At 41.8% G+C, this 144,179-nt stretch overlaps 1 long non-coding RNA gene across 1 annotated transcript; it reads left to right on the forward strand.

Annotated features, from left to right (window-relative positions):
- The first annotated feature begins 37,287 nt into the window (after positions 1–37,287).
- LOC115657742 lies at positions 37,288–104,723 on the forward strand. The gene is made up of 3 exons (XR_004002040.1): positions 37,288–37,412; positions 103,838–103,952; positions 104,599–104,723. It is a non-coding gene; the product is annotated as an uncharacterized LOC115657742 (long non-coding RNA).
- Positions 104,724–144,179: the final 39,456 nt, after the last annotated feature.

Below are 144,179 nucleotides of genomic sequence, written 5' to 3' on the forward strand. Positions count from 1 at the left end.
CATACCTTCCATCCCCCTGATTGGGTTTTGGAACCCATGTCCCCTGCCTAGTGGGTACCCTTCATTTGAGGGTGAGTCCCTCCATCGGGGTATGCCAGGTACAGTTCTGCTACCCTCGACTCACACAGCAACAATAACAATCCTTTAATACTCCTGCCCCAATAACAAGGAAACTGTGGATCTTACACCGGTCACAAGGGATCATTTGGGCAAGCAATCCCATCATGCTGAGCACGGTGGGTGTGTCCATGCAAACGAGATCAGCTGAAGTCCTTTTCCACAGCTCACCACTAGATGTCAGGGGAGAGCTCATTCAGAATCTGTTTACAAATACAAAATCAAACTGCATGAATGTAAGGTTTCTATTTATGGCTTAAGCTAGCTGATTTCTGAGGCAAATGTAATGTAACTGGACAGGTTATGTGTGAGAACTGACCCCCCTAGACTTCTAGAGCTAAAAGCACAAGACGCTATTTCTAGAGCTAGAGACTCAGGCTCACCAGTGTGGAGGTTATAGCAGACTCATAAATCTCTATATGTGTGGTCTAGCCACCAGAGGTGGATGAAGGGTCACAGTCCATTAGCATGGGTTACACAGACTCTAAGCTTCAGAGATGTATTGCAATTCAAATTGTCATATGGGCCACCCCTAATTGGGTCATCTGTGGTGATCTTTGGATCTAAAAAGCATGAGGCTCTACTGCTTGGTTCGTTAGCTTAGGCAACAGGAGTGCATGGTTTTAGACCCAGTGGTCCCTGAGTTACATCTCTACACTGAGTTGGTCCTTATACTCCTAAAAAACTGCACGCTCTCACAGATAACTGATTTCTCAAAACCCTAGTCACAGTCAGAGGTTACCACTAAAAAGCTAGGAATCAGCAACAGTTATGGGGGCTGAGATGTCAGTTTCCCCTATACGTAGAGGGATGAATGTGGGGTAGTAGCTAGCTAATGTTCACTCTTTAATGGCTTGTTTTATGTTTGGAAAACAAAATGTTAACGCTACAGAGTGAGTGTAGTGTCTGTGAGCATGGCTAGCCAGAACCATGCCTAGGAAACTTTCATTTCAAAATAAAAAGCTAGTAGCATGATCCATTTTTTGGTTCTGCAATCACACAAGTCTGAGTGAGTGAAATTCAGTATTGATCCATGCAGGGCTCTCTCTGAATGCTGTAGAGAGTGCACTATTGATTCCCTTTACCTTCCACAGTAAAGTACCCACAATACATACGATAGCATTTCTCTTTCCTTTCTTCATTAGGCACATTATGGTGTGTGATAAAATCATGATGGCCTAAGCTAATGTGGCACTGCATCAACCAGTGACATTTCTGAAATGGTTGCATGTGAGAAAAATGTCTGGTTCCTTATAGAGTTATTAGATATATTACTATATTAGCTGCTAGTAGCCAGCTCCCTTAGCATGTACAATAAAAGGTTCTTCTCTGTTTTGCTTTTAAAGCAGAATGAGGATAATGGTCACTTTATATTCATAGCCTGCCACATTAAAAATATAAGCTACACGCAAGGCAGAAGTGATTCCCTGGTACTCCACTGCTATAGTCCTAAAATATCTGACTGCCATGCACCATCTACTCAAGAATACTTATCTTTAAGTGTGAGGCAATGAAGCTTCTAATGTACCGTAGTTTGCCTCCAGCTGTATTTTTGTTTGCTTCCTTCACTAATTGTTTTGGAATATGAGGACTGATGACCCTTTGCAAATGGCCTTTTTAGCAGATGATGAGAAGCAGTCCTTCAGGCTCGTAAAAAGGGTTGCAGGAAAAGAGCTGTTTGAAGGTACATGGAAGGCAGTTCCATCAGCTTCCTTGTAGGTCAGAGTGAAGAAGGTGCTCACCCCTTTGACCAAGTGGCTCTCTGGATATAGAGTGCAGTACAACACAGCCAAAACTATCAGGACAGTAGTTTTTATTGGAGATCCACCCCAGTTTTAGATTTCAGATCTAGAAATGCAGTTTCCGCCAGTTTGGGGTGTTTGGATCAGCGATTTAGCTGGGCCCACTGCAAGGACAAGGTCTGCTGGAAACACTGGATTTGGATTTAGATCTGAACTTCAAAGTTTAGGGCTGTTTGTGTCAGGTTTATTACTAGATTTGTTTGTCTGAGAATGAATGAGTGAAGATGTAGCTTTATTCTTGTCTGGCCAATTTTCTTTCAGTATTCTTTCTAGTGTGCCTGAGTCATACAAGCATACTCTATAAGCACGTGACCTGTGCTAGCAAGTATTTGATAACCCTCTTTAAGATTTTATGGGCTTTGCAAGTATTCTTGTGAACAGGTTGTGTTACTAACCTTTGCCCTAAGAGGCTTTCAGCCACAGGAGTGGATTCTAAACACTATGGCCTAGATTCCAAACACTATTCTGAGTTACATGGCTGTAAGCCTAGAGAAACTGCATCCAGCTCACAACTTCTCATTCTCCCTCATGCTCCATCATCCCTGCACAACTCCAGCTCTCTTCTCCTCTCCCTCATGCTCCATCTTCTCCCCTGAACACTCCCAGGAAACCCCTTTGTATCCTTCTTCCATGCTCATCCTTATGCTTTCACTGCCTCCCTCTTCTCACTGACTCAGGAATTCCCTTCTTCCATGCTATCCTGAAAACACTTTTTTTTCCTTGTGGACTTTCTGGAATGATGTCTCCTAGACAGCCCCACCAATTTGACCATCCACCATCAGTCAATTTGATCTGTATTATCTGCATTTGAATTAGACAGTGAGATAGCTTTGTGTCTATGTACAGCACAAATCAACTGTCATGGCTCAACATATAACCCGTCCTGTTTCTGTAGAAGTTTATGACACAGATTTGCCAAGGCAGAAATTGCAGCTGAGGGTAAAAACACACTAAATTACTTTCCTCATGCAATACCCTCTGTATCCCTCCAATCAGCAGTCACACCTTTATCTTAGAAGAACAGAAGACTCTCTACGGGCTGCACCTCACATTGCTTTGTGGGTGACTGTTATTACTTTCAGACATATTTCCATAGTGCTGATTACCCCAGAAACAAAAGGCTGAGTCTAAGCATTAAAGCCCTGATCCTGCAATTAACTCCAAGCACAAGGGTTAGTCCATATTCAACATGTCACAAGATCAAGGCCTAAATCTAAATCTCCCCTTGTGGCTTCACAGAGTACTCCCTATAAGCCTATAGGCTTACCAGACTGATGAATGTAAAACAATAGAGGCTCATTCCACCTTGTGATAAATTCTGTGCAAGCTTTCTCTGACTCATTCTATGGGGCTTGCAATTCTATAAACACTAAATAAATATTTTATTTACTTTAGCGAAAAAAGAAGCTGATCAAGTATAGCTTGAAATAAAAAGAAATGAGGCATGACATTCATTTTATATGTGCTATTCTCTCTATAAAGAAAAATAAACGGTAAGAAGATTTCTCTTTCCAGATTACCAGTGATCTGCTCTAACATGAGCAATTGCATACACCTACTCAAGGAGACGGGGGAAAATTCACTCTCCCCTCACACACCGGTTTAATGGAATAAGATGGAAATGTTATGCTTTGGTGCGAATTTCACTGAAAATACTGTAGGTGGATTTAACAAATTCTGTTCTAGCTAAAATAGGACAAACATTCTAACACTGCATACACTGAAGAGAAAGGGGGAAAACGCCACACAATGTAGGAACGTAGGCCATGTCTATACTAGAGCCCTTACAGCAGCACAGCTGTTCTGATCCATCTGCACCACTGTAAGATCACCATGTAGCCATCTCTGTGCTGACAGGAGAGAGCTCTCGTGTCAATATAATTAAGCCACCCACGACGAGTAGCAGTAGCTATATTGGTGGGAGAGTGCCTCCCTCCAGCATAGTGCTGTCCCCACTGGTGCTTCTGTTGGTGTAACTTATGTCGCTCAGAGAGGTGTTTTTTTCACACTTGTGAGCCACATAAGTTATACCGACAAAAGTGCTAGTGCAGACATAGCCTTAGGTTCCTCTGCAGAGAGTGGTCTCTTTTGGTTAGAACATATGATTGGGAGTCAGGCTGGACTTGTGGCTTTTGTTCTTAACTCTGCACCTGCTGTGCAATTTTGGACTGATCACTCACCCTCAATTGACTCATTTTTAAATGGTTGTAGAATGGCAGTACTTCAAAGGGGCACTATGTGGCTTAAATAATTTATTAGTAAAAAAATCTATAAATTCCTCGATGAAATGCCCCATAAAAAGTGCAAAGCATTAATACTAAGGAACAAAACAGGGCCGCCGGGGGGGGGGGCACATGGGGCAATTTGCCCGTCTCCCATGAGAGTTTTTCAGGGCCCCTGGAGCGGGGTCCTTCACTCACTCCGGGGGCCCCAGAAAACTCTCGCAGGGCCCAGGCCCCCGGAGCTTCTTCGGCTCTGGGTCTTCGGCGGCAATTCGGCGGTGGAAGGTCTTCCGCTCCGAGACCTGCTGCCGAAGTGCTGGGTCTTCGGCCCCCGCCGCCAAAGACCCCAGGACCCCATAATCCTCTGGGCGGCCCTGGAACGAAACCTAATTCTTTCACTAGAGCTGCTGAGACATCTCACTCTTTGTTTGTTTCTCCTATGTCCTTTCCAGTTCTTTGATGTGAATTCTGTGGCGGGGTTAAATTGTGAATGATATTCAAGCTATGGTCTGACTAGCCCTTTGGGGTGATTTTTGTACCTTCCATACCTAAGATTTTCCAGATGCTATTACAGGAGTCTTAACATGGTAATTTATGAAAGGAAGGCATGTTAAAATTTGGGCAAGTAGTTGAGCTTATGCAAGGTAAGAAATGGAACTTGCATTTTGTGCACAAAGAGAGTTTTCCACAGCCTGGATATATTTGATTGCAATGCAAAATTTCCTTTGCTGCTAACCCTTCACTTAAGAGATAATTCAGCTGCTAACAAATCAGATATGGGCCTCTCTTGGGCAGTGACTACTAACTACGTCAGATTCTGTGGGATAGTTTTAGGATGTGGCGTCCTAGGCAGCAGGGACTGAAAGGAGACCACCTACCTTGTTTTGCATATGATTTTATTTTAAAATTAAACGCTGGTCTCAGAAGTGAAAGCTTAGCACTTAAGCCATTCAGCCCTATGATTTTTTTCCCCTTTGTTTCTGCTTTATGTACCTGGACTCTCTGCAGCAACAGTCCTGTGGAAAACTTATGAAATTGCCTCCACAGACACAGTAATTTTATTAGGACAGGTTTCTTCATGATATCTTTTTGTGGACTGATGGTTTGTTGTTGCTATGGTGATTTTATAGCCCAGACTACAACTGGCAGTTTTCTCTTTGGACTTGATCCTGGGAGGGACTGAACACTTTCGACTTCCACTGAAATCAATGACCAAAATCAGTATTAGCATCAGCTGGAATTTAATGCATTCATACTTACAGATGTTCAGTGTATGAAAAGCTCAGGAGGAAACAGAAATGAAATATTTGTAGAGAGCAGTTTTGGAGTGTTTTGTTGTTGTTCTTCACAATCTGCTTAGATTTTCAGAGAGGAGGAGAGTCTGGTGCCAGATGAATGCAGCCTGAATTATGACTGTTAGAAGAAGCATTTCCAACTTCTAAATTACTTCTAGACTGTGGTGATAAAGATAGACAGACATATTGTCAGTCTATCTATCTATCTCAATGTGATGTGTAACTATAAATGAATGAATTATGGGGTTGCCTGTTGCTCAATCTTAGAAATAGTAGTTCCACTGAAACAGAGTGCTCAAGAAATAAAGATAATGCTCTTTCAAAACTATTTTTTTATAATATAATCCTCTTGTAAACAAGAGAAAATACATCCTTTTGGGACTCATTAGCCAGCATTTTCAAAGCTGAAATGAAAGAAGCTATTGGATTCCAAACTATTTGACAATTCCATGCTGTTTGGATGAAATGTGTTTACTGTATGTAAATGAACAAGACATTCTGTTCTTTTAGGGACTCTTCAAATATTCACTTATGTTAGCCAATTTGGCTTATACAGGAAGGTCACCTCCTTCAGTAGAATTAGGGTGGATGATAGTGTGCAGATAAAAGATTTCCAGATTAACAAAAATGTAGAATAAGTGCAACATTCTCTTTTTGTCAAAAGTAATTTAAGAGTTTTTCATTGCTATTTACTTATTTGCTAGATACAGATTATAAAACAGACTTGTCTATAAAAGACGTGAAAGAAGACACTACTACAATAAATCTTTTCTCTATAACACTTCTCTATGTCAAGTAATACCTCCTCAAGATGCTAACAGACTAGATAGCTCAAAAATGTCAACTCCTCAGCATGTGAATTTATTTTAACAGCTTAAGTGGCTGCACCCTGGTAATCCATGTGCTAAATTCTGTATTGCAAACTTCAAAGAAATCTTTTTTCCTATTAGCAGGGACAATTCAGGATTCAATATAGATCCAGTGAGTACTTTCCTTATCATGTTTGCACAAAGCTGTTCACCTTTACTCCTTTCTATTCAGATTTAGCATAACAAACGGGACTAGTGTAAGTAAAAAATGATAGCAGCCATGTTGGCCAACATATCAGGAATTGAATTGGGGACCAATTCATGAGCTAAAGTGCTAAGGTGGAGCTGTATAGAGTCATATTCTCTGTGGATTGGGCACAGAAGGGATCTGTAACACACACTCACCAGTGGGTTACAAAAGCACTACTCAAAGTGAGTGAGGATTACAGAATTGGGCCTTTAATACAATATGTCAGTACAAGGCTTGAGTGCCTGGTTCTTGGAATATTATAAGACTATTAGGTTTAGATTTTGCATATGAAATTTTGCTGAATTACTCAAAAGTTCCTTGCTTAGTACTGATCTGATGGATGGTTTTTCTGAATGATTTTGCTGTTGAAGTATTATGCCATGTAGCTAGTAATAGAGAAGGAGTAATTAAGATAGATTGTGGACATTGAGCTTCTGGTGAAACCTGAGTGGTGAGGTAAATCTGAGTCTCAGAGTAGAGTTTACTGGATATAAATAATCTAACATAAAAAACACTCCTCCCACTTACCTCTCAAGCTATAGGTCTTCTTGCCAGCAATTAAAAATACAATGCTAAAATAATTACAAAGTGAAATGGCTACACGCTCCCCTACACTGTTCAGCTAAGATATATTATTAATCAAATCAAAATCTGGCCACCCTGAATTTTCCTCAAAGAGACCTCAGCTCTGATTGCCTCAGCCCTCCTCAAATACCTGGTCTGAAAGATGGGCTTTGCAGCATGCCCAGAAGGTCAACAAACTGGGCTACTTTGGACCAAAGGGGGGGAAGATAATTCCACAGTTTATGGGCCCTCATGAAGAATGCCTTCCAATCAGCTCTCTCTCACATACAACCAGCTCTCTCTCACATACAAATGGACTGCCAGCTCAAGCATAGCTGCTTGACCTCAGCTAGGTCAGAGGCAGGTTCTCAGGTAAGATGCTGGAAAACCGGTGATGGATTTTGCTATCCTGATACACGCTAAAATGTCATGTAATTTGATTGTTGGTGTGGCACGTAATATATATATTTTATGAACTTGATAACACATATAGAAAGGCATCCATCCACCTCACTACAGAAATAGACATATAGGGCTTAATTGCAAAACTGCACCTGCACTTTTAAACACAGGCTGGTATGCCATACTGAATGCATTCATGCACCTGAATATTTTAGAGGAACAAGAATCTCCTGATGTTGCCATCAAATAATCTGCTGTTGAAATAAAGAGGCAGCACCACTATAGTAGGCAGAGGTGGAGCAGCAGTGCCAGAGGTCACTAGTAAATGTCCTAGCGGTGGCCCAGGAATGTGCCGAGTGCCAGATATGGAACAAGCAGATAAAAATGTTGATCCTAGAGGGCCCTGAAGTGCATATAGTGACATCTGTAAAGCCTCAGTCCCCATTACATGATGGACTGTAGCCATCATCAGTCTAGAGAGAGGTTTTTTTTAATTTTCTTTCTCCATGTCTAAAAGCTTTCCCATCATTGAACATTTTGGCTCAAACCCTCTGGTTTGACCAAGCTGGGTTCAACATAAGACTATAAGGGATTGGGAGGGACAGTGGCTTCAAGTCAGCTTTATGGTCCCCTAATTTTGGGGTTGGTCTGGTTTCCACTGTAAGTTAGAGTAGTTTCATAACCACAGTCCCTGTCCCCCCGGGGACATGGAAACTGAAGACTCTTGGACAGAGGGTATCTTAACAGGCCCTGATATGCTGCCCCCTTATGTGTGTTTAAAGTGCCAGAACATCCTGAGCAGGGCTGAGGGTTTGGTACTTCCTTTTTCCAAAATATAGTAGAGGCTAATTGCTATTTTGATTAGAAGAATGGATTATTAAAATACCATTTTATCTGGTCTTTGTGATATGATTCTCACCCCTTGAACTGAGTTTGCAGTCGTGCAATTAGGCTTTTCCTGAGATCTTGCTTCATGCAGTGCAAAGACCATTTATTTTTTCGAGTAGTATACGTCAGTTTTACTCATCCATCTGCATTCGGATACTGTCCCACATTCCTGGTATTCAAGTGCCTGACTAGAAATAGATATGCATCCGACGAAGTGGGTATTCACCCACGAAAGCTCATGCTCCAATACATCTGTTAGTCTGTAAGGTGCCACAGGACTCTGTGCTGCTTTTACAGATCCAGACTAACATGGCTACCTCTCTGATACTTGACTAGAAATAGTGTTTTCTCTTACTGTCTCAGAACTGCTTTTAGAGATGTTATATGGCCCCAAACAATTATATTTTAGACTAGCTACACTGGCATATTTTCCCTATTTGAATACTGTACACAGAACGTCTTTCTGAGACTTAGCCCTAAGATGCAATTACTGTGCGTTCAAGATATAGAGTACATCAGAGAAAAGCAAAGACAACAAACAATACCAGTGCTCCATACAAAAGGAAGAAATATTCTTGCCAAGATTTTACACAATCTGCAACCCCAGCAACAATTTTTCTGGAAACATTTCTCATTTCAAATGCCCTACTCGGCAGAAATATTAAAAACATGTACTGATCCTGCAACACAGATATGTTGTTAATGCCTGTGAATATATTAAGGATATTATTAAACTGCCTCATTTTATCTATATGCAGAAAAAGCCTCATCCTGTGAGGTGCTGAACACCTGTTTCCCACTGAAATCAACATGGGTGCTCACACCTTTGAAAAGAAATCACATACATGTGTTTGTGAAACTCTCATGCCCTTGTGAAATATTTCCAGCGGAGTCACTCTTGTAGAGAGTCCTTGTTCCACTTTACCTAGCTGAAAATGTTATGAAACAATAATTTATTCTGGTCCTTTTTGTGAATGAGGAACTATTTATTTGTTTGGTCGATTATCTAAAAGTCTGACATCAAAATGCAACTCTATTCTGTACAGTAAAAAAGTAATAAAATACATAACGAACACCATTTTAAAAACATGTCAGCAGCTCACTAATAATTCAGCTGTTTTACATTTATATTATAAGAGTGGAAGACACACAGCAGAGTACCAGTTATTTTAAAACATCTGAATGTTTATTTAGTTTAGAGTCAACCATGAGATCAGATAGCTCAATGATGGGCAGCAGTCTAAAATCCATACAAGTCTGGAAATCCATTCTGCTGCTGATGTGCAGGGACTTGTCACTAAACTCCCCTTAGCATGTCTGGGAAGCTCTAATGATTGAAATATTAGATACTCTGAAACATGTATTTATCTGTAGTTTAAAACGAAATTTCAGACAAAGAGCGTGTCTCTTTTAAAACAAATTAGTCTTGCTCTTTATATGATTTTATCTCTCTGCACTTTAAACAACCCTCTCTCTTGTGATCGGTCTGTTTCTCCCCCTGTGTGTTTTATTATTAGTACTATAATTCAGAATTTACAGCATCTGGCTGAATGTTTCCTGTATTCTGCCTTCCCTGCCATGTGATTCTGTTTCTCTGCATACTCTAGATGTTTGACAATCTTCTAACCATGAGCTGTGTGAGCTGGAGCTGGGGGATTTTCCTTCTGCAGTTAACTGTTGTGTATACAGTTTATGGAATTACAACACTAAGTTCCTTAGCTTCTGCTCAGTCTGGAGTTTCACTTCTGGAATACTTGCATATCACTTTATTCTTTACCCAAATAGTTGAATTAAATAAGATGAAATTGCTTTTGATTAAATGTTTAGCATTAATGATAATACAGTGAGTTAGTTATTATGTTGGTTAGTGTATATTAAGCCACAGAGACTCTTAAATTACCTTTGCATTGGATATACTATTCAATCATTCTAAGTGGATCAAATCTCTCAGGGGACCAAAGACCCCTGATGTACCCCGGGCCCAAATCTTTATGGGATATTCAGGTCTTTTATTGCATCTTGCTGACCTGTCGGCTATGGAACAACAAAATGATGCCCAAGAGGCTCCTGAGCATCGACTGGAGTCTGGTATAGCTATTGAGGCAGACCTGTCTCCTAGCACAGGGTTAAGCAATTGTGTTTTGCTGTTTCATGTATTCACAGGCCCCTTTCAGATGCCTGTCTTTGGGGAGTGTCCTTTCATTGTCCTTATCCTAGCCTGCAAATGTCTGGGAGTGCCCCATCTCCTAACAAACCTTAGCACCTTCAGAGAAAATTGCAAAGTCCACTTTTTTGGTTTAGCTTTCCCACAGTAACACTGTCAAAATAATACCCCTTCCCACCAAAATCCAGTCCCTGAACAGACAGGCAGAACTATGGGCCAGATCCTGGCTCTGATACAGCCCCTTTGGGCTGCTCTAGCAGTACAAACGTACAACAAAGCCAATATAAGGAGTCTAAATATTGAGGGTTTCTTCAGTGGGGGGGCATCCCCAGGTGACATGCACCACAAGTCCTTTCACAGTCTCTGGTGCATGGCATGTCTAGGGGATGACCGCTTGCACTTCAGCAATCCGTGACAGCGTAATGGCTCCTAGGTTGTGCTGCAACCAGTGTCATTTAGAGAAGCCTGAGGAGGCTGATCTGGCCCTGTGCAGGCTCCAGGAATAGGGCATGAGGGTGTAAAATGTCTCAGTGCCACCTTGGTCCCCTCCCAATCGGAGTTAAGCAGGGCTTGGCTGCAGCTAAGGAACGAGCCCTATACATTTATATGCACACTTCGTTTAACTGTGAGAGGTAGTTAGATACCAGAGTGCTACGCAAGAGCCCTGGATATAGAATACCTAAGAATGTACTGCGGCATCAACAGTAGTGGATGTGAAAGAGGAACTTGGACAGTCACCACATATGTAAAATCTGCACACTAAGCTCATACTGAGGCAGTGTTCCCAGAAAAACCTCAGCAAGTTCCTCTGACAAATTTCTCCCCTCTTAGTCCATAAAAGGCCTAGTTCTACATATCTTGTGATCTAAAACGCTTATGGACTTAGATGGAGGGTTTAGTACGCGCTAGGACAGCAGGATGGGATTTCAAGTGTATCTCCTTTTAAAAAAGAGGGCTGCATTGTAAAGCTTTGGCCAGTGGTTCCTTCCACCCTTGTTCAGAGGAGCATGTGATTTGTGCATCAGTCACAGTCAGAAAACTAACTGATACAAGAAATAAAGTGAAAATTGAATCATTTTCACAAATCTTACATTAAAGTTCAGCTCAGTGGCTCTGTAGAACATGTTGATGCCAAAATAAATCTATAGCTGAGTTCCACTCTTCAACTATAGCTGAGTTCCACTCTTTGCCAGGTAACTGGCAAACCACACCCAACTGCCACATACTTCGACTAAATTGATTTCTCCATTAAATCTCCATGTTGTTTGGCAAACAGAGCAAATCAGTATTTTTTTAAATGGATATTTTTTTAAAATAGTGTTCCCAGTTCAGCTGTTGCCCTTGAAATGGGTCTATAAATGATTTTTTTACATGTTGAAGTTTGTTCCAAGCCCACTATAGTTGCGTCTCTATTATAAAGCAGACTAGTAAAGTAGAGAACTCATGTAAAATGAAAGGGTAATGAAATATCAGAGACTGTGGCCATAACAGACAAAAGTACTACACTGCTAGGTCAATCTTCACTTCATGATAGTTGTTGGGCCATGCTTCAAAAATGCAGTGAAATGAATAACAGACTGTTACAATGATCCTGCAAAATAAATAGCAATGCCCTGAAGACACACTAAAAACATATAAGGAAATGGAACTTTTTTCTCTGTCTTAAACAACATTTTGCTCAGTGGAAAAAAAGCCAAGGAACACATTTTTCTAGATGATTTAAGTTGCAGTATGCTGATATATTTCTTCCAATAGCAACAATTAAAATATCCTTCTTGTGTTACCAGAGTGTAGGCGTTATATTTGCTATTAACCTGCACTTATTTGAACAATAGTAGCAGCCCACTGTTCTACCTTGCTTTATTCAGAAAAGGGCTGTGTTTTGGGGTTGATTTTGTTCCAAAATCTAGTATGTGTATAGAAATTAGAGAAGTTCACATCAGAACTTGATCCATATTTCTCCAAAGTTGGGGGGACTTTAGATCTGGGATCTTAGGATAGCTCATTTTAAAAATAAGGGCTGGCCAAAGATTCAGCTCCAAACTTTCCCAAAGTTTTGAAGGATGTTCTGGTTTGGTATTTTGGTTTGGGCCTGTCTCTAGTGGTAATGTTGTTTTAAGATGATTGCTGAAAGGAAGACTTAAACACTATAGATTAGGCCAAAAAATATGGACTAGTTTAAACTGAAGAATTCTTTGCACACTTTAAATATCTCTCTAACCTTTTCAAATGAATACCATTTTTGCCCAATTCAAAAATGGAAAATTATTAGAAAATGCTATTTTAATTTCTAAATAGCCTAGATTGTATTAGGAAGAACTGAAAGGGAACATCTTACAAATAACTGCAGAAAACTGTATCCTTAAAAACAAGGGAGTGACCTGCGTGTGTGCAGATCAGAGTTGCTATACTGAGCAATCCTGAAAACAGTTACATTAGAGCACACATGGGAACAGAAAAATGGCCATACTAGATCAGACCAATGTTCCATCTAGCCAAGTATTCTGTCTTCTGTTCCAAGTCCAGAAGTCTATATAGCAATTTTACAGCCCTACAGACTGAGCCCTGTGAGCCTGGAGTTGGCTGGCACAGGCCAGCTGCAGGGTTTTCTTTACTGTATAGTCATACTCTAGGGGACTATGGACAATCAGAGCATATGTTAGAGCTGCCCCATGACTGCTCTAAGTTACACCAGTGAGTGGTTCAGCCCCAGAATTTGGGAGATGCAAAGGTACCTAAAGCTATTTTTGTTCCCCTGTGCCCAGCAGAGATACTGAGAGCCTAGGAACTGACCCAATACTTGTAGAAATATAAACTTTGCACTACATTTTTAGCTTTCCCATTAGTATTTTGGGTCTGATTCTGAGAGTGCTGATAGCCACAGCTCCCATTGAAATTAACTGCCGTGACGGGTGCTCAGCACCTCTCAGAGTCAAACCCTTTATTCCCATCTGTGATGTTAGTTTGCATGTTAATTTAATGGTTTGTAAAGAAACATTTCAAATTGGATCAAATACATCTTATCTGTGAAGTTTTTACCAGTTCCTAAGTCAGGAAAGATGCAACTATCTCTATAGCTCCCATCCAAAGCTATAAATTCATAGATTCATAGATTCATAGACTCTAGGACTGGAAGGGACCTCGAGAGGTCATCGAGTCCAGTCCCCTGCCCTCATGGCAGGACCAAATATTGTCTAGACCATCCCTAATAGACATTTATCTAACCTACTCTTAAATATCTCCAGAGATGGAGATTCCACAACTTCCCTAGGCAATCTATTCCAGGGTTTAACTACCCTGACAGTTAGAAACTTTTCCCTAATGTCCAACCTAAATCTCCCTTGCTGCAGTTTAAGCCCATTGCTTCTTGTTCTATCATTGGAGGCTAAGATGAACAAGTTTTCTCCCTCCTCCTGATGACACCCTTTTAGATACCTGAAAACTGCTATCATGTCCCCTCTCAGTCTTCTCTTTTCCAAACTAAGGCCATGTCTACATCTAAACTTTTGCAGCGCTGGTTGTTACAGCTGTATTAGTACAGCTGTATAGGGCCAGCGCTGCAGAGTGGCCACACTTACAGCAACCAGCGCTGCAAGTGGTGTTAGATGTGGCCACACTGCAGCGCTGTTGGGCGGCTTCAAGGGGGGTTCCGGGACGAGAGAGCAAACCGGGAAAGGAAACCAGCTTCGCCGCGGTTTGCTCTCTCGGTCCCGGAGCCAGCCAGCAAACCGCAGGGAAGGAGACCTGCTTGCTCGGGGTTCCGGGACCGAGAGAGCAAACCGGGAACGCCGCGGTTTGCTCTCTCGGTCCCGGAGCCAGCCAGCAAACCGCAGGGAAGGAGACCTGCTTGCTCGGGGTTCCGGGACCGAGAGAGCAAACCGGGAACGCCGCGGTTTGCTCTCTCGGTCCCGGAGCCAGCCAGCAAACCGCAGGGAAGGAGACCTGCTTGCTCGGGGTTCCGGGACCGAGAGAGCAAACCGCGGCGAAGCTGGTTTCCTTTCCCGGTTTGCTCTCTCGGTCCCGGAACCCCGAGCAAGCAGGTCTCCTTCCCTGCGGTTTGCTGGGTGGCTCCGGGACCGAGAGAGCAAACCGCGGCGTTCCCGGTTTGCTCTCTCGGTCCCGGAACCCCGAGCAAGCAGGTCTCCTTCCCTGCGGTTTGCTGGGTGGCTCCGGGACCGAGAGAGCAAACCGCGGCGTTCCCGGTTTGCTCTCTCGGTCCCGGAACCCCGAGCAAGCAGATCTCCTTCCCTGCGGTTTGCTGGCTGGCTCTGGGACCGAGAGAGCAAACCGCGGCGTTCCCGGTTTGCTCTCTCGGTCCCGGAACCCCGAGCAAGCAGGTCTCCTTCCCTGCGGTTTGCTGGCTGGCTCCGGGACCGAGAGAGCAAACCGGGAAAGGAAACCAGCTTGATTACCAGAGGCTTCCTCCTTCCACGGAGGTCAAGAAAAGCGCTGGTAACTGTCTACATTGGATTACCAGCGCTGGATCACCAGCGCTGGATCCTCTACACCCGAGACAAAACGGGAGTACGGCCAGCGCTGCAAACAGGGAGTTGCAGCGCTGGTGGTGCCCTGCAGATGTGTACACCTTCAAAGTTGCAGCGCTGTAACTCCCTCACCAGCGCTGCAACTTTCTGATGTAGACAAGCCCTAAACAAACCCAATTCCTTCAGTCTTCCTTCATAGGTCATGTTCTCAAGACCTTTAATCATTCTTGTTGCTCTTCTCTGGACCCTCTCCAATTTCTCCACATCTTTCTTGAAATGCGGTGCCCAGAACTGGACACAATACTCCAGCTGAGGCCTGACCAGCACAGAGTAAAGCAGAAGAATGACTTCTCGTGTCTTGTTTACAACACACCTGTTAATGCATCCCAGAATCACGTTTGCTTTTTTTGCAACAGTATCACACTGTTGACTCATATTAAGCTTGTGGTCTACTATGACCCCTAGATCTCTTTCTGCCATACTCCTTCCTAGACAGTCTCTTCCCATTCTGTATGTGAGGCTTTCCATCTTGCCAGAAGTGTTAGTAGGGTGAGCAGAGGCCATGCACAGTGTAAATGTGGTTCTGCTAAAGTACAAACTCCTGGGGGAATAAACACAGACAGTATTAAATTGTTTTATCATTAGACGTTCCCAGAGTGCCATAATGATTGAGACAGCAGACGGGCTGGCAACAGTACAGAAGTAGGGAATGTATTAAAGCTGAAAAATGCAATAAACATTTTACTCTGGTTCACATATCTATGCTCAGATGTGGTAATGTGTAACATGGGCTGCTGTTCTGTGAAGCAACATGACTCGAAACTACTTCACCGGCTACTGCAGGAGAAAGCTGCTGGCCTAAGGACCCCTGTTGATATATTGAGAGCATTTTCAAATGAATGTTCAGGAAAACATTTTTGTAGGAACATGGAGAATTAATTAATTCTCAGGAAAAACAAAACAAAAATGCTTGCAAATAGTGGTGTCTCATTCTGATCACTGTAAATCTAGGGAGATTTTAAAGAGAAAATAGGGAGCTTGATTATATGAAAAAAGAAATGTTTTTTTTTTCTTAGAAGTTAGAAAATCATTCACTTGGTGAAAAGATAGTATTGTATAAGTCACTGTGATCTTAGTGTTAATTTCTCCTCACCTGTAACTACTGTGTCTTAGTGTCCTGTGGCATCTTATAGACTAACAGATGTATTGGAGCATGAGCTTTCGTGGGTGAATACCCACTTCGTCATATTCACCCACGAAAGCTCATGCTCCAAAACGTCTGTTAGTCTATAAGGTGCCACAGGACTCTTTGCTGCTTTTACAGATCCAGACTAACATGGCTACCCTTCTGATACTGTGTCTTAGTCATGTAGGCATCTGTGATGGAGTTCACTCACCAGAGCGGTGCCTCCTGCTGGCCATCCCATGGATTAGCTATCTTATCCAGCATGCCCTCTCCTGGTAGTGCCTCTTCCACTGCCTTCTCCGCGTGCAGACCCATCTCAGCACCGGAACCACAGCATCCTTTTTATGACTTGGCCCTCCAGCTGTGTCACCATCTATGTTTTCCCCTGCTGTTGGGAAGTATCTTCCAGTTCGATAGTCTAGCCACTTCCTCAGTGGCACGTGAGGGGACCTGGGCCCACACACTACTCCAGGTCCCAACCCTGTAGATGGCAGCCTCCTGCTGCCTCTCCTTAACTTCTCTGCCAATACTGCTTCAATTCCCTGGACCACTTCCCCAGGGCCCCAGGCACCTTATTCACTCTCTTCTCAGGGCCTCTACTCAGCAAGTCCCAGTAGCCAGCCAGGAACTCCCTCTTGTTTCCCTGGTCCCTGCCAGCAACTGCTCTGTCCAAGGGTTATCTTCCTACAGCTGACTAGAAACACAGTCTCTATTTCTTGCACTTCCTGCAGCAACTGACTATCTGTAGCACTGCAGCTGCTTTTATGTGAGACCACTGGGCTCTGACTGGCTGATTCATACAGCCTTCCTCCAATTGGCTGCTTCCTGCATAGCCTCCCTAGACTGCTTGGAGGACTAACCTCCACTGCTCCTTTCTGGGACAGAGTGTGGCAGGTCCATGAGGCCTCCATTAACCCCTTCCACTCCAGTGTGGGGCGAACACCCCATCACAGCCTCATATGAAAGTACTTATCTGAATCTGAGCCTTAACCTGATTAAATTTAGCATTGATTTACCAGGACCCGCAATTGTGAGAAGGTAAGAACAGTGCACTCGCTTGTTAGGTGACCTATGTCAAATCACTTTACCCCTTCTGCCTTAGTTCCTCTGTCTGAAAAATATGTATAATAATGAGTGGAAATACTGCTGTCACATTATTTATCTAAGGCAAAACTGGAAGGTATTTTAGGGTGGTCACATAGAGCAATAGAGTTTATACAGAGCCTAAGACTTTTCCTGATCTTCAGAAATAATCTAGAAGTCAAAGCATCATTGGACAAAGTTATTTTACTTTTCACTGATATTCCACAGCTCACTGTAATAGCTTCTCCAACTTCTGTATATAGGCTGAAACCTTCTTGTCCGGGTCACTGATTTTCAAGGTGCTGACCATGTCCTAAGCTGGGCCTCTGAGATGCTCTAGTAGACACCTTCACTTTTCTGCATTTGGTACTTGCCACTCTTGCATCAATTCAGTGTTGACTCCTAACCGACAGTCCACCCCTTCTTCACCAGGTGTTTTGACTCCCTGCACCTGAAAGTAACCTTGGACTTACAACAGAGGGCTGGCTCAGGATGGGGCTGCACCATCTTTTCCACTGCTTGCCCCAGAGCCTTTGCTCATACATCAGGAGATACTGTGGTACCCAGGACTGGGGCTGCTGGTCCAACAGCCCCAGCATGTCACCCACCATCTTAGCCTCCTTTTCTAAGAAAGCTGTCATTTTCTTTAACAACTCTACATCTGAAGCAAGGTGGGGTTGGGGAGCTGGGTTGCAGATGCTACCAGTTTCCACACATTATCTGCCACTTGGAACTTGTGAAGGTTCCACTGCTACCAGCTGCTCGCATAATGCTGCACAGGCAGCCTTCTTCCTCCTAAACATGCACCAATCTTCTAACATGTATACAGCCATGATGCAAATTATATTTCCCCCAAATAACTTGCTTTCCCAAATTATTTTTTTTCAAGATGTGCTTGCAAAGGCTATTAACCCAGGAACAATGCCAGACAAGCTCCCTGCCCTCCCCACCAATGTAACCCTTCTGCTAGATGGTGTCAGCAGTAAAAACGGATGGGTTCAAATATCCTCTTAAAATTAACAAACACCACTGGCTCAAACTGCTACCCCAATACCTGGGAAAGAACAAAATACCTGTCCTAAGTGCCTTGGACAGGCAATACTTCCCTTCTCACAAACATTCAGTCTGTGTTTAAAACAAAGACAACTTTATTAAGGGGCAGAGGAACAGAACATTAATTTGGAAAAACACCAATAAATCAAAAGTATGCTTATATGAATAGTAAGTAAAATATCCACCCATGACATCTTTGGCAGTATTCCCTTACCTCAGTTTCCCCACCTACCAGAATGAGCATCTGATGGACAACTGTCCCTTTGACACCTCACTTCCCCACTTTTCCACACTGAGACTGGGTAGTCACATGCCAGACCCAGGAGTGCACTCAGGCAGGGCCTGTCTGAAACCACCAGGGAGAAGGGCTGCCGGGCTCCTATGAAGTGAGGTGGCGCTGCTGGCTCTGTGCCATCTCTCACCGTCTCGCACGTGCTGTAGCCTTAGCTGCTATGTTGAGCCCAGGTTCTCAGGCTCCACTACCCAGCCCAGCTATAGAGATTATAGCTCTGCTGGTGTAGAGTAAGGGTGCCTTGCTGTGGCCACTATGTTGCCTCACGCCAAGATAATAGATCTAGATCAGGCACCTACCCAGCTCTCATGATCACAGCTCTAGTAGCTCTGGGTAGGTGCCAAACCCAGGTCTCTATCAGAGTGTGCTCAACTCTATCGTTATGTTGTAGAGTAGGTTCAATGGCATATGAGAACCGTCAAACAGAGTCTTTGATACCAGGGATTCACCCACCTCTTTCAGCTAGGGTTCCTTTCCTTCTCCTTCTGTGATTGGCTTATTTCCCTGTGGTGTCACACAGAGGTGATGTGGTAAGGAGAACTCCTCACTCAGAGCATATTAAGTACAGCTCTGCTGCCATTTGTTTATACTATAAGGATACTAACATTTCATTAGCCCTCCACCTAACATTTAATTGAGTTTTAATCAAAACACTGGGAAGGCAGGTAAATATGCAGATAAGGTCTGCTCATTCAACCTTTTCCTCTGGTTCACCTGTTCATGTCAGTAGAGAACTCCTCCCTGTAACTGTCAGAAGCACTCATATTCATAAATCACAAAGACTTGACTGTACCTACAACTAAAATCATTTATCCATTATGAAATGTCCACTCACTTTGTCCTTACAAACTAGTGTACCTGGTTTTCTTTTAATGTGATCTAAACCTTCCCTTATAACTTACTGGCTCATATGGTTACTAAATATTAAACCATATGGACTGACCAATACATTGACTTTGTTGTGACAGATAAATATATTCATAGGCCAAATTGAAGGGAGCCCAAAAGCACCATATGAAAAAACCAAACCAAACCAAACCCTGATTCTTCACTTTTTACTAACACTGTATAGTTTGGAATATTTCTTGCATGCTGTACAATAAAATATAATCATTAAGGATCTTGCATTTCTGTTCCAGCTCGCGCACTAAAGGATTGAAAACTCTTGACAAATTGATACACACTAGACACCAGGATCATGCCATCCAGCCCTGAAATGAAATGCAACAACTCTTTACAGTGCACAGAATCCACAGCACCTGAAAACAGGATGTGAGGAATATCATACTACATTAAATTACTGGGGAAATCATGGATAAGGCATTATGATCCAGACTGTAAGTATCCAGAAAATAACAGTACTATGAGATTTTAATGATCATGCGTGGCAAGGACTAAAGTTTTAATCACCACCAGTTACACTGAGTCTAGACAATGTCATTGCATTCTCTGAAGAGGCACAAACGGAAGAGTGCGACCTACTGATTAGGGCCCTACCAAATTCATGGCCATGAAAAACACATCACGGACTGTGAAATCTGGTCTCCCCTTATGAGATCTGGTCTTTTGTATGCTTTTACTCTATACTATACAGATTTAACAGGGGAGACCAGTGTTTCTCAAATTTGGGAGAGTCGCGGGGTGGGGGGGTCGCAAGGTTATTTTAGGAGGATCGTGGTATTGCCACCCTTACTCCTATGCTGCTTTCAGAGCTGGGTGGCCAGAGAGTGGCAGCTGTTGTCCAGGTGCCCAACTCTGAAGGCAGCCCTTGCCAGCAGTAGTGCAGAAGTCAGGGTGGCTAAACCATACCATGCCACACCAAGCCTGACTTCTGCACTGTTGTCTTCAGAGCGTGGCATCCAGAGAGTGGTGGCTGCTGCATGGGGGCCCAGTTCTGCAGGCAGCACTGCAGAAGAAAAGGTGGCAATACCGTACTATACCATCCTTACTTCTGCGCTGCTGCTGGCAGTGGCTCTGCCTTCAGAGCTGGGCTCCTAGCCACCAGTCACCAGTTGCCAGCTGCCCAGCTCTGAAGCCAGTGCTGCTGTCAACCGCAGTGCAGAAGTAAGGGTAGCAATACTGCGACCCTCCACACACACAACTCCTTTTTGGGTCCGGACCCCTACAATCATAACACCATGAAATTTTAGTTTTAAATAGCTGAAATAATGAAATTTACTATTTTTAAAATCCTACGACTGTGAAATTGACCAGAATGAACAGTGAATTTGGTAGGGCCCTACTAAAACAACAAAATTCCTGTAGCTGCCAGGATACTCCTTAAAGGTCTGCCATCCAAACACTAAATGAGCCCAACACTTTGTTCTTTGAGACCCAAAATGATCACATGACTCTGTATAGCGACAGGAGATATAAAACAACTCCAAACTGAGTTGAGTCCCACTTCAACAACTAGTAGAGTAAGAACCAGAAATCAGAACTAGCCAGGTGTTTAACAGAAAAGAATATTATGGGAGAATGGAACAGGGGAAGGACTGTAGCTACTCATAAGGTAACTATCAGGTTTGACAGACTCTTGACACTTTTGTCCCAGGGATTTTTCAGACTCCTCAGCTTTGGAGGGACTTTACAATATTATTTGCATTACTACACTGATTCAAACTAATACTGAGTGAAGCATTTAAGATGTTTTGCTGGTAGACAAACATCTTGTTAGAACATGAAGCATCTTTTGGGAGTACATTTTTTATGTCCTGGTATAATATGATCAAAACACTGTTAGAGATGTGTGTCAGAAATGTCTACACTTTAGACATATTCTTGCTATTACATCTACTACACATCTAAAACTGTCAGGTTACAGAGAAATCCAAAACCTACATTTTACACTTGAATTAAATGCGAAAGTGAAAATTGACCACTGGTAACGTTAAGTTTGACAATCCTGGTACATATAAATCATAGCAGAGTGGTTTCATTCACCTATGCCATCAAGCACATCCTGATATAATCTATTGAGAAATGGAGTGTCATACTGTATCTTAAAAGCCATTTCTACTTACTAAAACTGGTTTATTTGTTTTGTGTAACAGATGAGCTAGCTGATTGTGAATCTAGGTTTTTTCTACTTCAAGTTACATATACAAAAAAATCTGGGTTATAATTGGTATCCATATGTTCTTTGGAATAAAATATATGACCAAAGACACAAAACCAAATACTTTACAAATGTAAGCTACTAGGCCTCCTGAACTGTGGTGAAATTTAGCTACTAACCTGAAAAGACAGCCATTTGGGACTAAAAACGGTGTATAAAACATTGAAATCCAGTCTCATCCATTTCCTTTGCTTTCTTTTATTAGTTGATTACTGTGACAGGGTAGTTTGTCACCTTACTCTGAGGGGTTGAGGGGTCAGTCCATCCCCCTAGAAATGGGAATGTTATAAACTCCTAAGGAAAAACAAACTAATCTAGGAGAAATTTTCTACTTTATGTAGATGTTATCTGACACCTACTGAAACCGATGGAGAGACTCACGTTGATGTCACTGAGCGTTCATTTGAAACTGTAACATTTATTTTATGCAACAATAAGATTTGCAAGATCAGATGCAAAAGTATTGTACTTCCACCCTGCTTTCTCCGGTCTTTTGACCTTCTTTTTGTACTGCATGTTGAAAAAATCTTTGCACTGTATACATGTATATTGCTCAAGAAACCAGAGATGACTGGAACTTGAAACTAGCTCCAGGCCTCATGGAATTCCGGATAGTTCACTGGGTTAAAAAACTTAAAAAATCAGTTGTTGGCACTGCATGAAAGTAGTTTAAATCTGCTTGGGTTTCACCAGTCATTCATTTGGAGTCTGTTAGGTAGGATCCTTTTTTTGTTGGTTGTATATAATTCAACATTTCAGTGAATTAATTGAGGGTTATATGCCAAAAAATGTAAGCCACACACTGCACTTTTTCTATCTTTATTCTGAAGGAAAATGTTTGCAGCAATTATCTATTTCTCTTAGATTCTCTACTCTGTGACATGTGGACAGTTTCAAACCCATCTACTTAAGTAGGCAAAACTCCCATTGGCTTCAGTGAAAACACTGCCTGCATCAGGAATACCATGATAGACCCCTTAGAGTATTTCTTTCATTGTTTGTTAATGATATTATCTGATTCAGGACAAAGGATAACTTCACCTCCCTTCCTTAACTGATTCTTCCTAAAATATTCTGTATCCTCCCCATGTGTATCATTCTATATCTGTCAAACTCTGGTCTCTCGAATGACATTTTTATCTGTAATTACATGTTGATATCAGTATGCTCCTTGGAGCAATCCTTAATTGATGTGAGCTCATTATCAGTGGTTTTCTTTTCTTCTTCCTCAAGTTCCTCTCAATACTGCCATTATATTTTCTGAGATCTGCTGAGGTCCCCTTTCCTTTAGGGTCTCAAACATCCCTTTGTGGTTAATCATCTTTTTTGCACTGAAATCTCTATTTATCCAGTTCTTCTAATGGTTCCACCATCTCTTTTAATTTATTCACTTTCTAAATGCCTTACCTGCTAACAGGCTGACAGCTGCCACCATTATATGCATCACACCTAGGTACCTGTTATTTCATTCACAGTCCAGTGAGGGATTTTTCTGTAAGAGTTCAGAATTGAATTCTGCCTGATTCTCTCTTTCTGAGTTGACCATTTGCTGTGACCCATCCGTTTTATTTTCTCCTTGTTAATGCTTATTATAACATTTTTCTATGACCATACTTTCTGTTTTGAAATAATTAGACACTGAATATAGTTAGAAAACATGAAGTGTACCAGCTGGAATGAAATGTAAACTTTGGTTCTATTTCAATGCCATTCAGGGAGGTGCATTGCCATAACTTACATTAATGAGAGACACATGCATAAATAGGTTGGTGCTTGTAAGGCAGCTTACATCAACCTAACTTTGTAGACCAGTCCTGAGTTTGCTCTCCTATTGTTTTTGGGAGCTACTGTCAGGGTGCCACACCCTTCTCAACCCCCTCACATTCAGAAACATAAAGCCAGATTCTGCTTCACTTCCTCCCACTGAATTTTACATTACTCCCATCGAAATCAATGGGACTGCCTGAGGAGTAAGTTACTACTCAGAGGACTTGAGTACAAAATATACTGTAAGGATCTGCTCTGTACAATGCATCTTTTCTTCAAGTATTGAAAATTCCTTTTGGAGTAGATGAGATAGGTAATATGCCCTATTCAGAACATTTAGCTACAAACACAGTTATTCCTGAAATTTGCATCAAGCAATGGCACCTTGCCAGTCAAGTTAAAGCTCTAAGGTCATCTCTCTTCCTTCTGTCTGAGAACCCACTCAAAAGTGCCTCTAAAACAAAGATATGGCAGATTCTGAGTGAAATCATGGTGAGATCCAAGGGGATTTGTAACTTCTAGAATGCTTATGACTTCATTCTTTACAAAAAGAGCTAATGAAAAATCTTTCAGTGTAAGGTTAGTAGATAAACTGAACCGAATCTTGGGCTCTTAGTCACTTACTTAATTTGGAAAGGTCTCTCATTTCATATTTGTTTGGGATGCAATACTGGACATTGTGGCAAATTAATTACCTTACCAGGATGTGAGAAAATTCACTGTTATCTTAAAACTGCATTAGCATTACATTTGTGACTCATGGCCCATGACGAGTATGGCATTGAATTCTGAATGATGCCTCCAGGAATAGCAAGTTTAGCTGTGGTCATAAGGTCAGGGATGAAATAAACTTGGCTAAGAGTGATGTATTCTTGCAATAAACCTCTGTCTACATGAACAAAAAAAGCCATGTTTTCAAAACAGTTTGCAGAAATGGCTCCCTCTGACCTCCCCACCAATCCAGAAATTCACGCCAGTGTTGTGCTGCCAAAATATCAACACGAAGCTACTTTAGAAAATTTCCATGGCAGACAAGGATCAACATAACATTTAGAGAGTGAAATACTTTTCATTCCACTTCCTTCCTATTCCCCGCTCCTACTCTTCTCCACACTCCACCTGGGAGCAGGCAGGGACCAGCAGAGAGAAAGGTGGTGCATTGGTTACAGGTCCCCCCAATGCAATACAGCAGCATCTTGGACCATCTTCTCTCCTCCTCCTGAACTGCATGGCTGAGGAGGCTGCCAAAAGGTAGTTTCATATCCACTTTGCATAAGTAGCAATGGCTACAGAAAGAGGAAGGCAATGGAAACCAAGACCTGGTTTACACCTAAAACTTAGGTGGATCTACCTACATCAATCAGGGCTGTGCACATTTTCAGACCCCATGTGACATAATTAGGTTGACCTAAACCCTACTGTAGACACAGCTAGGGCACTGAAAGAATTCTTCCATTGAGCTAGCTACTGTTCGTTGAAGGGGTGGATTTACAACAGTGATGGAAAAACCTCTTGTCTACACTCACTCTGCATCAACCATAGTACATCCACCCTGATTCAACGCCGTTCAGGGAGGTGATGTTATTTCATCACCATATCTGGGCACTTATATTAGTGGGAGACCAATTTTGAGTGTAGATACATTCATAAATAGGTCGGTGCAAGGTAGCTTTCATCAACCTAACTTTGTAATGCAGACCAATCCTGAGTTTGCTCTCCTATTGCTTCTGGGAGCTACTATCAGTGTGCCACTGCCTTCTCAACCCCCCTCACATTCAGACAAGCTTAAACCCCACCATCTAGTCTTTTGTTTCTTCTCATGCCGCTGTTACAGTCTGTATATCTTTATACCTTCCCTCTGCTCATTAAAATGTGATCATAAAAAACTCTCAAAAGAGCAAAGAATAGCAGCAGCATGAGTCTTATTCCCACAGCTTTGTTAATTATCTTCCCAAGCTGCCTCCACTGAGCTCCCAGGAACATGATGCATCTTTTGCTGTTGCTCTGTTGACCTCTGATACTGAGCTGCTGCCCAGTAAACTTTCTCCTAAAGAACAGCATGGTGCCACAGCTGGTGTAGAACCTAAGGAAGCCAGTTCTTTGAGTAAACAGGTTCCATCTTTCCCTTGTCCTTTATAGAAATAATAAATCCAATAGTTTTTCTATTTTATTGTCCACTAGCCAGTGTTCTCAAAGACTTATATTTAGTGCAAAATGCAATATGGATAGGAATTAACACCTACAGAAGCATTCAATGCAGTGGAATATATTCTGTCAATGCACCTACCATACATACTGTTGCACCCAGCTGAGCAGGTTAGGAGAAGTACAATGATTTCAGAAGAAGAAAACCTTTTCTTTTTTGCTGCTTTTCCCATGTCCTCTCCCTATTATCCAACTACTCCCTCCTACAGCAGTGGGAAAGATACTGTAATACTAACATTTTCAAAGGAGATTAAGGGAATCCAGTGTCCAGCCCCCACTGAAATTCAATGAGAGCTCAGGCTCTCAGGGCCGGCTTCAGGAACTACGGGGCCTGATTCGGCAGCGGTCCGGGTCTTCGGTGGCACTTTGGCAGCTGGTCCTTCTCTCGCTATGGGTCTTCCGCAGCACTGAAGGACCCGCTGCCAAAATGCCACAAGACTTAATGGAGTTCATGAATATAGTCTTTTTAGTTTCCCTTTTGCTCAGCAGTCATTAAACCCCTAAGCTATGAACACAGCAGCCATTTCATCTAAAAATTCTCACTCTTTGCTTTGAAGAGTTAATTTATTCACAGTCTCTTGACTTTTACTTATGGCCACTATTCAGGTTTTTGACACATGTTGATTAGCCCAGGTAGTTCTAACATCCAGCATGTAAGAGTTTCCTTTTGAAGTTCACTAAGCTATACATGGCTACAAAGAAATCAATTTTTATTTTTTTTATAATTTAGATAGATAATATCAATGTTTATTTTTAGCACTTTTCCTACTTTATTTATTTAAATTTTCACACTTGTAGGAAAAAATGTGTGTGTGTGTCAGACAATGGGGAGGTCAGACAATAATTATGGAATGGCAGTAGATGTTAAAGCTAAAACACACATTGCCAACCTCAAATGTCAAAATATGTAGAGCAAATATCCTTAAATCAAACTCTAATAAGTTCTCAAGTGGCATTTTTCTTACTTTGCCTATACAGATACCTTTTGATGTGTATGGCAAAATGGTGTATAGTTATAGACATTTATCAGTAAAAATCTCATCTTTCAAGGCCTACCTATAAAGTGTGTACTTGTGGCCGATCACATTTTTATTTTAGAGAGAAGGTGGATGAGGTAATATCTTTTATTGGACCAACCTCAGTTGGTGAGAGAGACAAGTTATTGAACTCCATAGAGCTGTTCTTCAAGTATATTACAAACACAGTTTTTATTTTAGTCATTTATATCAAATTTACTTGTTTCCCTTTCCATGGCATGAGAAGCTTTTATTGATTAAATAATTCAGGTGACCTGACCTGCATTTTTGCAGGCAAATAGCAATTCTTATGACTCACCAGAAGGGAGTTTTTAATTATATTACTGCAGTAATGAGAATTCTACAGCCGCAAGCCTCTACTTTACTAGTGATTATCTTCTATACTACACTGGCATCTAGTGGCAGATTCATCATAATGCATGTTTTTAAAGGAAAGAAACTACTGAATCCAGACTATCCTGTGAAACAACGGTCTGTAGCCTATGGGGAAAATGTTTGCATTTTCTGTACCTGCTCTAGAAAGAAAACTAGATCTGCAGCTTGAAGAGATGAACCTGAAGTGCACAAAAGATTTGATCCTGATCCAGAACCACACTGCGAATGCTATTTTGAAGTTTGTGGGTCTAACCTATTTCAGATTCGAGCTGAGACCCTGCTAAAAGATGCAATACTCTAGTCCTGCTGTCAGAAGGAGCAGAGAAGAGTCAGGGTTTGTTGTTGCAGTGGGTGGAAGGAGGAACAAATTCCAAATTATTTTGTGTGGAATAAAACTACAGAAGGTCAAATGCAATGAGGAAGCTAAATGCAATGCAGTCAGTATTACTGCCTACCTAATGAGGCAGAAACTGCATGAAGCAAGCAGCCTGTTTATAACAGGCAGATGGATTGTGACATAAATCCAAGACAGCTCATCTGCTCACAATGTAATCATTTTGTCTGAAGCCATTCTTAAAGAAACATCCTGAACATGAATGAACATAAACAACATGAACTGGCAAAGAAGAGAACAGCTGTAACGCCAATGTCATGGATTCATAGATTCTAAGGCCAGAAGGGACCATTGTGTCCATATGGTCTGACCTGGATAACACATAGCATAGAATTTCCCCCAAATTATTCAGTTTTCCCCCCTTTTATAAAATGGTCAGCTAAACAGTCTATCCAAAGTAACAACTATTGAATTACCGGACAAGATGTAACACATTTCCCATGGAGGTTATCTTTCCTGCCATCTTCAGCCCTTGCACTCAGAAGCTCCGTTAATGGTAGTCAATCTAGCGATCCTTACCCAAAGCTCATTGAAATCAATGATAGTGTTTTCATTGACTTTGTTGGGCTTTGGATCAGGCCCTTATAGAGATGGGGAGCCACTGAATCAACAAATGACATCACAGGAAGCTATATAGTTGCAGAATTAGAGTTCACGATGGTATCTGAGTTATGGCACTGTGTTCTCCTGAGATGAGGTCAGTATGAGTTGGGGCAATACTGTGGTGCAAACATTCCAATGAAACATCAACACATTGCTTGACAAGTATATTGTAGGTCTTTTTAATTCCATCAGACACTATCTCCCCTCTCCTGGCTGCTGAGAGGGAGGGAGTCAGGTCTCCTTCCCCCCCTCCCCCACTTGGAATAATGGCAAGAGATGCTGAAGGCTCTGATCCATTTGCTCAGCATTCCCTGTGTTGCTTTGTGTGTCAGGTCATGTGATAAACTGCTTGAGATCTGATCCACATCTGAGGCATGGGACAACATTGTCCTAATAGTTGCCTACATAGTGGGGACTCATTCTGCATGTTCAGAAGGAGGAGGACGTGTTGTGCCTCCACAGCACCACCCTTGGTCTTGGACAGACTCTCCACAGACCCAGAGACCCCTGAGTGGGAAGGGCCGGGCTGAGAATAAAGAATGGGGAGGACTGGGAGTGGGTTTGGGTGGATTGTAGCCATAGCCATTCCCAGCCCAACCCCAAGCCTCATGGAAAATACCTTGAAAAATTAATACAACTCAAGATGTATTCACTTTTCTGTGGCAATGCCTCCATCCTATGGAATGTCCCCTGAAGGGGGGTGCAAGGGAGGCTCACAGTGTGGGAGTCCTTGGTGGTACACCTCCAGTGGAACTGGGGTGGGGATGGGTAACAAGGTGGTGGTACAGGGCCCTCATGTTGGTTACTCTGTGCGTGGCACTTCTAAGATTCGCTCAATGGTGAGGGAATGTGCCTAACTGGAAGAATTCCAGGCAGTTACCCTCAAGGTAAATGACAGTCTTGAGCACTAAAATTAACAATTTTTGCTAGTTCAAAATTTTGAGGAAATAGACTAAGATCCTTTGAAATGGCAAAGAACTCTAAAATAGAATAACCCCTGATAGTCTCTTTATTGCCATGCAAAGAGAGTATAATTAAAGAGCTTCCTCTCAGAAGTAACTCATGATGTACTTTTGGGCTTAAAGTGATTTTTAAGATACGACTTCTAAACCAGTAGCTGCTACTTCAAATATGCTGTTGTAATCATCTTTTTACACACATTCATAATATTGCAATATTGAGCATGCCTTTTTAATATTGAGCAATGAGTTACAGTCCTGTGGTCAATAAATTACTTCTCACTCACAGAATAAATCTGAATTACCTCTCAAAATTGACAAATTAATAAAGGCAATTTTTTTACTCTATATCACACATACAACTATAAATTTCATTCCACACTATATTTTATTGTTTAGAAAATATAAAGCCCTCATAATCTATACTGTATATGGAACAGTCTATTTCATCTTGACAGCATAAGCAAAAGAGTAACTATGTTAGTAGAACTTTTTTGAGGAGAACTCTAAGCTTTGTACCAGCTCACTATTACATTTCTAAGAGATGCTTCAGATCTTGAAAGTCTTCAAATTAGCTCTGAACTTTGCTATAGCAAAGGTTTAAATAATATCTAATGGGTATGTTTCCAGACCCTTTTAAATGCATTTTAGCTCATGCTCAGAGCCAATTAACAGAAACAGCCTGTTAAAAATAAAGATGCGAAGAACTACAAATAATTATCTTTATCTTTATGTAACCATAGAATTGACACAGGTGAGACATTTTAGGCTAATTAGCCAGAGGTTGCTGAAAGAGAAATGTTTAGCCATGAATCCACAAAGCTTTTTCATTTAGCCAAGATCAGTGACACCAATTCTGTAAATGTTGTTGTTTAGTGCCTGATCTAATTATCCTGATGTCCACAGTGCTGGGGGTAAATGAACTCACTTATCCAGGCTCTTAGTAAGTCAGCCTGTCAGGTATCTTTGCTTTCCATATGGCATTTTAACTCCTTGTAGGAAACAACACCTTCCAGCATGTATGACTGCAGACAGACAGAGAGACATACACACATTTCCACTGACTTCCATGAAGTTACCTAGAACCATACTTTGTGCTGGTGTAAAAGGGGCAAAATCTGGCCCATCATTTATGTTGTTATTTTTTAGCTTTCTGGGGGTCTCCAACTGAATTTCCTAAGTTATTTTTTTAGGTAAAATCCCCAGCCCCAATTAACACAGGTTCTTACTAGAGTTGGTTTTGAATTTTTTTGACAAAATATTTAATTGAAACCATATATTTTTATGGCAAAATATCAGATTTGACGACATCTCCCCCATCCCATGTGAGTGCTTGAACCATCAGCCGTAAAGCCTGTTTGACTGTCTCTCTGTCTTTCTCTCTGTCTTAAGGAATATTTAATTATTTATACAAAATAGTATAGCTCCAACTGGAAATTCTGAGAAAGCTGCAACCTAGAGTAGTCAAATAGCCTGGTGGTCTGGGCACTCCCCTGGGATGTGGGAGAAGTTCATCAAAACTGATGTTTTCATGAACCTAAGCTATTCTGAGGTGTATCTGGTTTTTTCACAATTTTTTTGGAAGGGTCTCAGTTTCATCCCAATGTGAAATGGAACCAAATGGTGAAATCTTGATGTTTTTCATTAAATGAAATTTTCTTTCTCAAGCCAGCCCTAGTTATCACGTCATCACCAGAGGCCGGGGCCTGCCATAGAAGAAGAATTTATTTGAAGAGGCTGGTCCTTCAGGAAAGGACTAGAATGAGGTAAATTGGATGAGGAAAACCTCACACTCCTTAATCCAAATATGGACAAAGTAGTTGGGAAGAGAGGAACTGACGACTGCTTTCTGCTAAAAGATGGGTGAGGAGTGGGATCTGGATGGAAGAGGAGAGATGTGGGGGCATGGGGTGATCGTGAAGAGTTCATCTGTTGAGCACAGTGATGGTAGCTTTAAACTCCTTTCCTCCCACTCCAGATTGGACCTGGGGGAGTTGGGAAGGGATGATAGTTTGTCCAGGCAACATAAGTCCTTTTGGATTTTCCACTGCAGTGAGGTGGATCTATGCAAACTGTATCAAACAGTCATGGAACAGTCCACATGTATGAAATATTTATGGATTGTAGCCCATTTTGCTATAAAGGGAAACCTCCTCTCCAATATCTATCTTCAGTATTTATATGGCCCCCTTTGCCGAGGTATGCAAGTGCTCAGACTCTTTAATGCCTTTATCCTCACAACACCCCTATGAAAGAAGTAAGTGTTGTTATCCCCTATTTCGACATGGAGAACTGAGGCACAGAGAGACTAAATCACTTGCCCAAGGTTACACAGGCAGTCTGTGAGAGAGCAGGAAATTTAACCCAGGTCTCCCAAGTCCAGTGGTGCTGGAACAATTCTTATACTGGGGGCGCTGAAGGCAGAAACCATGTACAGTAAAAGCTGTTTTTATCTGGCACTTCACCAGCCGGAAAGCTCTATAAACCAGCATTTCTGATCTTCATTGAAATTCCGGTTCATAGTCCGGTTGACGTGGGGCAGGCAGGGAGTTGGGGCCTGGGAGGGAGTGTGGAGTGCAGGCTCTGGGAGGGATTTTGAGTGAGTGAGGGGACTCAGGGCAGTGGGTTGGGTGCAGAGTGTCAGATCCGGGGGTTGCTCACCTCGGGTGGCTACCCGCAAGTGGCGCCCTGTTCTGGCTGCTCCTAACCACTGCACCATCCTTCTTTTCAACAGCATCACATTAGCTGCTCATCCCTCCCTGATACTCTCCAGTAGGACCCTCTGATCGCTCCTCTGTCTCCCCACATAATCCCCTAGTGATTCCCTCCCACATCCTTGTCCCCCGAGTCCTCCCTTACCTAGTCTACACAGAATTACAGGATTCACACATCTAACAACCTCTCTTCTGGGCCCAACTCCCATCGAACTGAATCTCTCCTGATCTGAGACTTGCACAGTGCTGCACAAACAGCCCTTCTGATCCATGACATAACTGACTTAAAAAAAATAAAGCTTCACCACCTGTTACTAAAGTAGTGAATTTAATTACTGGCAGACAGCTCGAATTATACTGATGCCTGCTATAAACGGAAGGGTTTTGTTCCTCACTGGGAGATTCTGCTGAGAGATCAGTGAGATCCCAAACTGAAAATAACTACAAGAGCCAACCTTTTGTAAAGGAAATTATCTCGGTTCTTATAGCATCCCCCTGTTGGGACTCCCACTTGCACCAGTCTCTGATGTAGTAAGTTTGTAGCTAGAGCCGGTTGAATTATTCATAGTGAATAATCTGTCCAATGAATTTAGCTTTATTTTATATTTCTGCAGTTGCCTTAGCTCTGAAGTCCAATACCCTTAGTCATACAGAACAGTACCAGTCACTGAAGTCAAAGAAGCTACTCGTGGAGCAAGGTGCTTCCCAAAATGGGTAAGAGTATCAGAATCTGCTCCACAGCTCTTGGAAGCTGTTCACCAAGTAAATTCCAGCTTGTGGGGGGTGACATGATTTGTGGAATGTGTCTATGTACAGAGTATGAATTATGTTTGAGACTATGTTTGAGCTCTTAAAATTATCTATACGGTATTGTTGCCTCATACTGTTTATGCTAAGGAGACAGGGATGGTCACCTGTCTGTCTCTGAATAGGATGGCTGCGAGAGACCATCAACACCTGAAAAGAGCTTGCCTAAACACAATAATAGGATGGCTGCAGCCTAGCTGAAACCAGTTTTCTCCAGCTTGTCTGCAGAGAGCTAGGGTGTTAAGGAGTAGAAAAATTTCTAGAAGGGGACAAAGAGGTGTCAGGACAGGGGTTTAAAAACACAAACAGAGGAAATAAAAATGGGTAAATAGGGGACCTGTTGAGTGCAGGACCAGCCCAAGCTAAGGGAAAATGGCTACGGGGCAGAAAAGAGACTCCAGGATTTAGAAGAGGAGCCTGACCTGGAGGAGTGAAATCCTGAAGAGAGGACCTGGATCCTTGAAAAAAGCTAACCTAAAGCGAAAGAACACTCCAGAGTGGTGAGGAGAATGAGGTGGGGAATGGCATGTTGTACGTGTTTATTGTTTTACCTAGCTCTGTATGCGCCTTATACTGGCTAAAGTACAGAGCAATTGTTTTAGAAAACCTTTTGCAAAGTTTGTGTCTATTTGTTTCAACTATCATGTGTTCCTGAAGGGGTAAACTAGAAACCAGGGTGCCCACAAGAGTGGAACTCTGGAAAAGTGTGTGCTTAAACTACTGGTAGTCTAACCTCCTTATTGCTAAGGTAAAGAGATTGAACTCCTTGAGCCAATCACTACAAGGTAGGTTTTCCAATCTGTTAATCATTCTCGTGGCTCTTCTCTGAACCCTCGCCAATTTATCAACATCCTTCTTGAAATGGACACAGTAGTCCAGCAGCAGTTGCACCAGTGCAAAATACATAGGTGAAATAACCTCTCCACTCCTACTTGAGATTCTCCTGTTTATTCATTGAAGGATCACATTACCCCTTTTTGTCACAGAATCACCTTGGGGCTCATGGTCAGCTCATTATTTACCACGACCCCCAACTCTTTTTCAGAATCACTCCTTTGCAGGATAGAACCTCCAATCCTGTAGTACAGCCTACATTGTTTGTTCCTAGATCTATACATTTACATTTTGCAATACTAAAACACTTATTGTTTGCTTGAGCCTAGTTTACCAAATGATCCAGATAATTCTGAATCAGCGACCTGTCCTCCTGATTATTTACCACTCCCCCAATTTTTGTGTCATCTGCAAACTTTATCAGTGACAATTTTATGTTTTTTCCTCTTATATTATCATTAATTCAAATGTTAAATAGTGTAGGGCCAAGAGCCAATCCCTGGGGGCCCCACTAGAAACTCACCTGTTCTGTGATGCTTCCCCATTTACAACTACATTTTGAGACCTATCAATTAGTCAGCTTTCAATCTATTTAATGTGTACCATGTTTATTTTATACCCTTCTAATTTTTTAATCAAAATGTCATGCAGTAACCCGGTCCAATAGATCACAGAAATCTACATATGCTACATCAACACTATTACCTTTATCAATCAAACTTGTAATTTCATCAAAGAAGATATCACTATAATCCTTTGCACATTCATATCACTCCTAGAAATCTCTTTCATAGCTTATTAGTAATTTTTTAAAAATTTGCATTTACAATTAAGAAATAAAGCGGACAAGGCTGGAGGGCAGATGGGGATGCTTTTACATGAGACAAAACCTCCTCTAATTGGGACTAACAAGATGGGTGCCAGTCATCATCCTGACACCATTCCCTATATCAGAGGGATAGCCGTGTTAGTCTGGATCTGTAAAAGCAGCAAAGAGTCCTGTGGCACCTTATAGACTAACAGATGTATTGGAGCATGAGCTTTCGTGGGTGAATACCCACTTTGTCGGATGCATGGGACGAAGTGGGTATTCACTCACGAAAGCTTATGCTCCAATACGTCTGTTAGTCTATAAGTGCCACAGGACTCTTTGCTGGATTCCCTATATGCAAGTCTCCTGCCATCCACACTTAGTCAGCTTTTTCCTTTGGTCCCTTGGGTCGGAACCTGCAACTGAAAGCATATGGCTGGACTAATGCATTGGTGCAAAGCCCCTTAAAATCAGGGGGGGCACCACATGGGTGCAGCAATCTGCTCATACAATATCAATTTCAGAATTGGTGCCTGGAAATGCAAACACCCTTTGGTTTGGACTAGATCTTCCTATATGCCTGCCTGTTTTTCATTTGGGGGCAGAGAAGCTATAACAAGAAAATTATAGTAATGCCAGAGAAATTCTTACAGTCTTTCATTATGTATGCAAGCTGAGAAAAACATATTAATGTATATTATAACCGAACTTGGGTTATTTGTGATTAATTTACAGTTAGTCACAAAAGTGAGTTTTTGAAATAAATTGCTGAGTTTAAAGTATTTGGGGGAGTGTTTCAGATTGCCTAAATGGACTAAATTTAGTGGGCCAAATGTATTCCCTGGATAACTCTACTGAGGTCAATGAAGTTACACTGTTGCTGCATTTGTCCCACAATAGCTACTTGGTTGCACTTAAAAATAATCATGAGGACAAACATCAAAATCCATCATCTTTCACAGCCCAGGAAAGGCACCCAAGTGTGAAACCCTCTCAGTCAGGAAATCAAATTCCTGCAAGGAGGTAGAGCTCCAGAATCTGAAATGTCTCCTTTTTGTCAATACACTGCAGAGTACTAGCTTTGTTAGCTCGCAGCATCACATCTAGTAGCTAATGTGCATATTCAGACAAAGATCTTCAATATCCTAGCATTAAATGGAGAAATTTCTGTTAAAGAACTAGCTTTACTTAGCTCTGCTTGTGTGTCACACATAAAAGCTAAGGATCAATTAAAATGTCCGTGCCTCTTCTTGAACGGATAATTACACCATGCTAATGAAATATATGCCCTGGTCTGGATGGAGTTGATATGTTTGGTGTGACATTAGTAACTGAACTATGGGTCTAGCTGGAATGGAACTGTGAGCAGAACGCTTTATGCTATGCTACTACCCTACTCTAAGACATGTATTTATACATCAGCCCACATAGTGGCACAGCAGATTAAGAAATTGCTCTGCAGTTAAATGGCAACGGCTTCTTTCATGGATTTGAGATGGGTGGGTGTGATGTTCCCTTTTGGTGTTGTCTGGACTGGTGATCTGCTAGGTTACTCCAATCCTTGACTCTGGGAGCCAGCCTTACCCTGCTCTGCTGTGAGAACCCCCACTCCTGGGCTGTTCACACACAGTGTCTGGCATGTAAGCTGCTCCCAGCTACTTGCAAGCGAATGACACTAGCCAATATCTCCAGTCCCAGACACAACCCTAGGAACCTCTGTCTTGCTGTGTCCAGTTATGCCCACTGGATACTGCAAGCTTATATGAGTTCATCAATTTAACAAAGAAATTGATATGTACCAGGCTTGTCATACCAAAGGGAGTCTCTGACACGCTTCAAACCAAACACACTGCTTCAGGTAGAATAAACAAACATTTATAGTGATATTAAGTGACAAGCAAAAAGTCAGAGTGGTTACCAAATTAAAGCACGCAGTCTAAACTCTCACCCTATTAGACTGGACAACATCTAGATTAAGCCGTTTTTATCACCCCAGTGGATATTGCAGTCCTTAATATACAGGCTTGTTCCTTAAACCTGGGCCAATCTCCTCTGTTGGAGTCATGTCTTCTTCTCAGTGTCTTAGTTGCTTGCAGCAAAGGTGGGGGTGGGCGAAGGGCCCCGTATGTGTCCACTTTGTCTGTTTTATACTCTCAGTCCATGTGCTTGAGGAGCACAAGTCCAGGCATGTCTGGGGGGCATTGCTGAGTCTCTCCAAGCAAGGTTGAGCAATTCCCCTGGTGTGGCCTCATGCAGGTGAGTCATTGCATTGTAGCTCCGTTGCTGGACAATGATTGTTGATGGGTTGTTTGACACTTCCGCCTGGGTGTTGATTATTTTCCTTGCTGTTGCCTCTGGGGAACTAATATCTGGCTGATTCCCCAATTTACCACCATACAACATAATTCTCACAACTTCATATGCATTAATAATACATATATAGGGATAAAGAAATGACTTTCAGAAAATCATAACGTTTCCCCTGATAGCTTACAAGGCATACTTTATATTTAAGATCACAATTATATGAAAATGAGGAATATGGGGGTTACAGTACGCTCCCCCAAGATATAGAACATCACAGTGGGAGCCTAATCAAAGCCCATTGTATGTCGCAGAGTGCGTTGTTGTGGTTTTATAGGCAGACAGCTTCTCTTGCACCCCCTCTGCTAAACATGCCACAAAACACCCAGTACTTACCTTAGATGTCTTCAAGTCATGCTCCTTATTTGGTGACCCCTACTGAGACTGAGTGATCCTCTTTGTTCCCCTCCAGGTCCACAGAGGGCACCAGTGAAGAGATCTTTAGAGGGAGGGCCACAGCCCTGCCCAGACTTTTAAAAATCCTGGAATTCAGGATATACCCAGCTCAGGGACAGTGAAGCTCCATTCTCCTTAGAATGGTAGGAATAGAGCCAACGGCGTATTCCTCTCAATTGCATACTAGGAAGGAGACTCCATAAACCACACTGCATGTTGGATCTGTTGGGATGGTTCTCCATTTGTTTCCATAGCTGCTGTACTAAGTTTTATCTCACTTCCACAGCTGGTTCACTGAAGCCTACATTTGATGACCTTCTGCTGTGAAACCCACCAGTTTTCATAGGCTTGCCCTGGATGGAGAGGGATGATTGGGAGATGACCAGGAGACTGGCTGAGCTGCTGGGGTACTCTGAGGTAGGAGGAGGAATATGAAGCATATGATCTCTTTTCTGTACTTACAGCAGGTTATGGGAGTAGTTTGTCTATGTGGGGTCGGGTGTGCCAGTGTTGTTCATTTAGAGACTTTTGACCTATTGATTATAATTAGGGCCCTTCATTTTCAGTCTTTATTTAATTTTTCCTGGGAATTTATCAGTGTTTATTACTACAACAAAAAAACAAATGAAAATCAGTAGAAAAAACTATTAATAATTTTACTGGAGTAAATATTGAGGCTTATTTTTGTGGACGGAAGGACGGGGAAAAAAGTATTCAGTAGATTAATGCTTTCATGAATGGAATTCAATGTGGTTTGCTGCAGAACTAAAAGAGAACTGAAAAAACATCACCTTTGAGTTTAAGAAAACAATATCTCTCTGATTCCCAAACTAAACTTTTCATTTGAATAAACAGTTTACTGTTGTAGACTAAGAACTATTAGCTTATAAATATTTACATTTAATACTTGGGCCACACCCTTGGCAGCACATACACTCAACTTCATCCTTTTTTCCTGTTTTTGTTTTTTTAAAACTTTCAATTACTTTTTTGTGTATTTTGGTACAGACTGTTGTTTTCTTCCCATGTTAGTGTGTCAGATCTTTAAACCATTCTCTACTAACATCTTGAAATGTGTACGTGGGGGGCGTGAGATTGATAAGCACATTCAGATGCGCACTCACTTCAGAGCTTGAACGTATGCCTGTTTGGTTATTGTGTGTATCTTCTAAATTAACACATAGCCTTACTTCAACAGGCAGCTTTGCATATACACACAGACTAATGTATTATCGTAATGCATATCACATGCAATATATGGTATTTTCGTAATAAAACAAGCTATTTTTATATATTTGAATGATAGAAAAGTAGAGTGGAAATCGGAAAGAAACAAATACTTTTTGTAAAACCCAGGATTTTTTTTGGTAAAAATTATAATGTATTCATCCAGCTCAAACTAGATAAACATGATGGTTCAGCTGGGTTTTATCTGGAGTCATTTCTGGAAGCCCTCACTCATATTGAGTAGAGCTGGTCCAATTTTCTAAGCAATTTTTATTTTGGAAAAAACAAACAAAACAAAACCCACAAAAAAACTGATCAGAAAAATGTTGAAAAAAATGAATCCCCTCTCCCAGTGCTAATGTAGCATCCTGCTCAGTTCCACTAAAGATAGAGACATCACAGGTGGTGTAAAGCATTACTCAACAGACTCCAGTCCTTTGAATTTTGTTGTTTATTCTGACCCAAAAGCCAAAGCAAGATTCTGGGTGTACAAAACCCACTCACATTGTAATCTGTTCAAAGGTTCTGTAAAGATGAACCAAAATTATCCCATTTCTGATGCATCCAGCATCAAAACACCCTTTTTGCCTGCAAGCCATCCTCACAGATCTCTATTTTCTGCACCTGAAATAATTTTTAAATAAAAAACATTACAAGTGAATCCTCTAGGTGGAGCTAAATCCATATTAACCACTACTCTATCTTTGAAGAAGCAGAATGAAAAAGGATACTTTTAGCTTTCAATTAGTGTATTTGTGAATTAAAGCTCCAAATCTAGAGGCTGTGTGTCCTTTCAGTATTTATATATTCATAAGTACACTTATAGTCCTCCTCACTATATTAATGAAAAGTAAAGGGCTAAGTTCTGTTCTTAGCCTACATCCACACTACAGCTTTAAATCGATATTAGTAAAATCGATTTTATAAAACAGGTTTTATAAAATCGATTTTACACGTCCACACTAGGGCACATTATTTCAGTGGTGTGCGTCCATGGTCCCAGGGTACCATCGATTTCCGGAGCGGTGCACTCTGGGTAGCTCAGTAAAAGAATAGGACCAATAACTTCGATATCCGTCCACACTAACCCTAAATCAATTTAGTAATATCGATTTTAGGGTTACTCCTTTCGTTTAGCTGGAGTACAGAAATCGATTTTAAGACCCCTTAAAATCAATTTTAAGTGCCTTGTAGTGTGGACGGTTACAGCGTTAAATCGATTTAACGCTGTTTAAATCAATTTAACGCTGTAGTGTGGACCTGGCCAAATTAGTTGCATAGACATAACTCCCATTGAAACTTAATGCAGAATTTGTTCCACTATGTGAAATGAGTGTGGTTGTTTCAGTCGAGTTTCTAAGGGACTGATTCATTCATGGGAATGAAATGTTATGTTGAGTAGTGCTCATAGCTGCAATCAGGTGAGTCTTTAATCCAGAAACAATGACAGATCTTGTTAAAGTCAGTGCATGTGCCAATCCTTCTTTCAGATTCAAATGCAAAGAGCAATTAAACCCCTTATATAGCAGAGACAGTATAAACAATGGAGGGACTGCCCAAGGCTCATGTCAGGTCAGAGCTGTGTTGAGTGGATTGACGGGGATCTCTGATTGCAAGCATGGGTACTAGGATATTGGTTTTGCAACCTGTGTGTGTTTAAAGGCAGAAAACTTTGCAGGAGTTATGAGCTGTGGGTCCCTGAGAAGAAACAGAGAGAGTGAGCTTTTGGGCGCAGAGCTTGCTGGAGTGGCAGATGTTCAGATTTTTGAGCAAGGAAACTCATTGCCTGCTGTTATTTGTTTCTACTGTGTTCAGGGAAACATTTTGTATTACTTTTGTAAATAAAAAAGATTATATCAAAGAACATACCTTACTTGTAAGATCATTTTTCATCCTAACAGAAACAACCCTGCAAGTCCCTGAATCCTGGTGAAGCATTTGGGCCACAGAGGCAACAGGAAGATGTAGGCAGTAAAATTACGTGGACTTCTAGTCTAGATGTATCTAGTATTCAGAGCAAGGAATTGGGTTCTGTGTTCTAGTCCCAACTATGCTAACAACTCCACCAATTTAGGTAAATCAGTTTGTTCCTTGTTTATCCATTTGTAGCATAAGTATATGGATACTTCTCATCAGGTACTGTTAGTCTGAAGGTGCTTAATTCATGTTTGTAAAAGTGCTCTGAGATCCTTGAGTGAAAAAAGTGTGACATAAATTAACATTATTTGAGACAATCACCAAAAAGGCTTCACTTCTGGGTTTACATTGTATACAGTTGTGTGGTTTCTTCAGATCCCCACATCAGCAGACCTCAGTGGACAGGAGGTGAAGTGGGGCATGAGAGACCAGGGCCTTAGCAATAATCTGACTTGTGTAACAAACCCCTTCTGTTTTCACAGGTTCGATTTTTTTCTCTCTCGAGTGGCTTGGCATATACAATATATAGTGTCAAGCTTAACTCCAGCCATAATGGTGTCAATTGTATGTATGAGGGAGCATCCTGTATTCTTTGATTTCTAACTGAACACAGTCAAAGACTCAGTATGGGAGATTTCCAACACTCTGGAGTTTAATAGTAAAAGAACCCGTGCTTTACAGAAAAGACCAGGAGCTTTGATTTTCTGCCTGACTTGCCAGCATTTTCTTATTACATCTGCCTCAGTGACATAAAAGCATGGTGGGGAACGGAATGCTGCTCACATTTTATAAAAAGGAATGATCTCCATTTTATTAAGGCGCTGCTTTTAAGTGTAAGATGATACTGTAGATATGATGCCTGGATTTTTTTGCCAAAATTAATTGGATAAAACACATTCACAGCAAGGGATCAATATCTTAGGTAAGTATGGAAAAGGACAACTAAGGCATTATTTTATTCAATAAAGCCAGATTCTGATACACTTGTGTTGACGAGTAACTCACTCCTGGCATAGTTCCACTGAAAGCGTCTGCTTCGAAAGGAATATGTAGTACTTAAAGACACATTTTATAGAGATATTCCTGGCAAAATTCTGCTGCTCTTATTCACTCCGAGTAAGACTATTCAAGCAGTTCTATTCATTTCAATGGGAGTAAGATACTGCTCAGTGTGAATATGGGTGGCAGAATCTAACCCCAAAGCTATTGACTTTCAAAGTTCTTTACTACTTGCTTCATTATTCAGAACAAATAACATAGAGGTATGGGTGTTACTTTACACATGTCAGTCGCCTCAGTGAAGTCAATGGGATCACTCACATGAATGCAATTATTTGTGTGCTTAAATCTTTGCAGGACTGGGGCCTTAGTAGTTGGCACTCCTCTCTCTGAATGAGGAAGTAGTCTGGTAAGTAAGAAGTGACATTGTGGTCAGGTAGCTAAAATAAAACTCTATTATCTGATGTGAGAGAAGGGGATTTGTGGGGATTCTAAGTGACAAGGCCTTCCAAGTAAAATAAAAAAAAATATAGCATATTTAGCTGACCACTGAACGCCAAGAGAATGAGTGTATGGGGGATACACAACAGCGCCACCTTGAGTGACAGGTGGATACCCTACAGCTTTTCACACCTTTGAACTTGACTGTCAGTCTTTAAAAAAAAAATACACATCACTGGCATGTAAATTATGGGGCCAGATTTTTAAAAATGTGTGCACATAAACCCGGATTTATAGGTCCATAAAGGTGTGTGGCTTGGAAGTCAGATGTGCACAAAAGTGCATGTTCTTTTGAAAACATGGCCCTATTCTTTGATAGAGATGATCAGGAAAATGAAGAAAGGCAGAAAAGTGGGGAGGAGGAGGATGAAGACCAGACCTAATGAGGGCTGGAAATGCACTTAGATTAAAAATTATTTGAACACAATATCTAAACTATCAGTACAATAGATTAGGTGGTATTTAGCCCTTATTCCAAGTAAATCTAGTTATTTTGCTATATACGTGTGCACAGACAAACAAAGCAGTGGACAAGTGGGAGATATATGGAGAAAAGAAGGAGCTCAAGAATAGGGGGAAAGAACTCAAGAGAACAGGGAAAAGAAGGAAATCCAAGGAGGAGGCATGGACAAAATTCCACAGTATTCCACATATCTCACAGTTAGAAGCTGTATGCAAAATAACCTTCAAATTAAATCACATAAATAAATTGCTGCTCTTATCACCTGCACAGATGTTGGTAAAAATAATGAATATATAGTATCAACAACTCACAAATGGATAGCTGAGAAGAGGGCTAAAAGGAACCTTCTCTCTGGTTTAATTTGTAGCCCGAACCTTTTTATTAAGTAAAATGAAAATATGAAAATTTAGAACAAAGTTCTCATACGTCTGAGGTTTTCAGTAACATAAATCACTTCATTTCCATGATTTATTATATCATATAACCCACTAATAACCTCATAATTCACCATTGCCCATTAATTTTTGTGTATAAATCCAATGACAAAAACAATGGACGAAAAAAATTACCAGTCATCAGAGTGCGTGGGTTTGATTTAGAGCCACTCATAATATTAAACCTAGAAATTTCATTCTTCATCATAATGTGTGAATTATACATTAACTCATTTCTTTTCCTCTCTGTGATACACTTGAGATTGAAAAAATCACTGATTTATTTTACATATGCAGCCTGAAATCATGTCGTTCAATATCCACAGATATTATGTCAACTGTATAATTTATGAATATCAATGTAAAAACCACACACCACCAAAAGTGTCCAGTAATGTATTGTTGCTGGTTGATTAGAAGTGTTCTTGTGCAATACCCAGAGACCTGCATACATTTAATATTCAAAAATACAAGTGCAAAACCTAATGCACTATCAGTGACAATCAGCTCAAGGGCACATGAAAGTGAATGTTATTAATTATGCCACTTCAGCACATGCTAATTTTATCCCCAAACTAATATTTCTTTATCAATCTTTCATTTTTATAAGCTGAATCACATGAAATGTATATTGCATGGTTATCAGATACAGATTACCGGTAATTTCAATGATATCTGTTCCCCTTTAGTTTGAGCAGCATCCATTATGCTGTCACATTAAAAAGAGTGAACAACCTTCTTTATGGATTAATAACTATACTTAAAATTACATTAATTTGAGCAGCAGCAACCACAAGTTATCATGTGATGGCTGTTTGGTGATCAATGTGAAATGTATTTGGTGCTCTCAGTGAAGTGTCCACATCACAATAACCACCATCACCACAACTGGCACTAATTGCTAACCTAGTTGGCCATCTCATGAATGGATGTATATATACTAGGGAAGCACAGGGGACCTTTGCACTGCTGTGGACTGTGCTGGGCATTTTCCAGAGGCATGAAGTTGAATGGTGTAGGAGTTTGCCTTGAAACCATAGTGAGCCTCTCTGGGCTGGTGTTGTGGCGTTTGCTGGAGTCCAGCAGAGCAGGATGAGCCAGGAAACTATGAATAATTCCATCACAACCACAGTTTTGTGCACATGGCAGGCCTGAAGATTTTGAAGAAAATTAAGATAGATGATTCTTCTTTATACCTCCCCCCTAAATATTTTGGTCCCACCAGCCTCCTGCTGCAGAGGTAGAGCCCAAATATTTGCTTCTTTTTGCACCATCAATCAGTTTGCATTTCAAGGTTACCTTCATCACCAGAAAAATGGTTAGGGGTTTACTGTTTTGTCTAGTGAAAGCTGAGATTTTCCTTTATGGGGTCCACTACCAGCTCTGTTAACAACGCATTGAGGATCCACAAACCCCTTCAGTTCATAAAAGCAGTGCTGAATTTTTACAACCTGTTTTCATGACATGTTGGCTCCCACTAGTGGAAATCTTGCAAACATCAGCCTGTGACACTTCAATCATCTTTGCCTCTGAATCAGATACCTAAAGGCAGCCCCTTCCAGACTTTCAGATGGCTTAGAGGTGGGTTTGGATGTTAGGCTTTGTGCCATCTCTAGTTTTTACTGGTTATTGCTAGTGATGAATTGCTAGTTTGTAAATGAAGCTTCAGCATTTTCTTCTAACTTAACTTGGGGTGCAAATTAATTTACATTTGGAAGGAACACTACTTTTTGTGTGACTGTACCATCTCCTCAGGAATACAAAGGAAAAAACATAACAGGAGCTCATCAACTGGAAGAGAGAGATTGTGCAATCAGTGGTAAAATGGCCACTTTAGGCTGCAGCTTCTGGTCTCTGACAATCTTAAAGGGCCAATTCCCTGAAAGACATGCTGGCAACTAATGTTCCTGTAAGAGGATAAGCTGTACTTGGATAGGGTTGCCAACTTTCTAATTGCACGAAACTGAACACCCCTGCCCTACCCCTTCCTTTCAGAGGCCCCACTCACTCCATCCATCCTCCCATCTTCGTTCACTCTTCCCAACTCTCACGCACTTTCACTGGCCTGGGGCAAGGGGTTGGGGTGGGGGAGAGGGTGACAGTGAGGGTTCTAACTGGGGCTGCGGGCTCTAGGGTTGGGCTGGGAATGAGGGGTTTGAGGTGCCGGAGGGGGCTCCAGGCAGGGGTATGGAGCTGAGGGATTAGGAGTACAGGAGGGGGCTGCAGGTTGAAACAAGGGAATGGGGTGCAGAAGGAGGTGAGGGCTCTGGGGTGGGGCCAGGGATGAGGGGTACAGGGTGTGGGGGAGGGCTCTGGGGTGGGGCCAAAGATGAGGGGTTTGGGGTTCAGGAGAGAGTTCAGGGCTGGGGCAGCGGGTTGGGGCTTGGGCTTACCTCAGGGGGACTTCCAGTCAGCAACACAACAGGGAGCCTGTCCTGGCACCATGCTGCGTGCACTCCGGAAGTAGCCACCAGGTCTGGGTTCTAGGTCTGGGAAGGAGGGTCAGGAGGCTCCACGTGCCACTCTCACCTGCAGGCACCACCCTGCCCAGCTCCCATTGTCTGGGAGCCAGTGTTTGGGGTAGGGGCAGCGCATGGAGCCCCCACCACCTAGGAGCTGGACATTCTGGCTGCTTCTGGGACACAGCACGGTGCCAGCCAGAACATGTAGGGACTAGTCTGCCTTAGCATTGCAGCACCACCGACTGGCCTTTTAACAGCCCGGTCGGCAGTGCTGACCAGAGCTGCCAGGGTCCCTTTTCGTCCAGGTGTTCCGGTGAAAAACTGGACACCTGGTCACCATAAATCACCAAAGAAAAGGTCCTGAGAAAAAGGCTTCTCCTGTGTATTGAATACTGCCACTGCACACCCTTCCAATGTCAGATATGGAGAGTAAATGAACATGATATGCCACAGTAATATTTTACACTTATTTTTCAGAATTTTCCACACTTTAAATGTCCTGTCTAGCTTTAAATTGCTTATGTGACGGATCAGCCACCAAGTCTTTTGAGAAGCTATTGCAAACCGTCTTGTGATTAGAAAGTGTTTGGTGATGTCACAGAGTGAAATGGGCACTAGGGGACTAATGTCTGTTCATAAACCCTAATCCAAAGGCCACTGAAGTCAATGTGAGTCTTTCCATTGACTTCAATAAGCTCAGGATGAGGCTCATGAACAAGAAAGGTGGAGATGTTCAGATAACATTTGAATAAACATCTGAATTTTTTTATTTTTGTCTATACCTCTGGCCCCAATGGGTATGTGTACATGGCAATTAAACATCTGCGGCGGGCGCACGGCAGCTGACTCAGGCTCACAGGGCTTGGGCTGCAGGGCTGTAAAATTGTGGTGTAAACATTCGGGCTCAGGCTGGAGCCAAAGCTCTGGAACCTTGCAAGGATGGGAGGGTCCCAGAACCCAGGCTCCAACCTGAGCCCAGATGACTAAATCACAGTTTTACAGCCCCCATATCCCAAGCCCTGTGAGCCTAAATCAGCTGATACAGGTCAGCTGCAGGTGTTTAATTGCTGTGTAGACATACCCAATGAGGTTCATCTATCTCTAGTCACACCCCAGACTAACTGATTACTTTCTATCGCTGTAACTGTCACTTTTATCCAACAGGTAGAGATACTTTATGATGCCTTCATAAATGTTAATCAGTGCAGTTGCTGTTAGTGACAAAGGCTGAGGCCCCATTGCACAAGGTCCTGTACAAATATAAGAGACAGTTCCCAACCTGAAGAGTGCACAATCTAAATAATTGGTTGAAAGGAATAAGGATGGGAATGTTATGCCCATTTCACAGAAGAGAGAACTGAAGCACAGTAGATGAAATAACTCTCCCTAGATCAGTGGTTCTCAAAGCCGGTCCACTGCTTGTTCAGGGAAATCCCCTGGTGGGCCGGGCCAGGCTGGGCTGGTTTGTTTACCTGCTGTGTCTGCAGGTTCGGCCAATCGTGGCTGCCACCAGCCGCGGTTCACTGCTCATGGCCAATGGGGGCTGTGGGAAGCAGCATGAGCTGAAGGATGTGCTGGCCACCCTTTCCACAGCCTCCATTGGCCTGGAGTGGCAAACTGCAGACAGTGGGAGCCACGATTGGCCGAACCTGCAGACACGGCAGATAAACAAACCGGCCCGGCCCACTTGGGGCTTTCCCTGAACAAGCGGTGGACCAGCTATGAGAACCACTGCCCTAGATCACACTGGAACTCTGTGGCAAAATTAATAACTGAGCCCAGGTCTTCTAATCCCAGTTCATTGCCTCTACCACAAGACCACCATTCCTCTCTTAGAAGGTTTTAACTTAGTTTTGGATATTGTTTTAACTAGGCCTAATCTGAACCATGATGGTTTATCTACCATTTGAAATATCAAGAACTAAAGATTTTGTTCTTTTACTACAATAAATACTGACTGGGCCAACACTGCACACTCATTTATACTGTTGTACCTCCCCTGAGTTTGAGAGTATGGCAGGCAGAATTTTGTTCATGGTATTTAGCACTTAACTATCTTTGCATATTTTAAAAACCATTAAAGTGTACATGGTGCCTATTACAATGAGTTTAGTAGTTCAAAAATTAAATGTGGTGCTATGAGGCGTGCTAGAACATTCGCAGATTATTATATTAAGAATAACAATAATCCTACTCTTCTGATGGATGTGTGTTCAGCAGGATATTGCTGAGAAAACACCACTGTACACAGTCCTAAAGCACCCAGTGGTCTTTCAGTAATCTTCTGTTACTCCCATTGAGCTCAGAATTTGTTGGCTGAATAATGCAGGACAGACATTTGATCTTTCCAATGCCACTTTCTGAAATTCTTAGGAGATGGTCTGTCTCCATTTGCACCCAACTGTCATATGCACCATGTGTTGAAACATGCACCAGACACAAGGAGAATTTAGATAAAAACATAGCACACATTTTTCACCACATAGCACACTTCATAGAAGCACTAACTGTATAAAGGCAATTAAAAGAGATTTTGAAGGAATTTGACAGATTACAGGCTGGTGACACTACTGTGGCAATCTGAGTGGAAATCTGGCTTGATTTTACAAACAAAGAACTGGAGATCCAAATGGACAAAATCATAAAAAAAAATTCAGAGAAGCTGCAGAACCTTTCCATTACTTAGTCAACATGACGGATCTCAAATACAAGGTGAAAGTCTGAGCCCAGAAAAGGAACAAGAGGCTAAAATGTGGCTGGCTGAATATAATCCTTCTTTCTCTTCTAGCATTTAACACCGAAGTTTGAGAGAATCTTTGTACAGAAAATTGCGTCACAGTTCTTTGTATGAAAATGGTGGAAAATTATGTAAATAAAATAATGAAAAGTAGGACAAGAGAATTCAGAATGTTGTCACCTTTTAAAAGCCACACACACTTGTCAGTTAGGTTCACAAACTGAATCAGGGAAAAATGTTGAAACTCTTACTCATTATGGAGTTAAGGTATCAGAATCTGGCCGATAGCATCATCTTATGTTTAATTTCTCCAGGGCTTTTTCAGGTTCAACAATTCTGCTTGGAAATACCTACAGGCTTCTATAAGCTTCTTCTATATCTAACCTAGATGAGAGTGAACAAATTTCAAACCAGGATGAAAGGTTCACTTTGCACTACCTCATTTTAAGTATCTTCTTTGTTTTTGTTTTAACAATGTAATATTTATTAATGATGAAGAATGTTCTCAATATAATATGTAATAGCAGCATCTAATGAATGCAACTAATTATATGTACAACAGCCATGGCATTGCCAGCCTTTCCCTGGAATCTCATCATGCTATTATGTGGTGTCTGCTGTATATGAACAAAATAGGAAAGAACCTTTGATGTAACATAAGCTTCTTCTGGATATAAAGAAAATGGAACATTGAAAATAAAGTCTGAAGTCTTTCACCACCTTAATTGGTTTGATTATAGGAGATAACAAAAGATCACTGACTCCCTTTCTACCTGTTACCTGTTTGAGATATACCTGGCTTTGCTCTTTGGCCAGGATATGGCCCAAAATGGCCTGTACACAGATTATGACATTGATTCACGTGTGGAAGAATGGCTTGAAATCTAAGCTCAGAAAACTAGTGCCCAAAGAACAGAGCAGTTCTACTGCTTGGGAACAGAGTTCTAATGTATTGGTAGGTGTCATAGGTTTCACCCTCACTCTGAACTTTAGAATATAGATGTGAATACCTGTATGTGAACCTCCTAAGCTTAATTACCAGCTAGATCAATGGGCTGCCACCATCCAAATGTTTGAGTCATTTGGAAAACTCTGTCTTCCCCCTCAAAACCTTCCCCTCCCTCGGTAGCCTTGAGAGACTCCTCCACCAATTCCCTGGTGAACTCTGATCCAAACCCCTTGGATCTTAAAACAAGGAAGAATTACTCATTCCCCCTCCCTTTTTCCCCCCACCAATCCCTGGTGAGTCCAGATCCAATCCCCTTGGATCTAAAAAAAACAGGGAAAAAATCAATTAGGTTCTTAAAAAGAAGGCTTTTAATTAAAGAAGAGAAAGGTTAAAAAAAAACCTCTGGGAGATAGCATACAAGCTGATCTCACAGACAACAGATTCAAAACACAGATGATGTTCCCCTAGGCAAAATTTAGTACACAAAAGAATTCCCAATTTGATTATTCCTCTAATTGCACAAAGACAAAGTCACAAAAAGAAAATAAACATAAACCTATTTATTCTTTTCTAATACTTACTACTTTGATAAGAGGCTGGTTCCTTGATCTTTTCCACTCTGGCTGAAACTGAAACTGTCTCTAAACAAAGGAAACTTCCCTCCTTCCTTTTGAAATATCTTGTCTCCCCATTGGTTCCTTTGGTCAGGTGTCAGCTAGGCTAGGTGAACTTCTTAACCCTTTACAGGTAAAACAGGCATTAACCCTTAACTATCTGTTTATGACAGTAGGCATAATGAACAGAGGGTCAAAGTCCCACTTTTGCTGCTCAGCTGATGCACTTCCATATACTACTTGAAAATGATATCAGATTCCATGCTGAATGCCTAAGTGCATTAATGAATTAATGAAGCCCTAGAAATTATTCTGCATTATAGGCTATATTACCTGCTAAACACAGATGAGGGCTAATGAATGGAAAGCCAACAATTCCACCACAACTTGCCCATAAGCACGTTACAACTGCTGGACCAAAACCATCCAAATATGTCAATATCCTCCTGCACTGTTCTACTTTTCACTAGCTGTAAGTGTCTAAAGTGATTTGCTCTTAAGGCAAGTGTGGACAAACCACAGCCTGCGAGCCAAATCCGGCCCCCCAGCCATTTTAATCCAGCCCTTGAGCTCCCTGTAGCGAGCAGAGTCTGGGACTTGCACCACTCTGGCACTCCAGCTGGGGAGCAGGGTTGTGGGCCACTCCATGTGGCTCCTGAAAGCAGCAGCATGGCCCCCTCCAGCTCCTATGTGTAGGGGCAGCCAGGGAGCTCCCCTCTGCACACTGCCCCCACCTCAAGGGCCACCCCCGCAGCTCCTATAGGTCGGAAACTGCAGCCAATGGGAGCTGCAGGGGTGGTGCCTGCAAAGGGGACAGTGTGCGGAGCCACCTGGCAGTGCCTCCATATAGGAGCTGGAGAAAGTACATGCAGCTGCTTCCGGGAGCCGCTTGTGGTAAGCGCTTTCCAGAGCCTGCACTCCGGAGCCTCTCCCTGTACCCCAAGCCCCTGCCCCAGTCCTGAATCTCCTCCCACCCTCCGAACCCCTTGATCCCAGCCCGAAGCACCCTCATACACCCCAAACTCCTTATCCCCAGCACCCGCACCCCCAGCCAGAGCCCTCATCCACCTGCACCCCAGTCCCCCACCACAACCCAGAGCTCCCTCCCACATCCTGAACTCATTTCTGGCCCCACCCCAGAGCCCACAGCCCAACCAGAGCTCTCACCCCCTCCCACACCCCACCCTCAATTTTGTGAGCATTCATGACCCACCATACAATTTCTTTTCCCAGATGCGGCCCTTGGGCCAAAACATTTGTCCACCCCGTCTTAAGGGATACTATAAACCACAACGGTTTTTTTAAAACCATTGGTTTTTGGTTTGTTTTGTCCCCTTTCTTTTTTAACTAAACTTTTATTATTTCAGAAAGTAAATACACATACACACACATCAACTCTCTCTCTCTCCCCCTCGCCCCCCCCCCCCCCCGCCCACTTTGGCTGCATCTCTTTTGGGCTATATTTATGAAACCTGAGATAGATTTGTCAGTATCCTAGTATTGTTCATTTTGGTCCATGCATATTACAAGGGGAGTTTCCAACGGCAGCATGCTTATGCACTACTCTGCAAAATTATGGTATGTGCAATCCTTTTCTCTCCCCTTCTCCTATCTTAAAGCCAAATCCAAGTCTTGGATAAGCAGAGAGAGAGTATTACAAAACATTTCTTAGTGTCATTGCTTAGAGATTCACTGGAAGTCTGGGAAACCCTAAGATAAGGCCCAGCTCTACTAGGGACTGAAATCCTCTATTTGTGCAAAGAACAAATGTGACGTGATAGCAACGCAAGCCTCCCCCGATACCATTCGACTCATGAGGCAGGAATTTGGCCCTACCAGTTCTACATCCCAAAAGTGCAAATGACATTCATAATACACCTCTACCCTGATATAACGCTGTCCTTGGGAGCCAAAAATCTTACTGTGTTATAGGTGAAACTGTGTTATATTGAACTTGCTTTGATTCACCAGGGTGAGCAGCCCCACCACCCTGGAGCACTGCTTTACCGCATTATATCCAAATTTGTGTTATATCGGGTGGCGTTATATCGAGGTAGTGGTTTATAATACAAAGATGTGATGCTAGGTATAGAAGAATCATTCAGCACTACTTTGCTTTCCTTAACAAAACACCTACCATGCTGTGACTGTTGCTTATTACATGAATGAGAATCGTGTCACACTTACTTTGTGCTACCCCTGTTTGTTTGTTGTAGCCTCTCTCTCATCATATATGCAGCTGTAAGATTTTTGGGCCAGGAACCATCTTTTCATTAATATAAGTGCACAGCACCCAGTGGAATGAGGTCCATTTAGGCACAATACAAACAAACAACATAAATGGCAACCCAAAGCGTTAGAGCAAAATACAGCTGCCTGGCCAGCTTCTTTATGGGCTCAAACTCTGCTGTCGTTTGCACTCATTTAACTTCATTGACTTCCTTTGTATTGCCTGGGTGTGACTGAGAGCTGAATTGGGGCTATTCTCTAGCAAAATCTCAGCATGCTACTGCTTTCACCTGTAATTATCCATAGATGCAAGCTTGAAAAATTGTTGCAACAATGCATAGCCTTTTCTCTGCTATGAAAAGGAGCACAGCAGCAGGTGACTGGTATTTAATTAACCACATGCAGATAATTATCTTTTTAGTTCCTGGATTAAAATAGTGCAGAATGAGCACACAGGAGGTGTAGAAATTAGGTAAAAACTAATGGATTTAAATAACTGTGAGTGCAGCAGAAAAACAATTGGCTGGTTATTTGGAATGAAGGGTCTATGTCCCCAGTGAGTCCAGCAACATGATCCATGTGAATAGATTTCTGGGCACGGAGTCTTACTGACGTCACTGGGATTCCAACTGGGCATAAGAATTTGCCTGAATGGATTCCATTACAGGATTAGCGCCTCAGCTGGTAACTTGAAATAGTGGTATTAAGAAATGCAGCTAGAAGGTGACAGGTAGAAAAGCAGTACCGAGCATGTAGTATTTTCAATAGGCTTGTCCACAGTATCAGTGAGGGGGCCAGCTGGGCTCTCTTGGTGTTATTTACAAGAGGAAAGTTGTGGGAGAAGTAAACTGTTCCCAGGTGACAAGAGAACAAAGCATGACTCTCTTTCTCCATGACTAGCAGAAAAGAATAAGAACACTGAGATGATAATTAAAAAGTGCCCCGAACCAATACGTAAGAGAAGGTTAAAAAGTCTTTGCTCAGGTGCAGACATCAATCCCTGAGACTCTAAATTATTGCAATTTTTTGGTTATTTCTAGCAGTATGTTACTAGAAACATAAATCATCCAAAATGACAATGGTAAAATATGGGATTATAGATCCAAAGGCCATCGCTGTCTCTAGGAGGTATGTTGCATATTTGAAAACACCAGAACTGTTCAAAATCTGATATTTTTGCTCAGAATTCTACACTTCTCTCTTCATCTATTTTAAAATATACTGGATTTCCTCTGCTTAATTCTCTTTTCCTGTCCTCAAGTCTTATTTATTGAGGGCCTCTGTGCAAATCAGATTTGATACTCAGCTACCTAGCTGTTCTTCATCCATTCATGCCCTTGAAGCGCCCTCCACTTGAAAAGAAAGCATCTTCACACTTACAGGTCACAATTCCATTGCTCTTCTTTGGGCTTGTCTACATCACAAAGTTGCAGCGCTGGTGAGGGGGTTACAGCGCTGCAACTTAGGAGGTGTACACATCTGCAGGGCATCACCAGCGCTGCAACTCCCTGTTTGCAGCGCTGGCCGTACTCCCGTTTTGTCTTGGGTGTAGAGGATCCAGCGCTGGTGATCCAGCGCTGGTAATCAAGTGTAGACACTTACCAGCGCTTTTCTTGACCTCCGTGGAATAAGCAGGTATCCCAGCATACCTGAGGAAGCCTCTGGTAATCAAGCTGGTCTCCTTCCCTGGTTTGCTCTCGCGTTCCCCGAACCCCGAGCAAGCAGGTCTCCTTCCCTGCGGTTTGCAGGGTGGTTCGGGGAACGCGAGAGCAAACCGCGGCGAAGCTGGTCTCCTTCCCCGGCTTGCTCTCGCGTTCCCCGAACAAGCAGGTCTCCTTCCCTGCGGTTTGCAGGGTGGTTCGGGGAACACGAGAGCAAACCGCGGGGAAGCTGGTCTCCTTCCCCGGTTTGCTCTCGCGTTCCCCGAACTCCCCTTGAAGCCGCCCAACAGCGCTGCAGTATGGCCACATCTAACACCACTTGCAGCGCTGGTTGCTGTAAGTGTGGCCACTCTGCAGCGCTGGCCCTATACAGCTGTACTAATACAGCTGTAACAACCAGCGCTGCAAAATTTTAGATGTAGACATACCCTTTCTTTGCTCATCACAGCTGGGAGTCTCTTCCTTAGGTTTAAAATGTCAAATCTCCATGAGCAGATGTTAATGGCTTTGGTGACAGGCTGCTCATCACCAGGAGATTTAGAGTTCTCAAAACACAGCTTGATGCCATTTTGTGGCTTTTCTCTACAGTGCCTGGGCAGGCTAAAAGCATATAGATAGAAAGGATTATGTACAGTATTTGCTGTATGCATGGAACAATGCCCTTCTGAATAGAGAAAGTAAAAACCTTTTCATTATCTTATTCTTGCCATAAATGCAAGTACCTTTAACCTGACTTCAGTAGTCCTGGTGTCTTACATAGAGAAAAATTGTAAGTGATAGGAAATGATCTGAATATCGGTCACTGTAACAACTTTTTGAAAACCAAAAGAGGCAAATAATGCTATAAATTGCTGTGCTGAGGAAAATTTCTCCTGCTGATCAGGAACCGGATCCTGCAGGCCTTATTCATATGTATATTTCTGACTCATGAGTAATCCTATTGAGTAAGTGAATAGGGTTGCAAGGTTAGGGCCAGAACAGTACCTTTGTATCAGTGAAGGCTTCTCTGAGGATATTCAAAGTACCATAAGAATGAATCTTACAAAATGACAATCATCCAAGTGAGGTTTTATCAATTACCTTCTTTTTGATTAAGGATGTCCTGACCCCCCTCTGAGAAAGATGTCTGAGTACTATTTAACGACTAAATTGAAGATTACTGGGACTATTTGTCAGGGACTATAGGCACACAGACATATTAAACAAAATTAAAAAGCACAAAATCAGCAAAGACACAGCCGACAATGTATCAGAGGGCTAGCCGTGTTAGTCTGGATCTGTAAAAAGCGACAAAGAATCCGGTGGCACCTTAGCATCTTGAACTTCTAGATCTTGAAGCAAGTATATTATATCCTACTGGAAAGCTAAGGATTTCCCACTGTTTGGAGGTAAAAAGCCCTCATGGAAACCTCTATTTTTTATTCCTGATGGGATGTGAGATATCAGATTTAAAAGCAATCACTGCCCTAGGACTGAATATTGCCTGTCCTGCATCTGACACCAGTGCAATTTTTGGGGAAAAGAGGGAAAGATTTCAGTAACTGTTTGTTTTTTGAACTGGTGTCTGCCTGAAATTGCTCAGAAGTTTGGAATAGGATCCCCTCCAGCTGCAATTTTCAGCTGGAGTAACACACGTTAGCTCATCTCCTCTTTCCACAATGAAAAAGATCTTAGGTGGCTTAGGTTGTATTGTCTTTGGAATGGCTAACATATATAAGTATTTGAGATGTAAATTGTGTTCTGGCTATTAAGCATTTTACGTAGATTAATATTTTATTTAATATCATTTGCCATGTAGACCCCTGACAGACAGTCTGTAATATGCAGCTTTATTGTAATCCTCTGATTCAACCCTCAGGAGTTCTTGAGGTTAGCATAAATGCATTTTGCATTAAAGTCTTACAGAAATATTGTACCTATCACCTGTTGTTTTTGTGCACATTATATTTATGGATTATTGTTGGAGTTCATGGGACATATGCAGCAAAATTAGAACTCAAGCTGTCAGTGCTGAGACATCAGAAAGAAACAACTCACAAATCAGCTTAAATTAAAAAAATTACGGAACTCACTGGAAAGAGACGTATGCTGTTGTTAAAATTTATTACATTAAAAAGTCTCAATTATCTTAAACATATTGATGGCAGTGGAGTTAAAATAGGGATGAATTTGGCTTGTTAGCATGAGAATATTATAAGAAAAGAATAACATAATATTGCTATAGCGAACATAATGTACCACATAAAGAAATACATGGATCCATCAGACACTCTGACTAAACTAACGCACACAATTACTTGGACTGGAAGGTGCATTGTGTATGAGCAAATCAATAGTCTGAGAAAAACAAACATACATGGAACCATATTGCTCCCTCTAGTGTTAAAAATAAAATGGAAGGGGGATCATGGTAGGGAAACCCTCTCAAGGATCTCCTTGCAGATGAATTCTCCCACCTTTCCAGCAGTGAGGCTGGGTCTGACCACTCCATAGAACACCGACTTACCCCCAACACTCCAAAGAGACTCAACAAGGCTCCTCTGCACAGAGGCCCCATGCCTCCACAACCTCCTTGTGCACCAGTGACCCATCCTGTTCTCTGATAGCGCCACATCTCCAGGGTGCCCTGTGTCCAGGGACCACTCTCAAAGGGGAATTCCTACCACAGGATGGCAGGGGGTGGGAATGTACTCAAAAAGATAACACAGAGTAAGGTTGTATTCAGGGCCGGCACAACCCATTAGGTGACCTCGGTGGTCACCTAGGGAGCTAACATTTGCTGGGGGGCGACCACAGCGGCCGGACCTTCTGCCGCCTCTGTTGGGGGTGGGATCTTCCACCGCCTAGGGTGGCAAAAAAGCTGGTAGCGCTCCTGGTTATATTATCTTCTATTAGTAAGCTATGTGGGGATGGTGGTGGGGAATAATGCTGCCCGTCTAGCCTTGTCTGCCCACTCTGCAACCAAAAAGTCACTGTGTTGTTCACGTCACTTGACATACGTCTCATGCCACAAAGTGCAGCCACCCTCTTACATTTCACATTTGCAATTTCTATTCAGTTGTGTTCTCCTACAAGTCATGTTTGGAAATACTTAAAAGAAAAATATATTCAACTTCTGCAGTCAGAAATATAAGCAGCACTTCTCAGCATGAATGAAGTGTGAACACTACCATGTCCAAAAGCAAGTCTGGTAATGCAAATGGTCTTGAGAAATTCTGGACCAAATTCATGCCTGGTGTTAGCCGCCCTGGACTTCCAGAGAGTTACACCAAGGATAAATGTAATCCATCATTTTCATGCTTGCAGGGCCTGATCCTCATCTGGTAAATGGGCAGATATACACTGAAAGTCAATGGAGCTATACTGAGTTACACTAGCTGAGGATCTGACCCTGCAATATCAGGTATCAAGCTGCAAAGTTCTAAGCAACAGGCAGTGGAGTAAAGATGGATGTTGCATTTTACTTTTCATTCCTTTTTGTTCTCATAAACTCCCATGCTGATTGTCCTGAATCAAAAAATCTCAGATTCACATGCTACATTCTGAAAGGTTGAAGGTGTTTAAATTCTAAACACAGACCTCAATCTAAAAGTTGTGGCTAAAGCCCGCTTCTGCTTATGTATGATTTGCAGATCACAATTTTATGCCTCATTTAGTCAGTCACACAATGCCAAAAAAAAGGCAGGATTTGACTCGTATTTAATTCTTACCCCATGATAACAAAAACTCCACAGATAAAATACAAGCTTTGAGCCTAGCTGGGTAAGACATTGTGTTCTGTTAGTTGCACAGCACCTGCCAAATTGTGATGTGGAGGAAACCATGACATTCTTCAACTGATCCTAGCATCTACCATACCCCTCACTGGCACACTGAGGCTGGATCCTCAGCTGGTGTAAATCTGCACATCTCCCCTGACTTCAGTAAATATATGCTGGATCACCAATAATCTGGCCCTTTAACAACTTTATTTTTAAAATAAATGTCTCATCTTATTCACATGATGGATTCAGAAAGGAAAAATATAATCTGTAGAAAGTTATAAATAAGCATTATTCTTGGGAAATTGTCACTTCATTGTAATAGATACTGTATTTTTTTCCCATAAGTCTTTATAATAAGTAAAAAGTTCCAATGTGATGACTGAGGCATATATATTTTTTTAAGTTAGCTGCTCCCTATCTGGAATGTACTGAGGTGTAAGCATTTTACAAAATGGCTGTTGCTATGGTGACTTGAACTATTTTGTTGAAAAAGAAGTAGTTCAATAAAGCCTTCATTTTCAAGCCCATAAAAGCTGCTTTAACAGCTCTAGCTTAGGAAATGCATTCTCCTTATTTGCCTCCATTTTAAATGATGGTTATATATGACAACGCATTCTTTTTCCTTCTGGTTTTTTTGCTTGATTACACCTGAACTTGAACAGGAAAGGGAAATCCAAAAGGAAGATTTTTACTTGGCATAAGATGGTGGCCATTACACATCAACATTTGCCATAACATACCGTGCAGCTGCTAGAATTATTGTGTCCAAAAGCAGTCTTAGCATCTTTGAATGGGCCTCTAAAACATTTTTTTGCCTTCCTTCGCTACAATCAGCTCTATCCAATTTGATTGAACAGGACTGCAGCTGTTGGGGAGGGTTAATGAGATGAGCCTTTGAGATACGTCCAATTTTAACTAACTCATTATATATAGATATGCTCTGAGAGAGAGTGAATATATGGCGACAAGGATGGATCTCTAGCCATTCCCCACTCCCCACTGTAGCCTCTTCCTGGACAAGTAGAGCCTAGCTGCTTGTGCAGGGGTCCATGCACAGTTCTGTTTGTCAAGGGGCAATTGTTGAAATAAGCTGGAAATCTGGGTTGTATGCACATTTTTTTGAATTTGAACTTGTCACTTTTAAGTAGAAAATCCAGAACATTTCTGAGAAAAGTTTGAGAAAACAATTTTTTCTTTCAAAAATGTCACAGAAAATGCTTACCATTTTTTGACCAGCTCAACCCTGTGCAGAAGCCTGGTGATGGTAGCCAACTACAGAAATTAGTAGAGAGTATGAGCTTCCTGAACAAAAATTATAAAAAATTAAACCTGAACTCTTGTTAGTATCCAAAAACTGAGGAAGTCACTGGCCCATCTGCCTGAATCTGGAATCCAGTGTTCTTTTTATTTTGAGATTAGTAAATGCGAAAAAGACTTTCTCAAGGATTGTGGCTAACCATACAGAATAAAATGTACACAGACAGAGACCACTGAATTACACTGTACTTGAGGACACTCAGATATCTGAAAGGAATTCACAAATGTCACTGAACCGCACAGTATTTCCAGAATTATGGATCGGTGCCCCAATCCTTTTAATGTTTACTCCATATCTCTCAGGACTTTTTATTTCTGTTTGACCTGCACATTTAATCAAACAGTATTTAATTCAGAAAATGTATTTCTCTAAGTACCAATACTGTGCATTGCATGTTATGTAATGTATTGGAGGCTGCATCAAAATAGTCTTCAAGGTGTGATTTTATGGCCGAGAAACCAATAAACCATCTTGACGAAATAAGTAACAATTTTGAAATCAGTTCCTCAAGTTATATCAAGCTACAGCAGGTAGTGAGATGTATAAATAGAGGAGTAACTTTTGCAGTAACTGCAAAAATGGAGAAGTTCTTTAAAAAAATTGCATGTTGATCCATGGGTTTATCCTGGCGGAAGCATGGATTAGAGCCATCAGAAGCTAAACTTTATCCTTGAAGGGGTGAAAATATTCCAGTAAATCCTTTTCAGCTTAATCCCTTATATTATTGCCTTTTATTTCATTTACCCTCAATCTCACAAGTGCATGTGTGTGTGTGTGTGTGTGTGTGTGTGTGTGTGTGTGTGTGTGTGTGTGTGTGTGTGTGTGTGTGTGTGTGAACATACATACAAAAAGTGCCTAGCAGAGTAGGCCCTAATCCTTGACTGGGGCCTTTAGGCATTACTGCAGTACAAATAAGAATAACAGGGTGAACTGACTAGACACTTGAGGATGAATGGATAAAACTCCTTTTGGAGTTCATCATTACCACTTGTAAATTCGGGGGAAAGGTTAAAAAGAACAAGTGATATACTACATTTGCTAACCGAAGTTTCCTGTCCCTTTTAGTACAGGAACAATTAAGCTGGTGTATCAAAGCAAAGCAAAGCATTGGGATTCAGTAATGTTAGGCTGCTGGCATGGCCATTTCTAGAATTGTTAGTACTGTATTTCACCAGACTCACTTTTTGAAAGTCAGACAAGTAGATCTAAGTTAAGATTTCTACATGATACGCTGAAATATGATGTGCTAGGGATTTTCATTAAACTTTCATGTTGTCATTTTAGAGAAGTTTGCCCTTAGCGATATACATGCAACTACCTTCAATGGGAGCTGAACAGATGTATGCAAAGTAGCAGTACGCAAAAGTGAAAACTTTCAGATTTTTTTTTCTAATTTGCAGTGTGTTTCAGACAATTTGTGCATGAAAATTTTTGCTTCCCTTCCCTCCAAAAAATGTGCTAATTTTTTTTTGCATCAAAAATCAAACTAATTATCTCCTGCACCAATTGCAACTCTGCCTTTGCAAATGCACCCATTTTTGAGTGTATCAAAGTATCAAGTATCAACCTTTAGGCCTTGAGAATGGGTCTATTTTAACTGTATATCTGGCCCAGTTTTGAATGAAAAATTCAAAAATTGATAGGGATAATTTTTGCCTTTAACAAAGGACAAGTCTCAAATTTGCAGCAAAAGGCCAAAACACAGAGTACTCTTTGAGGTAGCTCTGTACTGCCCCTCATTCTGGGCTGTTTGCAACTAGCACAATCTAGCTTTTACTTATTTATTGATGTGGAACTGATGCCTGCAATGTCTTTTGAGTGATTTCTATCTCTCTCTTTTTTTTGAACTTCTAGAGAAGGAAGATGATTTATATTTAAAATTGTACATAGCAAAGACCATTATTCTAATCATCACAAGAAAGCTACTGGAGAACTCTATGCAGTAACAAACAACTTTAGGTTCCAATTAGGGTGACCAGATGTCCTGATTTTATAGGGACAGTCCCGATTTTTGGGTCTTTTTCTTATATCCGCTCCTATTACCCCCCCACTCCCTGTCCCAAATTTTCACATTTGCTGTCTGGTCACCCTAGTTCCAATCCTGCAAAGGGACTTAAATAGTCATACCATAAGGGACCACACCCACAAATCCCTTTCCTTGTTTAGGCCTGGATTCAGTGAGTTACTTAAGCACTTGCCTAACTTTAAGCACCTGAGAAGTCCCATTGGCTTCAGTAAGACTATTTTCATGCTTAAAGTTAGGCACATGCTTAAGGCCCTGCTGAATCGAGGCCGTAATCTTTGTATATTAAACAAATTGCATTATGCATTAGAGAACTATGAAGGCTTGTACTTTTATCTCTTGTGGCAATATTTGATCTAAATCACTGTCAATGAGAGTTTTATTCTAATAAATGTGTAAAACGATGCTTTATGATTCAGAGCTACACACAAATGTGTTTCTGTAGCAACAGAAATTAAATTAAGCAGCAGATATGATAATATCTTGGAAGACGCATTCCCCTGAAGACCATTAATCAGTATGTATGATGCATATTTTATCTGATTTTCTGTAAACTTTTCACTGAGGCTGGCGTTAAAGATTTAAGAGTCCTACGTCATTGGATAAAATGAATTCTGATGAACTGTCACTAAGAATATTTTAATTATATTTGATTGATTGTTTTAAAATGTTGTCTTGTTGCAATGTCCTAACATACCAACAGTAATTATTTTGTTTACATCTATGTTAGAATTTGAGGTTGCCCTTGAGTTCCTCTGTGGGTTTGGGTTTTTCATTAGTGGAAAAGCTGTACATTTCATTGGGATATGTCTACAGTACAAAAACCCCTTTAGACAGACAGTCCAGATCTTTAGCTGGTGTAAGTCAGTATAGTTTGGTTGACTTCAGTGGAACTCTGCCAGTTTACACCATGGCCCAGGTCCAATGTAACATTTATGCCTGTGCCTAGTTTTAAGCATATGAATGAGTCCAATCGATAACAGTCTTGGATCCAGACCTTAGGACCCGCTCCACTGATTTTAAGACAGGAAGAAAAGAAAAGAAAAATGAGTCTGGGTGAAGAGCTCTTTGCAAGTCTTCAAGGCAGCCACTCCTCCAAACCAAAGCAGTTTAACACAATTCACTCCAGAACTTGTCAGTGCCAGGCCTGTTGCTGTTGCATGGGACGATCCCAAAAGGCCGTTTCCAAAGCCTATTGAGCTCATCTTCCCAGGGACTTCCATGGACTTTGGCTCATGCCCTAAAGAAAGAAGGTCTGAATTTAAGTCCAGAGTTCAGTCCTAGGCAGGCAAGGCTGTAAGTGATGAGCAAGGAGCGTGCTTGGGTCTTGTGGGTGGATATTTCTGGGATTGGGAGGGTGTGGGGAGAACCAGCGGAAGAGATCGCTGGTGCAAAGAAAACATCTGTATTTGCCTCTTACTATATGTTCATGTGCTTCACTGTAATTATTACTTCTCCATACTCATTTTCTAAAGGGAGCATGCTGTGGATGATAACTTATGTAATGGCATTTTCTGCAAAACTAATGTGGAAACTGACCTCAAGGATGAGATATCTCCAGATAATCATTTTTCAAAAATTACATTTTTGATTTAATTTTTTTTAACAGATACCTGATATAATTTACAAAATGAGAAAAATTCACTCTATTATTCAATTAGCATGTGGTACAGACTAGTTCAAATGGTAGCTGGAGTGTTAGGGCCAGATCTTATGCAGTGCTGAGATCAGCTGAAAAATTCTGAGCACTCTCAATTCCCATGGACTACAGTGAGAAATGGGGACACTCAGCAGCAGCATCAATGATAAAATTACCACTTATTTCAAAGGGAACAGGATTGGGCCATTTATTATAAGTAGCTACTGAATGGGTATAGGCTCCTCTCAGCACCTGATTTACTGTATATCATGGCAAATATCCAGGACTCCCTTAACAGGGAGGAAGACACATCATCTATTCCTTAGGGAAAAAAGAAACTTTTTTTAAGGCATCAAAGCAGTGGTGGGCAACCTGAGGCCCGTCAGGGTAATCTACTGATGGGCCACAAGACAGTTTGTTTACATTGACCGTCTATAGGCACGGCCACCCGCAGCTCCCAGTGGCTGCGGTTTGCCATTCCCCATCATTATCAAAATGGCCAGATTTTATGTAGAGACTAAGATTGATTTAAAAGGGAGAGAGAATAATAATTAACCATTGTTTTAAGGAAATTCAGTGAACTTCAGCACAGTTACTTGCAAAGATAGAAATTTTTGGGAAATAGAGTTAAATTATTATAATAGTCTGGCTCTAGAGAATCTATTGCACACTTACAACCCAATTCTGCAAGGTGTTGCACAAATGCTGCAGTAGTTCTGAGTACCTTTAATTCCCACTGAAGTGTCGTTCTGCAATTTTTCTTCACAGGATTAGTCCCTACTCATATTAGCAGCCCAATTGATATCAGTGAGATTATATATATCACAGGCTGACCTAGTGCCCTCTGGAAGGACACCAGTCTGTTGCAAATGGACCCAACTGCTGGTTCCATGTGCTCATAAGCCAAGCAGATTTGAGAAGAGCCAGGTAACTGTTCCTAGTTCTGGATCGCTAAGGCATGCTCCCAGGCAAGAGTCTGCCTCCTGTCTTTGGGACATAGTACTCTGCAATCTGGCTATTTTAGACCCCAAAGCTAGTGCCTCAGCCCTCCTGAGCCACCCAGTTGGTTATTCATGTTCCCTTAGTTCATGACTACACAGCCGGCAGTAGCGAGCCTCCCAGTCTGGGTCAACGCACTTGGGCTTGCACATCTCCCGCTACTATGCTAAAAATAGCAGTGTAGACCACACTTTGAACTTGTGGCTTGTGCTCTGAAGCCTAAGGAGGGGCATAGGTTTCAGAGCTTGAGTCTCAACATTTACACAGCTACTTTTAGCACTGTAGCGTGAGCACCATAAACCTGCCAGTAATCTGGGCTGGGAAGCTAACTGCTGCAGACTGTGTAGACATACCCTTAGAATTCCATCTTGCTGTGGGCACTCTGAGCCTCTCAATTAACCCCTTCAAGGTCAATGTGTCAGGTAAACAAAGGCTTAGCAACGGAATTTTTTAACCACAGTCACTTTTACTCTTAGGAAAGTACTGCAGAATTACTGTTCTATACAGAATAACAAAGAGTCTTGAGATGCTCTCTAGTCTGATTTCACACCTTTTGTGAGCCTGAGGTCTGGTCAGTATTTCAGGCAAAGCAGAACCCCTCCTGCCTTCTCTCTCCTTCCAGCCCAGTCTTCTGGTTTGCAGCTGTGGATGACCCCCTTACTCAGAGAAGCCCCCCTTAAATACAGTCTCTGACCCAGTTTTACCAATGGCCTAGACTGGGAAATTTTAGCCTCTTTCCCCACTCCATTGTGCATGAAAGTCCACTGTCCCATGGGGATGGGCCAGTAGTTGAGACACAATCATTGCTGATGCCCCTAGATTGCTCTGTGATGGCTTCTCAGCCATAGTCATTCAATTATGTGCCAGGGCTCTACTACAAAATAGATGTTCTAATGCAAAAGAGAGGTTACACTGTGAAATGAAGGTCAAAGTGGAGGTTACAATCTAAGGTGGAGGCTGCCATACAAAGTGGAGTTCACAATTTGATACAGACATATCTCAATTGGTCACAAGTTACATATGAAATGTTTTGCAGGTTTGGTTATATCATCAATAAGAGTGGAGGATATCTAGTCCCTATATGACTAAATTGGAGCCAACTGGCCTACTGACATGCTTAAATTAGGCACATGCTCTAGTATCTTTAAATAAATAAAATTAAATACTTCTCTGATTAAGTATTTTGTGCTTAGCGTTCTTCAGTGAAAAATCATAAAAACGGTTCATAAATTGGAAATTAAGAGCCCAATTCTAATCTCACTTAATCCAGTGTAAATCCGATGCAGTTACATTGAAGTCAATGGAGAAATACTGGTGTAAAACCTTTGCAAATGTGTTCAAAATCAAACCTGTAAAATTGGAATCGGAGGCCAACCTGTGGCTGGTGTTAAGAAATTTGTTTGAACTGAGAGATTCAGATTCTTCTCAGAGAACTGATAAAACTTAGTTATCTGATGTGTCAAATAATGGTTAGTAGTGAGCCAAACCTACATGGCACTTTAACAGAAAGATAAAATTGGCAAATTAATTTGACCACCTGAGCTATTACAATCAGATGCTTATCTGAGTTAAATGGAAATTCTGAACCTTTCAAGGTTTGACCATCACCAACTAGTCCTTGGGTTAACATTACGCACTGTGGTCACAGTCAGAAAAGCAGGGGAGGTTCATCTCTAACCTAGGATTGAATTTTCAATACACTCTTGGGCTTGCCTACCCGGTACAGCATTGTTTCCAATATAAAATGTGTGGACACAGGCAACTTCTATGGAAAGATTGTAGAGTAAGAGGGTCTCATTTTTTCAATGTTATTATTACATACACCTGCTGAAAAATAGAAAGTGGGCCTTTTATAATCCCTCACTTTTTTGAATTGCCCATGATTCCTTCCAATGATTTGTTTTAAGGAGCATCAAGGCAAGAATTGTTTTCATTCATGCCAATAAATATGAATCCTCTTTACCTTTCATCATCCCCCGCTCTTTTACAGGAAGTTTTCAGTTCCACTATTGTTCAATAATAGTCTATCCATCACTTTTTGTTCCAAGTCTCAAATTAATTGTATTTTATTCCCAACAGAAATGAGCAGATGATGGTAACTGCATCTCTCTACAAATTCAATTATTTGCTAAGATGTACTTTTTTTATTATTAAAAAGAGAAGTTAAATGAAACCCAAATGCTTGAGAGAGGGAAGACTAGGCAACAATTTTTATTTTCTCTCCCCAGGATAGGTTTGATTTTGACTAAGCTATTGTTAGCCACTATGAAGTGATCTAATGCCTTTTCACTGGCATTGATTGGCATTCAAGGCTAATGTCATTCACAACATAGAATCATAGAATTGTCGGACTGGAAGGGACCTCAAGAGGGCGTCTAGTCCAGACCCTTGAACTCAAGGCAGGGCTATGCATTTTCTTGCAAAGGTATTTTTAGGTGGGTCTTTGGTGAAAGATTCAGTTTTGGGACACTCAGAAAACCTTGGATTAAAATTACTTTACGTTTGTACAGTGCTTTGAGCACGGAGAGCCAGATATGTTCATGCTTGGAGATTCACTTAGATTGGGCAGTGGTGTGACAGTGAGCAACTTTCAGCTCCCTAATTCTCTGGGCCAATTAGCTAGCCCTGGCATGAGTCAGAACAGCCTAAAGGCTGCTGTAATTTATGTCAGCTTGATAGGGTCTGCTGTGTGAGTGAGAGAGAATGGGACAGTTGGTGCAGCAGCTGGTAACCCTGGCTTTACACTAGCTGAGAGATTCCCAACATGGGCCAGGTTCTAGGTCCCATGCACTGCCTGAATGGAGCAAAGGAGCTAGAATGGGCCAGAAAACCTGTTTGGGAGAGCACAATGTAAGTGAAATCTATATTAAAAAAAAAGCTACAGTCATGTTAATCTAATATTCTTTACATATTTTTGTACATCTATACAGGAGTCATACTGTAGCTAGATCATAAATAAGAATATATACATTCAACCTTGGTGTAACTACATTAAAGAAAACCAATGACAAAGAGAGCTTGTTTTTCTAGAGAAATATTCCTTGGTTCTGTCTCATAGCCTGTTCTCTTTACAGCCACTCACTGGGCCGCTATTCCTCAGCCAGTCTTGCAGATTTTAGCAATTATGACTGGTAAGCACCACCAGCTGTTTGTTTATGAAGCTGACTGCGTCAAATTGATAAGAGATCATTACTTTCTGAGTGTGCAAGGTGACGTGTGCTCTTCTGAGTGAGAGAATAACACTGATGAAGATTGGTGTGGAAGAAAGGCCTGGCACATATAGACAGCTCAGTTGTGTTTGTGTTACCTAATGTTTAAAGGCCTTTAACACTTGAACTATTCATGTCACTGACAGCCATTCACATAGCTAAAACTGAAAGACAGGCACAGAGAAACTTTTGTGGGGAAGCTGGTCACAAAACAGTGTAATACAGCAGTAGAATATGCATTGCTTTTCTGGTTTCATCACCAGTTTAACAAAAGCAGACTGTGAATAAATTGAAACCTTATGAAGGAGCTGGAACTTGAACTGAAATAAAGCTTAAAAGGTACTTTATCAACAAAAATTGTTTCAAGGTCTTATCTGCACACAAAGTTTGCACCATTTTAACTATTCTGGTATAAATGCTGTACAGTACCTCCAGTGTGGACACAGGGTTTTACTGATGTAGATATGCCTATACCAGCATAGCTTCTTTCCATAAAGTAAAAGGAATGGACTATATGGATATAAAACTCCTTTCTATGCAGTGCTTGAGGCCTAAAAAAAAAAAAAAAAAAAGTGCCAGAACTCACTTCTCCCTTAGAGCTAGGGTGACCAGATGTCCCGATTTTATAGGGACAGTCCCGATTTTGGGTTTTTTTTCTTATATATGCACCTATTACTCTGCACCCCCTGTTCTGATTTTTTACACTTGCTGTCTGGTCACCCTACTTGGAGCTCTGTGGTCACCAGTCTAGTCCATTCACCCAGAGCAGCAAATGGGCTCAAGAGAGTTCATTATACTCTTGCCATCAACCTTCAGCCTGTGCATTGATAAAGGGCTTCTCCCACACCCCTGCCCCGAGCTTAAGGGGAACAAGGGTGCCAGAGGCACTGACCATAGGGGAGATCAGCAACTGACACCTCCCCTCCTGGACATACCTGAGACAGCAGAATGGACGACAACCCTGCAGCCAGGGACCCACCACCTGCACCAGGGGTAATAGGCAGGAGTGCCTGCATCCCTGCCAATTGGGGGAGCCCCAGCCAGACTTCTGGTGCTGCAGTCTGGGAGATGATGTCCCACCACTTTCCCAAGTCCCCTGACCCAGGCAGCACCGGTGGCATGGGGATCTTGGTGCAGACATGGTGAGCTTTAGGAACCTGCAGGGGTAGCACTGCCAGAAGCACTAGCTACCTGAAAATATGGTGAGGAGGTTTCACAGCCCTCTCTCATGCACAGGTGGCTGTTTGAATAAGGGAATGCTTAGTGCTTATCCTGTAGCAGCAGGCCCTCTTTTCTTGTCCATAGGGATCACACTATGGGGAACAGTGGCTAAAATTTCCCCTCAGCATCAGGCTATGACTATAAATACTAGATTCTGGAATAGCCATTGTATCACGATCAGTGGAACTGAAGTCGGAGAGCCCAGAGAGGCTGTTACTGATGGGACATCAGGAAAGCCGGGCGTGAGAGGAGAGGAGTTGGCCTGGAAACAACTCAGCCCGATGGACACAGCAGCGCGCAGGGTTTAATAAAGTTCCATTTGGTCAGCACAACCTGCATTCAGCTTCACTCTTTGCAAATGAAACAGCCATGTGGCCAGATCCCATATCTATATCCAGCATTTATTTTCCCATTTGCCTATTAGAATAATTTAGCTGCATATCCATTTTTTTCCTATTTCCAGCATTGTGGTTGTGGTGTTTCTTTCCTAGAAAATAAACTCTTATGATTTTCCAGTTATTTATCTAGAAGGCATCACAGAAGAACTTGGTGCTCACTCTTACCATTAGATCAGTGCATTTCCCCCTTGGTTTTGGAAAAAGCAAAAGACAATCCCAATTAACCCCCAAATACCCAAGCAATCTCAGGGAGTACCTGGTGGAGAGGCAGCAGTGGCGGTATTTCTGGCCAAGAGAAAGCACTCCAGTGGTGAGTCCAGTGCACCCACAGCCATATGCACATTATATGTGGAATGCACCACTGGCAGTGGTGAGAAAGAGCAGTGCTGACCACCCCAGTGTTCACTCAGATTTGACCCTGCTGGTCCTCTGTCATGAAGCAGGGTCGGGGGGTGGGGTGGGAAGGGCAAGGGGTCAAAACTGAGTGAGTGACATTTCAACCTGGTGCACAGGGGTAATAGTACCATGATGGAGGGGCTACTGTGATAATTCTGAGTGAACAACGAGGTGGCCAGTACTATTTCTCCTTACCACTGCTGTGGGGCTTGCTCCATACCAGCACACCCCATCCCCCTGGGGCCTGCCTGGCCTCACCTTACTTCTGGCAGCACATGGGGAATGACACTGTACCTGGCTGGGCCAGGCTGGAGGGCAAGGATTGAGTAGTGCAGACTTGGTGGGCAAGGCGCTGGAGCAAGAAGCTGTGGGGAGAGAGGAGGAGATGGCTCCGCAGGGACTGATGGCGCGTATCATGTTAAACATTTCTGGGGTGCCCCTGAATGAGTTCACTGCTTTACAGAGGCTTTCCATTGACTTCAGTGCATATCATACTTTATGTGAGTAAGTAACACTCACCACTCACATGATTCTGCAGGATTGGGCCCTTAGACTGCACCAGAGACAGGTAAGGAAAGAGGGACATCTCAGGTAGAAGTAGGTGACAAAACAGAAAATGTTTCAACTTTTGACAATGTCATTCTTCAGACATATTTTGGTCTCCAGCTACATGGTTATGCAGCTATAATAAGAACAACTTTAGCTTTGTTATTCTGTACCATCTGCCTAAATAAGCAGAAAAACCCATTTTCATCTATTAACATTTATCTCTGCTTATTTAGCTGTGAAATTTATTGCTACTGTGGTTGAATAAAGGCCTCTTCAGTTGACCTCTGCATAACAGTCATAACCATATAATTTCCACAGCTCAAAGGCGTCTCTTGTTTTAGTTTGCAGTCTGGTAAACTATTGGACAGTCAGTGAGCTGTGACCAAAAGATAAAATTTGATCTCCATTTCGCAATAAAATAAGTTGTGTTGCAGAAAGACCTTCTGGGTTATTTGTTGGAATTGTTCTCTTGTTTCCACACCATTGTTATTTACATTTATATACAAGTTTCTTTTATAACTTGCAAAAATTCACCTGGGAATTCTTGAACTGCATTGTCTCAGAATATATGTTCTGAAAGCACAAACTTTATGGACTACAGGGTCCATCAGGTTTACAGTCATTTTCTTGTGTCAGGTTGTTTTAATTTAAAGCTAGACCTCCTGCGTATCTCCTTTGTTTAAATGTCATCCCAGGTTATTTCCAACAAGGATGGTAATGATAGAAATCAACTCTAAGGAGACACTAAAAAAACAAGTATAAGCTTCATCAATATACCTACCTCATTACATGAGCTTAGTTATTGTAGATGAGCTGAGGATGTCTAATCCATACAAACCATTATGTTAACAAAGCATGTGTTTCAAATGCTTTATTCAATGGGCCAGATTTACACTAGGGTCTGCAATGGTGGAAGCCAACAAAAACTGGCAGAGTGTTCCTAACAGTGGAGTGTCTGCATGGCGGGGAGTAGCAGCTCCTCACCACATCCCCAGTGCAGGATTCACCGGCAGGATTATGAAAGTGCTCCTGGCAGAGACTAAAGCAGCTTTCTTGTGGAGGAATACTGTCTTCCCTCTCTGGGGAGCAAAGTCTCCCTGGGATGCAGCAGCCCTGGCTGGGACAGAGAGATACAAGTTCACCTCCATGCACCAGTGGAGGTGATCAACAGAAGGTGATCCAATAAAAGATATTACCTCACCCACCTGGTCCTCCTAGAGATATAGGCACACCCCAAAAGCTCCTCATATATGCACTGCAAGAAGTTAAAAATAAATGCAATTCATAAGGTCATAGCTAAATTCTGCACCCTCTAAAGCAGAGGTGGGCAAACTATGGCCCACAGGCCACCCCAGCCTACGGGACCCTCCTGCCTGGCCCCTGGGCTCCTGGCCCTGGAGGCTAGCCCCTGGCCCCTCCCCCACTTTTTCCCCTCCCCCGCAGTCTCAGCTCACTGAGCTGCTGGCACTATGCTCTGGGCAGTGGGGCTAGAGCGCTGCCAGCCACTGGTGCTCCAGGCAGCGCAGTAAGGGGGCAGAGAGTGGGGAAGTTGGCTAGAGGGCAGGGGAGTTTGGGGGTGGTGGTTGGGGGCAGGGGTGCAGATACGGGGTCAGGGCAGTGAGAGGGTGGGGAACAGGGGGTTTAATGGGGGCAACGGTCCTAGGGGGCAGTCAGGAGGGATGGGGGGTTGGATAGGGTGACAGGGGGCAGTCGAGGCAGGGGTTCCGAGGGATGTCAGGGGACAGGGAAGGGTGGATGGGGCAGGGATCCCAGGGGGGCCATCAGGGGACAGAGGGGATTGGATGGGGCAGGAGTCCTGGGGGGGGGCAGGCAGGGGCAAGAAGCAGAGGGTGCTGGATAGGGGGCAGGGGCCGGGCTATGCCTGGCTGTTCGGGGAGGTACAGCCTCCCCGCACCAGCCCTCCATACAATTTCAGAAACCCAATGCGGCCCTCAGGCCAAAAAGTTTGCCCGCCCCTGCCCTAAAGCTTAAGTGCTGGCAAAGCTCTCACTCTTAATTTGACTTGCATGGCAAATCCTTTGGTTAGTGTCATTTAATTTTATTTTGTAACTTGTTAATCAGAATCCTTATCTGTTACCTCCACTTTGTTTCTTACTGTGTGCGCACAAACACACAGCATGAGTGGAGGCGTTTGGGTACAGATGCTGTAGACTCAGTTCAGGAAAGTTGATTTTTCTCTTTTAACAGTGAAAGCAAAAAATAAAAGCAGTCAGCCCTCAACAACAAAAATATCAGGACCTAGGAGGCAGGTTATTAATTAAGGTTAATTCCAATATGATTTTAAATTGGAGGAAACTGGGGATGTGGTGTTTTATATTTTGCTTTTAGGCCTGGCAAATTTTTCCTCAGTCTCACATTTTCAGTTTCCTTTGTATCCTCTGGTGGTTTATTAACACAGGGCTTGGGTAGGGGGTGGGTATTTCTGTGCATTGTAGCATTTGCTCCACATGAACTTTAATTTTATAAACATAACTATTTTTCTTAAGTATTTTTATTATGCATGTCACCATAGTATCTAGCTGCCTAGTTCAATAACTAAAGAGAACCATACATTGCTTGTCAGTCAACCGGATAGCCGTTGGGAGAGTATCTCATGGAAGTAAGGAAAGGGAACAGGTTGTGTGCATGTTTTGGTGAAACCTCTATTAATAGAGACAGGCCTGGGTAAAGAGGCACAATGCACATTTTCCTCTAAAAGGAGGGAGGGGAGGAGGACTCATCCATCTTTCTGGCACGAAGGTGTTCCATAGCAGAGGCCCTCTGCACAATGTGTCTTTACCCTGCAACATGAAGATTCACTCTGAGCTCCTTTAAAGTATTCCTGTATTTAGAGGCTTCTTGATGTATGGGCTTTGCTTTGATGCTTGTCATCTCAGGGACTAGACAGGGAGAGGGCCCTATGTTCCATTGAGCACAGAAACTGCAGGTCTTACCAGATCTTATAGAGGCCAGGCACTGTGGTGTTACTGAGGAAGCCTTGTGTTTGAATAATTCTGCCATATAAACATCTACTAAGTTGTCTGCTTCTTTGCTGTATGGTTCTGAATCCAGTGGAGTTGCAAGACTGAGTTAGGGGATCCTTAGAAAATTGCTTGCATTACAATTCCTAGTCTGACCATGAAAATGTTTTTGCTTCACTTGTGTTCTAGATGTAGCACAGCATTTGTGTCCTTTTTGTTACCAGAAAATTTGAGTCCTTGTTAATTATGGTAAGAGTTTGTCATTGGTGTAGGAGCACATTCAGCATCAAACCGTACCTAGACATTCAGTACAATGGACAGAAACCTTTGCAAAATTGAATAAGACCACTCCAGAGTTAGAGATGTCGAGTAAATAAGATTTTGGTTAAAGGAAATAACTATATCTATGTTGCAACTGATACACAATGGTTTACATGGTAAACAGCCATCCAGGGAAAAAAATGCTATATTGTTCCAGGAGTGGAGAACAGAATTCAGGGGAGCATTGCGTGAGTTGGCAGTGCAGGACTGAGCCCTACGCAAGAGATAAGCAGTTATGGATCTTCCTTTGTTCATATTCATTCAGGGTATGTCTACAATCTGTCTGAGAGCAAGCCTCCCAGCCCAGGTCCACAGGCTTGGTGTGGTGGGGCTCATGCTAGCACACTAACAATAGCTATGGAGACGCTCTCACGATCACCTCCCCTCTACCCCCTAGTTTGAGAGCCCAAGCTCTAGCCCAAGCCTCAGTATCTACATAGCTATTTTTAGCATGCTAGCGTGAGCTTCATCACCACAAGTGGGAGGGAAGGCTCGCTCCCAGATGCAGTGTAGACATACCCCCTGAACCTCAGAGCTATCCATTAATAATGCCCTATAGCACCGGTAGTCAGATATGCTTTATGGACCACTACTAGTCAGTAAATCTCTTCTTCAGGATCCAGAGGATGAAATGTTTTTAGAATCAAGCAGTAGGGAGTCAGGGAAAAGGGGAGACAGGATGGGACTGGGGACTGTTAAGTCTCTCCCCCCACTTCTGTCATGTATGAAAAAAAGATGGAAAAGAGTTCAATACCAGCAGTATTTTAATACCTCTATTTTCTAAAACAGATAAGCAAGTTTTCCACATGGCAGTGGATTGTGCACGGTAGTTACACTACCTTTCATTTCACTTTGTAACCTGTAATTATCTCTGAGCAAGATATCTTAGACTTTAAAACTTAGACATCTGCATCAACAAAGGGAAAGACACTTTCCAATTTAGAATCCTCTGTGGAACACATTTGCTATGAAATCAATTGCATTCTGGCTGACAGCAGGAATAATTGATGTGCACCTAACAGACCTGATTGTATCATAGTTTAAATCTGATTCTTTTGCTCTATGTTTTCCAGTGCCTGCATTTCTGCTAACCTAAGGGCTGATCTACACTAGGGGAGGGGATCGATCTAAGATACGCAACTTCAGCTACGTGAATAATGTAGCTGAAGTCGAAGTATCTTAGATCGAATTACCTGGCATCCTCACGGCATGGGATCAACGTCCGTGGTTCCCCCGTCGACTCCGCTACCACCGCTTGCTCCGGTGGAGTTCTGGAGTCAACAGGAGCCCGTTCGGGGATCGCTATATCGCGTCTAGATGAGATGCAATATATCGATCCCCGAGAAATTGATTGCTACCCGCCAATACGGCGGGTAGTGAAGACGCAGCCTAAGTTTAACAGTATGAGTCAAGCCCTAGTGTTAGCAAAAAAAATTATGGTGTCAAAACAATCAGAAGGTTCAAACACCGTATGAAAAAGCAAGCATTCTAAGAATGATTTTAAAAGGTTTTTTTTAAAATGAGATTTTTCATTTAGGTAACTTTTACTTTGAAACACTCCTGGGAGTAGTTAAATTGATGGAAATAAGGGTCACAGCAGTTCCCACAAGTAGGAGGAGATGGTAATATGCTGTGCACCATTGCATTGCTTATACTCCTAATTTTATTGCAATGTGCACCAAATTCCTCAGCCATGCAGGACTATCTTTATTTAAAATAAATAAATAAAATAAATAAATAAAAAGACATACAGGAAAACTGTATGGGGAAAAAAGACAGCATAGTTTATTTTTTAAAGGCTAACAACTGACAAGGGCTAATTCATTGCACAAAGCCATACACAATTATTAGTTGTAAACATGCTTTTCAATCTTATCAAATACTTCTTAGAATCTCCTTGCTGAACGTGAGTCATTGGCTATTAGCTACAAGTATGGCTGTGTCTGAAAATAGAGCATGGGTAGTCATCCTATCCTATGCCTTTCTCAGTGCATTCACATGCTCTCCACGTCTGGCATCAGAAAATATGAAGGAATAGGAATAAAATTAACTTCTCCCTATTCACTCATTCTTTAAATAAAACATTTCAGCTGTCCAATAAAGAAGCAGAAGAAATACAAAGGGCGAGATACACCAAAGGATTTAGGTGCTTAAAGAAGCAGTTAAGTGTATCATGAAGGTGCCCCTGAGATTGTCAAATCCCCCACTGCCACCTAACTATAGGCACCAGAAATCTGTAGACCCCTAATTTTCCACAGTTAAAGTCCCCTAAGTGCCTACATTTCTGCCAGTGATTGTGCATACATCCGCCTTAGGCTAGGCACCTATTTCATGCCTAAACTCTAATGAGATCCTCAGACTAGGCATTCCCCACTAATCTCACCTATGGGGTCCAAGCCAATAGGCATTCTCAGAGTATGACTAATCCCACCCAAAATGGCCAGAAGAGCAGGAGGTTATGTTGGTGTCTTCCCTTAAGTTTTAACCCATGATGAGTAGCTGGGATGTGGGAGATCCTGGTTCAATTCCCCCTTTGCCTGATGTGGAGAAGAGATTTAAAATTGGGTCTCCCACACTCTAGGTGAGTGCCATAATCACTGGGCTATAGACTAACTCTCTCTCTGGCCCAGTGACTATTCTAATATTTATATACAGTAGAACAACTTCAAAACAGAAGATATTGACAGATCCACTCCAGCCTAGGCTGGAAAAACTGGTACCAGCATTCCATTTGGGGTAACAGATGTGGGGGCCCAAGTTTAGCAGCATCGGCTGTTTGGCAGTTTCTTTAAAATCGCAAATAACCTAATCAGTGTATACATGACTTACTCCTATGCTCTTACCAATTCATGACAGTTGCTGGTTTCCTGAAATAAATTAAGGAAATAGCTGTGGAGAGGGCCTAATCTAGGTGTAAACATAGGAGTTTGCCCTAGAAACAAGGACCTGCTTTTACATTTCCCTCAGAATAAAAGCCCCAACTCAAATATGGCCCTATCTTCCTCACAACATTGACCAAGTAGACTCTTGAAGACTTCACAGAACAATGAAAATACACTTCCATGACCCAGAAACCTTGAACTACAGAGACAGGTAGAGGGCTGAAATATATGCATGGGCCTCCTGTGGGCATGTGGTAAATGAATAAAAGGCTCAATTTAATCTCAAGAGAACTGTTCAAAAGGTTCCTTTTAATATTCATGCAAGTTACTCAAATGTATTGAAGAGACTAGGCTGCCGTGGAACTCAAAGACACACAAAGCTGAAAGCATTGTTAGTAATGTGAGATGTGTAAGCAGATTTTCAAATGATATTGGTTGCTATTAAAATTAAACCCAGAGGCTGCACTGCCAGCCAGCCATCATAAAATGCACAGACGAATGTGTCTATGGAGGACCTGGGTGAGGCACCAGCAGCCAATGACTTTTTGTATTTACAGGATTAGAAAACAAATTAAAGCTAAAATGTATGTGAAGAAAATCTATGTAAGGAAATAATGGCAAACCACTGAAGATAAAACCGAATATTTTGTTTATATTATATATCAGGCACCAGCCTGGCTCCAGTGAAGGTTTACAGCTGTGAGGGGGCGGGGTTTAGCACACCTCTCTCCTTGGCATCTCTCTATGGCTAGCTTAGATGGCTTCTGTGGATTGCAGTCTAAGGTGCCTATTTCTCCCCATCCAGGCCTATATGTTTGTCTACACTGCAAGGGTAACTTAAATTATCTCTCTAGTGTTGCCCCTATCTTGAGTCCCATTCACGTGTAAAACCTGTGAACTGGAGGGCAACTGTGTAATTGACTTGAGTTGGCTGTCCCATCCAGGGAATAGGCTGAAGCTCAAGTTAATACAACTTGGCAGCTGCTAACATGACCACTCTGTAGTGTGGATGCAGGCTACTGCCACTCCACTGCCTTCCCATCATTCCCCCGTCTCCTCCCATGCAAAAGAACAGACATTCTACTACAATTCACTGGGAACAAATTCCTAGAATTCATCTTACTGCAGCATAATGTATCATGGGATATGCCCCTGGAAGTCCTAGCAACACACAGCAGTGAGTGTACCACCCATGCAGATACAGCAGTTCAAATGTTCCTTTTCAGACTGGTCACTCTTACTTGAGCTACGCTGACTTGAGATGAGTAACTTGGGTATACATACCCTAAGTTAACTCTGCAACAAAGATGTAAACACTGATACTAACTAGTTCCTATGCACTGCATGTTGATAAAGTGTTGCGGGAGACAGGTTAAGGATTTTACTGGCAAAAAGCTATGCACTCAGACCTTATGTAATCAAATTATTGATCTTTCAAAAATATTTTTTCCTAGAATTTTAAATGCCAAATAGAATCAATCTGAAAAAATAGGAAGATTCTTTTGGACCATATTAAAACTTGAGTATGCAAGCACCTGATCCTTGATGTGCAGATATAGAAGAGAATTCTCTTGCTGAATTCAGCCACTGCAACATAATTCAAAAGTGATTTACAGAAAGAAGTCAGTTATATTAAAATGAAATAATGAAAGCCCTTATCCTCTAAAATGTAGGCATGTGCTTAACTTGACCCATGTGGAGTGCATAGGAGTTTGCAGAATCAGGACCTAACACTAATTTTTTTTTTAAACAAGCTTCCCCCACTAAAATGAGGGCACCCAGGCTTATCTCATCTTTAATCTTAACTTTTTTGCCTCTACATTTAAAAGGAGAAACACTCGGTTAATTTTATTTCCCCATATAAAAACCCCTTTTGGTTGTTATCTTCAAGGCTGAGTAAGGGAGTTAAGTCCATGACTCTCACAGAAATTAATGAGTTGGATGGCTAATTCCCTTAGTCAGCTTTGAAAACATCAACCATAGGCTACGCACAGAGGACCGATCCTGCAGTCTTCTCCACAGAGATGGGACCCGGTGCAGAGCCCCATTGGCTGCATAGCAGTCAATAAGCACTAGAATATGCACTTCTTACACTCAGTGTGCTGGTACTACTCACTGGTTCAGTCAGATGATCCTGGCTCCACCTCAGATAAAAAACGGGAAACGGGAGTTCTCTGAACATAAAATAGATCAAGACCAACTGTGGCAGGAACTAAACCTTGAATTGCTCTTCAGTGCAGTATGCATATGCAGCCTTTCCCTCCTGGATTTGCAACTCACTATCTGGCTGTAAAACAGTCTGTGGAAAAGGGGAAAACTTCTTGTAACAGACAAACAAGGAAGGAGAAATTTGCTGCAGAAGCAGAACTACTCCATTCTGTGGGCATGGCCCTGTATGGTTCTCTTAAATACAGGAATATATGGTTCCCTAAAAAACCCATTTCTTTCTGACATCAGTTCACAAAGTAACAATATTCTAACAATGATGCTACTAAGGAAACTTTAACACCTGGAGTTACATAAGATGTAGAGACCATGGCTAAAGGTTGCTGAACGCTAGTTTACATATTAAATATGCTATCTGGATTGCAGCACTGATGTTGAAATAATGCACCAGGAAACATTAGAGCTATGAGGAATTTCCAAATGCCAACTGTGTCAGAGCTGTAGTCATACATGTGTTGATCCAGGACAGTTCCTTTAAAGCTGTCCATAGGAAAATGTGCTGTATCAGCTCCTATGATCTTTGAGTACAAAGAAGGGCTGGTGTACAAGGTGTGATAACTAAAGAGCACTAATATGTTGCGCTTTAATTGGTCTACATAGATCCTGCTGTGCACACTAAAGGTGTTGTAGGGAATGGTCAGTGCTTGACAGGAGGTATTCAGCACCTCACTGCAGTCTTGACCACAGAGATGGAACTCTGGCCCTGTATCCTACCTGTGTATTCTGGGATTGAGAATTAGACTAGATGACCCATCAGGTCTTCCTTTTCTAATTGTTTGCCTCTGGAGACTTCAGAACTGGCCTTAAATTCACTCTTATCATTTGCCTGGAACTATGGAGCTTTTTCTTCTTAAAATAAAAGTATCTTGTTCAACAGTGCCCTGATCCAAAACCCATCAAAGGCAGGGAAAAGATGCTGGACTAAGCTCCCTCCCGATTTCACTCTGCATTCCTTCCATGTTGCAAATTTGTGCTGATTTCACAAGAAGTTTTGATGCAGGATTGAGCTACAGGCACGAGATCACAAGCTCACTCAGCTTCTTTGAATCTTCCAGTGGAAACATGCTGTAGGGCTGCTGGATTTATTTCATGTACATTTATTTTAAAAAGTAAATTATTTGAAATAACCCTAATTGCTTTGTCTCAGTGTTTAATTTTGATAAGTGTTTTTGTGAATGCTTCTCCATTTGTTTTTTTGGCTAGATCTCATTATCTGGAAGCAAAATACAATTCCATTAATATTATCACTTAATTAAGAGTACAAACAGAACTCTTACTCATGATAGGCATCTAAACATATGATAGGAAAAGCCACTTAATGCATTTCTTCTGCATCAGGAAGAAAACCACTGATTGTAACTCATTAATTAGCTACTTTACAAAAGCAGCTGTTCTCGAAAAGCTGTCACGCACTGAATCATCCATTTCAGTTGTATTTGGAATATAGTTTATAAAACATTTCAAATGTAATATGTCATTTGAATATTGATCACCACCACAAGTATTTAGCTAGTTATGCCTGATGATCTGTCAAATGAGTTCATCATAGATCACTACAAGAAGGAGATTTTTAGTTCATTAACTATTAGGGCTTGGGGTAAGAATAAGGGAATTTTAATACTTGTAAAAAGTGCCAGAGTCATAGTCCCAGAGATTGCAAGCCCTCCCTTTATCCACAAAACTGGGACAGCAATAGTATAAATTTCCAAGAACTGGCTTTATCCAAGAACCTGCAGTGTGCCTTTATCCAAGAACCAAATGAGTCACAGATATTTAAATTGATCTCACCGCTAGAAACTCTCTAGGGCATGACACTAATTTAATCCCTGACCCATTTGGTCCTCAGATGATCTGCTGAATCTGCAAACTGAGGGGCTAGTTAGTGCCATAATGGTGGTTTAGTGTCTTTATGATATGGACATTTGTCCACTGGCAAAAGACCACCAACTCAAGTCACAGACTGGATGCTGAAAGTGTTTGGTCACTAATAATTTGGGTTGAATAAATCAGCAACCAGCAATAATACAGGTCTGAGTGAAATGGATCAGAAGAATAATTTATTCACCAGGAAATGCAGTTTTAGTCAACCCAAAACTATTCACAAATCTGATAAAAGTACACAAAATAATTTGAGACCCATTTTTCGAGCTATATTCACAATATGGAGGGAAGAAATAAGGAAGAAGAGAAGGTGCCATTGCCCATGTTCTAATTTTTGCCTAATGGTTTGCACACTCAGTTGGGAGGGGGAAGAACTGAATTCTAATCCATGCTCTAGAGCAGGGATTGGAACCTAGTTCTCTCTCATCCCAGGTGAAATGTCCTAATCACCAGGCTATATGCCAAGGATCGGCAACCTTTGGCACACACCCCACCAGGGTAAGCCCCCTGGTGGGCCAGGTCAGTGTGTTTACTTGCTGCATCCGCAGGTTTGGCTGATCGAAACTCCCACTGGCCTTGTTTCGCAGCTCCAGATCAATGGTGGCTGCAGGAAGTGGCACAGGTCAAGGGATATGCTGGCTACTGCTTCCTGCAGCCCCCATTGGCCTGGAGCAGCAAACCACAGCCAGTGGGAGCCGCGATCAGCCAAGCCTCTGGACACAGCACGTAAACCAACCAGCCTGGCCCATCGGGGGGGGGGTTACCCTGGCAGGCTGCATGCCAAAGTTTGCTGATCTCTGCTATATGTTACTGTGGGTGGGAGTTGGGGGGTCTCTGTCTCCAGTTAAAGCTGCTCCACTTTGAATAAATAATTAAATATAAATTGGAGCAGAGACTTAACATTGGGCTTCCCATCCTTCAGGTGAGTTCCCTAACCATAAAGCTATAGAGTCACTCTCAGTCTCTCTCCCTGGCCCAATGACCATTCAAGTATTTCACACAATGTTCAATCTCACTTCTCTTTTCTTTTCAATTTTTCACAACTAACAGTGAAGTGAAAGATCAGTTATTTACCCACCTGTAGGTAGGCACCACCTTGTCTTTCCAATCCACTGAAAGACTCAATCCCAAAGTACCACCTCTCTACTAGATTACAGGTCCGACTATTAAGAGGTGTGTAAATTTTTTTAGAAAGATCAGTATAGGGAATATACCTAATTATTTTGCCATACCTATCCTCAATAGATATGAGCTCTGTTGGACACCTTGATTAACCTAACTCTGGCAATTTAGTCTGTGAAATGAATAATCTAGTAATGTGAAAGAAAGAAGAAAAAAGTTATATTCATTCCTTATGATTTTAGTAATAGAAATACTAACTGTTAGGACCTTCAGTAATGTGCAGGACACTAGACTTAAATACCATGGCAAAACACTTTTGGTGGTGCTAAATTCTGCAGCATTTTGGATTTCTGTAGCAGCTGAAAGTAATTAAAAAAAACAAAGAGCCAGATATCGTTATTGGATTAGATACAGAAGTAAATAATACATCCAATATTGTGCTCTAATTCATTGTAGTTATACTATTTTCAATATAAATCTCAATTTTTGAAGGTTTTTTAATTTTATTCTGGTCCTGAACAGTTAATTTTCAATATTCCACAGTTTTAAAAACCATCTTATAGCTAAAAGGTCTTTATTGATTTTAAAACAATGGGTACAAAAATATACTCAAGAACTATGGACAGAAAAATTCTTTACAAGTACAAACCCTTGATTGTTTCCCCAGTTCTCTCACTACACCTCTATTGCAATCACATGTACCTCATCTTTACACATCTGTATTCTTCCCATAGGACTAGTCTTCTTTAGTCATTAATCTTATTTATAAAATGATCATATGGAGCTATTTCTGACAGTACACCATACCCACAGTGTAAAAGTGGGCTTTTCCATCGTCTAAGAATTAATCTTTGTACAATGAAGGGCAATTTTTGTCCTTGGGCTAGTTTCTGACACAAATCTCTATAAGCCTGCAATAACTTTGCATAAAAGAACTCTGAACACCTAATCTTACACCACTGAAGTCAATGGGAGTTTTGCCACTGAATTAGACCACAGGATCAAGCTCTAGGACTCCAATAATCTTCCTCTGAAGAACGTTTTGGTTCAGCGGGGAAAGAGGACAGTAGCCTTGTCTTTCCTCTGAAGACACCTGAGGGGAGAGCAGGTTTGCCATCAAGTAAAGATATTGGGGTGGAGAGCAAGCCTCTAGCCCTCCCTGTTGCCTCTCCCAAAGCCAGCTTGCTTAAATAGGAAAGCAAATAAAAGAATCTTGTGCTATTTACTGCTATTCTTATTTGCAAACTTGGTGAGCTTGTGGATAAAAGTTTAGAGACCTGCAAAACCAGTGATTGGAGTGCTGCATATGTAGAAATGTCTGGTGGGTAAGCTTTCAGAAAAGGAAATTTTGACAGATAAAAGGAGGGTCTAATGAAAGTGACAGCAGAAAATCCCTTCTCTTCTGTATCACCCACCCACCCTCTCTCTCTGCAGAATGGAGAAATTTCAGAGACAATCATACTATTCCTATCACTTGTGTTTGAAAATGTGCCTGCATAAAGCGACCATTTTGCACATTTTAGCATCTTTCAAAGTGGAAAAATATACACAGGTCTGAAGCTAGAGAGAAAAGCAACATTTTAGGGGTACTGAAAGCTTTCAAACAAAATGGTGATGTTAATTTTTGAAAAAAGTTCACCACTTTGTCATTCCATTTTATGGGAAACATTAATAAAAGGTCAGGCGCAGCATGGGAGAGGACTGTTGCTAGCATACGATCCAAAGTCCATTGCGGTAAGTGGGAAGATTCCCCTTGATTTCAGTGAGATCGGACCCTGAAAGTACAAGTGACTAGCACACTATTCACCATTACATGGATAAGCATCAATGCTTTTGAGGAACAAATTTCTTCTCTAATAGCTTCATTGACTTTACCTGGATCTGTGAGGGATTGTGAATTAGATAAGCTCTTTGGGGCATGAACAGTCTGTGATGAGTTCCCCCTGGGGTGCCACTTGGAACTGGGGTACCACTGAGCCCGCCTGACCTACCAGTCTGGGCTCCCTTTCACACTGTGGTGCTGTGATAAGTTGCCAAGCTCGCACTCCCCTCTGGAGCATAAACCCAAAATTATACCGTCTTGCACAGCACAGGGAACTGTACAGTGTAAGCTCATAAAATTCACCCCCTCCCTCAATGTGGAGAGAGATATGCAACAGTTTTCTGCCCCAAGTTATAATTTCCACACCATGGTTTAGACAAAACAAAAACAAGTTTATTAACTACAAAAGATTGCTATCACTTAAAATCTAACAGATCAAAGCAGATTTTAGTAAATAAACAAAACAAACTGAGTTTAACACACTAGATAAGTAGGATATGAATTAGCAAATTCTCACCCTAAGTGATAAACAGACTTGCGGATTCTTAATGCACAAGCTGCCTTGGCTTTCCTAAGTTTTCATACACAGGCTAACAATCTCTAGCCTGGGATCATGACTTCCCACAGTTCAGTCCTTGCCCCTCAGGTGTTTCCAGGTGTGTTGTTGTAGGGAGAGTGAGGGTCATTCCTCCCCCCTCCCCCATGATGTTATTCTTCCCTTTTTATATCTTCTTCCCATTTGCTGGAAAGTCCTTTTGCTGTGACCTGGGCCATTATGTAGTGCTATCTCTGAGGGGTTTCTATTGTACACAGTTCCTAGGGGAAATTCCTGTGCTTGTGTGCATTTTCTCAATAAGCCATTAACATTGTTTGGCCTTTTGACTGTTGTACCTGAAAGGTTGCCTGTGGGAATTTTCAACCTCACAACATGTTTCAGTAACACATACATAGCCAGACTTCATAACATCACATATGATGATAGCACATACAATCCAATGAGATATTTCTATCTAGCAGATCAAGACTTTTTGAATAATCTCACAAGGCGTACTTTGTATAAAACATATCCTAATTACATGACTGTGGTGAATATTGGGGTGCCAAGGTGTCACAGTCTTTTTGTTTTGCGTTTGTACAACACCTAGCACATTTTGTTCCTGGTCCACGACTGGGGCTCAAAGTCTCTACAAATAACACCACATCTAGGTATTATGGTGTTGGTTTGATTACTGTGGAAGAGTGCAGTGGATGGGGTACTGTCTTCATGAATACAAGCATTCTAGGTGAAACATATTATCCTGTCATTTTTTGTTTGCTGAATTCATCATGAAACTAAGGGGTTAATGTCTGTTAAATTTTGGTTTCATGTTACAGATAAATATTTATATCTGTCCATGAAGCACAGATAGAACCTGCTTGATATGTCACAGGATGCTGTAGTCTATTGCACCAATAGAACTGGATATGTTGTTACCTAATATGACACAGTAATTTAGTGAGCAAGGCAGTCAGTAACATTTGGAAATGACAAAGTATCCTGTAAATGCCTTGATCTGAGTAACTGTCTTTTTATTGAAAGAATAAAATGTAAAGTATAACTGATATTTTGTTTTGGTCCTAACATAACATGTTCTTTATTTGAGCTAGACATTTATTAGTGCCAAAATTCCTAATGTGAATATTTATCATTTGCCACTGCAAACTGATAAGGTGCCACAGGATTCTTTGCCACTTTTATAGACTAACAGACGTTTTGGAGCATGAGCTTTCGTGCATGCATCTGACAAAGTGAGTATTCACCCACGAAAGCTCATGCTCCAAAACATCTGTTAGTCTATAAGGTGCCATAGGATTCTTTGCCACTTTTGCAGATCCAGACTAACACGGCTACCCCTCTCATACTTGATCAAAGTGGGACAGATATAAATACTGATCTATTGTTTTTTGCAAAGTACAGAATAAAAGGCGGCTTCGTTATCACTGAGACACTTTCTAAAGTCAACTGAAAAAACTTCCCAAACTGTAAACTATATCATGCCATTAATTTTTAAGCAGAATTTCTCACCGGAAAAAAATGGAGAGTTCTGCTTAAAAAGTGATAGCATGGTCCTTTCAATATCACATTCCTTCCCTCAGTAATGAATTATAGCATTTAGTAACACAAAATGTCTTTTTATTGCCTGTTGTACTATCTGCTCTAATTTAAGAAGGTGGCTTTACTGTTTATTTCTACCATGTTGTTTGTTACCCCATCTTTCTTGGTGGACAGAATATAAGTAATAATTACTGATATTTTTTACAAGGATATTAAACCTAATGCTTCAGCTTATGTCTAAACTGTAATTAAAAACCTGTGGCTGGCCTGTGCCAACTGACTCAAGCTTGTGGGTGTCAGGCTGTGGGGCTGTTTAATTGCAGCGTAGACTTCCAGGCTTGGACTGGAACCTGGGCTCTAGGACCGTGGGAGAGTCCCAAAACTGGCTGCAGCCCAACCCCAGAAGCCTGAGCTCCGCAAGCCAGAGTCAGCTGGCATGGACCAGCCACAGGTGACTTATTGCAGTGTAGACGTACCTAGAGATACAAGGATGACACTTAATATGGGGTACAGATTTCCACAGGGCCCTTTCACCTTCATCTGGTACTGACCACTTCAGAGACTGGATATTAAATAGGACGAAACAGACCTTGGGTTTGATGCAGTAAAGCAATTCTTGTGTTTCTATGATGCCCACAAATTTGTATATAGATAAATTTATGCCAAAAAGAATACCTAAAAAAGAAAGACATGAAGCATCTTCACAGGGTACAGAAACATCCTGTACAAATGAGGAAATGGAGGCAATATATATGTGAATTGCTCAAGGCCTCAAAAGCAAGACAATGACAAAGCTGATAGAGAAATCAGGAGTTCCAGGCCCAATCTCGGACAGATTTATAGCCACATCTCCATACTAAACAGGTTCTAGCAAGTTTAGATAAGCATCCGAGCCAAACCTCTGAACATTCTGAAACTCTTCCATCGTAACCATCAAAAATATTGCGCTTATAAGCCAAATTTAATTATCATCATCAATAAATCTTAGAACACTGGGGAAGTTCCAGAAGACTGGAAGAAAACTACCATTGTTTCAATATTTAAAAAGCATAAACAGGAAGATCTGGATAATTGCAAGCCTGTCAGCCTGATCCCAGGCAAAAGAACAACAAGAAAAATGAAGCTGATACAGGACTCGATTAATAAAGAATTGAGGATAATCAACATGGATTAATGGAAAATAGATTCTATCAAACTAGCAATTTTGCCCCCTCATGAGACTACAAGTTTAATTGATAAAGGTAATACTGTTGATGTAATATACTTAGACTTCTGTAAAACATTTTACTTGGTATTGCATGACATTTTGATTAAAACAAGAATAATATGTCAACACTTTGAATGGATTGAAAAATGACTGACAGGTCTCAGAATATAACTGTAAATGGGGATTCTTAATTGAGTGGGTGAATAAAGCCAAATTTAAAGTCATACATCTAGAAACAAAGAACATAGGCCATATTTACAGAATGGGAAACTATTCTGGGAAGCAGTGATGCCAAAAAAGACTTGTGTTGAGCTGATTATCCACCATAACCCCCAAGCTTCCAATGTGAAACTGTATCTGAAAAGGCGAATGAGATTCTTGGATGCCTAAATAGGGAAACCTCAAGTAGGAATAAGGAAGTTATATTACATCTGTATTTGGCACTGACATGACCACTGCTGGAATATTATGTCCAGTTCTGGCATGCATAATACAAGGATGTAAATAAATTGGAGAGGATTCAGAGAATAATTAAATGATTGGAAAATATACCTTGCAGTGATAGACTCAAGGAGCTGAATCTATTTAGCTTAACAAAACACACACAGTTAAGGGAGACTTGATAACAGTTTAGAAGTACCTACACAGTAAACAGAATTTGATAATGGATTCTCCAGTGTAGCAGACAAAAAAATATAGCAAGATACAATGGCTGAAGTTGAAGCTAGACAAATTCAGACTGAAAATAAGGCCTAATTTTTTTGATAATTAGCTATTGAAACAAATTACCAAAGATTGTGGTGGATTCTCCACCACGAGTAATTTAAAATCAAAATTAGATTAAAAAAATATGATCTATTTTATACAGGAATTCAGCAGAGTCCTTTGCAGTGTGATATACAAGAGGTCAGACTAGACGATAGCCTTTTAGCTATGAATTTTCTCTTATTTGGAAGAGGTTTAGGCTGAGACTATCGTGACAATTTTCAGGTAAGAAGTGTTTGTAGAAATTTTAAATGGCTGAAAATGAGGATTTTCAAAGAGACTGCCTTCTCAGCAGCTATACCAGTGTGTGTTCACATGTTAGCTGAAGCTATGCGTGTCCTCATGTTGGTGGTGAATGAGTATTTTTTCTTTTTAAGAGGATAAGGTGAGGAAGAGATTTGTCAATATACTTTAAGTGTAGATTTAGAGCCCCATTCCACCAGCTTTATCAAGCTCAGCAGCACCTTTTTCTACAAGTAGCTCTGATTCAATCCATTGGTCAATTTCAATGGGGATACTCATGATTATACTCAACATGAAAAAAAGTGACAAACAGAAGATAGTTGTCCAGTCTATTTTAGCACATATTTGTTGTAGTACCAAAAAAAAGTGACAATTCAGAACAGTGTATGAAAAAAAATCTCATTCAGAATAAATGTTTTCAATTTTTGTTAATTCTCTCTTATCTACTTTCTGTGTTGTAAAGAAGTTTTCCTAGGAGTGAAAAGATGCTTGGGAAGATTTAAAGATTTTTAATAGACAAGTGTATTTTCACAGAATATGGTAGTGCAATTATCCCAAAAATACTATTAAAAGCCAGCATTAAATTCTTTTACAAGGCTAAAGACGACTTCAGTTATGGAGCTTTTAGAACTGCTGGGACAAAAGAGCACCATCATCATTGGCAGTTACTGGAGGCAATCATTTCATCTTCTTAATAAACGTCCACGTTTTCTGATCTTCAGTTTTATCCACTGTAAAACATTTTCCAATCTTATTCACTAGTATAAATTAGATGGTAAAGGGCATAAAAATACATTAAATAAGGAACTCATTTCAAAGAAATTAACTAAGATGGTTAAATATATTGGTATCCAAAATCATCAACTTGGAAGGAAGTCACGTTATAGAAATTTTTGTTCACAAAAATCACAACAGTTTGCTTTGGATGAGGAAAGTGATGAACTCTTTGGGCAGGGACCACCTTTGTTGTGTTTGTGCAGTGTGTAACAATAGGATCCTGGTCCATACTTGGAGGTCTTAGGCACCGTGGTAATACAAAGAATTAAATATTCAGAAACAGGTTAAATGAATAATTGTCAGACTACGGGCTGTTAATGAAACATTCATTGTGACAATTCATTAGTATTGGTGGTAACATGAAATTTTCAGATTTTCCATTGACTATAACTTTAGAAGGAAACATAAAATATGAACTTCCAAAAAGTTTAAAAAATTGTAATAGCTTTGTAAATATTTGAAAGACTAGCAGCAGACTTAACAAATGTTAATTGTACCCCTACAAATATCAGTGAATATATTACACATACACTCATCTCTCTCTACATGTGAGTATTGAGAAATACTTACTAGACTAGCAATTTCTTATTTAGAAGCAGCTTTATACTAGACAATGTGGGAAACCTTAAAAAGGTTGCAAGTTTTAATATGATTCATTCAAGAATCCTAAGTCTCAGAAGCTTATCCAAATCTCTTGGGCTTAGAAAACTGGGTGGCAAATCTTTATAATAATAAGGTCTCTAGAATATCTTTGGCTGTGACAGAACTGCCACCAAATCAGCTTTCCACATGGTATTTCAGCACTTCTACTTCCAGTCTTCTCTGACACTTCAACACAGATATTCAAAAAAGAAAACTAAACTGTTACAAAAATGTTCAAACCTCAAACTAGATTGGCTCCATGTTTTAGATTAAGAGAAGTTGCTTATCTTGTTCAAACCATCTTCTTATTTTGAGATGTTTATTGTTAGAGGTTTATACACATACAATTCCACTACCTCTCCCCATGCAGATCATTTAAAAATAGTTTATGGCTGGACAAAATATAATGCAAACAAGGAAACTATAGTAGAGATCTCTAAATTTGTTAACTTCCATGAATAGTATCCCCAAAAGGGCCTCTGTCTATAAAATAAATGCACTTCATAATTTCATAATCATTTCTAGTTTTGCTTTGCATCCATCCCACATTTAAAAAAAAGTCTGTGGAATTCCCTTCTTTCTCCCTTCCTTTTCATAACACAAAAACTAGAGATCCCCCAATTAAGTTAATAGGCAGATTTAAAACAAACAAAAGGAAGTATTTTTTCATACAATGTACAATCAACCTGTGGAACTCTTTGCCAGAGGATGTTGTGAAGACCAAGATTATAACAGGGTTCAAAAAAGAACTAGATAAATTCATGGAGGATAGGTCCATCAGTGGCTTTTAGCCAGGATGGGCAGGGATGGGGTCCCTAGCCTCTGTTTGCCGTAAGCTGAGAATGGGCAACAAGGAATGGATCACTTGATGATTACCTGTTCTTTTAATTCTCTCTGGGGCACCTGGCATTGGCCACTGTCAGAAGATAGGACACTGGGCTAGATGGACCTATGGTCTGACCCAGTATGGATGTTTTTATGATCATTCGGAGTTTTTGGCTATATTTATAACTTAAGAAAATGTCAGGATAGAACCTCAGTCACCTTTGCACAGGGATTATCCTATAGGGGAGGTGGAGGAGGGGAGAGATCATACCAGATGAAATGTCAAATAACACAGATTCTCAGGATCCATGAGAAAAGAAGTCACTACCTCTGTGGACATAGAAGCTGTATGTAGTTCTTTTTGAACCCTGTTAAAGTCTTGGCCTTCACAACGTCCTCTGGCAAAGAGTTCCACAGGTTGACTGTGCATTGTATGAAAAAATAATTCCTTTTAACTGAGCCAATATGAACTGGAATCACTGAGACAACAACAGCAGAAACATATCAAGTTGCAGAGTGTTGCTTTTCAGATTTAAAATACAATTTATAAGTTAGGATAAATAGCATTTTTAAATAAGTATACATTCAGCATGTTCTCAACAGTGTGCTAATTGGCATTAGAAGAGTTTCTAAGTTTGATCAGCAGAAGAAACAAAACAAATGATTTGGAGGTGATAAGTTCTCTTAAGAGAACACTGTGCATTGATTCCAAGGTGTAGAGGAGCGGACTCACCCTGCGGCACCTCCTGCTGGTGACTTCTGGGAATTAGCTCGGCTCCAGAGCACCCTCTGAAGGCCAATGATCCACCTGTCCTCTGGCCCCCCTTGTCCCTCCCTGGACCTGGTGCTCTTTTACATGGGGTGCTGCCCCCTGGCAGTAATCCCTTTCTCTCAGGGTCTCCCCTCCCCAGGAAACCCTCACCCACTATTCCCACCTCACCTCAGTATAAGGCTACTGCCAGTCATCATCTAGCCCCACACCCTGGGGCAGACTGCAGTATCAGCCTACTCATCACTGGCAAGGAGGGTTTGGACCTGCTGCCTTGGCCTAGTCCTGGGCTGCCCTCTGTAATCCACAGTACCTACTAGCCCACTGCTATGCTACAGCCTGGGGCTTTCCAGGCTGGAGCTCCCCAGTTCTGCTCCATTCAGGTACTTTGCCTCTAGCTCCCTGCAGCCAGGCCCATCTCCCTCTACAAACAAAGAGAGAGACTATTGCTTCTGGCTTCCCTGCCTTTATAGGGCCAGCTGAGTCTGTTTGGGGCATGGCCCCAGCTGCAGCCACTTCCCCAAATCAGCCCAGCCTAAAAGCTGCTTTCTCCAGCCACAGCCCCCTCCCATGGCTGTTTTTACCCCTTCAGGGCAGGAGCAGTAGGGGGGGGTCTACCCTGCTACACAGGGATTTAATCTCTACTAAGGAACGTGAGTTTCAGTCTGCTGTTGATTTACTTTGAAGGCAGGTTGGTATCAAAGTCTGCAGAAATTCTAAAGCAATATATTAAGTCTCATTTCTCATCCTGGCTGACACATTTGAGGTTTACCATAAACTTGAGACAATGTATTTTCCTTATAATCCAGAGAACAGAAGTCATAACTCACTTAATCTCAAACTTTGAGAGTCTCCAATGAGTTCAAAATAAAAAAAAAGTTATGAAGATCTAATTAAAACACTACAAATGTACAGGATTATGTAGTGTGAGGGTGTGGAGGGAAAGGTGAATGGCCACAGGAGATGTTCACTTTGGCTTTACTTCCAATTTTTCCTTCAACAACATTATTTTCAGAAAAAATTGTCTATTTTGACTATTAAAGGCAAGAAAAAAAACCTTTCCAAATACTGAAGTAGTGTTATTTCAACAAGAACAATTGGCAGTAGAATGGGATAGTTAAGTATGTATTTTTCCCAATCTACAGTGAGGAATGGCATTACTGTGAGATTTCCATTTACAGTTGAATCAGCAACTCCTGATGCCACAACATTAATACTCAGCTGGTATGAAGTTAACTCTTCCTGCACACTCTAATTTATCTATTTCTGTTTGTAATGTAGTAGGAACAGATGACCGAAAGCTTTATTATTCTGCTATTGAGAATGTTCTGAAGTATGTGGCATATGTAAGTCAACACAACTCAATGTAAACACGTTAGAAAAACTACAACCGAGAAAATTATATTTGACAGACTTTCTACATGACTACTAAAACTAGCACATTAGAAACAATGCTATGTTTCCTACTTGAACAGGAAAGAAGATACAAAATCATAGTGGAGCTCTGTTTTGGAAGTAAAATGTGACAGAAGTTTTTCAAAGTATTAGATTTCAACAGGTCTTGTATCAAGGAAAGCAGGCACAGCACCACGTTATGAAGAATTAGTCTGGAGGGATACTGTTTCCCTAAAATAATCTACTCCACTAATGCTACACTTACATGGTACTTATTCTCCTATTCACTCCCCCACCCCTACTCAAGATGTGGGATTCAACCTTTATTGTTCAACTACATCCAGCAATCCCTGAGGAAGCCTTCAGCCATCATTCTGCTTCTTTAGGGGCACTCATGACAATAGTTGTACACTCTGATGCACATGTTTATAGACAAGCCGGACCCAGCGCAAAAGCATGTCAGAATTGGAATGGCAGCAACTGGACAAGTGGAGCAATTCATCATCAACATATTCAAACCAAGCTGGTTTTCTGCCTTTCAAACAATCTGATGTGTTTTACATTCTCTGTACTTAAACAAATAAGATGCCTAAATAATTATACTTAAGAATAAGCAGTATTAGAAAAAATTGACCTACTCAAATATAAAAGAATGCCTCCCAGAGTATTTATATCTTGGACCTCCACTTAGATATATCACACTAAATCCTCAACTACACTAGGCTACACCTTTGTCTTATTCTGAGGCTGACTAGGACCACAGCAGCCAAAGGCACAAAATTTCTCTGACTTGCAACAGACTAATGCTCTCTTAGTGCCAATCACACTGACAAGGATCACCACAATGCAGTGTGCTCCGTCCCCTTCCCTTCTGCATTCACCCCGCTTTGTAGGATTTAGGGGTCCGCTGTAGAGCTGCCTACAACAATTTCATACCAGCAGAGGATTTTCCCATACTCCCATCTTTAGCTGCCCACAGGCTTTTAGTATGGACAGGGCTCTTAGAAAAAAGAAATCTCTGAAAGTCACAGCCTTTCCTTCTACTGGGTCATTAACATATATATTTTGTGGGCTCCATTTTTATAAAAGCCAGATATAAAACAGCCTCGGGAGGTGGATACAATTTTAAGCTATTAATCTGCTCTTCTTTTCCAGGATGGGAGTAAGACCATTTTCTAATTAAGCCACAAATTAGCAAAATTAATTGTCCTCATGCAAGCCTCAAAAATTGCTTAGGTTAACATGATAAGGAGTGATGAATGAAACTTCATTGCTTTTTCATTCATTCTGAGAGAAAATTATAGCAGGGCTGAATCACAGTTTTACAACTGAACACTTATTCTCATGAGAAAGAATTATGGGAATTCTGTGCATCATCTTGTCTAAGTTATTGTGGCCATAATTTAGGAAAGCACTTAAATATGTGGGTAAGTCATGCTCTGAATAAGAATGGTCATAGGCACATGGTTAAGTCCTAGGAAGTTTCAAAGTGGACTAAACTTAACAGGAACAACGCACTCTTGTTCCACAATAAGTGTGTGCACACACTGAGTTATCCAAGAATAGCTGTTCCTGGATACTTCCATGTGTAGACAAGCCCTTACCTTTGACCAGTAGAGTTCCTAGTACTTCATGCAACTTCATACTTTCCTCTGAACTGACCTCAAAGTTTACACCTGCCAAGTCTGTTCCACTGAATTCAATGAGAGCTTGCCGCTGGCTGAGAGAGGAGCAAGAATAGATCTCTCTCCTGGGAGAGATTTCCAGGTGGGGGCCTGATTTTCAATAGCACTCAGTTCCCATTTAAGAATCAAAATTAGAGCAAGAGTTTTAAAAGTGGTCTGAGTCATGAATCAAGCTGAAGTTCATGGATTTAAACTCTACATTTTTCCCGGTTCTAGGAATGACTCAGCAAGACATAACCAATGCATCAATGCTAAGTTATTAAATCAGAGAAACTTAACGAGATTTGTCAGCAAAAAAGTTCTTTTTACACAGAAATAATATTTTCTTTGTTTTTGAAAACAATTACTAAATATTGCAATAAGAGTACTTGGAGCAATTTTCTAACCTAACAAAATAAATTTGCAGTACACTACTGCAGTTCATGATGGGTCCATGAATGAAGATGACACAGTGCAAGTATATTAATGAGGCTATTAGCCTTTGTTGGCAAATTGCTTTGCATATCCAAGACATTTTAACTGTGCCAATATTAAGTTTGGGTCACTATTTATATCCTGTGCAAATTGTTATGAGACTAGAATAAGTCCTATCACTGTCATACACTCAAACTTCCTATGAACACAGCTGTCATATGGGAGTGTAATATTACTAGGAGCTGTTCATTATTTCATATTAAATTTGAGGTGACAGTTTGATCCAGAATTTTCATAACTGGATCATCCTTATTTATCATCACAGCCTTGTCAAATCTCTTTACCTTGTGGTCAAGAATAACCTCAGGTTGGTGATAGATCCTCTTTATGTGAGATAGGTTGACACTTGGCAAAACACTGCCATAAACAACCACGCTGTTCAAATATGAAAATAACATTGAACAGGGGCAGAACAGAGGCTGCAGATGAACAAAGGGGGGTGTTCTTTTTAAATGCAAGTTGGAAATAGAAACTAAAGTTAGGTAGGATGCTTTGAATGGGGCTTTTCTCAGGAATGATATGGGGTTTATATCTGACCTGTGAAAGAAAATTAAAAGCTGCATACCTGCATGGTCATAGAATCATAGAATATCAGGGTTGGAAGGGCCCTCAGGAGGTCATCTAGTCCAACCCCCTGCTCAAAGCAGGACCAATACCAACTAAATCATCCCAGCCAGGGCTTTGTCGAGCCTGACCTTAAAAGGAAGGGAATTCCACCACTTCCCTAGGTAACCCAGTCCAGTGCTTCACCACCTTCCTAATGAAAAAGTTTTTCCTAATATCCAACCTAAACCTCCCCCACTGCAACTTGAGACCATTGCTCCTTGTTCTGTCATCTACCACCACTGAGAACAGTCTAGATCCATTCTCTTTGGAACCCCCTTTCAGGTAGTTGAAAGCAGCTATCAAATCCCCCCTCATTCTTCTCTTCTGCAGACTGAACAATCCCAGTTCCTTCAGTATCTCCTCATAAGTCATGTGCTCTAGCCTCCTAATCATTTTTGTTGCCCTCCGCTGGACTCTTTCCAATTTTTCCACATCCTTGTTATAGTGTGGGGTCCAAAACTGGACACATTACTCCAGATGAGGCCTCACCAATCTTGAATAGAGGGGAATGATCATGTCCCTCGATCTGCTGGCAATGCCCCTACTTACACAGCCCAAAATGCCGTTAGCCTTCTTGGCAGCAAGGGTTCACTGACTCATATCTAGCTTCTCATCCATTGTAACCTCTAGGTCCTTTTCTGCAGAACTGCTGCCTAGCTATTTGGTTCCTAGTCTGTAGCAGTGCATGGGATTCTTCCATCCTAAGTGAAGGACTCTGCAACTGTCCTTGTTGAACCTCATCAGATTTCTTTTGGCCCAATCCTCTAATTTGTCTAGGTCCCTCTGTATCCTATCCTTACCCTCCAGCGTACCTACCACTCCTCCCAATTTAATGTCATCTGCAAACTTGCTGAGGGTGCAATCTACCCCATCCTCCAGATCATTAATGAAGTTATTAAACAAAACCGGCCCCAGGACTGACCTTTGGGGCACTCCACTTCATACTGGCTGCCATGATCCAGCCATTGATCACTAGACATGGAGCCATTGATCACGAGCCATTGAGCCTGACGATCTAGCCAAATTTCTATCCAACTTACAGTTCATTCATCCAGCCCATACTTCTTTAACTTGCTGGCAAGAATACTCTGGGAGACGTATCAAAAGCTTTGCTAAAGTCAAGGAATAACACATCCACTGCTTTTCCATCCTCCACAGAGCCAGTTATCTCATCATAGAAGGCAATTGGGTTAGTCAGGGATGACTTGCTCTTGGTGAATCCATGCTGACTGTTCCTGATCACTCTCCTCTCCTCTAAGTGCTTCAGAATTGATTCCTTGAGGACCTGCTCCATGATTTTTCCAGGGACTGAGGCAAGGTCATTACAATATTTTCAGAATGCCAATACCCCCACCCCTTCCCTAACTATTTACTTCTCTTACTTGCCTTCTGGATTTGGTGTTCTCATTTTATTTGGTACAGGGCAAGTGATAGTTTAGATCAGAAAACTTCTCCCTAGTGGGGAGTGAAAGAATAGCTAGTAATTGGGTGCAGACAGACATCTCAGTTGTTCTCAAGAGTCTTTTTTTTTTCCTATGAAAACAGAAAGAAGTCTCCAGCTGTTATGGTTCTGAAATTTTTTTTAAAAAACATGACCTGAATGTAAGAAGTGTCGTATCTTCCTGATTTTGCAGAGAGGCTGACACAATACCCAGGAGATGTTAACTGGTCCATTCATTTCTATAGGTGCTAACTCAAATGCCATAGTTAACTATTTCACTGCTTCTCAAAGCATATAAGAGAGAAGAAGAAGGATCTACACAAGTTACTGTAGGTGACTGCTCATTTTGGATAGGCTTTTAAAAAAAGCAAAACCAACCAATCAACCCACCAAAAACAACCCATGGCAGAGTTAAAAGGGGGTGCTTATTGATTTCATGGGCAGGCGTTTCACTTGAATTTTGGGAAATGTTGAATTGGAGTTTTCAGTCAATGTAGATTTGTAACATAGTTCAGGCCATATACTCGACAGTAGTTCATTTTAATTTGTGGACTTGCTTTATGTTTATTGAGCATGAAAATCAGGATGATCACACAGAGCTGATTCTATTTCTAGGGCCCCATCTCTGCTATAACTTTGAATGTATGACTCTCAGTAAGCCCAGCAAGGGAAAGTATATTTGTTTGTTACAGCAGGCAATATAAAAACAGTTTACCAATTTAAGACCTAAGATGTCTAATTGTTTTATTGAATAAATCCAGTCAAAATGTAGTATAAATGTCACAGACAGGAATGGATAAATGGAACTGTAAGAGCTATATGAAATTTGAAAGTGATTTACAAACTTTAACCTAACGCTGTCCAGTAGTGCAGTGGTTCCGAAACTTGTTCCACTGCTTGTGCAGGGAAAGCCCCTGAAGGGCCAGGCTGGTTTGTTTACCTGCCCCGTCAGCAGGTTTGGCCAATGATCGGCCAAACCTGCGGATGCGGCAGGTAAACAAACCAGCCTGGCCCTCTAGGGGCTTTCCCTGCACAAGTGGCAGAACAAGTTCAGGAACCACCGCAATAGTGAAGTGTGAAGAAGAAAAGGGATCCACAGAAAATTCATTATTCATCCAATCCTTTTACAAGCTGCAATCTTTTATGACTAAAATCTGTTTTCAATTCTCTGGTTCTGAAAGAGTAGACCAATTTACATGTAAAATGCTTGTTTTCTTGTGCCTTTTATGGAGTGCTTATCAAGGTTAAACACTATAATTTATAGAGTGAAATATTTTATTTGGTTATAATAAACTTTACTTTTAACTATTTAGAAGCATTATTTAGGTAATTACCTTAAAGTTGTGTTATTTGCATTGAATTTTCAATTACGTGATATGTCTTTCCCCTAATAAATTATAATTCTCAACACACACACACACACACACAGTTGTCACAAATAAATCATTACCACTTCTGTATAGGAGGATCTCAAAATCACTTAAACACCAGTTAATCCTCATAAAATATCTGTATAATATTGTCATCTCCATGCTACAGATATGTCTCCAGTCACAGAGAAAATGATGCTAATGGGAGAACTAGGAAGAGAACCCACTGCTGCCTAGTTATGTGCTTCAATTATGAGACCATGTTTCTTTTACGTGCATACCTTCTGATTATCTCAGTAATTCTTCCATGCCACGCTTATGCCTGGAGCACTCTCCTGAAACCTTTGTATCAAGCCACCAACATCCCCTCTTTCAAATCTCTCCTAACAATTAATTTCTGCTACAAAACACACAGGAGGTAGACTAATTAACGTTTAAATTTTAAAAACCTCTGGACAAAGTGATTCATTTTGTTAAAAAAAAATACAGACTAGAGCAAGACAAATTGAAAATTTTAGATCACTGTAGTGCACTCTAAATAAGGCCACAAATTAAATCTAATCTGAAGATTTAGACTGTGACTATGCACAAAAATTAAATCAACTACATGTGTGTTTGCAGGGTTGAGACCCCTAATGATCTTATTTTAGCAATGCTACATGCTCTGCACTTACTAGTTTCCAAGCAGAAATTAAAGTGTTGGATTTGGCCTACAGAGTACCGAATAGCTTGTGACCTGCCTACTTGAGAAATCTTCTCTCCCTGTGGAATACTTGCCACAGCTTCAATGAGCCTATAGGACTCATACTGGATCATTCTTGGTTTAAATAGGAGAAAGTTCTGTTTTTTTCTGTGAGGGCCCTGAACTTTGGACTTCACTGCACACCTTCAGCCTGAAATAGCCCAAGTTTTCTGACTTCTGGGTATTCAGTAAGGACTGGAATTCTAGAAAAAATGAGGTTGAGAGACTGGATGGGGTATTTGTTTATTTGGCTCGGGTGATGTATTTGTGTTTGGGTTTTTTGTTTTTGTTTTCTGAGGCTGATACTCTATGTTTATTGTTGTGCAGATGCCTAGCAATATAGGCTGGGCATTTATACAAGAAATGGAACTAAAGAGGCTCCTTTGCCAACTATGTTAAATACAGATGATGTACTTTAAATTTAGGATCACCTTTAACCTCCCCCTTCTCACAGAGGACTACTATTTTTTATTGTTTATTCATAGCATACTGTGGCAGCCTAGAAATTCTTTAAGGGCTCATAACACATTCCTTGCACAGAAGAGTTTGCAGTTTACTGGTACACACAATACACAAGTGAGAGTACCAAATTGTGCCCTCAGTTACTCATCCCTATTGACATCATTGGAGTCACACACTAACTATATTTTGTAGTTATTATGGGGCTTGTGTAATGGTCTTTGGGGATAGACAATTTTTATTTGCTTGTTATAATTGAGCTTAGAATTTAGACACTAAATCCCTTGAAACAGTGCATCAAATGACTTTTTAAAAAAGCCTTTTTAAAAAGCCATAGTTTTTCCAGACAGGACATGATCTAGTGCTTAAAATGATTCCGTTACTGCACAATTCACAGAACTGGCCTTTCTGCTTTTTGACATAAGACTAGTCCATACTGCTAAAATGCAGTATGTCTAGTATTTTACTTTCCAGAGAACTGAGCAGCTTCAAATAACTGGCTTGAAATATGAAGTTTTTTCATATTTAAAGAGATTCTGATAGATGTGCTTTCTTGGGCCGAACATAGGTGGCGGATATCATAGGAAGGGGGAGTCTGTGCCTCCACAAACAGCCTAGCATGCCCCACCCATGCTCCGTCCCCAAGCCAGGCCCCCTCCTGCACTTCCCAGTGTTCTACTCTGGAGGGCCTGCCTCCCGCTGGGACTCAGGGTGGCTAGTGCTGCGGCTGTGCTGGTTGGCGCATGGGAGCTGTGGCTACAGTGCCAGGCTGCCCAGAACACCAGCACACAGGATGACCGGGCTTCCTGAAGCACCAGGATTGGCCACGCTGATGCCTAGCGCTAGGGGCCATAGGCAGCCGGTGACCTGGCCGTTGGGGGAGGCTAGCCCCCAGCCCCTCCCCTTCAGCCCCCTTCCCTGCAGGAGCCCAGAGCACCCCCACCACAGCCCCTAGCCCCGGGGGGGCAAAGCCCAAGCCCTGGTGCTCCGGGCAGTGCAGCCAACAGGCCCCCAACCCTGGAGCACTGGCTGACAGTGTCCCAAAGCAGAACATAAAAACTGGTTTTAAAAGCAGGGTACACACTTGAGTTTCTACTATATTCAGCAGGACAAGCAGTGTCCAGTGTAGATTCCACCAGAGAGATGACAAGTTACATTACTCAACAGCTGAACAGCTGATTGATTGTACCACGTTTCAGTCTAGTTCATAGCCTTCCTCTCAGTAGTCTTGATGCAGTGAAAATGAGATTTTATCTAGTCACCAAGTGATACATGCACAGACCCTTTTGCCCAGCATTACACTTAAACATCCCCTACTTCATCTGGGAAGCCACATTATGCTTCTAGAAGATATATAATGTATATCAAAAGAATCAACAAGAAACATATTTCCATGTAACCAAATAGTAGCTTTAAAAATACATGTACCATTAAAAAGTTGGAAGTGACAAGTGAGCTTTAACTCTAAGCCTTTTTCCAGGAGGGCTGAAGAAAGCAAATTGCCCAAAGTTTAAAATGGTAAATGGGATGACCGAGGTAATTATAGGCCTATTAGTCTGACATCAATCTCAGGCAAGATAATAGATCATCTGATATAGGACTCTATATATAAAGAATTAAAGGAAGTTAATATAATTAATGCCAATCAACATGGGTTTATGGAAAATAGATTCTGTCAAATTAAACATATCTTTTTGAAATTACAAGTTTGGTTGATAAAGGTAATAGTGTTGATGTGATACACTTAGACACCTGTAAGGTATTTGACTTGGTACTGCATGACAATTTGATTAAAAAACTAGAACAAAATAAAATTAGCATGTCACACATTAAATGGATTAAAATATGGCTAACGGATAGGTCTCAAAATGTAATTGTAAATGGGGATTCATCATCAAGCAGGTGTGTTTCTCAGGGGTCCCACAGGTATTGGTTCTTAGTCCTACACAATTTAACATTTTCATCAATAATCTCAAAGAAAACAAAATCATCACTGATAAAAATTACAGATGACATAAAAATAGGGGAGTGGTTAATAATGAAGAGGCCAGATTACTGATTTAGTGTAATCTGGATCATTTAGCAAGCTGGTTAATAAGCAAACAATATGCATTTTAATAAGGCTAAATGTAAACATATATATCTAGGAACAAAATGTAGACGATACTTACAGGATGGGGAACTCTATCCTGGGGTGCAATAACTCTGAAAAAGTCGGGGGGTCATGGTGGATAATCAGCTGAACAAGATTTTCCACTGAAACACTGTGGGCAAGGGAGCTAATGTGATCCTTAGGTGCTTAAATAAGGGAATCTTGAGTAGGACTAAAGAAGTTTTTTTAAAACTGTATTTGGTATTGTTGCGACCACTGCTGGAATATGTTTCCAGTTCCAGCACCTACAATTCAGGAAGGATGCAGGCAAATTGGAGAAGGTTTGGAGAAGAGATGAGAATGATTAAAGGATTAGAAAACCTGCCTTACAGTGACAGACTCCAGGAGCTAAAGCTATTCAGCTTAGTCAAGAGTAGGTTAAGTGGGGACTTGTTGCAGTCTACAAGTACCTACATGGGGAACAAATATTTAATAATGGGCTCTTCAGTCTAGCAAAGAAAGGTGTAACACAATTCAGTGGCTGGAAGTTGAAGCTAGACAAATTCATATTGGGAATAAGTCATAATTTTTAATAGAGAGCACAAATAACATTTGAACAATTAACCAGTGGCCCTGAGGGAGTCTCCATTACTGACAATTTTTAAATCAAGACTGGATGTTCTTCTGAAAGATCTGTTCTAGTAATTATTATGGGGAAGTTCTATGGCCTGTGTTATACAGGAGGTCAGACTAGATTATCACAGTGGTTCCTTGTGGTCTTGTAATCTATGAATCTATGACCAATTCTCTGACCTAAAGTAAGGAAAAGTAGGTGTCCAGAGTGTATTCAAGATGCCCGATCAAGATAGCATATCAGTTTCAGATACATAGATAAAATATAATATATGCAGTATTAAGACTTCAATAGGATACTGCATTTGCTATTTCAGCGTTATCATCAAAACAATTTAGCGTTACGCCAAACATCCACTTTTTAAACTTGCTCTATCATCATGACAACTAGTTACAACTATTTTTAATCACTATGTGACTGAGCCTTTTTAGCCAGGATAATTGTGGATAATAATTTTGAAGTGACCACAAAGTTCTTTCATCAGTGTCCATTTAAATTGGGCCAGGTCAGGAAGCCACCATTCCATTTCTTGAATCCAGTGTTTTATTTACCAGCTGTTTTGTGGTACCTGAACTATCCTCTGTAGTTTTAGTTAGTCTAATCTAACGCTAGAAGGGGCCTGCTTTAGAGTTTGAATTTGGATGGGTCTGATGTCTCACAAGACCTGTTCCCATGAAATATGTCAGCTTTCAAGGTGGTATAAACATTGAGATTGACTGAGCATATGAGAACTCTGCTGTGCACTGAAAACTCACAAGAACATCTGGTGAGATTTTGGTATCTCTGTCTGTTCCTTAGCAATCATTCACTCATGAATCTGAAATCCCAGATGTAGCCTACTCCCAAACAGATACAAATCCTCAGCCCACATCAGATAAAGACTGACGTATGAATGACTGAGACCAGCAACTTGGAAAGAATAGAGGTCTGGAGCCATATGCCGCTGCCAGTTATATTAAAGAGAAGTCTAATACAACCTCAGTAAATGTGCTAACTATATTACAAGACACACTAACCTCAAAAGGGAAACTTAGAAGCCACCAGCTCCACTAATATATTCGTGTTATCTCCTGTTGTGTACAAGCACTGCTAGTCTTACATGCTTTGCTGTTTTGGACTCACTTTTCAGCAGTTCCGTAGCCTCTTGCTGCTGTAGTGCTTACCTCACAGCATATTGTAGGGGTTTTTTTGTTCAACAACCTGGAAGATTCCCCCTTTCTCTTCACATTTATTACATAGTTCAGACACTTGACTGGAACTGAAAATTGTGGCTGTTGAAGCAGCCATGTAGACAAATGCAGCAAACCAACTTTTGTCATTTCATGTAACTGTAACTTTCCTCATTAAGGGTTGGTGTCAGGAGGGAATGACTCAGGTTATGTCTACGTGTAAATGTAAACCTAGGGTTCAAACTCAGGCTCAAGCCTAACTCCCCTTCAGTTTATATACAAATTGTGCTAACCTAGGTCTTGGACCCAGGTTCTTAGAACCCCACGGGGTGGAGGGTCTGAGCCTGAGTCAACCCAGGGTTCAATCCATATTCCTTTGCAGTGTAGATGCAGCCTCACAGGGGTTGTGCTCTGGGAGTCTGAGAGAAATATCCAATAATTTCACAAGCCAACTTTTTTGTCCTCTGGACAGTCAAGTTTCGTGGGCAGAGAGAGATCATTCCACACTGAACCGCAAACTGAGGGCTAAAACAGCCATGTTTTGGGAGGGCGCTATGAAGGCTTGGATATGGGTAGTTGGACTTTGGCCCACATAATGCAGCGTAGATGCTGGAGTCCCAGTCTGGGACCCAGGGTTCAACAATCCCTAATCTAGAGTCATAAATGAGTGTAGATGCTCAAGCCTTAGGTTAACAAACCCAGGGTCTGCTAACAAGTTCTACTGACTCTGGGCTGCCATTGTAGTGTAGCCGTACCTATACAGATCTGGGACCACAGACCTTTTGCACAGGCCTGTGTCATATTACTATAATGAGAAACTGTTCAGCTTCTTGAGTGAGTGTTTCTGTGTCTGTATACTCCTCCATTACTCCCTTATATTGAAAATACAATCACTAGATCCTTAGCTTTAACAACAGAATGTTTTTCTATCTGGATTACTTGAAAGAACCATGTTTTACATTTCCTCTCATTCTTTTAATAAGCTAACATGGTCTCAATCTGGAGGTGGAGGAGGTAGAGGTAATGCTGCTGGGTGCTCTTGATAACATGCATTTTGCACAGCTGTGAGTATTAGCATATAATACTTGATGTGCTACTAATTGTGATAAACTGATGCCATAACAACTTCTCAAAAGGCAAAGTCAAGAAAGAGAGCGTACTGTACAATACACTTCCCACCTTGCAGCCTGGATGTTTATAATATGTATTTAGCTTTTGAAAGATTGGATCTTTTAACCAGTAAAGTCTCATCAGGAGTTCCAAATGTTAGCGAGACAAATGTTAAGCTGATGTAAGTCAGTGTAACTCTGTTGATGCCAGAGCTATGTTGATTTACAGCAGCTGAAAATCTGGTCCCATGTTTGTTGTTGGTGTTTTCTTTCCTTATTTGAAAACAAAACAAAGGCAGATTTCTCCAGAACCTTTCTGAAGCAATCATGATTTTATCTTGTGTCTGACTGCAGTAATTAAGGGCTGGATTCTTTTTTGTGTTCTCCACCCTTTTATGAGGGCCTAGGTCTTGTTTAGATCTGGCCATGTCTGCTGTGCAAATAGCTGTGTATAAGTATTTCAGTTTCTAACAAGAATGGAGTTTTTCCATCTAAGAAAACAGGATCCTGCAACTATGATACTATTTATAATTTAAAACATTTATTGAGAAACATAGCTGATACATCATAAAGTACATCAGGCAGCTAGTTCAGAATCTACTCTCACCTATATTGCTTTTACATCATTGTAACCCAATTGACATCTGTGGCTTTATGCCAGATTTATATGAGGTTATGATCAGAAGCAGACCCATTGCCTAACATACCTGTTTCACACTATCTTGAAATCAAAATTTCAAATCTTTTCCATGAGTTTAATTGGGGAAAAAAGGTTGAAATTGAACTAGAAATCAGAAATACACCAAGGAAATATATAATTTTAGATATTACAGCTTTTTGTGCCAGTTCTGAAATGTAAAATCACAGAATTGTGCCTTTAGCCGTGTTTTTCCTCCCCTCAGCCTCTTTTTCCTTTGTATCCATTAGGCCATCTAGACATTCTATCTCCTTACCCACAATACAGAATATTTTGAGAAAAGGGAAAATCTTTATTGCATTCATCTGCAGCATCATGATTAATGTCATATTGGATGATGGGAGCACAGAAATAGAAAATATTTCATAGTCTAAAGATTCTCTTGTAGTAAGTTTATGAAGTGAGTTGTCTGCCTGTTTAATAAATCTGTCAAGTCAACTCAATGCAATGACTAATAGTTGTGCAATAAGTTTAATGTGAATGCATCAATGTACAGTAATTCAAAAGTAGATTAATACTTTATATTTTATTAATAGGAATGGGAGAACAAGGAGACCTTGTTTTGGTAAAACATCAACAATCATATTTTGACTTTGCATTCCTAATAGGACCTTTGGTTTAGATCCATTTATTTTACATTTTTCTGTTTGTCACTTGTTATGGACTCAAATTAAATAATCACTTTTCTTGCTCTGCTTCTAGGAATGAAAGCTGAATAAAATTAAAAGACCTATTAACCCCAGCTTGTAGCACAGGCAACTTTTGCATGAAGGAGAACACCAAGTAAATGAAACATCGTTGGAAAACCAAAGTACCGGTATGTGATAAACCAGCCTCAACAAAGCAAAGATATAGGAAAATAGTGTCCAATCTATTACCATTACCGCTTGAGGTGGCAAAAACCCTGGAGCCAGTCCTGCCAGAAAGGGACACATGAGGGAGGGGAAAATAAAGCAGGATCTCACAGGTATTAGATTGGGGTCCTTGCTGGTGCAATGGTGATAGTCAAGCATCCCCACTGGTGTGTCAGAGTCTGGGTGTCAAGATGAAAATCCTTTCACCATGACTGCAATGGGGTAGAAATGCTTATTCTCCTCCAAGCCTCTTTTTATAGGCCCCCAAAAGGGGTGATGGGTGGAATAGTCCTTCCTCTCATTATTTTGTCCACTAAGTAGGCCTAATTTCCAAAGCACTAGTCTTGGTCCATTGATTTTTGATCCCCTACTCCTCTTGTTTAAAAGTCATAATCTTTACACAGTCCTTAGAAGGTATCAGTAGACTCTATCTGTTTAAATTGATCCAGTCTGTCTCCTTCTTACACCTTTTCTTCAATAATTGTATATAACAAGTCATTGTGACAATTCATGAACCTTTACCCACTTTCTACTGTTGAGGCTTATGATTAAAGTAAGCCTGCAAGGCCCCAGTTATCACAACAGAGCCTGTCTCTCTTGTGCTCCCAGTGATCCACCTGCTGAGACCAGGCAGCTTGGAGGAAGAAGCTGCCTGATTCACATATGCCAGCTGAATGAACTCTTTCTCTAGGAGGCTTCTACCAATCTTCACAACATATCCCCTAATCTCGTCTACACAGGTATATCTACATCACCTCTTTATCCAGACATCTACATGTCCACTTATCTACTTTCTTCAGTTTTACCATCTTTACTCCTTCTCTTTTTCCTCTTTCTACTGTCTTTGTCACCTAATATACTTTTAAATGACTTGCAGAACAGCAGTACTAGACACACAGGGTCAGTGGCTCTGCTCGTGACCACCTTGTCTATTGTGTTATTGACAACTGGGTTAGGTTTTCTTTGCCTATGTGTGTGGTGACATTCTATATCCTTCCATTATGTGAGGAGTGAGTTCTGTTTAGGACAGTGGAAAAGATTAACTGCAAACGGACCCATTATCATTTTCATAAATGAAAGTTTTTAAAACCATGGAAATAAGCTCTCTTACCCTTTACCATAGCCAGGGAAGTTTCTGTTCATAAGGCTTGTGTGTGCTGGGTACATTATGAACTATAATTCCGTATCCTTTTTCTCCCTCGGATAAATATCAGGCATGTAAAAATCCACAAATCAGAGCAGACCTGACTCAAAAAGGCCAAATAATATCTGGAATATTCACTTGTTGAGCCACCCTATTAACTCAGCAAACATTTTTAAAGGACAATTTTATTAAAATATGATATGCTAAATTAACTGGCAGACATGGTGGAAAGGATAAGAAGCATTTCCTGAATTTTATGTACTGAAGCAAAGAAAATGCTGGTTGATTCAATATTCCCTTGTGAAGCAGCTCTCTACAACTCAGCATGTGTTACAAAACAATGAAACTTTAGCATGAATCTTGTAGTTTGACAAAGACACTGATTCAGCTTCTCATAAAAAAGAGTTAAAAAAAAAAAGCACCCTGGTTACTCTTCGGGGATCAGAGGAAAAGACCTTAACCTGGAGAGGGTGGGTGAGGGAACAAGGAGGAGGAAAAAAACCACACTATCTGGAGGCATAAGAATACTGTTTGTAAGTGCAGTGGAAAGGACTGATGAGGAATTGTGCCTCCATGAAGTCATGCTTGGTAGAGAGGGGATGGTACATAGCTGGAAAATCACCTCCCGGAGAAGAAGGCCATTGGACCAGGCATTCCAACCTGCTAAGAGGCAGCAGGAGTGAAGAGTGAAATGTAGCAGTAGCCTGACCTATTTCATGTTACTGGGTCCAGAAAATAAAAATCATGCTCTTACTAGCGCTCTTATCAGTAAGCACTGTGTCACATGCTCACTACATGGTGCCACGTGTAAACTAAATCTTTGGTAAAAGTGAAGCAGATGAAGCCTCATGAACCTTTTATCCTGGCTAAAAACCTGGCATGAAACTAGAAAAGGTAGGTTCAGCACTTCCGAAAATTTTCCTAGAGTTACGTGATATTGAAGAAAAAATTGGAGAGAGTGAAATTCTCCACCGTGTTGCTGTAGGCAGGCACAGAGGCACACTGGAGGTCATGCACCATACGTACCAGTGGAAGCATGAGGGAGACTGAATACTGCTAGATAAAGTTATTCCCAAATGTCAAGGATACTTTGATCCATGCAAGAATGTCAGTTGGGAAAGGCAAGATATACAAGAAAGTGCTACCAGCTGAGACCACCTACTGATGTTGTAGACCTGTGTATTAAAGCTAAGCCATGTGATTCTGAACAGTTATCTGATGGGACTAATAAGAGAATGAATTATTGGTGGTATAATAACTCAGTCAAATCAACATTATTATAGGAAATGGACTCAATGTTGAAAAGATCAGTGGGTATTGACAAGGCTAATTAAAAACTGCACTTCCCAAACGAAAATGTTAGCAAGCAGTTAAACAACTGAAGTGTGTCTAGTTAATGGTAAAATAGATGTTAAGTGAATTCAGAAATGAACTGTTTGGGTCAGCATGTGTTACTTTGGCCAGAACATAAACACTCTTGTGAGCATTCTAGATGTCCAAGACACAGAGAGCCAATGGTCTCCTTGACTTTGTTTCCATGTATTCAGTTCTTTTAGTAGGGCTTACCCTCTGAAGCGGCTCTCTCTCAGATGACTGTGCTGCAGGTAGCATAGCTGTTAGGAAGCATCTGGTAATTTGACAAATTATTTAAAAGGTTACGTTTCTCCCACTAACAACAGGGATTCCTCATGTAATATTTCTTCTGTTCTAGTTTTCTGGTGGATGGTTGTTTTGTAACTACTTCAGCATTAATTGTCCTTAGCTCAAAGAAACTTGTTTGATGTTGGGGCTAAGTTTTTCTTTCTGTTCATAGTTTCTTTGAATTTCATATTAATTGTGAAGTGTTTCATTATAATCTAATAGTCTTATATTAGCAGAGTGATTTTTTAAATCAAGTCCTTCATTATTTGCAGACTTTTCTGCTAGCTCATTTGATTTTGCCTACTAAAGGCTTGATGATGGATGTGTGAACTGACATATCCTAAATGAGTCAGTGCTAAGGACATTATAGCATAAAACACACACATTGGATTTTTCTTAGCATTTCTGAACTCATACAGATACCAAGAAACCCTGATCCAGCCAGCCATGAGTTCTGTCAAAGCTAAGATCTAAATGTGAAATCTGAAATAAATACACAAAACTGAATATAAAAGAATGCTGGGAACCACATGGGAGTCCTGATTGCCCTGGCTCCAGGCTCTGGACAGATCTGTTTATAAAAAGGGAAAGATGACTTCTTATTGTTGCTCTTCTGCTCAATTTTAAAAAGAAAATGAGTTGCCACACACTACACTATCAACATAAGAAAAGATTGTAAGTCAAGGTTTGTTCACCTGGAATTCCAGATGAGTTAATAACAGATAAATGGTCCTCAATTTATGTTACTTATCTCAACAATTCTCTTTGATATTTCAGTTCAGTAAGACCTATTGAGAAATGCAGTATTTTGTCACACTAAATTAGAAAGTCTCTCTCGCTGCAGGAAATCAGAGATTGCCATAATTTGATAGAGCGTTAGCTCCTATATTATTACACGTCCTCTGCATTCCTTAACTTCTACTGTACCAAGTAGAATCAAAACTAATAAAGCCAATTTCATTTAGATACAAAATGTCATCTTATAAATTTTCCATGGCTTGCAAATGAAAAGTTGACAAATTAACTACCATGGAAAAGGAACCTTGTATCAATGGTCTCATATTGTACTTTAATAAACTAAAAATATGAATCCATTACAGAATCATAGAAATGTACAGCTAGAGGGGACCTTGAGAAGTCATAAAATCCAGCCCTTTGCTCTGCAGCAGAACCAAGTAAACAGACTATTCCTGACAGGTGTTTGTGAAATCCCAGTCATTGATAGTTTTTTAAGGACAGTTTAGACAATCTCCCTTAAGAGCCTAATCCAGTTGTTAAATATCCTAATAGTTTAAGAGTTTTTCTTAATATCTAACCTAAATCTCCCTTGCTACAGATTAAGCCCACTTCTTGTCCTACCTTCAGTGAACATGGAGAACAACTGGTCTTCTTTATAACAGCCCTTAACATATTTGAAGACTTATCAGATCTCCACTCAGTCTTTTTTTCTCAAGACTAAACATTACCAGTTTCTTTCAACCTTTCTTCATGGTCATGTTTTCTAGACCTTTTATCATTTTTGGTGGTATACTCTGGACTGTAGTTTGTCCATGTTTTTATTAAAGTCTGGCATCTACAACTGACCGCAAGTACTCCAACTGAGGTCTCACCAGTGTCGAGTAGATCAGGAAACTACTTCCCAAGTCTTACTTATGGCATTCCTCTAAATATATCTCAGAATGATATTAGCCTTTTAGCAATGAAGCCCAGGAGCCTAATCTCCCTTCTTCCACCAAGGAAGTGAACTCCAAATGAGAATCCAAAGGGACGAGCTCTGTGAACTTCGCCATTGCTGCACAGGTGTTATAAGAGTACCTGTTCACAACGGCCTGTTGGTTAGCAATACAGAGTTGAAAACCATCAGTCAAGTAGACCTTCCTACCCACAAGGTATAGTCATTTAGCATCCCTATTCTTTGGGGAAGGACCTTGGAAACCCTGTCTCTCCTGCTGGTTAGCCGTATCGACCACCAGCAAGTCCAGAGGTGGGTGGGAGTAAAGATGCTCAAAGCCTCTGGAAGGCACAAAATGCCACCGCTCACTACATTTGGCAGTGGGTGGCAGGGATGCCAGCATATGTCATAGGTCCTGAGGGTGCTAGAATGTCCACCATGGGATCCACCTCCTCTACCTTGATGCCCAGACCCTGGGAAGCCCTGTGGAGCAACTGTTGTAGGACTCTGCTGTCCTCTAATGCTGGAGCTATGGCCATCCCTGCTAATGCTTCATGCAGCGATGAGGAGGAGGAGGAAGCATGTGCAGGTAGTGGAAGCTCCCTACCGTCTGCCCCAGAGGGGTTACGTGACTTCCGGGGCAACGTTGGAGGAAGTGGTGTCGATGACAGTGCTGGGACCATAGACGTCATAATAGGCATTGGTGTCAGCATCAGTCTCACCAGAAAGAGCTGCATCAGCATGCTCACAGGAGTCACTGGGGTCGGGGGCCCCGGTGCCCACATTAGTGCCAGGGCCGTAGATGCCTGCATCAAGGTCGACTCCGACAACAGTGCAGGTGTCAGAGATGGGTGCATCGATGCCGTGAAGGCTGGTGCTGAAGTCGGAACTGAGCACAGTGCTAGAGTCGATGATGGCGCCGGAGGCAAAGGTGTCGGGACCATAGGCGCCGGGGGCAGATGCACAGTGGAAGGCAGTACAAAGGTGGCAGAGGCTACTGAAGATGAGCGTGAGCCCTGGGTTCCTCCCTTGCCCTGGTGATAAGCCCAGGGGGTCTAGAAGGGCCACTGAGGCAGATTCTGCTATGCAGATGCCAGACCTGATGCTCCCTTCTGTCTCTACCCGACCTCGCTCTATGGTTTGGTGCTTCTACCCAAGCGATAGGAATTGGACTCAGACTCTGAAGTCTCAGACACTGAAGGCCACAGAGGAGACAGTCCTTGATGCCTCGAACGTCGGGAGCTCAGGTAGCAGGTAGGCTCTGTCGGAGCGGGTAGGTACTGATGGACAAGGCAAAGGAGAGTGCCCTGACATCATAGCCGGCTTCCCTTTAGAGTGCACTGGAGGACGCAGCTCCGTTGGCACTGAGGGTTCCTCCCTGGCAGGCAAGAATGGTGCCGTCAGGTGGAGGAGGTCTCGAGGAGCCTGGTATGCATCTGACATGGATGGGAGTTGCAGCTGCTGCGTAGGCACCGGTGATCGAGGTGGGGCTGGACTCAACTGCTGCACCTGGGCAGGAGTCGATACAGCCCCAGAAGGAGATGCCGAGGAGTGGCCTGCCTGGGGTTGCACACCTCGTAGTTTAGCCGGAGGAGGGCGGTTGTCCGGCTTTTTCTTCTTTTGAGGCATTGGCGAATGGAAGTGGTGCCTAACGTCAGATCGGCCTTGTGAGGCGTTGTGGTGGTGTTGCGCATCCCTAGAGGACTCCTTCCTTGGCACCAAACTTGCTGACAGTGCCGGGACGCTCCCATCAAGGATGATGCCATAGGGATCAGGTCTCTCGAGCCCGAGTTGGAATGGGGGCATAGGGCGTCCTCCATGAGGATCACCTTGAGCCGCTGTTTCCTTTCTTTAAGTGTTCTTGAGCGGAACTCGCAACAGATCTTACAACAATCTTTCTGATGGGCCTCCCCTAGGCACTGTAAACACAATGAGTGAGGGTCACTTTTCAGCATGTGCTAGGCGCAGGCCACACAGTTCTTGAAATCCGGGGACCACGGCAGGCCACGGCACCGGGGCCGGGGGGGGAAACCCCAACAAATACTATACTATACTAACCTATTAACTCGAACTAACTACATACAATGGAATAGAGAAGAAACTTGCTGAGCAAGAGCCAAGGGAAGTTCCAGCCACTGTCACTGGCAGTAAGAAGAAACTGAAAGGGTGGCGGGTTGGCAGGGCAATATATTAGGTGCCATGAGGGCACGACTCCAGGGGGCACCCAGGTCGAGCTGATGGATGCTGCTAAGGGAAAAATCTTCCAGTCAACATGCACACGCACACATCTGATTGGAATCGACATGAACAAGCACTTGAAAAAGAATTTTATCGTCTTCTGCAGGGTTTCAAGGTCTCTGCAGGCAGAGACTCTAATTCTCCCTCAGGTTCACTGACCATGAGGATCAGGTAACCTCTCTCTTCTTAAATGGCCTGATGTTCCACAGCCAGCTGCTTTTTTTTCTGGCTTAATCATATGTAGCTTGTGTTCTCTCTTGAGGTTGCTCTGGCAGTTCCCCAGTCCTCCTAAAGGAACCCAGAGAACAGATGCCCTCTGTCCCTCCTCCTGCCAAGGCCCACTGTTTGTCAGCCTTTATCACAGCATGCTGTGGCTGAGAGGAGGTATTATCTGGGTCCTTACTGTACCCTCATCTGTCTCAGCCACCAGAATCTGTTCCCTAGCCCCCTTCTCTACCCAAAGACATTCCCACTCTCTGCTTCCACCCTAACACATGCTAATTCTTGTTCCAGTCCCATAAACTGATTGATGATATTCTGACAGGTGTTTACATCCTCTAAGTCTTTTCAACACCTTTGTAGCTGATCTTATAAGCCCTGAAGATAGTCAAGGACTTTCTCTTGGCCACACTCTGCCATTGCCACTCAATCTCCCTCCACTCCTTTCCCTATCAGCTATGAGTCTTCGCTACCACTCTCAGTGGCATCAGGGCTGGGAAACTCAGCCAATCTCTCCCCAAGATCACAGGCCCTGGCAGATACTTAGCCAAACTCTCTAGCCTTGGACCCCCAGTTCAATTGTGGAATAGACATGTGCCTCACCATATAGACGAGACATGCACAGACAGATGCTTGTCCACCTTCTTTTACCATCACACCATCTTCTTGGACAAGGATATACCCTCAACCTGAGTCCACAAGCCCTTCTACCACCATTCCTCCCAGTCTGACTGCTACCACCTATGGCTGAGCCCCAGTGTCATTTGGAATGGACCCCAGGTCACAGGTCTGGCTGTGATAGCTTAGGGTAATAACATTCCATTATTGGGAATTCTCATCTAATATGCCCAGGCTTGCTGCAATTAAAGCACACCACTGGACCCCGCCTCCGCCTCCCCAAAGTACTTCTGCTGGACTAGGGGACTGCCTAGGGCCCTATTTTGGGCTATTTGGGATCCTCACTCACTGAGAGCTTCTCGGCAACAACCCCACTGTTGGGTCACTCTGACTTTGCCACACTGTTCATCTCTTTTGACTTTGAAGAAGGCTTTTGCCTGTTCAACTGCCTTCCCCAGTAAGACAGGCTGAAATTGCCTTGTCCAGCTCTGGGCTGCCAAGGGAATAGCCTTTAATAACTGTGTTAGGATGACTTAGTCCATGATTCTCTGTTGCACTGGTCCGGAGGCATAGCCACCAGGCTGTGAGGTCCTGTAGTCTTTGAGTCACTACTCATGGTATTTCCCTCTGTGGAAGTGGTTCAACCCAAAACAAGTACCCCACACTTCCAGTCTAACGTGGGCAGCCTTCACCGCAGGATAGAAGCCCATCTGCTCATGACTTACCACTTGGTAAGGCTGCCTGTGCCTCACCCAGCAGGAACAGTGCTATGAGGGCTGCCCAAGTCAACGCCTCCGAGCCTGCTGCACTTGCTCCTCTCTTGAAGGTATGAAGGGAGGCCTCTGAGTCATCCTGTAGCACCATTGTCACTAGGCCAAGGATCAGCTGGCCTGAGCTTTCCCTCTCCATGACCAATGCCATCCCTACCCCCCATACCTCCAGTCCCTAAGACCAACTAATTCTGATTGTTGCTAGAAGGGGGCCTCTTGCCACTGAGTAGCCATTACTAACAGGCCAATCCCCTCACCCATACCCCCCAAATCACCTAAGCTATCTGGGCTCAGTCAATATCTGAAGCTTCAATTCCCTCTTTTTCCTGGCACCAATGATTCTCCTCTCCCCCTTGTATCAAGGACCATTGCAGCACCTGCGTTCTCCACCACATGTCACAAGACAGGGCTTCTTCCAGCTTGCTAAGAACTCATAGCCATGTCCATAGTCTATTTTAAAAGCTTTGTTGTCCAAACCTAAACAAATAAACCAGTTTCTCAACTCACCCTTTACATTTTAGGCTCTCAGAACAATCTGGCAGTCATGTTCCCCGCAGCTTCCCAGCCCCCTCAGCCAGGTCTGACTCACTGGGTCTCCTCTGGCCCTTTATAGCTCCAGGTGCAGTCCCTGTCCCTTTAATTGGGCCAACTGGGAGCACCTGATCTGGCACAGCAGTGCTGGAGCTGCTTCATGTACAGGGGCCAGCCATCCTCCTCTCTCTACTCCTGCTGGTTTCTACCTGCCTGCCACTTTTCATGGCCTTGGACAATTTCCTCATGTCTTCCCTGGCTTGGGAGCTTCCTTAGCTTCTTGTAACACCTCTTATCTTTTAAGCTGGCCTTTGGGGAACTGCTACCTCTGCACAGGTCATTGATGTGTTAGTTTTCAGTTCCTGGGTGATATGGCCCACAGTGACATCTGACGTTCTGGGATGCAAAGTGAGTCTTCAAAATGCCTCCTACTAAAGGTGAGTCCCAGATTCAAAGGATCAGTCAGACAGCTGAAGACCTAAGTGAGGATGAAGGGAAAGGGATCTGATAAGGGAAAGGGGCATGAAGTGGAGATATAGGCTCCTGGGAGTATCTCAAGGAAGTGGGAGATGACTTCCTGTCTTAACCAGAACTATCCTATTTTTAAAAATAGTTCAAACTCAGTTGATTTGGAGAGAGGAGAGGTTCACGACCCCTAGTTACGTGCATTATACTGAGTCAAACAGAAAGCAGTATAGCCTGGGGGTGATCTGGTCACTGGCATTAACACAGAGACACAAAAGATGCCTACCCTTTACCTTCATTGCTACATATCCAACACATACTCAGTTCCAATCTAGTGCAAACTGTAGTATATAATAATCCTTCAATACATAGTACTGCACTACGCCAAAATGCCATATACAGTAAAATGTCATAAGTAATGGAACAGATGCCCTGCACATATGCTGACCAACTGGTGTTAAATTTTCCTGCTTTCCTGGCCACCTGTTCCCTATATACACCTTGCCTTTGTGATACTGTTCATCTGCTCATTGCCCAGCTGCCTCCTGCCTGCTCATTGCTAAATTTTGCTCTGTGTTAACAATGTACAGACTGCCCAGAGTGGCCCTCTATTGGACCTTACTCCCCAAATATGTTCCTATTGTTCAAAATTCTCCTAAGAAAAGCTTTGCTCCAGTTCCACATTGAATCACCTTGATGTCTAGAAAGAGGCTAACAAATTTCAGTGCACGTCCCTTGGAAAGGAGCAGGGTTTGTAACAAACAGGGAGTTACACTGGTAAGAAAAATGACAGCCTCTGTCTCTGACATAAAGTGGCTTGGGATAGTCTAGAGGAAATAATCCTGCTGTAGTGCGGTGCTTTCAGTAGTGTGAAAGAATGCAAGTCGTTACCTTCTGAAGAGGATGCTGTTGAACATGACAACGTACACGCTTTCCCAAAGATAACGCCCCCCTGTCATGGTATGCCCCCCCCACTCTGAACCTTAGTGTCCAAAAGATGGGGTACCAGCATGAACCCCCCTAAGCTTAATTACCAGCTTAGATTTTGTAGTGCTGCCACCAACCAGGACTTGCAGTGCCTGGTACACTCTGGTCCTCCCAAAACCTTCCCAGGGGACCCCAAGACCCAGACCCCCTGGATCTTAACACAAGGAAAGTAAACCCTTTCCCCCACCATTGCCTCTCCCAAGTTTCCCCTCCCTGGGTTACCCTGGAAGATTACTGTGATTCAAACTCCTTGAATCTTAAAACAGAGAGGAATTCACCTTCCCCCCCTTCTTCACTCCCCCTCCCAGACTCTCCCTGAGAGAGAGACAGTAATCTTAACACAGAGAGAAATCAGGCTTTTCCTCCCCCTTCTTTCTTTCCTCCCACCAATTCCCTGGTGAGTGCAGACTCCCTCCCCTGGGGTCTTACACAAGATAACCCAAAAATTAATCAGGTTCTAAAAAAGAAAAAGCTTTTAATAAAAGAAAAAAAAAAGTAAAAGTTGTCTCTGTAAAATCAAGATGGAAAATGTTACAGGGTCTTTCAGCTTATAGACACCAGGGACAGTCCTCCCCCCAGCACAAATACAAGTTGCAACAGAGATACAATTCTTCCAGCAAAATACACATTTGCAAATAAAGAAAACAATCAAAAACACTAAACTGCCTTCCTAACTGGTACTTACTAAATAGAACAGAAGAGGCTGTTTCAGAAATTTGGAGGTATCTGCTTACAAGTCTGGTCCCTCTCAGAACCCAGAGAGAACAACAAAAAAACCCAGAAAGCACAAACAAAGGCTTCCCTCCACCGAGATTTGAAGGTATTTTGTCTCCTGATTGGTCCTCTGGTCAGGTGTTAGCCAGGTTTAATGGACTTGTTAACCCTTTACTATCTGTTTATGGTACCTCCCCCATTCCAAAGCTTAAGATTTTGTTAAATGGTGTATATGCAAATTTCATGGCTTGTTCTCCTACAGGACCCTTAGCTGCATTATAGAATCATAGCCATAGAAACAATATGCTTAAGGCAACAGTTGTGAGTATGTATATCACAGCAAACTATATAGATAATAATACATAGTCATTTGTAAATATCTATCCTCCATTACTATTGGCCAGGTTCTTGTTTATGTATGCATTTTACAGTATTTCATACGATACTATATACATATGGAATAAAGTCTGTATCACAGGTCTTAATATCAGAGAAAACATAATTAGGAAAATCAAGTCATAATCTAATCTTCGGGGGGTTTTTTTGTTTTGTTTTTTTGCTTACTTTTTTGCTTTACTTACCTCTGGAAACACATTTTTATAGTCTGGTGTATAACACACTTAAAATTCTGAGTGAAATTCACTGAAGAGTTTCTAATGAATGATTAATAGCAAAAATGTTGCCTAGACAAGACATTTTCTGTTTATTTCATGAGGAATTCAAAAGCCAAGTATCAAGGAACCAGAAAACAGAAACATCAAGCTTGTTGTTATGACTGTTTTTCCCCTTTACTTTATCTCACTTCAAAAGCTGTTACTATGAATACTTGGAGGCAGGAAAGGAATGCAGGAAGCTGATAAAAGGTACATCACCTGTCACTTATATTACCCAAAGACCTTCATAAGTCCTAAAAATAGTACAAGACTTAAGAAAAACAGTTATTTTACTTGATTCTGCACCATCAAAAACCTTTTTTTTCCACTGAGATCAGGATGCAGCCTATTAATAAGACTCATGAATGTTAAACTTGAATTTTAAAGAAAGGGAGTACATTTGGAGCTAGGCAAAGATACCAGATTAACAAATATGAATCCCTCTATTTTATCCACAGAATAATTAGAGCATGAGCTATTAGAGTGACCAGACAGCAAGTGTGAAAAATCGATACTGGGGTGGGGTGTAACAGTCATCTATATAAGACAAAGCCCCAAATATCGTGACTGTCCCTATAAAATTGGGACTTTGGTCACTCTATGAGCTATGCAGATTTCCTCCATTCCCACCACTATGTTGGAAGCCTGACCTAAAGGATATCACCCATTCAATTATTGGCCTTTCTGGTGAGCCAATCAAGAAGGGTAACAATTAGTTCCAGCTGCAGCTCCATGCTTCAGTGATGTAGACAATTCTTCACTAGGAATTAGAATGCCACCATTCTCTTTACAAATGGACCAAACAGAAATCAGATATCAACAGCCTTTGATTAATAACTAACATTTTCATGACAAAAGCATATGTATGGGGAAAAAAGAAAAATGTATTGCAGTATCTTCGAAGCCCCAACTGAGATCGAGCACCATTGTGTTAGGCATTGTATACGTAACTAGTAAGAGAGCATCCTTGGCCTGAAGATCTTACAGTCTAAATAGACAGGACTGACAAAGGAAATATTTTCCCATTTTACTTGTGTAGAAAGGAGGCAGAGAAACCACGGATGAGATTTTGAAAAGGAGCCTAATAGAAGTAGGCATGCAAATCCCCATCAAATTTTAATGGGAGCTGGCCACCTTTTGAAAATCCCACATTAAGCAAATTGCCTAAGGTCACAAAGGAAGTCTGTAGCAGAGCCAGAAATTGTCTCTAGATCTGCTGAGTCCCGGTCTAGTGTCTTACATACACAAGACCATCCTACCTCTCTTTAGCATGTCAAATAGCATTTCCCACATCTCCAAGACAGGAGAATAACCTTTCAATGGACACTTTAAAATGTGCAGTTAAAACGCCTGTCATATATTGAATGTGTCTAGGTGTGGCCTATTGACGACAGCAACATGGAAGTTTGAGGAGTGGGCATGTGCTAAACATTTGCTACGAATATTCAAAGTTATCCATTTCAGCCACTAAGTTTGCTGATTGCTCCATCAGGAGGATGGTATTTGCCCTCCTGTCTCTCTAAGATCCAGGGCCATTTTCATCTTCTTCTCTCAGCCCATCCCTTAGTCTGCACCCTTCCCACCTCTGGATTCCAAATAAATGGAAGGTTCTCTCCCAGGTATGGGGCAATGGAGAATGGACTGTGCCTTCTGTGCCTCTGCATAGGAAGAGAAGATATACATCAAGAGCCACTCTCTGCTGGGAATTATGGGATGAGATATGGGCCCTGAGCTATTTCTGTTTGGTGCTCCTTTAAGCCCCTATTCTCCCTCTTGAAGTGTTTCCTTCTTCTGTTTATACTTTGGAAATGGCATCTAGAACATGCGCCAAACCTGAATGTGTAACTACTTCTCTCTTTACCTTACTCTGTTTTTAAATGAAGAATTGCCATAAAGCTTAAACTGTTAGTCACTTGGGATGATGATTAGGTCTCTGGCTGTTTTCTCACCAACTGCCAAGAGAACTTGTTCATAGCCTTGCTTTAAGCCAGATGTAAAAGTTTTCCAGCCCATTATCTATTATTTGAACCACTCCGTCCTCCCAGAAGTTAAGATACCTTTACAGATACTTTGATTTATATGGACTGTCCCATTACTTAGAGGGGAAGTAGACTCTCTTCAACTCACTTTTGGCATACGATAAAGGAACTTGGTATCTTGAGATATTTGGGTTTAAAAATGGTTTCCAGCCAACAGAGTCAACCACCACCAGACATAGAATCTGCAGTTATATTTATAGACAAATTACAATGAAAAGAGAAGACAAGGAAAATTACTCATTCTTTTCCAGTGAGCAATACATCTGTCACTGGAGTGCAAGACTACACTCTGTTAAATAGCACTACGTGCATTTCACTGTACCGATTTAAAAACAAACAAAAAAACCTATAGAGTACCTTTTCTACTCCAAGTGCAGTTTGCAAACTGGAAAGGAGCTTACTTATTATGCTGTTACATTCAGAAGGTGGGAAAGCTGTCAAAGCTAACATTGGTCACATCAGTCTGAAAGCAATAAATACTCCACTTCAGCAATAGGTGAAAATCTCTATCACCACAAAACCAGGAGCAAAACAAAGACTATAGATTCAGAGCTAAATTTGTCTGTGTCACACTTACAGCCAGGCCTGTGAACGTAAATAATATTGTTCTGACCAAAGATTTGCAATCAGATGAGATCAGTGTTGCAGGCTTTGTTCACGTGGCAGTCTTGAATCTCTGCATTGTCTCATTTTTAAGCTGAGAATGATTTATAGTAATCGGCTTATAGAGCACATCTCTTCTTCAGAGTGCTTTCAGACATTAAGTAATCCTGAACACCCCTTTGAGGTTTCTTTGTTATCCAGATAAGACGGCTGAGGCACACAAGTTAGAGGACTTAGCTATGGCAACAGAAGGTCAGTATCAGAGATGGAAGGAAAACTCTTTTTTATAGCTTCTAGAACTAGACACTGACATGAGACCACACTACACTCTGGCAAATGCAAGAGTTAATGAGGCATGTTACAGAAATCAGTGTTGCTATGTATATGTGCTATTTCCTCATTAGAATACATGTGTGCGTGGAGGGGTTTCCAGTGCAGATAAATATTTGATTCTAACATAAGGGAAGTTCTGAATCATCCTCAGAGCAAAAGGAAGAGTTCAGCATAAATAAGAAATAGCTTATCATAAACAACCATTACTGTGAACAAACAAAGCCACCCATCTTTAATTTGGGCCAAATCCTTGTGCTGCAGGACATGCCAACACAGAGAGTAAGGAAATACAGGAATCATGCTCAAGTAACCTTTATTCATATATTTTGTTGTGCTGACTTGTTTCGTGTGCATTGCTTCTTTAAAAGGAGAGAGATCCATCCTCCCTACTCTGAGACAAGTGCCATTTGTGGCCTGTCAAAGGAGAAACTGTGGTTGCATGGAGACTACTTTTACTCTTGCTTTGTTCTTAACAAAAGGCAAAGCTTGTTCAAACTGAAAGCATCTGTTTGCTCCACGTGTATGGAAAAACAACTAGCTGATAAGGGATACAAACATAGTACTTTAGAAGAAATTTTCACATATAGACGCTGCCACAGTATAATGTTCTCTCTCCAGGTTATTCCACATAGGGATTAGCTATTATAATTTGGAAAGTAAAGGAAGGTGATCTGCTCCGCTTTCCATCATGTTTAATATCAATGTCAGCCACAGAGATTTTTGAATATTTGCAGTAAAATCAGGTCAGCTATTTCCTAGCTTTTGGTAGTTTGTTTTTTAGTCCCAGATCTATACAGTATGTGCCCCAGATCTGCAGGATGAAATATGTTAGATAAATCACACTGCCAAAATTTCTTAATTAAAACCTAGCAAATTTGTATGCACTCCTTGATTTGACATTCCTGTAGTGTGTTTTCATTGGTCATGCTTAGCTCAGAAGGTATATTGGAGGTTATTTCTAGAACCTACATAATTCATTTTAATGTGAAAATTGGAGGAAAGAAGCTTCTGGAAGTACAATGCCTCACCCTTTCTGACTAGTCTTTTAAATTTGGATGTCTATGCACTTTAATATAGGATGTGATTTTGAAAGCTGCAGAGCAGCATTGCACTATTGCATTTAACAGGAGCTGTGGGTTCTCAGCACTACCAAGAATCAGGCTACCTGTTTTAGGTACCCATGTTTGAATATCATGGACTTCGGACTCGATTCTGGTTTCACACCCCAGTGAGAATCAGCAGTAACTCCATGGACGATACTGGAGCTATGCAAGTATAAAAAGAGTCAAGCCAGATGGACTGTGATTAACCCAACAGCTAAAATGGTGGCTTAATCCAGATCTCTGTAATAAATGGGGAATAAAAGAAATGTAACAAGATCCAAAAAACAAGTCAACCTGAATCCATAGGTTTGTGCTGTAAATGCGAATGGCTACTTTGGAGCCAGTTTTCAAAAGAAAATAAGAAGACTGGAGAGGTGGCTGATCCCAGTCCCAGAGAGTAGCCACTGGGGGAGAAAATCCAGCAACAGAATCCTGTGCCATCAGAACGTTAAAAATGAATCTGCAAGCTCAGATGTTGAACTCGATCCTCATTATCCCATAATGATGTAACACAGCAGGGTGGGTCAGTGCAACAGGATAAAAAATACAATTGTAACTATTGTGAATAGGAGAGGAAGTGTGGCAGCTGCCATTTTGAGAACGGCACAATGAGCAAAGAGGAAAGAAGAGAAATGTTTATGGTGTCTGAGAAAAAGGAAAAAATCCTCGATACAAAAATCTGTTGCACTCCCTCCCTCCTCAAAACAAAGACTCTCTCTCATGGCCGTGTAACTCCCCCGTCCTGTAAACAAACTATGAGTGGAATACCACCAATCTCTAAGGCTGACCTGAAGGAGCTGGTGTTAAAATCACAAATATGAATATGAATATGGAGATAAGGAAGAGTTCCAGAGTTTCAATTCAATTTTTTAAAATATCTTTTGATGTAGAAGATTGATGGGAAAAGATCAGATGTGGAAACGGGATTAAATGAGCAATTGGCATTACTAATCTAGATAAAAGAATCCAAAATAGATGGGAAAAAAACTAAAATTTATACTTTAGGATAAATAGAGAATGTAGAATTAACATAGGTATTATAGATATTCTGCAGCAGACTGAGAAGAGAAATCTGCTAGACACATTGTGTGATATTTACCTTGACATTAAAACTTAGCAATAAAGTTTGAGAGGGATCACAGGTCCTTTTCCCAAGGCCCCAATTCCAAGTAATTGGATTGTCTGTCTACGCTACTATCAAGATAAGGATAAAATACTGAGAGTAATGAGAGAGTGAGAGAGAGCTGAACCACTGTTGATTCTCAGTTAGTCCATACAAATTTTCACAGATCTAGTAACCTCAACCCTTAGAAAGCAAAGGTAAGGCTGAGCAAACAAATACCTAGATGTATTAAAAATAAAAAAAAATGTTATAAAGACAAAAACAAAACTAAGGCTTTTAGCCAGAAAGTTAAAAAAGAAACAGGATAAATCAGCCATCCTTCTGATAAATAAAAAGTAAGATTTTGTTACTAGTATCAAACAAATCTCTGAAATATTTACAGAACATACAAATCCTAAGCGTATGGATATTTAGAAGTGTGAAAGTACCCGAGCTGTCAGAGGATGACGCAGGAGTTCTTGATAGAGAAATTGCTGCAGAGGAAGTTCAAGTTGTAATTAAGAATTTAAAATTCAATAAAACTCCAGGACCAATGGGTTTTTCAGGGAGTTTTACAGAGTTCTAAAACAAGTTTTGGTCCCTATTGAATGGAATTGTTTAATGATACATTGTAGAGAAATGAGATTCCAGATTCAGGGAAAGAGGCAATAACTGTGGTTGTTCCTAAAGAAGGAAAAGATCTTACCAATTGTGAATCATATAGACCTATTTAATTAACATGGATGCAAAAATGAATGCCAATGTGCTAGCAAACAGATTGAATATCTGTCTTGCCCAATATGTTCACCCTCACCAATCTGATAAACTTTGAATTCTTCCTGCAGGCTGCTTTCTTTGAATACTGAAAAAGCCTTTGCCTGGCTGGAATTGGAAACCCCAGTGCTCAATTTCTGCCAGGACTTGCCTGAGCCCCAAGACTTGTAGGCTTGGCAGTTCATAGCCCTGGCATCTCTCGGCTTGCTGCATCAGTTATGAAAGTAAAAATATTGCTTTAAGCCCTGGCAACTAATTGTTTGAGTCCTGGCACCTCTTTCATTACAAATTAAGCACTGAGAATACCTCCGACAGATTTTGGTGAAGTTTTATTTGGGAAATCAATTTTAGATGGCCATAATGGCTTGATATACTCATGCTCAAGTATCTACTTTAGTTAATGGTCATCAATCCACTCCTTTTAAATTTGTCTGGGGGTATATGAGACTGTTAGTTTGCCAATGGAGCCATTTGCAATATATGTAAGAAACAGTCACTTGGTTAAAGGCATCAAAATGCCTTCTGAATTAGAACACACAATAGCTGTGTGTATCAATGGATGTCTTGTTATATCTGAAGGATCCAGAAGACTCATTAGAAATTATGCACCAGACATTGGCATCAGGCTTCAAAACAAGTTATGATAAATCTGAAATTTCAGGAATTAATGTTCCCAAAAGGGTCAAAACAAATTTATCAGCTACATACATTTAAATGGGTAAAGGAATCTTTAAAATATTTAGGAATAAGTATGCAAAGAAACAGAAAAAATCTTAAAGCCAATTCCCTACAGTGTGGAATAAAATAAGGGCATGTCTACATTATGAAATTAGGTTGATTTAATAGATGTCAATTTTTTTGAAATCAATTTGATACAGTCGATTGTGTGTGTCCCCACTAAGAACATTAAGTCAGTGGTGTGCGTCCACAGTACCAAGGCTAGCATCGATTTTCAGAGCATTGCACTGTGGTAGCTATCATAGAATATCAGGGTTGGCAGGGACCTCTGGAGGTCATCTAGTCCAACCCCCTGCTCAAAGCTATCCCACAGTTCCCGCAGTCTCTTCTGCCAATTGTAATTCTGGGTTGAGCTCCCAGTGCCTGATGGGACAAAAACATTGTCACGGGTGGTTCTTGGTACATGTCTTCAGCAGGGCTGGCTCCAGGCACCAGCTTAGCAAGCAGGTGCTTGGGACAGCCACTCTGGAGAGGGGCAGCACGTCCAGCTATTCGGCGGCAATTCAGTGGAGGGTCTCTCATTCCCGCTCGGAGAGAAGAACCTCCCGCTCAATTGCCTCAGATCGTGACTTTTTTTTTTGGCTGCTTAGGGCAGCAAAACCCCTGGAGCTGGCCCAGGTCGTCAGGCCCCCCCTCTTTCCCTCCCTCCGTGAAAGCAATGGCAAAAAATCGTTTCTCACCCTTTTTCCTGGGTTACCCGTGCAGACGACATACCACAGCAACCATGGAGCCCACTCACCTCACTGTCACCATATGTCTCCTGGGTGCCACTGGCCGATGTGGTACTGCAGTGCTACACAGCAGCATCCCCTTGCCTTGCCTTGCGGACAGCAGATGGTGCAATAAGACTGCTAACCGTCGTCATGGTAGTCCCGTGGTTACTCCTGGCCAGCCTCAGTGAGTTCGGCTGGGGCGTCTGGACAAAAATGGGAATGACTCCAGGTCATTCTCTTCTTTAAGTTTCATCTAATGGAGATTCAGTCCTGCCTGGAATATTATGCCAGCTGGAAGCTTCTGCCTCTGGCTGCTCTCCCGGTCAGCAGCACCATGCGGTGGCACCTACCCCAGCCTACCCCTTGCTCCCATGGCTCATGAAACCTGGACAGTAGTAAGGAGCGGTTCAACTATAGGCTGGGCAAGTGCAGAATAGTGGTGGAATGTGCCTTTGGATGTGTAAAAGTGCACTGGTGCAGTTTACTGACTCAGTTAGACCTCAGCAAAACCAATATTCCCATCATTATTACTGCTTGCTGTATGCTCCACAATATCCGTGACAGTAAGAGGGAGAGATTTATGGTGGGGTGGGAGGATGATGCAAGTCGCCTGGCCGCTGATTACAAGCGGCCAGACACCAGGGTGGTTAGAAGAGCACAGCAGGGCATGCTATGCATCAGAGAAGTTTTGAAACCAGTTTCATGATTGGCAAGGCTAGGGTGTGAAAGTTCTGTTTGTTTCTCCTTGATGAAAACCCGCCCCCTTGGTTCACTCTAGTTCCCTGTAAGCCAGCTGCCCTCCCCTTCCCCCTTTGATCACCACTTGCAGAGGCAATAAAGTCATCATTGTTGTTTCAAATTCATGTATTCTTTGTTACTTTGTCACACAAATGGGGGGATAACTGCCAAGGTAGCCTGGGAGGTGTGGGGGAAGAGGGAAGCACAGGGGTGGGGTAGTTGTAGGGGCACCCCCATGAATGGCATGCAGCTCAGCATAGAAGCAGCATGTCTGAAGCTCTGACCCAGAGAGGCCATTTGCCTCTCTGGTTCTTTGATAGACTTGCCTGAGCTCCTTAAGTTTCACGTGGCACTGCTGCGGGTCCTTGTTATAACCTCTGTCCTTCATGACCTTGGAGATTTTTTCAAATATTCTGGCATTTCATCTTTTGGAACAGAGTTCAGATAGCATGGATTCATCTCCCCATACAGTCAGATGCAGAACCTCCTGTTCTGTCCATGCTGAAGTTCATTCAGAAGTTTCCGGGGCTTTTTCCTGTCCACCTGGCCAGTGCACCCGAGTTGAGTGCTGTCCAGAGTGGTCACAATGGAGCACTCTGGGATAGCTCCTGGAGGCCAATACAGTCAAATTGCATCCACACTACCCCAAATTTGACCCAGCCCTAATCCCCTCATACAGAAATCAATTTTAAGAGCCCTTTAAGTTGACAAAAATGGCTTCATCATGTGGATGGGTGCAGGGTTAAATCAATCTAACGCTGCTAAATTAGACTAAACTCATAGTGTAGACCAGGACTAAGAGACTAGGAGGAATGGAACAAATATGAAGTATCTTGGCTAGGCAGGGTAGCCTTACGAGTCTACACTACGAGTTTAGGTTGAATTTAGCAGCATTTGATCAATTTAACCCTGGACCGATCCACACGATGGAGCCATTTTTGTTGACTTAAAGGGCTCTTAAAATTGATTTCTATACTCCTCCTCAATGGGGGGGATTAGTGCTGAAATCAACATTGCCCGGTCGAATTTGGAGTAGTCTGGACGCAATTCAACGGTATTGGCCTCCAGGAGCTATCCCAGAGCACTCCATTGTGACCGCTCTGGACAGCACTCAACTCAGATGTACTGGCCAGGTAGACAGGAAAATGCCCCAGGAACTTTAGGATTTCATTTCTTGTTTGATCAGTGTGGCAAGCTGATCAGCACAGGTGACCATGCAGTCCCAGAATTGCAAAAGAGCTCCAGCAGGGACTGAATGGGAGGTACTAGATCTGATCGCTGTTTAGGAAGATGAATCCGTGCTACCAGAATTCTGTTCCAAAAGATGAAATGCCAAAATATTTGAAAAAAAAAAAGTCTAAGGGCATGATGGAGAAAGGCTACAACAAGGATCTGCAGCAGTGCCGTGTGAAAATTAAGGAGCTCAGGAAAGCCTACCAAAAAGCCAAAGAGGCAAACGGCTGCTCCAGGTCATAGCCCCAGACATGCCACTTCTACGATGAACTGCATGCAATTCTAGGGAGGCCCCACCACCACTACCCCACCCTTGTCTGTGGACACCTGCAAGAGAGGAGCCTCACACAACAGGGATGAGGTGTCATAACATTTCTTCCCAGATCTGGACCTTAGCGTCCAAAATATGGGTGTTAGCATGAAAACCTCCAAGTTTAGTTACCAGCTTGGACCTGGTAATTGTTGCCACTAGCCAGGAATTATACAGTGCCTAGCTCACTGTGGTCTCCCCAAAACCTTCCCTGGGGGACCCCAAGACTCAGATTCCTTGAGTCTCACAACAAAGGGGAATAAACCATTTCCCTTCCCCCTCCTCCCCTCCAGGTGTTCCCTCCCTGGGTTCCTGGAGAGATATACAGAAGCAAGCTCCGTGAATCTAAACAAAGGGATTCCACCCTCCCTGCTTCAAGTCCTTGAAACACAAGCACCGAGATATCTAACCTCCCTCCCCCCTCACCCAGAGGGTATGCAAAGTCAGGCTTAGTAAATCTAACACAAAGAGATTTTTCCCCCTGACTTCTTCCGCCCACCAATCCCCTGGTGAGCTGCAGACTCAATTCCCTGGAGTCCCCACTAAAGGAAAACTCCAACAGGTCTTAAAAAGAAAGCTTTATATAAAAAGAATGAAAAAGGACATCAAATGGTCTCTGTAATAAGGTGACAATATACAGGGTCAATTGCTTAAAAGAAAAAATGAATAAACAGCCTTATCCAAAAAGAATACAATTTAAAACATTCCAGCAACTACACACATGTAAATACAAAAGAAAACAATATAAACCTATTGTTTTACTATCCTTGTACTTTCAACTTGGAAACAGAAGATTAGAAAGCCAGGAGATAGAAAGATCACTCTCAGAGATGAGAAAAAGGAACAGACCAAGAACAAAGGACTCACACCCAAAACTTCCCTCCACCCATATTTGAAAAAGTCTTGTTTCCTGATTGGTCTTCTGGTCAGGTGTTTCAGGTTACTGTTGTTACCCCTTTACAGGTAAAAGAATATTAACCCTTAGCTATCTGTTTATGACATGAGGATTTTGGAGATAAAGGAAGATGAGGAGATGGAGGAGGAGGAGAATGCTAGTGCACAGCACTCAAGTGGAAAAACCATTTCTCCCCAACAGCCAGGAACTGTTAGGAGCCAATACACTCCCAACCCGGGCTCACAGACCGTGAAGCCAGAGAAGGCACCTCTGGTAAGTGTACCTTTGTAACTATGATGCATGGTTTAAAAGCAAGTATGTTTAATGATTAATTTGCCCTGAAGACTTGGGATGCATTCACGGCCAATACAGCCCCTCCTTTTAAATGGCCAACCCAACGGGTGCTTGGTATGGGAAAGGAGAGTGCTGCTGTTTGAAACCATTCCCATGTTATAAAGGTTGAAGAAGGTGAAAGACTGTGGCTTACCATGTCTACCTGCAAGCTGAAGTCTGTTGCCCAGCCCTGCGTGTGTGATCTCTCACACCAAACTGGCAGGCCCTCAATATAAGAAGCAAAATGCTACCTTGTACCGAAAGCACATGTGCTATGTAATGTGAACAGCTTGGTTCACTGTGAAAGAGTCTACCTGTTGTTCTCTAAAATGTGTCTTTTTAAATACTACTCTCCCCGTTTTTTCTCCCCGTTTTTTTCCTCCTGCAGCTGCAGATGTTTCAACACTCCCTCTATCATCTCCGTCCCAGAAGCTAATGCAGATAAGGTGGTCTCTGATGCACAGCGTCCCCTGCTGCACTCTTCTAATTTTCCTGGTGTCTGGCTCCACGTAATCAGTGGCCAGGCAATTTGCCTCAACCTCCCACCCTGCCATAAAACATGTCCCCCTTACTCTCACAGAAATTGTGGAGCACACAGCAAGCGGCAATAACAATTGGAATATTGGTTTCACTGAGGTCTAATCAAGTCAGTAAACTGCACCAGTGACCTTTTAAACGTCCAAACGCACATTCTAGCACCATTCTGCACTTCCTCAGCCTATAATTGAACAGCTCCTTACTACTGTCCAGGATGCCTGTGTATGGCTTCATAAGCCATGGCATTAAGGGGTAGACTGGGTCCCCAAGGATAACTATAGGCATTTCAATGTCCCCAACAGTTATTTTCTGGTCTCGGAAGTAAGTATCTTCCTGCAGCTGTTCAAACAGACCAGAGTTCCTGAAGATCTGAGCGTCAGGTACCTTTCCTACCCATCCCACGTTGATGTTGCTGAAACGTCCCTTATGATCCGTCAGTGATTGCAGAATCATTGAAAAGTACCCCTTGCGGTTTGTGTACTGGCTGCCAAAGTGGTCCTATCTCAAGATAGATGGAACGCACATCCCTATCACCCTACCACAGTTAGGGAATCCCATTGCAGCAAAGTCATCCACTATGAGCTGCATATTTCCCAGAGTCACAGCTCAGTGATTGCATTGGCTACTTGGATCACAGCAGCCCCCACAGTAGATTTACCCATTCCAAATTGATGACCAACTGACTGGTAGCTGTCTGGCATTGTAAGCTTCCAGACGGCTATTTCCACTCACTTCTCAACTGAGGGCTGCAGCTGTCATCTTAATATTCTTGCACTTCACGGCAGGGGAAAGCAAATCACAAAGTTCCATGAAAGTTCCCTTACTCATGTGAAAGTTTCACAGCTACTGGGAATCATCCCAGACGTGCAACACTATGCAGTCCCACCAGTCTTTGCTTGTTTCCCGGGCTCAGAATTGGCATTCCATGGCATTAACCTACCCCTTTACCACCATGATGTCCAAATTGTCAGGGCCTGTCCTTTGAGAGAAATCTCTGTCCATGTCCTCATCACTATTGTGATTGCGCTGTCGTCGCCTCCTCACTTGCTTTTGTAGATTCTGTTTCTGCACATAATGTGCGAGGTATTTACAATGCTCACAATAGCAGCGGTGAGCTGAGCAGGCTTCATGCTTGCCATGGTATGGCATCTGCAGGAGAGCAGATTTGCAGCACAATCAGTGGATGCCAATGGATGCCATGAGAATAGATTTTATACCGAATGATGAGAGGACCTGCAAGGTGGATTCATGGCACCAGGAGAGCAGAGTTGCAGTGGAAGCGGTGGAGGATGACGGTTAGCAGAGCACATGTTTCCCAAGGACCTGGGAGCCCATGACAGACAACATGGAGAAATTTGCTGTCGAGGCTATATCAACAGAGCAGAGTTACAACGGAAGCAGTGTATGATGATGGTTTGCAGTCCTACTGCACCGTCTGCTGCCAGCAGCACCCAAGAAGCAACCAGGACACAACAGTGGTGGCAGCAGTAAGCTGCCGTGGTGTGGTGTCTGCACGGAAAAAAGCTGTGAAATGATTGTCTGCTGTTGCTTTCACGGAGGGAGGGGCGACTGATGACATGCACCCGAAACCACCCGCGACAATGTTTTTGCCTCATCAGGCACTGGGAGCTTAACCCAGAATTCCAATGGGTGGCGGAGACTGCGGGAACTGTGGGATAGCTACCCACAAGGCACTGCCCCGTAAGTCGATGCTAGCCATGGTAGTGATGACGCACTCCACTGACTAAATGCACTTAGTGTGGACATATGCAGTCAACTGCATAAAATCGATTTCTAAAAATTGTAGTGTAGACATACCCATAGTAAAACTGAATGTCCTCCCAAAGTTATTATTTTTGTTTCAGTGTATCCCTGTTGATATACCCCACCATGGTAGGATGTGCTATTAAAATTCATATGAAACGAAAGAAAAAAGGGTGAGTTCTAACATTCTATATCAACCTACAAAGTAGGGTGGATTAGCTCTGCCTAATTTGTTTTATTATGCAGCACAACTAAAAGATGTGATCACTTGGGCTCAAAGACCTTCCAAACACTGGGGTAAAACTTGAATAAGACTGTAGCACAAATATAGCTATTCTTAGTAATTGATGGGTTAAAGAAAAGTAAGTCACTCATTCATCTAGGTCACTTCAGCAGCTTTGGACAATTTTTTTTAAAAGTTCCTGTCACCAATGTCATCTCCCTTAGGTACTTTCATTAGTAAGACATTTATTCCTAGGAATAAATAAATTCCGAGTGACTACTGTTGTGAGAAATAACTGAGATTACTGAATTCAGACAGCTGTTCTTGGGTCCTGGTTTGAAATCATACCAAGAGATATGTAATATAAAAAGATCCCATGTTTTTAGGATTTACAGGATAAACAAACATTTTATATGTGAACTTTGGATACAAGGCAGCTCTGTCTAGACCTTTAACTGCATTTGGAAAGAAAAAAAAAAGGAAAATACAGAGAAGTTAAAGCTTTCAAGTGCAGTGACAAAATGCACAAATAATATTTCTCCATCAGAGACACCATGACGTTGTTGATTTGGGCTTGACTTTGAAGCGACAGTTGTCCAGGGCTTGGACATGAAGTTTTAAAAAAAGAACAACAAAAAGACAGTTACTTGTAAAACAAAAATGAACACTACAAATCAAATTCTAGCTGCGGATGCATTTGTGCTGCACTCACTGAAGTTCCTAGGAACTAGGTTCAGAGATCGGAGGCCTAAATTCAACTCTCATTTTTAACTACTTCCCATGAAAGTGGTTATATTTACCCTGGTGACAGAAATATTTAGTCTTAAGTGTTTACAAAACTCCAGGGAGATTTATCTCCCATAGGAAAGACCTCATAGGGAGAATAAAATAATTGAGTTACTAGTGTAGTACAAGAAAAGAGAGAGTGAATAAAAATATAATCTGCCCTCCATCCATCCCTGGAAAAATTATTGACATCAAATGGATGCTTTGTCATTATCCACTGATTTAGTTGCTTCAGACCCCTTGTAATCTTGGCACACTCATGAGCTTTAATTGCACACCTAAAAGTTTCACTGGAATTAAGTTTTGGATGCTCCATGCCCATTGGATATCGCCAGGTATGCAGGATTAGACCCTGTCTCAATTTAAAGTAACACAAAAATAGCCTTAATGTTATTGGTTGACAAATCTCAGGCATTTGGTTCAGATGAGCACTCATAGCACAGCCACTTGTGCAAGACTTGTTGTTTTACTATTGTTTGTTTGATGGTAGCACTTAGAGGCATCAACTGAGATCGGGACCCCACTGGTCTTTCTTAGATTGTAATCTCTCTGTGGCAGGGATCATCATCTTGTTGTGTTTCTACAATGCCTAGCCCTATGTGGCCTTTGTCCATGACCAGGCCAGTTAGTGCAATACAAACAATATATAATAACTGTTCTAGGTACTGTTCAAATACACAGTAAGAACATTTAAATGGATAAAAAGTGAGAGAAAAAATGTAGTTCTCATTTTACAAGAGGAACTGAGACACAAAATTAAGTGACTTGCCCAAGGTAACAGAAAATTTGTGGCATTTTTGGGAATTATATTAAATTGCCTGAGTGCAAGGTCTTAACCACAACACCATCTTCCTCCTGAATTTAAATCTTCCCTGCCCTGAAACAGTGTTGGAACTGTCTTTTGTGAGATATCTGATACCGCCCACTTCCTGTTTCTGGTTGGGCAGGAAATGCCAAGGAACACATTCTTTCTTACAGTATTTCAGCACATTGGCTTTCATTCCCATCTGGCATGCAGATTAAGGCTTCAAGCAAAAAGGCATTAAACTTTATAGCAAAATAAAAACTGGAAAGAGAGGGAGAAGTTCTAACCTCAGTTACCCCAGATTTTGAATGGTAAGAAGGATCAAACACATTGACCTCAGTGGGTTCATGCCATGTTACTGGAGCAAAATTTATCAGCTACTGTAAATTATAAGACGGATTGTATGATGTTCTGCAACCCAGTTAAGTCAGCACAGAATTTGGCCCAAAGTCACCTTGTTGTTCTTGCATGCATTTTTTTCATCTCATGAAAATTAATCATGATTAATCAGTTTTCCATGGAGTCATTTCTAAGACCAAAATAAACAAGTACACAAATCAAAGGATGTAAACAGAATGGGAGTACAGAATACTTCTTCGTTATAAGGCTTTCCTGTCATACAGCTATTACAGAGAGAGAGAGAGAGAGAGAGAGCGCGAGCACTCAAATTCAGTCACTGCAGATCCACTGTAACTGTAATATGAAAATCTTTTGACTCGCATAACAGTTTAACAGCTATATTCTGTTTAGCCTCAACAAACTCCAGCTCTTCTGCAACCTAAATATTATTTACCTACAGCAAACAGCCAGTGCTTTGATCTATTAAATCTTTAAATGCAAACATAATCAAATCCAAAGCGTAGTTAAATTCAGCAAATAGTCTGATAGAATATCTAAAAAGTATCTCTGATTAGTACCCAGAAATTAACACACTACTGTCAAAGGCTTTCTATCAATCTGTTTACAAAAATTGTCAGTCATAGTTTTAAAAAGAAATTAGTTATGAAATTATCTTCTGATTTTCACACTGCAGTTATTTAATACCTCACGTTGACAAATAAGACCAACTTGACGTACATTTTTTTCCCCCTTCTTTGAAAAAAAGTGGCTTTTGAAAATAAGATGCTGTTAATATTTTTCTCAATAAGATTTCACAGGACTTTTTCAAGTTCATATATGCTACAGTAAACATGACACTCAAATGCAAATACATTACACTCATAATTATGATAATAGGGAACCATAATTATGAAGCTAATGTTTCATTAAAGAAGTTATTCTAATTTTTTTCTCTCCTCTTTGTAAATCATGATACACTTTTCATGGAAGGGGCTGTGTTTTTAACTATTTGAGACATAGCATATTTGTGTATACTCAAATTACTTATTTTGGCTGAATCTAGACTGTCTAAGATAGGTTGGTGGCTCATAGAATCATAGACTTTAAGGTCAGAAAGGACCATTATGATCATCTAGTCTGACCTCCTGCACAATGCAGGCTACAGAATCTCACCCACCCACTCCTGTATTTGAGCCATTGAAGTCCTCAAATCATGGTTTAAAGAGTTCAGGGTGCAGAGAATCTTCAGCAAGGGACCCATGCCCTACACTACAGAGGAAGGTGAAAAAACCTGGAGGGCCTCTGCTAATCTGCCCTGGAGGAAATTTTTTTCCCCGATCCCAAATATGGTGATCAGCTAAACCCTGAGCATGTGGGCAAGACTCACCAGCCAGATACCCAGGAAAGAATTCTCTGTAGTAACTCAGATCTCACCCCATTTAACATCCCATCACAAGCCACAGGGCATTTTTACCGCTAATAGTCAAAGACCAATGAATTGACAAAATTAGGCTATCCCATCATACCATCCCCTCCTTAAACTGATCGAGCTTAGTCTTGAAGCTAGATATGTCTTTTGCCCCTACTACTCCCCTTGGAAGGCTGTTCCATATCTTCACTCCTCTAATGGTTAGAAACCTTCATCTAATTTGAAGTCTAAACTTTCTGATGGCTAGTTTATATCCATTTGTTCTTGTGTCCACATTGGTACTGAGTTTAAATAATTCCTTTCCCTCCCTGATATTTATTCCTCTGATATATTTATAGAGGGCAATCATATTTCCCCTCAGCCTTCTTCTGGTTAGGCTAAACAAGCCAAGCTCTTTCAGTCTCCTTTCATAAGACAGGTTTTCCATTCCTCAGATCATCCTAGAAGCCCTTCTCTGTAACTGCTTCAGTTTGAATTCATCCTCCTTAAAACATGGGAGACCAGAACTGCACACAATATTCCAGATGAGATCTCACCAGTGCCTTGTATAACGGTACTAACACCTCCTTATCTCTACCAGAAATACCTCACCTGATGCATCCCAAGACTGCATTAGCTTTTTTCACAGCCATATCACATTGATGGCTCATAGTCATCCTGTGATCAATCAATACTCCGAGGTCCTTCTCCTCCTCTGTTACTTCCAACTGATTCGCCTCCAGTTTATAACAAAAAATCTTGTAATTAATCCCTAAATGCATGACCTTGCATTTTTCACTATTAAATTTCATCCTATTACTATTACTCCAGTTTACAAGGTCATCTAGATCTTCCTGTACGATATCCCGGTCCTTCTCTGTGTTAGCAATACCTCCCAGCTTTGAGTCATCCGCAAACTGTATTAGCACATTCCCACTTTTTGTGCCAAGGTCAGTAATAAAAAGATTAAATAAGATGGGTCCCAAAACGATCCCTGAGGAACTCCACTAGTAACCTGCCTCCAGCCTTACAATTCACCTTTCAGTCTGACTCATTGTAGTCTCCCCTTTAACCAGTTCCTTATCCACCTTACAATGTGCATATTGATCCCCATCTTTTCCAATTTAGCTAATAATTCGCTATGTGGAACCATATCAAATGCCTTACTAAAATCGAGGTAAGGAGATCGGGTTGGTTTGGAATGATCTATCTTTTGTAAAACCATGTTGTAATTTGTCCCAATTACCATTGACCTCAATGTCCTTAACTACTTTTGCCTTTGTCATAAACAGATGGTTAAGAGTTAATGCCTCTTTTACCTGCAAAGGGTTAAGAAATTCACCTAGCCTAGCTGACACCTGACCAGAGGAACCAATGGGGGAACAAGATGTTTCAAAAAGAAGAAGGGAAGTTTCCCTTGTTTAGAGTCAGTTTCAGTTTCAGCCCGAGTGGAAAAGATCAAGGAACCAGCCTCTTATCAGAGTAGTAAGTTTAGAAAAGAATAAATAGGTTTATGTTTATTTTCTTTTGTAACTTGTCTTTGTGCAATTAGGGGAGTAATCAAATTTGGGTATTCTTGTGTGTACTAAGGTTTTTGCCCAGGGGAACATCCTGTGTTTTAAATCTGTTGTCTGTGAGATCAGCTTGTGTGCTGTCTCCCAGAGGGTTTTTTTTCCTTTTACCTTTCTTTTCTTTAATTAAAAGCCTTCTTTTTAAGAACCTGATTGATTTTTCCCCTGTTTTTTTAGATCCAAGGGAATTGGATCTGGACTCACTAGAGATTGGTGGGGGGAAGGAAAGGGAGGGAGAAGGAGTAATTCTTCCTTGTTTTAAGATCCAAGGGACTTGGATCAGTGTTCACCAGGGACTTGGTGGAGGAATCTTTCAAGGCTACCCAGGGAGGGGAAGGTCTTTTGGGGGGGGGGGGGGGAGAGACAGAGTTTTCCAGATAACTCAGAAATCTGGATGGTGGCAGCGAGACCAGATCTAAGCTGGTAGTTAAGCTTAGAGGTGTTCATGCAGGTCCCCACATCTGTACCCTAAAGTTCAGAGTGGGGGTGAGACCTATGACACCTTCAAAAAATTTTCCAAGATCTTCCATACTACAGATGTCAAACTAACAGGCCTGTAGTTGCCTGGATCACTTTTTCCCCCTTTCTTAAAGATAGGAACTAGGTTAGCAATTCTCCAGTCATATGGTACAACCTCTGAGTTTACAGATTCATTAAAAATTCTTGCTAATGGTCTTGCAATTTCATGTGCCAGTTCCTTTAATATTCTTGGATGAAGATTATCTGGGCCCCCCAATTTAGTCCCCTTAAGCTGTTCGAGTTTGGCTTCTACCTTGGATGTGGCAATATTTACCTCCATATCCTCATTCTCATTTGTCATCCTACCATTATCTCTATGCTCCTCATTAAAGACTGAGGCAAAGTATTTGTTTAGATATTGGGCCATGCCTAGATTATCCTTAACCTCCACTCCACCCTCAGTGGTTAGCAGTCCCACTTCTTCGTTTTCTTCTTATTTATATAGCTATAGAACCTTTTACTATTGGTTTTAATTCCCTTTGCAAGGTCCAACTCTACATGGCTTTTGGCCTCTCTCACTTTATCCCTACATGTTCTGACCTCAATAAGGTAGCTTTCCTTGCTGATCACTCCCATCTTCCACTTCTTGTAGGCTTTCTGCTTTTTCTTAATCACCTCTCTGAGCTGCCTGCTCATCCAGCTTGGTCTACAACTCCTGTCTATGAATTTTTCTTGGGATGCAGGCTTCTGATAGTTTCTGCAACTTTGACTTGCAGTAATTCCAGGCCTCCTCCACCTTTAGATCCCCACCTTCTTTAGTCCAATCCACTTCCCTAATTAATTTCCTTAGTTTTTTTTAAAGTTAGCCCTTCTGATATCAAAAACCCTAGTCACAGATCTATTTTTGTTTATCCTTCCATTTAGTTTAAACTGAATTAGCTCATGATCGCTCAAACCAAGGTTGTCCTCTACAACCATTTCTTCTATGAGGTCCTCGCTACTCACCAAAACCAAATCTAAAATGGCTCTCGGAGAGAGAAAATTGTTCATGCCTATCTATACAGAGCATGGGGTTAGGAATAGATAGGGCTATGCAAAAATTGTCACTTGAGGTACAGCCATGCAAAAAACAATGAGGAGTCTTGTGGCATCTTAGAGACTAAACAGATTTATTTGGGCATAAGCTTTCGTGGGTAAAGAACCCACTTCTTCAGATGCATGGAGTGAAAATTACAGATGCAGACATTGTTATACTGACACATGAAGAGAAGAGAGTTACCTATCAAGTGGAGAACCAGTCTTGACAGGGCCAATTCAATCAGGGTAATCCCAATACTTGATGAGGAGATGTGAATGCCAGGCGAGGGAAAGTTGCTTTTGTAGTGAGCCAGCCACTCCGAGTCCCTATTCAAGCCCAAATTAATGGTGTTAAATTTGCAAATTAATTTTAGTTCTGCAGTTTCTCCTTGAAGACTGTTTCTGAAGTTTTCTTGTTGAAGTATGGCTACTTTTAAATCTATTATATTATGTCCAGGGAGATTGACATGTTCTTCTACTGGTTTTTGTATGTTACCATTCCTGATGTCTGATGTGTGTCCATTTATACTTTTACATAGAGACTGTCTGGTTTGGACAATGTACATGGCAGAGGGGCATTGCTGGCACATATTACATTAGTAGATGTGCAGGTGAATGAGCTCTTGATGATGTGGCTGATGTGATTGAGTCTTCTGATGGTGTTGCTAGAGTAGATATGGGGACAGAGTAGGCAACGAGGTTTGTTACAAGGATTGGTTCCTGGGTTAATGTTTCTGTGGTGTGGTATGTAGTTGCTGGCAAGTATTTGCTTCAAGTTTGGGGGCTGTCTGTAAGCGAGGACTGGCCTGCCTTCCAAGATCTGTGAGAATGAGAGATCATTTTCCAGAATAGGTTGCAGATTGTTGATGAGGTACTGGAGAGGTTTTAGCTGGGACCTGTATGTGATGGCCAGTGGTGGTCTCTTATTTTCCTTGTTGGGCCTTTCTTGTAGTAGGTGACTTCTGGGTACGCATCTTGCTCTATCAATCTGTTTCCTCACTTCCCCAGGTGGGTATTGTAGTTTTAAGAATGCTTGATAAAGATCTTGTAGGGGTTTGTCTCTGTCTGAGGGACTGGAGCAAATTCAGTTGTATCTTAGGGCTTGGCTGTAGACAATGGATCGTGTGACCTTGGAGGCAGACCAGTCCTCGCTTACAGACAGCCCCCCAATCTGAAGCAGATACTCACCAGCAACTACGCACCACACCACAGAAACACTAACCCAGAAACCAGACAGACCTTGGGAGGCAGACCAGTCCTTGTGTGTGTGTAACACATCTGTGAAATTTGCTACTTGTGCCATGACCAACTTGTGAAAATTGTGTGATTTCTCTATGATTTAAGTAGACCCCTACTCATTGTACATTTTAAAAGAAGGACAAGGATAACAGAAACATGATTGTGGACAGTTAAGTAACACATTTTGTTGGATACATTAACTTCATCTGATTCTATTTTCTGTAGCCAAAAGTTATTTTTTTTAGAAAGGATTTGAATGTGATGAGGAAAATAGGTTGGTCTATAAGTTTGAGGATAGTTTACATGCTGCCCCTATGCATGAAATGCATGGTCAGAGATGTGAGCGAGTGAGAGAAGAGAAAAAGGGGGCATCAAGGATGGCAGAGAATGGAGAGGAGAAAGGGGAAAACAGAAAGAGACAAGATTACAGTAACAGGTTGTGGCTGAGTGGTGTAAAGAAGGCAAGGATAATGATCTTGATATCTAGAACAGTGAGGAACCGATGAAGTTGGATAGGTGGGCTGAAAGAGTGGGCAAGAGATGATTTTTATCTACAGCATCTTGGGTGGACTGGAGACTTACACGACTTCAACACCAAGCACAGGGCCCTAGCTACTGGAAAGGCCACCAAGAGAAGGCTTGAAGTGGCCATAACTTTCCTTCTGCCAGGCCTTGAAGTGGCCCAAATCCTGAAGAAATGGTCAGGGAGCAGTGTGGGCATGGTAGCAGAAGAAAATGCTGAAATAGTGAATTTATGAGCAACATCTACCAGCAGGGAATGAATGACATTGCAGTGGAAATTCAAGCTATTCCTGTAGGTGATGGCACTGCCTGTCCTCTCCATAAATTCTCCGAAGCATAAACAGAATATCAGCAAGAACTAATCTAGTTATCTGTAGAACCTGAACTTTCTAGCTTGCAGGTATTAGTTCTTTGCTCACGCCAGCTAACAGATCCTGCATGAACCAGACTCTGTAGGATTCACCCAGCTGTAGTCCAAACGTTCAGCTCCCAAACCTATATTTAACTGTGTTTTTACCCTCCGTTCTCTGTACTTTGTGCTCTCAAATCTATCTTCTCTAAATTTAAACATGTTATTTTTAACTACAATTTGTGAAGTCTCTTGACATGTTTCTGCAGTAGCTTCATCTTTTCATTGGTCATGGAGAGAAAACATCCAATTAGTGATTTTGACACTTGATTGCATTTAATAAAGTCTTTTAGGTATTTTGCAGTGAGATGGAGTTCCCAGCAAGGCATATACAAAGTGAAGGCGAATAGTGAGCGACAGCCAATGAACTATCCCTACTTGGAAAGCTTTGGAGGAGTACAGCTGTGGAGTAAACTTTCCCAGAAACAAGTGACACGTACACAGCCATGGTATAAGACAGCCCCAAAGGAAAAACTAGCACAATGGAAGCCCCACAAAGACACTGATGCAGAGTTAATAATTGGTTCATGCTCAGAGTGCACAGTCTCCACTACCCATGAAAACAAAAATTTCCTAATATGTAACACCTATCAGGGAGGAAGTTCATATAAAGCACGTGCAAGGTTATAAATGGTGTTTTAAAATACAAAATTTAGAAATACAGCTTCCTTGCACACAAAAAAAAGGAGCTGACCATTAGCCTATGATATAACAAAATATTTCTTAAAAAGAAACAAACAACCACACAACACCCCCCACCAACCAAGAGAACAAGGGAATTGTCATTCCTGATCAGTCCAGCAATCTATCTAGCATCCTGAGCCCCACAGCGGCCAGTACTGGTAGCTTCGGAGAAAGGTGCCCGAAACCCCAAAATGGACAATTATGAAGTAATTGTCCATTTAGGAAGTTTGTTCTTAGGCATATCAGTCACAGGTTGGTTTATGCCCTTAGGCCAGTGGAGCTGAATCAGTGCATTGGGAGCATATTCTGTGCCATGTGTTCAGTGCTAAGGGGTCTGCCCTCAAGCAAGATGGCTCTAGAATTAAGTCGTATCTATTGCAGGTTGCGGCTTAAAAGTTTGCCTATAAAGGGCTCCAGTCTAACAGACACACCCGTCCCTTGGTGTTCTCCAGAGCTTAGTTTAGACAATTTGATGGTATAATAAAATTTTCCACTGCTGAGTCTTCCAAGTTCTATTTCTTGTCACAGAAAAGGATGAGTCACCAAGACGGATCTGGATATAGTTTGCTGAAAGTGATGCGGAGAGAGTATGAGCCCCGATTCTGATCTGACTCTCACATAGTGGTACTTGAATTCTTACAGACTTCAGTGAATATTTAGTGAAATAAGAAAGATTTATTTGGTAACCACAGGAACACTAGGAATCATGTATCTGCTATAGATATTTAATAGATTTAATCTGCTGTAGGTAATGCTTCAGGGCAGGGACTATCTTTTGTTATGTGAGGCGACAGTTCTTATCACAATGGGGCACTGATCCCTGACTGGGGACGCTAGGCAATCCTGCGCTACCATAATCATTACATTCTTCCTGTGCCAGTGTACAGGGCAGAAAGTCTTTTCCATTCCTCTGTCATTTGCTACTGCTTCCATCTGCTCTGTGGTGTTGAGATCAGCTATCCTGCCCTCCATACTAAGGGTTTTCTTAAAGTTTCTCTTGGGTGCCCTTGTTTCCTCACACCAGTTGTTTCCCACTTGATTACTTCATGTGGGAGCCCGTGTGTTGTCATCCAGAATACCTGCCCCAAATATATCCAATGCTGCATTCTGATTCTAGAAAAGGCGAGCTGGGTGGTTGGTGACTTCTCTGATCTCCTCATTGGTAACAAAGTCTTCCAACCCAATGCCCAGGGTCTTTCATAGGCACTAGTAGATCTCCACTCTCACAACTGTATGCTTTAGCAGACTACATTTGATTTGGAAAAAAAAAAGTTTGTTTTGTTCTGGTGCTGTGTGATTTCCATATGTTGTTAAGTTTAGTGAATCATAAAACAGCCACCACAATGAATGTAGGGGAGGACAGAAAGAAGGATAGAACACAATTGCAAGGTTACTGCACCCAGATGAAGTCAGGCATTAACCCTTTCCCTTAAAATAAAGGAACTGACATTGAGCAGAGGTTTAGCTTCCATAAAGATCATTTGCAAGACTGTCTCTCTAATGCCCCCTTGGAGAGAGGGTTGGCACTGCTCTGGCCTCAGAATCTGGGGCACAGCACTCTGGCTGCATTGTTCAGGGCATATGTCCCCTTGTCGGGGGACGGGGAGTTAAAACAGCACAGAATGCTTCCACAGCCCTTTAAAAGCAGAATGCCAGGCCTTAAGGAAGCCAAAAAGAGGAAAAAAGAAAAGTGACAGTCCTTCCCCTTTAAGAGGGCTCTCAAGAGGTTTATCTGGTCACCAACCCCTGTTTCTAGGGGCCAGTGAGCTGAATTGCAGTCCTGCTCCTTCAGAGTGTCACCCTGCACTAGATGACCAGACAGCAAGCGTGAAAAATCAGGACGGGGCGTAATAGGAGCTCCTATAAGAAAAAGACCCAAAAAATAGGTCAGTGGTTTGAGCATTGGGCTGCTAAACTCAGAGTTGTGAGTTCAATCCTTGACAGGGCCACTTAGGGATCTGTGGCAAAATCAGTACTTGGTCCTGCTAGTGAAGGCAGGGGGCTGGACTCAGTGATCTTTCAAGGTCCCTTCCAGCTCTATGAGACAGGTATCTGATGAGCCCTAGGAGAAGCCTATCTATTCAGAAAACCAGTTTAAAAAAACAAAACAAAACCACACACACGCCTTTGTTTTTTTGTAATTACAGCCAAGTTTGGAGGACTTGAAAATGTGGCTTTTACCTATGAGGAAATTTTTTTTTTTAATTTTAAATGCTGTTCCTTTTTCTTGAGGTGTTCAAATATTTTAAGCTTCTTTGGTTTCAAATCCTTTGCCAGCACAGTCTGCATTGCTCAAGTCAAGGAGACTTGACTGAAAGAAGCAGAAGAATCAGAGAAAATCTGAACCAATGCCTATCATTTTATACTCACTCAGCCTGCAAGTCACATCAATGCACTGAAATCAGCAGGGCTCAGTGTAAGTTCAGGATGCATCTGCATAAATCCATTTGCAGGACTGAGCCCTAAATATGCTCTGTTGGGGCTAGTTTTCATAGTGGCAAGGCATCAGCTTAAAAAACAAACAAACCTCCCCACAAAGTTCTTCGCTACAGGGACATAAAGTCTATTTGATTTCTAATAGCATTCTCCAATTTTAAATATAAGGGATGACTGGAATTGGTAATATCTCATAATCAATGTTCATTACAGTTTTAAAGTGTGGCCAAGATGTATCAGATATACAGGCACATCTTATCCTTAGATTGCTCACTCATCTATCAGCCAGACCCAGTCCAGCTTAGTTCATGAGATCTGACAGTGTTCAAAGGTGTTATGAGTGCAGCCATCTCTTTATTTCCCCTAGACATAAGGTCTCTCTCATAGTACCCCTGAGTAATGCTACTTTTAAATTCCATCTTGTTTCATTCCAATCATTATTGTACATAAGCCATGCTAAGGGAAATTGGAAAATATCCAAGGTTAAATATTCTGGCCCCTGTTTTGCCCTCAGAAGTTCATGTGATAGTTCAGGCAGAGCTCTTTCTGTGAAGATGTTACATAGTAAGATTATAGATGCTAATCACATATTCATTCTCATGAGTTCCAGTTATTGACCTGAATTTGATTGGTTAGTTTTTATGGCTTGCCACTGGTTGCATTCAACCAGAAGATTTATAAGTTTTTATTCAATTTAGACTACAGAGTTTAAGAACTCAGAGTTCTATACTGGGAGAGGATTTTTGGGGTGCTTGGCAAGAACGCGTACACTGAGAACAATACCAAATTGATAAATTTTTATTAACATAAAAATAAGAAATGCAATAAAACTTTTAACTGCAAAACAGTAAGAGAATATTAAAACTTCTGATGGTAACATTTCTATTATAAGTACCTTAACCTAACATACTTACACCCTTTCTTGAGGACCCGATAATAGGAGGTGAAGTACCAGCCTCACTTCTGGCATGCCTGATTACACAATGGTGCTGGCTTTCCGAAGGCTTAGGAATATTGAGCAGTTATACTATACTGCACAAGTGGAGCTGCAGGGCCGGTGCAAGGATATTTTGCGCCCTAGGCAAAACTTCCACCTTGCCTCCCCCTTCTCCCTCCGGACCATTGATTATTATAAACTTTCAAAATACTTTCAAAAATACACCCTTTTTAGTCACGTATATTTCCTTCCTTCATATCAAAATCTACTACATTTTAATCTATTAATAAAATTAGAATGGTGGATACTCCTTCATACAACTGACAACTCAACATGACAAATTTCAACAACCTACACATGCATATTCGCACAATAGTGAGTTTGGATCCTGTGCCACTCCCGGGAGTCAGCAGTGGATCCCTGAGGAGATTAGTGGTTCCAATCGGACAGAAACCCCCATGCGTCTCTGGGGTGGGAAGGTGGCCTGAAATAGGTTCTTTGTCTGATGTCCCTTGACCCTTTTTGCTTGGTGCCAGGGAATCCCACTTTTTTGACTGCTTCTTGGGCATTGGCGAGGGGTAGCAGTGCCAGACTGAGCCCCGTGCCAGGGGTACACTACAAACCGAGGCTGAGGTGCTGGGCCTAGAGTCCTGCCGAGACTGCAGTCCTGCATCGGGCAGAGCACAGCCTCTATGAGGAGAGCCCTCAAATAAATATCACGCTCCTTCTGCATTCTCGGATGAAAGTTTTTACAAATCCAATACTTGTCTTTCATGTGTGATTTTCCCCTCCCCTCCCCCCCCCCCCAAGCACTTCAGGCAGCTGCTATGTGGGTCACTCACAGGCTTAGGCATAACAGGGCTTAAAACCCAGATACTGGCAGGGATGGCAGGTTTGTAGAAATTTTGGTGATGCCTAGAACCTGTTCCCCCAAACTCTGCCCACCACCTGCCTAAAGCTCTGGGAGGGAGTTTGGGTGTGGGGGAGGTGGTCAGGGGTTCAGGCCCAGGGTTGGTGCAGGAGATTGGGGTGCAGGCTCTGAGAGGAAGTTTGGGTGCAGAGAGGGTGTATGGTAAGGAGGTGGCGCTGGAGTGGTGAGGAGGCTTAGGGCTGGGCAGAGGGTTGGCGTGCAGGGGGTGAGGGCTTTGGCTGGGGAGGTGGGCTCTCGGGTGGGGCAGGGTGCCCCAGGGATAGGGTCAGAGAGGACTTTGCCCTCCCCCAGCCCTCTCACTGCTGCTGGCAGCAGTGAGTTCTGGGGGAGGGAGGAAGTGGGGGGCCCCTCCACCAGTAGCACACTCACCTCACACCACTGTCACTGCACGTGCTCCTAGCACCCCTCTCAGGTCAAGGAAGCCCCTTTGCCTCCCTAGTGGTGGGTGCTGGGTTGGGGGGGAGGCTGCCATCATATGTGCGTCTCCTGCTCTGCTGCTGCCCCTCACTGGGGATCACTCCTATCCCACACTGGACAAGGGTCATGACTGTGGGCAGGGGTGAGGGTGGGGGCTGTGCTGGTGGAGGGTCCTGCCGGAAGAGGGCAGGGTCTGAGGGGGAAGGGCAGGGTAAGAACAGCCTGCACTGCCATTAGTGGTTGAGGGGCACTAGGACCCTGCAGCAGCAGCTGATGCTGGGAGCAGAGCTGTAGGAGAGAGGCAAGGATGCTTCTGGGGGCCAGGCAACACTCGGGGGGGGGACAGCAGGCTGAAATGCTGTAAAAAAATTGGGGGACACTGCTTTTTGGCACCCCCAAATCTTGGTGCCCCAGGCGACCGCCTAGTTCACCTAGTGGTTGCACAGGACCTGCTGAGCTGTTAGAAGATAGAAGAAAAGAACTATCATGCTAACTCCGAAGCAGCTACAAGAAGGTGGTTTAAGAAAAGAACTTACTAACTTAATTATTTTTACAAGGAATTTTATAGGATTTTGACCTATGTAATTTACGCCCAATCTACTCTACCCAGATCTTGTTTTCATACCCTAAGAAATGTTTGGATACCCTTCTCCTATAGGTTAGTGGATTATGATACTTACTTATAAAATATATTAATAAGGATTATTTTACTTCAAAACTGCCAATTTAGGATTTTTTGATGACCTTGAGTTGTGGTGTACCCTGCAGTTTCCAACCGGTTATAGATGTGGATAGTTTCTTCTTTTGGTTTTCCAAAGTTTAGGGGCCATTTTTATTTGTGTTAAAGGTTGCCAGCTTTTACGCTGACATATTTATAACTAATTCTACTTTTTGCTCTATAGCAGATTTTACAGGCCGGTAGGCTTCTTGCATTTCAGCAAAAATTATTAGGAAACATATGCCTCAACACGTCCTAAATTTAAAAGGAATTAATATTGAAAAAAGATAAAATAGATTTATTTTAGAAAAAGAAACATTAATTAATACCACTGGCTGGATTAGTAGGATAGAATAACTAGC

Source organism: Gopherus evgoodei, chromosome 9, assembly GCF_007399415.2.
Source record: "Gopherus evgoodei ecotype Sinaloan lineage chromosome 9, rGopEvg1_v1.p, whole genome shotgun sequence".
In the NCBI taxonomy this organism is placed as follows: Eukaryota; Metazoa; Chordata; order Testudines; family Testudinidae; genus Gopherus; species Gopherus evgoodei.